General features: G+C 51.5%; 8 protein-coding genes across 11 annotated transcripts; 6 read left to right on the forward strand and 2 right to left on the reverse strand.

Annotated features, from left to right (window-relative positions):
- Positions 1-1,206: 1,206 nt before the first annotated feature.
- On the forward strand, positions 1,207-12,686 carry LOC107528164 (keratin, type II cytoskeletal 75-like). Of its 2 annotated transcripts, XM_087813913.1 has the most exons (10): positions 1,207-1,700; positions 3,572-3,780; positions 6,064-6,124; positions 6,695-6,790; positions 8,766-8,930; positions 9,721-9,846; positions 10,326-10,546; positions 11,147-11,185; positions 12,015-12,024; positions 12,459-12,686. In XM_087813913.1, the coding sequence occupies exons 1-10, from the start codon at positions 1,251-1,253 to the stop codon at positions 12,684-12,686; spliced, it is 1,605 nt and encodes a 534-aa protein (XP_087670039.1). In that variant the 5' UTR covers positions 1,207-1,250. The 2 variants fall into 2 exon arrangements, with proteins under 2 accessions (XP_087670039.1, XP_016056577.1); XM_016201091.2 differs by lacking the exon at positions 12,015-12,024 and having other exon boundaries at positions 11,147-11,181; positions 12,484-12,686.
- A 3,575-nt stretch (positions 12,687-16,261) lies between these two features.
- Positions 16,262-27,164, forward strand: KRT82 (keratin 82). The gene is made up of 9 exons (XM_016201050.2): positions 16,262-16,666; positions 18,418-18,626; positions 21,156-21,216; positions 21,894-21,989; positions 22,343-22,507; positions 25,072-25,197; positions 25,935-26,155; positions 26,372-26,403; positions 26,923-27,164. The coding sequence occupies exons 1-9, from the start codon at positions 16,262-16,264 to the stop codon at positions 27,162-27,164; spliced, it is 1,557 nt and encodes a 518-aa protein (XP_016056536.2).
- Positions 27,165-36,267: 9,103 nt separating this feature from the next.
- On the forward strand, positions 36,268-43,673 carry KRT84 (keratin 84). Its single transcript, XM_016201090.2, has 9 exons — positions 36,268-36,777; positions 37,978-38,186; positions 38,801-38,861; positions 39,313-39,408; positions 40,333-40,497; positions 40,663-40,788; positions 41,257-41,477; positions 41,912-41,943; positions 43,324-43,673. Exons 1-9 carry the CDS (start codon positions 36,268-36,270, stop codon positions 43,671-43,673), a joined length of 1,770 nt encoding a protein of 589 aa, XP_016056576.2.
- Positions 43,674-54,778: 11,105 nt separating this feature from the next.
- On the forward strand, positions 54,779-61,330 carry KRT85 (keratin 85). Of its 3 annotated transcripts, none has more exons than XM_087813914.1 (9): positions 54,779-55,201; positions 56,984-57,192; positions 57,748-57,808; positions 57,959-58,054; positions 58,757-58,921; positions 59,175-59,300; positions 59,677-59,897; positions 60,670-60,705; positions 61,144-61,330. In XM_087813914.1, exons 1-9 carry the CDS (start codon positions 54,779-54,781, stop codon positions 61,328-61,330), a joined length of 1,524 nt encoding a protein of 507 aa, XP_087670040.1. The 3 variants fall into 3 exon arrangements, with proteins under 3 accessions (XP_087670040.1, XP_016056804.2, XP_016056805.2); XM_016201318.2 differs by having other exon boundaries at positions 60,670-60,701; positions 61,137-61,330; XM_016201319.2 differs by lacking the exons at positions 54,779-55,201; positions 56,984-57,192; positions 57,748-57,808 and adding an exon at positions 57,694-57,747 and having other exon boundaries at positions 60,670-60,701; positions 61,137-61,330.
- Positions 61,331-64,867: 3,537 nt separating this feature from the next.
- Positions 64,868-76,773, reverse strand: LOC107528287 (keratin, type II cuticular Hb5-like). Its single transcript, XM_016201320.2, has 9 exons — positions 76,308-76,773; positions 74,022-74,230; positions 72,519-72,579; positions 71,166-71,261; positions 70,322-70,486; positions 69,943-70,068; positions 68,047-68,267; positions 66,762-66,793; positions 64,868-66,050 (listed from the first exon to the last, which is right to left on the reverse strand). Exons 1-9 carry the CDS (start codon positions 76,728-76,730, stop codon positions 65,899-65,901), a joined length of 1,485 nt encoding a protein of 494 aa, XP_016056806.2. The 5' UTR covers positions 76,731-76,773; the 3' UTR covers positions 64,868-65,898.
- Positions 76,774-88,285: 11,512 nt separating this feature from the next.
- Positions 88,286-94,858, forward strand: LOC107528288 (keratin, type II microfibrillar, component 7C). The gene is made up of 9 exons (XM_016201321.2): positions 88,286-88,669; positions 90,307-90,515; positions 91,568-91,628; positions 91,757-91,852; positions 92,448-92,612; positions 92,868-92,993; positions 93,256-93,476; positions 94,138-94,169; positions 94,671-94,858. Exons 1-9 carry the CDS (start codon positions 88,286-88,288, stop codon positions 94,856-94,858), a joined length of 1,482 nt encoding a protein of 493 aa, XP_016056807.1.
- A 4,451-nt stretch (positions 94,859-99,309) lies between these two features.
- On the reverse strand, positions 99,310-105,828 carry LOC107528127 (keratin, type II cuticular Hb6). The gene is made up of 9 exons (XM_087813915.1): positions 105,457-105,828; positions 104,451-104,659; positions 103,607-103,667; positions 102,791-102,886; positions 102,417-102,581; positions 102,036-102,161; positions 101,551-101,771; positions 99,603-99,634; positions 99,310-99,464 (listed from the first exon to the last, which is right to left on the reverse strand). The coding sequence occupies exons 1-9, from the start codon at positions 105,826-105,828 to the stop codon at positions 99,310-99,312; spliced, it is 1,437 nt and encodes a 478-aa protein (XP_087670041.1).
- Positions 105,829-115,103: 9,275 nt separating this feature from the next.
- On the forward strand, positions 115,104-120,117 carry LOC107528289 (keratin, type II cuticular Hb1). The gene is made up of 9 exons (XM_087813916.1): positions 115,104-115,472; positions 116,196-116,404; positions 117,208-117,268; positions 117,982-118,077; positions 118,287-118,451; positions 118,707-118,832; positions 119,095-119,315; positions 119,571-119,602; positions 119,855-120,117. Exons 1-9 carry the CDS (start codon positions 115,104-115,106, stop codon positions 120,115-120,117), a joined length of 1,542 nt encoding a protein of 513 aa, XP_087670042.1.
- Positions 120,118-126,940: the final 6,823 nt, after the last annotated feature.

Below are 126,940 nucleotides of genomic sequence, written 5' to 3' on the forward strand. Positions count from 1 at the left end.
GAGCAGAAGCCCTGCCCAGCCTCCCCACTACGTATGTCATGCAGGGCAATGCCACCCCCTCCGAAAGCCAGACTGTTCCTCCAGGACACTGACGTAGGGCGAGTGGCCCAGCCCTCTGCCAGCAAAGGGGCCATTGTTCCCCAACAGCTTCTAACTTGCAGACCTGAGTAGAGAAATAACAGGGCAGTAGGGGAGTTAAAAGTCAGCCCCGGGGCAGTGCTTTCACAAAGCACAGGATACACTTTAGTCCCATAATTGCAGCAATGAGACATCAGACAGCTCCCACATTCCTGAGTTTACAGCCTCCCTGACCCCTCTCATCAGGGAAAATTTGGAAGGGTTGAAAGGAAGAAGATGGCAAGAAGGAGAGAAATGACACTGAGAACAATTGTTAAATATCCCTGACGGAGCGGGGAGGAGCAAGTTAAGACCTGGGACAAGAGGAGTAGAGGGGACAGGAATTTGGAGCGAAATCCTGAGTCTGCTTCTCTTTGACAAGCCACCTCTCTTCGTCACTATGAGGTGCAGTCAGACCACTGGGCCCGGTATGCGCACAGCATTCACTGGCTACGTGAGGTCTGCCAGGTCTGCCGAGTCTCTTAAGTACTCCAGGCCTCAGCTGCTTCATGTACAAAACAGGAGCAGTGATAGTCGCCACATGGTGCCATGTAAGAATTAAACAAGAAGACAGGTATAAACAGCTATCCATAGCGGCTGCTCGGTAAATGTTAGCCATTTTTGTTGCTATCCACCCTCACGGAGGTGTCATTTGGTTCTTCAGATGACATCACACTTGCAACTGACCTGCCACGTGTTCTTGCACAGATTGAAGCCTCAATAAATGGTGTTTCTTTATAAATGTCCATGACAGGAATGCTTGGGTTCAGAGGCTAAGACCTGGAAATCAAGAAGAGAGGGGCAGATGAGACGCAGTGGGAGTGTCTGGGGCATGTGGCAGGGAACCTGGGGGAGGGGAGGGCTGGGACCCAGGCCTGCCCCGGGCTCGAATGCCCAGGCCCGGTCCTGCCCTAGGTGGAGTGTTCCTCTCGATGATTAGCGGGGCAGGAAGATGGGCAGCGGCCAGACATGCCATTGAGATGAACTCAACAAAGTGGTCTTTGATCTTCTCCGGCCAAGCCCAGTTCTTGAAAGGGATAAAAGTCAGAGAGCCTTGGGGAGAGTTAGACTCTGAAGGCTCCTCATCCCTTTGATATTTTTGCTCCTCTGACCCTCTGGCACCAGCTCCCACCATGACCCAACGATCCTCTATCACCATCAAGTCAGGAGGCACTCGGAACTTCAGCGCTTCCTCAGCGAACCTCCTCCCAGGCTCCCGGTCCAGCTTCAGCTCGGTCTCCGTGACCCAGGGCGGGAAGAGATTCGGGGGTGGCTTTGGGGGCGGCTTCGGGACCAGGAGCCTCCATGGCCTTGGGGGCAGCAAGAGAATCTCTGTCAGTGGGGGCTACCGCTCCAGCCGGGGCAGCTTCGGCGGCGCTGGCTATGGGATGGGCCTTGGCGGCATAGGGTACAGGGTAGGAGGGATAATGCCTGGCTCTGGGGGTATCCATGAGGTCACTGTCAACCAGAGCCTCCTGACCCCCCTCCACCTGGAGATCGATCCCTCCCTCCAGCGGGTGCGGAAGGAGGAGAAAGAGCAGATCAAGACTCTCAACAACAAGTTCGCCTCTTTCATCGACAAGGTGAGAGGCAGGTGGGGTCCCCTCCAGAGACACTGGGGCTGGGATCTCTGCTCTTTATGCCTTTCTGAGGTCAACTGTGACTTCCCCATGACCTGTGATCCTGGGGAGTGTGAATACTGCTGACAGGGTAGAAGACAGGTGGTTTCCCACTTTGTTGAGGTGGGAGCAAAAAATGTCCACCTCCAGTCTCTAGAACTTTCTGACCCATTGCAAGGACATTGTTCTTTTGATGGACAGTGATCGTATGCTGGGCATAAAATCAGGCAGTGAAAGAGGATTGGTTTGGAGGGAAAGGGGCAAAGGAAAGAAAGGATACAAGTTCAGACCACAGAAGTGGGCCGAGGTCACATTTTCCTGACCCTTACTAGGGGCAAGTCCTCCTGTGGCACCTTCTTAGTGATTTGGGTGTGTCTGGGAAGCTGGGTGGTTGGCCAGGGGCTGTTCAGTGTTTCACTCTTTTCTTTTGGAGAGAGGAAAGCTGTGACTGCAGCCCTGGGTCTTCCTTGCTGTGTGGCCTGGAATCTTAGGGACTTCCCCAGTTTGGGGAAAGAAATAATTCTATTTGGTATTCTATTTTGCATCACCACTGGCTCACCCGAGCTGGTTGGTTTTGCCTGGGAAGAACCAACTCAAGGATCTGGATCATGCAGACTCTGCACCTCAGATCTAGGAGAAAGAGTGCTAAGCTAAGAGGCAACCAGCCCACGTCTTGTTTTTGGCTCTACTGCTAGGAGAATCCCTAATTTCTTGGGCCTTGGTGGGGTTGGACAGATGGACTCTAGGTGCCTTCACAGGTCTAACAGTTTATGAAATGCCTCCTCATATGGACCCAGATCTTTAAATGTATAAAACCTAGCAAAGGAGACAGTGGTTCTCAACTTTATCACCCATGTCACCCCACTAGGCCTGGTGCTTGCATTAATAGTTGTGAGCTTTCCAGAAGCCTGGATCTGAGGGAAAGAACATGGGCCCTGCTTTTTAAAGTTCATCTGGAGGGCACATGGGGAGCAAAGGGTTGTAACTAGGGAGGACTTGGAGCCAGGACTGCCCTCCTTCTTCTGCAATGGAAGAGAAAGCTGGTGGGGTGTGTGCATTTATCAAAGAGCCCCTGCAGGTCCGCTGCCATCTCCAGAGTCCTGGAGGCTCTGTTCCTTCATTCTCTGAGGTTGTGCATTATTCCAGCTACTCCCAACAGAAGGACTTTGCTTGGGGTGAAAAGTTCTGCATATTTTTCCAGGCTGAGGGGGCAGATGAGTACAATTCAAGAAAACCAAATTTGTAGCACAAGACCACAGAGGACCTGAGAGAGCAGAGAGAGGTAGGGGCTTGCCAAGGTCACACAATTAGAGGGGCCAAGCTGGGATTGTTCCCAGATCCCCTCAATGTGACTCCAAAGTGACCCACTCCAGCATTCCTGGAGTGTGTGGGCAACTGAGTCCAGATTCTAGGTAATGAGAAATCATGTTGGAAAGAAAATAGACATGTTGAATTTCTGCGAAGAACTTTCTGTCTATTTACTGGAAATCAAAATTTCACCCAGTAATGTGATGGCCAAGTGTTCTTGTCTTCAGCTACCACACATGATGTGGTTTGGTGCGGTTAGAGATTATCCAGCCCCTCTGGCCCTCCTTGCTTCTCCCACCTCCAAACCAAGCCACTGCCTGTCTCCCAGGCCCATTGCACCTACATTTGCTTGGCTCTCTACTTTCCAGGCTCCTTCTAGGCTGAGGCTGAGGAGGAGGAGCCTGTCACCTGGACTCTGAAGTCCTGCAGGCCCCCTTCCTGCACTGTTGGGGGATCCTGGATCCCAGAGCTCTCTGGGAGGCTGCTGCAAGGAAGCCCTCACAGTCTCTCACCTCTGGCTGGGGCAGGTGCGGTTCCTGGAGCAGCAGAACAAGGTCCTAGAGACCAAATGGAGCCTCCTGCAGGAGCATAAAACCACCAGGGCCAACATCGAGCCCATGTTTGAAGCCTACATCAACAACCTGAGGCGGCAGCTGGATAGCCTGGGCGGGGAGCGGGCGAGGCTGGAGACGGAGCTGAAGAACATGCAGGACGTGGTGGAGGACTTCAAGAACAAGTGAGTGGACACAGCCGGCTCCTCCTGAAAGCCCAGTTCAGGGGGAAAAGGGACACACACGTAGGGCACTGGGGTAGTCTCAGAAAATGAACTGGGACCCTGGGTCAAGAATGTTGGGGTTTGGGGGAGGGACTGGGGTTATACAGGACTATAACTAACATGGCCACAGAGAGCATGATACACACAACAACCGGATACATTCTGCAGAGAGAGAAGTAAGGCTCTAAGAGAGCAACTGACTCATCCAAGTTTATACAAGTGGCAACTTGTGAGTTAAAAATTAAACCCATAGACTCTCACCTTCACATTTGTTCAACTCAGTCCCAGTGCTAACTTACACAATGTCCATGCATTTACCCCAACCCTGGCCAAGGGGCAGGGAACAGAGGAAATGGACCCATATATGCTGCCTTCTCCTGGAACCACACACACACACACACACACACACACACACACACACACACACACACACACACACGGTGAAACATAATAGTATGCTCCTGCTTAGAGACATGAGTAATTTCTTATTTTTATTGCCCTAATTTATTTCTAATTGTATTGGTCCAAACAAAATATGTTACTCAATTAAGAGTTTTAGTTACTGTTTGTGTGATAAAGTAGGAGTTAAGGCTTTAGAGTTCTAACATGGTAGCCACTAGCCACACGTGCCTATTAAATTTAAATTAATTAAAATTGAATAAAATTTAAAATTCAGCTCCTTGATCTCACTAGCCACATGTCTGGTGCTCAATCCACATGAGGCTAATGAGTGCAGATATAGAACATTTCCATGATCACAGAAAGTTCTATTGACAGCAGTATAGAATCTCTCAGTGGCTTTAGAATCTTAGCTCAGCCACTTACTAGCTAAAAGAACTAAAGAAAACTAACTTCTGTAAGCCTCAGTTCTTTTGTCTGTTAAAGAGGATATTAATAACACCCACCTTATAGAAGGGTTGAGAATAATACAACAAAACTTGCATGTAAACAACTTGGTAGGATGTCCACTGCCTGGCATAATAAATTGTTAATAAGTGTTAGCTATTTTTATTGTATCAATGTTAGGTATATGTGGGTAGTGACAAGAAAAGCAAGTGCAGATGGATAATTTATAATATGTATGCAAACGAGAAGTAGCAGTGTTTTAGTCCAAGAAGGCTTCCTGGAGGAGGACATGAAAACTTAATGCTGAGAAGGAAAGAGGCACAGAGGAGAGATATAGGGGCAAGGGTTGAAGCATCTGCTCCTAGTGAATGGATGGCAATGTTTCTGTGGCAGGTGTCTAAGAGGCCCTCTGGCAGAGGGCCTGTGACCCGGGAAACAGGACAGGAGGACAGTTGCATGGAATAAGTGAAGAACAGATGTTCCTAATTAGTGGAAAGCAATGAGAAGAAACAATAAGAAAAACCAAATCGACTGGCAGGAAAGAGCTTGTCTCAGATCCTACTGGACAACCGAGGCAATACAAAAGCAGGGGAGAGCTGGTTAAATATCATGTGGGACAGTGCTTTTTGGTTTTAAAAGAATAATGACATGCCATTTCATAGTTGGGAAGGGTGTATATGAGAGGTTAAGTTACCGGGCGGGGGTTACTCGGCTGGAAGGTGGAGGAGACAAAGCCCCAGCCACAGCCTTAAGAGCCTCGGAAAGGGTGGGACCCCCTGCTACTTAGAAAGGTTGGGCAGGATGGGCATGAGTCGTGACAGCAGGGAGCGGTGAGTGAGGAGGAGGGGAGTGCCGGCTGGGGGAAGATTGAGGAATGAGGAATCTGGAGGGGGTGGGTGGCTCCTTTCACCTGAAGGCTATGTCCTAGGCCAGGGTCAACGTGACTGAGAACACAGCAGAGAGGTATGAAGGCACAGATGGGTGCGGAAGCCACTGAGGCCCAAGACTGCCCTCCTCCTGCTGTTCTCTCTGTTCCTCCCCTCCTGGCCTCTGTTTGCGTTGGGACAAGGCCATGGGTTATAACAGGAAGCATGCACAGCCCTTGATGGGACCTAAGCACTCTAAGGAGCAAAGCTGTGTGAAAAGCACGCTCAGAAGAATGAGGGCTGGTTCTGTCTGTTGTTATTTGGGGTTTGGGCTTTGTGTGGACAGGGGTAGGTGGGTGCCGGCTGATATGGGATTTGTAGCACGTGTGTAGCAGGAGAGCTCTGCTATAGCAGCACATTTTCGAAGTCTGCTCTGCAGCCCTGCCATCTCCTGCCCACCCGCAGCCCCACCGTTTAACCTTACTCCCAGGCCACCGCTCCTAATATCAGTCCATGCCTGATCCTTCCACAGGTATGAAGATGAAATCAACAAGCGCACAGTAGCGGAGAATGAGTTTGTGGTGCTCAAGAAGGTGAGGGGACAGGGATGCTCCCTTCTGACTCCCAGGCAGCCCCTTCCAAGCGTGACAGCTACAACTTAAACCAGTGGTCTTGCATACAAGGTTTTATTTAATTTGCGCAACCAATCTTGGAAACAGGTTTTACTTTAGAAGTGAGAAAACTCAGGCTCAGGGAAGTTAAGCAAGTTGCCCAGGTTACCCAGATATTCAGAAGTGGTTCAGGATCCAGGACTTCAAAGTCCAAGCCACAAATCACAACACTATCCCCCTCCCCGCATGGCATCCAGTGCAGGGAGAAGTGAAGTGAGATGGGCCTTACACTGAGCTGAGTCTCCAGGACATCAAAGCAGAGTTGGGGACCGGTGCAGGTGACATAGGAAATCTTTCCATGTGGTACTAGCTGATGAGCTAGTGCCCTGGTCCTCACACAGTTTGGACCAACCCCCCTGCCAGTCCTACTCCATGACCTGCAATAAAGAACTGCTCTCATTCCGGGGAGCTGAAGTTCTCCCAACAGAGGAGCTGGGAGCTGGTTAACCCCGAGCGGGTAGGACTCAGAGTGATGGCCTGTTCTGTGCCCAGGACGTGGATGCCGCCTACATGAACAAGGTGGAGCTAGAGGCCAAGGTGGATGCCTTAATGGATGAGATCAACTTCCTGAGAGCTTTCTATGATGCGGTAAGCAGTGCCCATTGGTCCCCCTCAGAGGGGCTGGAGGCTGGGTGGTCTCGGCTGGGCACAGAGGCTACCAGTTCCTGTTCTGATCTTTTCTCTCCTCCTCACCCCACCCCTGAGTTGGAATTCATGGAGCAGATGCTGCTTTCCCTACCCAGGGAGAAAATAAGGTTCCATCAGGTAGCTGGTAGGTCAGGTGAGGGGAGAAATTTAACCGTGACCACTTGGATCAAGCATGTTCTGTAGGTCAAACAAAATAACTGCCTGTCATTGAATTATTCATGCTTTCCATAGAACTATCTGAGAAACCGGGCTCGCCCATTTCAGCTTAAATTTACCTGTTCTTCTTGGCGGCAGGGTGATGCAATTATGCAAATCAAGTGATGGTTAGTGAGCCTTCGGATGCTTCTAGAAGAACACAACACAATTGCCTGGTTCTCCTGAAGACATATTTTGTTAAGAGTCAGACACTGTTTTGGGGGGCAAACACAATCATGACACTGAGTTCTTGGAGCTTTGGTTATAGTGGGGGAGACAGACAGCACAGACATGATACAATTTCAGACAATAGGGTCGATGAAAAACATGACAATAAGGAGCAGTGGCAAGGCAGATGGTGGGTAATATTTGAAGAGAAACCTGAAGGAACTGAGGACCCAGGCATGTGAGGAAGAGGCCAAGGTGGCTGGAGTAGAGTGAGTGAGGGGAAGAATGGGAAAGGTGGGATCAGTGACATCGAGGGGAGAGCGCAGGAGACATTGTGCACCCCCAGGTAGGCCTGGCAAGGACAGGCAATACGCCCGGGGGGTTACATGTGTTTGGTGCCAAACAGAAGTTGATCATTTTGTCCCAGGAGCAGGAACATCATCAGCTCTGTGTCTTTGGATGGGTTCAGTGACCATCCAACAGCCCACAAGAGGCAAAAAAAAAGGCGTCATTTTCTCTGCTTATTTACTTTAATGTTGACAAGAGGTGTGTTCGTTCTGAACCAGCCCACAGCCCATCAAGCTTATGGGTTGAAAGCCTCGAGCTACATCAGCTACCAGGAAAAAACTATTCGGGAAAAACAAATTGCAGCACACAACAACCAAATAATAAGTTCTTGAAGCAGAAAATGCATGAACCAACAGTTAATAAAGAAAGGAAGGGATGTTTCTAAGATTTGTGTTTAGGACCAGTTATTCTCAAATTTTACAATGCATCAGAGTCTCTTAGGGGTCTTAATAAAACACCAAATCTGATTCAGTGAGTCTGGGGGGGGCAAAATGTTGCATTTCAACCAAGTTCCCAGGTGATGGTGATGCTCCTGGTCTCAGGATCAGATTTTTAAAGCCAATGCTCTAGATGAACCTGAGGAGTGATCATTAACAAATTAATTGTGGGTTTATTGTTTCAAAAACCATCTTACATGGACATAAACTTACTTAATGCTCCTCTCTCAGACAGAGATGCTATCTAACCTGCTTCGCAGACCCAACATTTGGATCTTTCAGTCTGGTGCCCTTTCTGCTGTTTTCAGCTAATTTTCATTTCCCATCCCCGAGGGGCTGGGAGAAGCAACGTTGGGAAACAAGACTGAGATGCAGCAAAGCCATCTGGCTCCTTCTGACTCAGTTTTCTTTCACAAGATGATTTCTTTATTTGGTGTGAAAGGCTGTGCTTTTCTCAGAATGAGACATCACGGCACTGACAGGTTACAACAAAGCGCCTTCCCCTGACAGCAGGGGTGACGGAGCTGCTGCTCCCTCCACGCAGATGAGTTGATGAGAAAGAATGGAAGTAAACCCAGTGACCTCCCCAGTGATCTTCCCAGCCCTTTTAGACCTTAGCAGGGCGCTACACCCCAACAGTGCAAATGAGGCCTTGATGCCAAGATCTGTTCCGGGGGCCTGCTCACAGTGTCCAACACACACGCACGCACACACATACATACACACATGCATGCTGCTTCAGCTGTCCCACTTGGACCCCATCACAGGAGCTGGCTCAGCTTCAGGACCAGATCTCTGAGACCTCTGTCATCCTGTCCATGGACAACAACCGCAACCTGGACCTGGACAGCATTATCGCTGAGGTCAAGGCCCAATATGAAGACATCGCCAACCGCAGCCGGGCCGAGGCTGAGTCCTGGTATCAGACCAAGGTGAGGGGTCAACGTCAAGCTCATGAAACAATTGTAGAGAGCTGGGATTTCAAAGGCAATTTAGATAAGAGCCTTGTCCTCTCGGATGTCCCATTTTGATGGGGTCGAAGGGATCTATCTGAGTTAAGCTTGGGGTTTACTCCTTGGGCTGCACCATCAGGACCTGGAGGAATAGCTAGATGAAAGCCGGAGGTGGCCAGTCCTGCCACAGGGAGGATGGACACACCTCCAACGCCTTGTGAGGAGAGGCGAGGGACAGCTGGACAGCAGCAGCCACCAGTGCCAGGAGGAGCGAGAGAGGGAGGGTGGGAACAAAGGGCATGCTGAGCCTCCTGGATCCAGAGGAGAGAGGTGGAACTCTCTGGAGCTGAGGGGCTTTGGGGTGGGGGAGAGGTGCAGGGACAAAGGCTGGATATGGGTCACGCAATGACATTTTCCAGGCTAGAGAAAACACTCTGAGCTGGGGAGTCACTGGGGAAATGAGATGTGGTGCAAGGAAAACAGACATGAAAGAGCTTTAAAATCAGAAAGTGACAGGCTGAGAATGAGATACCTGGTGTCAAGGAAGAGGGACAAAAGACCCGATCCAAGAAGAAAGGTCCCACTGTGGTGCGGAGCCTGTGGACACCGAGAGTGAGAGGCAGAGCCCAGGGACGATGGGGGTGGATTTGATGGGGGCCAGGGGAGGAGCCTCCAGGCAGCGTACTGAAAGCCTGCTGGGCCCCGGGAAACCACTGCCTTCTCTTCCCTGGCCTGAGCCTCCCTGCCTCCTGCTTCTGCTTCTCCCCAGTACGAGGAGCTGCAGCAGTCCGCCGGCCGGCACGGGGACGACCTCCGCACCACCAAGATGGAGATCTCTGAGCTGAACCGGCTGATGCACAGGCTGCGCTCTGAGATCGATAACCTGAAGAAGCAGGTAGAACTGAGCTCCCAGAGTCATCCTATCCATGCCCCTGCCCCCGGGCAGACCTGGGCCTGGGCCTCACTCAGCCCATGCAGAGTGACGCCTCCCCAGATGAGTGACCACCCAGGAGAGTGGTCTCCTGCCTCCCCGGGGCTGTCAGGACCTTCTTCTTGAATTCTGTCCAACATCAATTCTTCTAGGGAAGGCTCTGTCCTCTGGAGGCATCAGAAGCAAAACTTTCACCAGCTTTCCTTATCTACTATTCAGAGACATTCAGCATTGAAAAGGACCCCCCAAATCATTTTCTCTACCCTGGCTAAGTCTCAAATTATCCCAGGGGAACAGAGATTAATCTTATTTTTAAACATGAGGAAGCTCCAGCCTCCTTTGCATGAAATCCATTTCAAAAAATTCCTCCATATTTTTAACCTGAAGCCCACATCTTTCTGCATTCTCTGCGGATTTCACAAACTGCTGTGCCCTCCCGGTAGTGTGCCGCGCTCCAGGCCGCCATCGCAGATGCCGAGCAGCGTGGGGAGCTGGCCCTCAAGGATGCCAAGCACAAGCTGGCCGAGCTGGAAGACGCCCTGCAGAAGGCCAAGCAGGAAATGACCAGGCAGCTGCGTGAGTACCAGGAGCTGATGAACGTCAAGCTGGCCCTGGACATCGAGATCGCCACCTACAGGAAGCTGCTGGAGGGCGAGGAGAGCAGGTGGGCTACCTTTTCCTCCCACCGTGGCTCAAAAAGATTCCTCCAGAGCACTAAAGCAAGGCCACAGAGGCCAAGAGCCCCACAGTGTCAGGCCCCAGAGAGAAATTCCAGGGGTAGAAACAGGGTTAAAATGCAGCTGCTTCCTGGAGGCCTCCTGCAGTCACCACTCCTCCCATGGCTCCTGTCAGACCCAGGACAGGGGCCAAGGTGAAAGATGTCAGAGAAAAGTGGCCCATGACTACCTGGAAGGCCATAAGCAGGGCAATTTCTGCCCAGACCCCATGACAATGAGGCCACACTTGGGACAAACCTCAGGGTCTCTGCGTTGCCCAGAGAGGCCTACAATCTAACCGTTGCCCCTCTCTATCTAGTGAGCATGGGTCCCTCTCCTCGTTTCTCTATATATTTTGACTGGGTTATCCTCTAGCTGCCCCCTGACAGATTCACATTAGCTTCCTTAAGCTAATGAGATGAATAGAAAACTTGTTAAGCACAGTGCCTGGCACACAGCAAGTGCTCTGTGCTGATAACTCTCAACACAAAGAATCCAGGGCTCCTAAACGTCTCAGCAAATGTCTCTTTCTCTCCCACCTGCAACAGACTCACTGGAGAAGGTGTCGGACCCGTGAACATCTGTGAGTAAACGTCTCGGGATGATAGAAAAGTGGGAGACAGAATGGGAGCTAATAGCATCACTAACAAGGATTTGATGCCTAGAAAATGAACAAGCTGAGTTAGGAACGTCATTAAGACCCTTTAGGGACTCTGCATCTCCTCTCTTCTTCGGCTCTTCCTCCCAGTGGGGTCATGACTCCTCACCCTGGGGGCCCATCCCAGTAGGGTCATATGTCCACAGGGGTGACTGCCCCCAGGCCCCATGGGACCCCAGGAACCAGACAGGACTACTCTAAGAGCAATGGGTCCCCCATCTGAACCCCTGATTTCAGTTCCGGTAGGGATTCAAACTCACATAATTGCCAAGAGGCTACAAGACAGGTTAAATGTAAAGACATGTATTTAGAATTGAAGCAAATTAATCGAATGAGCAGAGCAGTGACTGACCAGGACTGGCCTCAGCTCATGGGAAGGAAATGGGGGGAATCACCTCACACAGTGACCCAGCAGGTGGCATTCATGGAACTCTGAGTCCCAGACATGGGAAGTAGAATCTAGTTGGGTTCCATGTGGGTCAGACCGAATTAGAGAAGCTGGAGAGCCGGGATGGGGGAGAGCTTGAAAGAGGTTAAGAACAGAAACAGGAATAGTTTCCCTAGAGAAACACACACTGAGGAGGAGGCCAGAGAGGAGTTTTCAAATGTTTGACAGGCCAGGGAGCTGCATCTAGAGACAGTGAGCTCCCGTCACTGAAGGTATTTGAGCAGAAGCTAGACGATTATCCCTCAGGACACAGTGGAGGGGATCTGAGTCCCAGGGGAGGGGCATCTGAATGGCCTCCGGCCTCTTCCAGCATGGAGCCTGTGATCCTCTCAAGGTGCGGGGCCTCCAGGTTCACTCAGTGAGAGCCTCTGGTATAGATGAAGAATAAACACAGTATGGGAGCCTAGCGCCTTGGTTTCTGGCAGGGGTGACCTTGGGCTTGCCACTTGATCTCTCTGTGCCTTCAGTTTTTCCTCTGTAAAATGGGGGTGCTCGTAGCAATAGCGTCCTCTAGAGCCAATTGAGACCAGTGTGGTCACAGCTGTGAAGGGCTTTGAAAAGTGCAATGTCTGGTGCAGATGCTCATGTTGAGGCAACGTGTGATGGGGACAGGGATGTCCATGCCCAGCCTCTGACCCTGGCCACTGGGGGACTGAGAGAGGTCCCTGTTCCCTGAGAAGGTGTCATGGACAGGAACCCCATGAGCACCAGGCCCGGAGAGGGTGGGTTTTGGGAAACTGGAGGAGACTGCCAGTGTGCCCTGTGCCTTCTCTCCACAGCCGTGGTCTCCTCCTCTGGGGGCACAGGCTACAGCGGGGGCGGCGGCCTCTGTGTAGGCGGGAGCGGCTACAGCAGCGGCCTCTCCTATGGCAGCGGGAGTGGGGGCTTCAGTTCGACCAGCGGCCGCAACATGGGCGGCAGCACCTCCAGCATGCGCATCATCTCCAAGACATCGTCCACCAAGAAGAGTTATAGGAGCTAAAGGGCCCCCTGCCTCCGCTGCCTCCCCACACCTGCCCCACCAGGCCCCCAGTTCCCAGGCCCAAGGCCTGCCGCTTTGCTGACACCCCTGCACAAAATCAATCCTGGCAGCAGGAAGCACAGGGAGTGGGGAAGTGGCCTGTGTGCTCTAAGGTCACCTTATCCATCCTGCTTCCAGACAGGTCCCCACGAAGAACCCCACTCCCTGCCCATCCCAGAGCCCTCCAGGGACTACAGGCATCCATTCTAACTAATGCTGACTCAACTGCTCTGACTCAAGACCTGGGCTAGGACTTTGCCCTTCAGTAGCTTCCAGAGCAGGGGTTCAATTGGGTCTCCTTCCTCCTGTCCGACCCAGAGCCACGGCAACCACAGTCCTCCTCCGGAGGGCTTAGAATTGGCCTTGGTGCTCCAAGACAGCTGAGTGCAGTCTAGGCCAGAGTTCCCATGTGGGCTTTCTCCTCACACTAGAACACCTCCTGCAGGCCCCTGAGGCCAGGAAGCATTGCAAACCCTGCCCACATACAGCCTCCTCACCCCTTCCTTCATGTCCTCGCCCAGGCCACCAGCCACTTGCCCTGACAACTTCCACCAGCAGAATATTTGAATAAGAAATCAACACCCAGCTCTGGATTATTTATAGGGAAGTGGAATAATTTTATCAAGAATCCAAAAGTTCTCCACGACCAAAGGCTGCTTTAACTGATACTTTATAGCCAAATTCTTTCCAAATCTGCCTCATTTAAGCCAATATTAGAATTACGGGCTTGGGCCCTGATGACAAGGAAAGGAGACAGGCTCACATGAAGGTGTGGAAAAGGTAGCTCAGGGCCAGATGCCTACAGCAGACACCCAGGGAAAAGGAGCCCAATTAGCCTGTATTAGAACTGCCCTGAGACAGTCCTCCTGCAAATCACCCTCCAGGCTCAGGACTTCTCTTTCCTCTGTGCTGCCACATCCCCTCTTTTCTGGAAAGTCTTCTTTTCTTTGCTACCCTGCTCTCTCCACCTTCTCTCTCCCCCTCTACCACCCTGTGCGTCTCCGCTCTCCAACCCCCTCCTCCCCTCGGCTCTCCTTATTTCTCTCTTTTCTTCCTCTCACTCCCCTACTCTTCTGTTCTCAATACATTTCCTGCTCTTTCTCTCTCTTGACCTTTCATCTTCTACCTTCCTGTCTCCGAAACGCCTCTGGTGAGGATTTGCACATCCCCAGCGTTAGCCACACTGACACTTGAGGGCAGTCCACCAAATGCCCTGCCCCCAGGGAAGGCCGAGAGAGCAGACCCAGAAGAGAAGCAGCTCTTCCTTCAGTGCTCCTGGGGGGCACGTTGCTCAGCCCCTAAAGGAAGCAGAGTAGGGCGGTGGTGGAATGGGGGGGTGGGCACAGGGATCTTCTTGAGGCTGGCCTTCACAGGGTGGTTTCCCTATTTTGTTAGAAGAGTTGTAAGCCCTCAAAACACCTACCATATATTCAAGGCCAAAACTCACTCCCAAGGCAAGGAGAGACTGGCTGCGTGCTGCTGGCATGAAGACAGGAGAGTTCACGGCTTCCCGAAAGTCACTCCCTCTCTGATCCTTTCAAACCCTTCTCTGTTGCCTGCTCCCTGCGCTTGCCTAGTCCCCAAAATAGCTTCAATAAAATGTCACTGAGCTCTCTGGGTCATGACTGAGTCTGTGTCTTATCTCACATTCAGAGGGCAACCGTGGACCTGGGGTTCTCCGGGAGAAGGTGCCTTCCAATGAACTACTCTACTCTCTGCCCCAGAGCTCTGGTCCAGAATTCCAGGGAACTCAACACGGTCATGGAGGCTGTATGTTGGCCTGGATGTGTCCGAGGGATGCTCTCCCATGTCCACACTGCCCCACTGGGCCCAGCCCTCACAGGTGCCCACTAGCTCATTGATCTTCTCTGGTGGGAGTCTGGAGGGATCCTGCTCTCTGGTCTGGCTTCTCAGCATTGCCATCATCACGAACACCATCTCTAGGGCCGATTTCTGGGACACTTCCTTTAGGGCACAATGAGAACCCCCTTCCCCTGCACCATGCACAGGACCCCACCCCAGCATCGCCCATAGTCTCTTATTACAACCCTCACCTGCTCCAGCTCCCATCTTCCCTCCTCAGCATGCTGGGACCACAAGTCAAGACTATGCAAAAAGGGACATTACAAAATGTCACAGTTAGACTAAGAATTGTCCAACACAAGAAATGTTTGAGTTCTAGTCCTCTAATCTACAGGTGGGGAAGCGGAGGAACAGAGGAAATATAACGCATGTTGGCAGCAGACCCCGATCCCTAACCCAGGTTTCTCTCGATGGAGCAGCAGAGGGGCGACATCAGAGAGAATGGAGTTGAATCAGCCTTGGGGGAGCTTCACCACTCCGCTCCTGGCTTTCCTTATTTGTAACTAGAAACTCCATAATGGTGACATCACATGGGTTAAATGAGATAATGAATGTAGAGCTCAGGGTGGTCCAGCACAGAGTAAGCACCCAATAAATGTTCTCACTATTATTATTATTGAGATGATTCTGACCTGGAAAATGTCATAGTGTGGAAGGGAAAACCCCACTGGCCACAGCAGCAGTTTCACTGATGGGACTGATGGGAAGAAGAGGGAACAGAATGAGGGTAGCAGTTCAAGCGTCTTTAAAGAGCTGTGACCTGGATGCTGGGGAGAAGGCCTCTATCCAGCATCCACCTAGACAATTCCTGAGGGCAGTGACTGTCTCCAGAGATGTCCTCAGGCCAGAGCAGCCTCTGTCTACCTCAGAGAGGCTTTGGATGGGGGGAAGGAAGGAAAAGAAACAAAGACGTGGAACACTGACCTCATGGCTGACATCATTGCATGTTTCGGGGAAACATTCCTTCCCCTCCTTGAGCACAGAGCATCTCCTCTTGAGTCCCCTGTGGCCTTTCTGGACTAAACAGGCCCTGGAGACAAAGCGTAGGGAGCCAGAGCCAGGACCCCACTTGGCCTGAGGAGGGGCAGGGCCCAGCCTACTTATTGAGGCTTCTCCCACCCCAAAACCTTCTTCCCTGGAAGCTCCCAGGATCCCCTAGAAGTCCATGAAGGGTACTTGGGTCTGGAGCATCTGCAGAAAGACATAAAAACAGCCTTGAGGAAATAGAGCATCCTCTATCATATCCAACTTGGCCTCTAATCCCAGGGCAGCCAGGGTCTGCAACTCATGCCCCTCTCTTACGAAATGGCATAAAGCCCCAACTCTCCCTTTCCGTGAGCCTGAGCCTCTGAATATGCCACACATATCTGTCTGGTTGGCCCCTTTCATCACCCCTGTAAACAAGGAAGAAGGGCACATGGGACTTTTATAGGGCTACCAGCACTGACCATTGGCTCCTTTTCTCTGCTATTTGCTGCCTTAATTATCCACTTGGGTACTTAGAGCTGCCCATCTCCCAAGCTCATAAACCGGATTTAATGGTGATTGGGGGTCTGACCCAGCTTTGCCCTCCAGCCCCCTACCAGATAAAAAGGTGGGAGCTGAGCTGACTTGCTAGCTCTCACTTCCTGTTCTCCTGCCCAGGGCCCACCGCTCTGCCTCTCTCTCCTGCTATGTCGTGTGGATCCTTCCAGCAGGGCTCCAGATGTGGCAGTCGGAGCTTCAGCTCCTGCTCAGCTGTCCTCCCCCAGATGGTTACCCACTACGCAGTGAGCACAGGGCCATGCCGGCCTGGGGGCGGCGGGGGCCTCAGGGTCCTGGGCTGCCTCCGCTCACGGAGCCTGTGCAACGTGGGCTTCGGGAGGCCCCGGGTCGCCTCCAGATGTGGCCTTCCTGCCTTCGGATACAGAGTGGGAGCCACCTGTGGGCCTTCTGCCTGCATCACCCCTGTCACCATCAATGAGAGTCTACTGGTCCCACTCGAGCTGGAAATCGACCCGACCGTGCAGAGTGTAAAGAGGGATGAGAAGGAGCAGATCAAGTGCCTCAACAACCGCTTTGCATCCTTCATCAGCAAGGTAAGAGGCCCAGGCCGCAGGGGAAAGGCTGACCATAGAGAAGCCCGGTCGTCTCTTGGCCTCTCCTGCACTCCACGATTACTAGTCATTGAAAACTGGTTAGATCAGGCTCATCACTAAACTTTTCTGTTTGCTGATTCTTTGTTTTTAATGTCATCTCTCTCTGGATATTATCTGATAAAATCACCAAGGTTGCCTGAGGTCAGACTACAAGAGGAACTTCCAAAGCAATGATAGATACTGAAAGGAACAACCTAAGAGGCCCTCTTGATGAGGCTTTAACAATAGAGCTGCTTTCTAAGTGCCTGAGTTGGGGCCAGGCCCTTGGGCCCAGAGATGGGAATGGGTACTGTGACTTCGGAATTTGCCATCAGCTTAGGCCTGTGATGAGGAGAAGGTGGAGCAGTGAGAGCTAGGGATAAAGGTTGTCATGACCAAAGTCTTATATCTGTCAACCCCAGAGCCACAGCTCTGAAAGCCTTCGGGGAAGGGAGGCTTGCTGCCTTTGGAAGATGCTGAACTGGCTCGTCACCCTCAGCTGCCTCTGGGCCTGTCCCCACACCCCCAAAAGGCTCTTGGGGTTCAGGGCACAGGCCAAGGGCTGAGCAGGCATTTCTGGTGACCCCAGGGGCTAGCACAAAGAGTCTTGGGCCAGAAATCAGGGCACCTGGACTCTGGTGTTGGCTCTCCTCCTGTTACACTGAGGCCCCATGCAAACCACTCACCTCCCAGCCTCAGGGAGAGTGGGGGGATGAATGGGAATGGTGGTGGGAAAATTAGAGGGAATACATGCAAAAGCTTTCCAAAAAGGAACTTGTTTTAGTAAATGGGCCCGTTACACAGTTTTATTTGAAAGTTCATACATTCTAGAAGGTTGTAAGCTCATTCTAACAACATGGGCCCTGGCTGTCAGCAACATCACACCACCCTCTGGGAGGATGGAAGCCTCCCTGTGTCTCAGCCAGTGGCCAGAAGTAGCGCTACGTTACTTACTCTACAGTTCTTCTGAGAGATGATGCACAATATGGGAAATCCCAGGGTGAGGCCTGGAAACCATGTTGCCTCTGCCAGTGACTAGCTGGGTGACCATGGTCAACTCGCTCAGCTTCTCATCTAGGTTTCCAAGCCACAGAAATGGAAGAGGTGGGCCAGCAGCTCTCCACGTTGCTGCAGCAGGGACTGGTTTGGATGAAGCCATGCAGGGTGGGGCTGAGGGGTGAAAAGAACTTGAAGTCCTGGGACAGAGCCTTTGATATGATCTTCTCCCCCAAGTGTCGCTGGGCTGTAACTGGAAAGAGTCCGACTACTCCCTGCTGGAACGTCACCTGCTTACATTAGGATGAAGATCTGTAAAGTGCTTCCCGTGCACAACCCCAAGTAGGAGCTGCAGGAAAGAAAGTGAGGCTTAAAAGGATGGGATGGCCTGGGCAAGGTTACAAGGCTGGTGAGAGGCAGGCAGGGCTGGAAGGAGGACCTGCGCCAGGCCTCATGAGGCGGTGTTCTTTCTACTGCAATGTGCAACCCCTGGGTGGAAGGTGGGTCCTATAAGCTCGCCCAGGCAGGGGAGACACAGAGACATAGACTCAGGTGCCAGTCTACTCAGAGACCCAATCTGTCAATTTTAGCGTATTGGCGGCGGTGTATCGGGAGAGAGAGCAGAAGCTGATTCCCTGCCCTGCCACCATTTACTCTCTCCAAGCCACGGTCCCCAGGGAATCTGCGGCCTGGTGACATCCTGTTCTTGGCTGCAGGTCCGGTTCCTGGAGCAGAAGAACAAGCTGCTGGAAACCAAGTGGAATTTCATGCAGCAGCAGAAGTGCTGCCAGAGGAGCATGGAGCCCATCTTCGAGGCCTACATCTGCTCCCTCCGCAGGCAGCTGGACTGCGTGGCCGGGGACCGGGCCGGGTTGGAGTCAGAGCTCTGCAGCCTCCAGGACACGCTGGAGGGCTACAAGAAAAAGTGTGTCTGTTTCTATTTCAATCTGGGCCTTGGTTTCCACATCTATAAAATGTTTTAGGGGAACCTAAAACTTAGTTCGTCAGTTGGTAGAACACTTGGGCAGGATGATGCAGGCAGAGCATCTAGGAGGCTACCCATTTGGCACCTGGTAGAAACTCTGAAATTGTGTATTTGTCTTCATCTCCCTTCCCACCACCTTGCCTAAGGAAGTCCCTCGTTGTCTCAGGGTAAAATGTGATCTTTCTCCTGCCGTTTCTGTCATTCCAGGGTTCTGCCCCATCTTCCACCAGTCCCCTGGCATTTTCTCACCTACTTCTTATTCCCCAAACAGATCCCCAAACCCTCTTCCTTCCAAGCTTTTGCTCCCCCTGTTCTTTCTTCTCATAAACCCTTTCCTAGCATCTCTTTGAATACATCCAGGCTAATATACCCCACATTTCCTTTCACCCCCTGACTTCTGGCTTCTGGCCTCCTCCCACACAGCTGGAAGTGCTCGCCCCTCCTCCCACTAGCAGGCCCTCTGTCTCCCTCATCTCCCAGCTCAGTTCTTTGTGGTGAAGGTCTGAAGCCCGCTAGACTTGCAGCTCAGGCCTGACTCACAGCAGGAGAAGGTGGCTGATAGCATTTGTTAATGGGGAGCTTGAAGGCTTATAGATCCAGTGCTTAATGGTCCTAGGTGGGTCTCTCCCAGGAGCAGGATCCCATGGAGCACATGTTGGTGGGGTAGGGTAGAGAGACATATATTTCCATTAACAAGAAACAGTGTGAATATTCTGAGAGCAACAATTCATAAGGGATGTGGGCCAATGAGGTAGAGCCATGTAGGGGACACTCTTGCTGCAGGTGTCAACCACATGCTTATTCATGGTTGATGGAAAAGCCTGGCTCCTTCCATCAAGATGCCCCAGCCCAGTAAGTACTGACCTTCGTGTACACCCAGCAACAGCTACAAGGTGGTACAGGCCAGAAGGGGAGAGGAATCCAGAAGAGTGAGAGAGCAGAAGGGGCCTAGGAACGCATCCTGGGGGAGGTGTCATTTGCTCAAGGCATTGCAGTTATTTCTTATAAAAGAGGAGTCCAGCCTTGGCCAGCATGGTTCAGTGGTTAGAGCATCAGCTTGAACACCAGAGGTCACTGGTTTCATTCCCAGTCAAGGGCATGTACCTGAGTTGCAGGTTCAATCCCTGGCCCCTGTCAAGGCACATGCGGGAGGCAACCAATCTCTCTTTCTCCCTTTTCCCCCTTCCCTCCCTCCCTTCCACTCTCTAAAAAAAAAAAAAAATCAATAGAAAAAATATGTCCTCGGGTAAGGAGTCCAGAGTAGACCCTGGTGAAAGGACAGGAGCAGGTGACATGGATACACCAGAGTGTGACAAGTTAGAGGAGACAACTCCAGCAGACTATGACAGGCAAGGTGTGGCAAGGCCGTGAGAGGGTGAAGGCCAGCCCTCTGGGCAGCAGCAATGCCTTTCCCAGGGGCAAGACACAGAATGGTCAGAGACTTGGCTCGCAGCTCAAGATGAGGACTCTGGATTTTAAAAGTGGGACAGTAGGAGGATGAGATCAGATGGTATTCTAATAATAACAGCCAACACCTACACAGTACCTACCCCGTGGCAGGCTTAGTGCTTTGCAGATGTTAACTCGTGTGATATGTTAACTCACAACAGCCGTGTGAGGCAGGACCAGTGTTATCCTCACTCGACAGATGATAAAACTGAGGCACAGAGAAGCCAAGACACTTACTTTAAGTCACACGACTAGTACTTGATGAGCCAGGATTCCAACGCAGGGGGTAAGCTCCAGCAACCAGCACCCTGCTGCAGCAGAGCTCCATTGGGAGAGGAAGGATGGGCGTCAGGAAGCACAGTGACGCTTTTAATGGATCAATGTTGCTCTTCAAACTGAATCATTCTGGCCAGACTGAACCTCTTGACCCTGATTCCATTGCCCTGGGGGGCAGTGAGTGGGTGAGGACCCAGAGGAAGTAGCTGAGCTGTGTCTATGGGTCTGGTAAAGTAGGTAATTGCTACCTCTGCACCTGAGCTGCAGACAGGGCCCAGGTTCAGGACTCCCAGGTGAGGAGGGCACGGGGTCAGCTGGGATTTCAGTGACTACAGGCAGCTCTCAGAACAACTCAGGACAGACAACTAAGCCAACAACAGGCCTCCAGCTTTTCACCACTTTCCCAGAGGAAATGATCAGATAAAGTGGGCTTCCTTAGCAGCAAGACAGAATGAAGTTAGCCTTAGGAAGGACTTCCCAGAGGATGATTCATCACAGGAATAGGCTAGTGGGGAGTGGGGATTGGGGTAAACTGGCAAAGTGGCTAATGAAAGGCTATGATAATAATCACCTGTCTTGAATGGCTGGAGCAACTAGAGGTATCCAGAGACAGGGGCCGGACCTGGCAACTCCTGAGGGCATGCAGTCAGTGAGAGGCAGATGTGCCCCCAAAGGCCCTTGCCCTCGGGTCCCTTCCAAACCCCACAGGTTGACTAAAACATTGTTTCCTGCCCATTCCAACAGATATGAAGAGGAGCTATCCCAGCGGGCCTGTGTGGAAAATGAGTTTGTTGCCTTAAAGAAGGTGAGGAAGCTGGCACAGAGAGGAAGAAGGCCCCCTGAGCTGGCCCAGCTGGCCTCGGGACACTCAGCCCCAGACTGTGTCCAACGAGTCTGCAGCCCACCCACCCGCAGAAGGGCAGAACGGTCTCTCACCCCTCAGACCCCAGTGCCAGCTCCAGTGACCTTGAGGAGGAGAGCCAGCATCCCCCACCCCTCTCTAGAGGGCAGTGATTGCCTGGACCTCCACCTCCCAATTCATAGGGTCCAAAGGGTTGTCTCTACACCTGCCCAAGAAGCTGGAGATGTAACTAATGCCAAATCAAAACAAACTCTGACTCAAACCCCAAAAGATGAAAGCCACTGCCATGATTTCTCAGACAGATAGCTAGGTATATTCTGGCCTGTGCCCCACACAGTAAGCGCAGAGAAACTGCATTCAAGGCTCCTTTAAACTCCACTCCCTTCAGATCCTTCCCCAATAAGGTGCCAGGCCCAGGCATGCGGTCCTGGGGCTGGGGACCCTTCCCTCCATCCTTGACTTTGCGACCCGTTCACATGGGCTTATGTGAGGAAAGGTGGATCCCACACCTGCCACCTGCCATAAGCTACCAGCTTGCTAGGAGTGGCCCAGCTAGTGGAGGGGGTGGCTCTCCCATGTCCCCCAGGCCCAGGTTAGAGTTCTCAATGCTCTGATCACAGGATGTGGATACGGCCTTCCTGATGAAGGCGGACCTGGAGACCAACGTGGAGGCTCTGGTCCAGGAGATCGACTTCCTGAAAGGCCTGTATGAGGAGGTACCTGCAGCCAGGCTGCCCACAGGTGGTAGATCAGGGCCAGTTCTGAGAAGACGATGGGGCAGGAAAGCTCCAGCCCGGTGGGTAGGTTTCAGGCCAAGCAGACTGAAAAGCGAGCATGTGGAGAAGTCAGCATGGGACAGCTGGTTCTTGGGCAGTGAGATCCCCAGAAGTGGGAAGGCCCAGACCTTAACTCTCGGGTTTCTGTGTAATTAGTGTGGGGGACAGGGAGCAGGTTGATGATTGAAGGCCTGGGGCAACCATGGCAAAGCTGCTATGGGAAGGTCAGAGCAGGTTGCAGGTTCTCCCTCTTTATCTTTGAAGAGCTCACCCGCCCTCACCCTGCACCCCAGGAGATCTGCCTGCTCCAGTCTCAGATCTCAGAGACCTCGGTCATTGTGAAGATGGACAATAGTCGGGTGCTGGACGTGGACAGCATCATTGCCGAGATCAAGGCCCAGTATGACGAAATCGCCAGCCGCAGCAAAGCTGAAGCGGAGGCTTGGTACCAGTGCCGGGTGAGGCCAGGGTCAGGGAGGGCGCCCCAGACCCACTCCCCCAGAAAGTGGGTGAGAAGATAATGAAAGAGTCGTGCCATGGCACAGAGACAGGGAACCCCATAAACCCTAGCCCCTGTTGTTTCTGCCAGGCCCCCAGGCCAGGTGACTGCAGGAACACGTGGGAGTGGACCTCACAGTCAGCCCAGGTTTGTCATCAGGGTACCAGGGAGCCCCAGCTTTATTTACTCAGACTCCCTTGACGTGAATTCAAGGGACACTAATTGGCAACAATGGCAAAGAGAGCTCTGGGCTTCAAGTAGTCAGAGATGGCTAATGGCATGGAGAAGTTACTAATGATGGAGCAGAAAGAGTGATTCAGGTGGCCCCAGACTTAGGTAATTAGGAGCTTGCTGTGAGGGCAGTTGGTGTCCCCAAGGGCAATTTGATTGAACAAATATTATCACCTCAGTCTCACCTGCCCTATCTGGGAAAGACACCATGTATTCATTCATTCGCTCACTAGTTCATTTATTCATTCAGCAACTATTTCTTGAGCATCTATCATGTGCAAAGCACTGTTCTAGATGCTGGATTCTAGCAGGGAACAAAACAGACAGCAATCTGCCTTCGTGTCACTTTCATTTTAGAGGCAGGGCAAGGAGGGAAAGACAACAGCAAGACACGTATGTTAGATGGTGATGTGTGCTACGGGAAAAATAAATCAGGGTGAAGCGTAGGGAGCGTTGTGGGAACACAGTTTTAAACCAGGTAGCCAGGGAAGGATGGCCTTACTGAGGTATGTGGTGCACAAGGATACTAAGAGTCAGACACGGACCATTCCTGTGCTCAAGATTACAATCCCCAGGGAGAGACCCATGTAACCAACCAAACAAAAACAAGGTAGATGAAGTGCCTGGAAAGGCAGAGGCATTGGCATCTGATCTGGATCTTGAAGGCCAAGCATGAGCTCAGTAAGCAGAACGTGAGGGGAGGGCATGTCCAGCTGAGGAGCAGTAGGAGCCGGGATGCAGAAGCGTGACAGTGAGGTCCCAGTATGAAGCGCTGTGAAGGAAATGGGGCTAGTGGGGTAGCATGAGGCCCGATGACAACAAATCTGCAGAGCTGTGCTACATACTTTGGACTTTTTACTGAAGGCAATGGGTGCCACTGCCCAAAGAGTACCCTATGAAATGTTCTGCCATTTTCTGGAGATCCATAGTATTAAAGATATCAAACCCTGGCCTGAAGGCAGCTCCCAGTGACTCTATGGCCTATCCACACCAGGTTTCACCCTGGCTGGCCCCTCCTCTAGCTGCTGTCCTGGGCCGCCCGTCAGTCAAGTGGGCTCAGAAAAATCAATCTCAGTTTCCCATCCTCCTAAGTCAGAACCAGAAAGACAACTCTGTTATTTAGGATTGTATTTAGCTTTGAGGATTAGAATTTTTTTTTTTAAGTTGAAACAAATTTGGTTTTCACTTTTTTCTCAAATAACATGAAGTACGGAAATAGACTATTCACGATGACCCAAGGGGTCTATGTCACTATCAGGGACACAGGCTCCTTCTAGTTTTCTATTCTGCCACCCTCAACATTGCTTTGATCTTTGTGGTTGCCTCCTGTCTCAAGATGGCTGTCATATCACCAACCTCACGTGCTCATTCCAGGCAGAAAGAAGAGCAGAGGGCAAAGGAAACATGGCAACCAAGTCATCCCCCACTTCAAAGAACCTTCCTGGAAACCCCACCCCGCAAGGGCCACAGATCTCATTATGAGAAGGCTGAGCAATATTCTCTTATCTGGGCTCAAACAAGAGTTCTGTTTCAGAAGAGGAGAGTAGATATTGATTAGGCAACTATAGACTTTCCCACAATAACCAAATAAATACCCAAGGGCCAAAGAGAAGGATTTGTGCTTATCTCTTGTTTTGCATTTTCTATGCAAAATGCTCTCATCCATTATGTGCCGAAAATCTAGTTGGCTAATTTTCAAAAGTCTATCAATGTAATCTATAATACACTATTCAGAAATTGGCTTCAGAGTTGCAAAGGTTAAAAAAGTGTTAATTAAGCCAAGGTAGAAAGCAACATTTCATTTTGTTTTTAATTGCTTTGGAGGAGAAAATACAATCCTACTCACCCTGGGGGAGCATGAACTGTCCTCACTCCTGGGTCTATTAGGCACCCCAGGCTGAGCACAGAAACCCCTTCTGAGGTCCAGAGGGACATCTAAACAGGGACTGGGGGTGATGGGGAGTATGAACCCTCAGGAGACCTTAGGGCTCTGGGGCGGAGAGAAAAAGACAAGACACAGAGCAGCTAAACAGAGAGGAGGGGAGCTTAGAGATGGGAGGAAAATTAATAAGCCTGACTGTTCAGGGCTGGGAGGTAAGAAAGGACTAAGGAGAGCCCAGGAAAAAAGCCCAAAATTGACCAGAAATGGAAAGGGGATGGAGAGCAGAGCATGTGTGAGAATCCAGAGAGCACCTGAGCCAAGAATTCGTGAGAGAGAGACTCGGGCAGTGAGAAAAGGGGCTAGGAGGTGCAACCACAGGGCACCGGGGTTCTGACCTCTCAGTCCCGCAGTATGAGGAGCTGCGGCTGACCTCCGGGAACCACTGTGACAACCTCCGCAACCACAAGAATGAGATCCTGGAAATGAACAAGCTGATCCAGCAGCTGCAGCAAGACACTGATAATGTCAAAGCCCAGGTGAGGTCAGAAGACCCTGTTCTGGTCGTGTGGGGCGGGTCCACCCTCCCCAGGAGTGTTGTTGAAGAGGGAATAAAAGTATGCTGCCTCCACTAAGAGGGCACAGCCCTTTCTACAAAAGAACTGACCAACTGCAGGAGGAGCAGCCTTTGGAAACAGTGATGAAATAACAAGGATGCTTCAGTAGATGGGAGCATAAAGGTTTCCATGGCCCCTTCTAACCCAAAGACTCTGTAATTCAGTTATCCTGAAATTCAAGGTGACTCTGCAGAGTTCATAAAATCAGGCCCTCTGTTCTCCTAGGCTAGTGAAGAGCAGCCAGACACTTAAATCTATTAGCCCTGAAGAAATTGCTCAGTGTCTGAGAAACTCTTAGATCTCCAGTCTGGAGGATGGACAGTGAGACTGAAATTCCAAGCCTCTAAGCATGGCTTGGTCTTTCTGACCCACCCTCATCCAGGAACCATCCAGAAGCCCACCCATTAGAACGAAAGACACTGCTGTCATTCAGGAAATTCCAAGGGACCTATGAGCTCTGTGTCAGAAATGTGGGTCAACGACCAAATATTAGAACAAAAGATGTTCCTAGTGCTCTTAGCACTTCAGTAATTACAGGGGTTTTAGGAGCCCTGTATCTATTCTATTACCTCACACTGACCATGCTCTCTCTGTCCTCCCGAGAGTCATCCTAGGGCTCCTAAGGCTCCCAATAATGCTTTCTGTGCCCCCTCCCCCAGCGCTGCAAGCTGGAGGCCGCCGTGGCGCAGGCGGAGCAGCAGGGAGAGGCGGCCCTCAACGATGCCAAGTGCAAGCTGGCCGGGCTGGAGGAGGCCCTGCAGAAGGCCAAGCAGGACATGGCCTGCCTGCTCAAGGAGTACCAGGAGGTGATGAACTCCAAGCTGGGCCTGGACATCGAGATCGCCACCTATAGGCGCCTGCTGGAGGGCGAGGAGCACAGGTTAGTCAAGGATGGGCCCAGGTGTGGATATTCTTCTGCCCTCGGGTTGTTGCTGCTGTAGCCCCGCAGTCAGGGAAAATCCAGAGCAGCCCACAGTCTGGGGGTCCTCCTCGTGAACATGGTCTGTGGTGTGGGCAAAAGAAGGGGGGTGCTGTGTGCTTGTCTGCCTTGTCTTCTCTGATGTAGTTACCTTGTGTCTTTTTCCTCTCACCCCAGGCTGTGTGAAGGCACTGGGCCCGTGAATATCTGTGAGTAGATGTGTCTCCCCAAGGGCTCTGGGGTCTTGGGGGCCGATCAACCCAGCAGAGACTACAGCACCCCTGCCCAGACCTCGGCATGCCTCCCACCCCAGAGGACTCTGTCTGCCAGGAGCCCCTGGTCAGAGGGAAAAGCTCTCCTGCAGGGCTACAGGGGTCTCTGGAGCCAGGATGAGGGGCAGGTCTGCAGCATGGTCCCGGGGCTTCAGGCCCAGAAGCTGCAAGGGACCATATGACAAGGGGATGCTTTTCTGGAGAGAGAGGATTCGAGCAGCTCACACAAGTAGAAAAGGAGAGGGTGAAGCAGAAGCCAGGGCTCTGGGAATAGACAAGAGACATGTGGGGAACTTGTAGGCACTTTGTAGCTGGGGTGGGAACTAGTAACTGAGGTGGAGGGTTCCTTAGAGTAAGTGGCAGCAGGTAAGGGACATGGCCTGACTGAAGTGTTCAGGGCAATGTCCTTAGAGCCACGCAGTGCAGGGCCCTGAGCATCTTTTCCTATTCCTGCAGCCGTGAGCAGCTCGAAAGGTGCTGTCTTGTATGAGCCGTGTGTGGTCAGCACGCCCATGCTGAGGACTGAATACTGCCCGGGGGCCACCAGTGTCCTCAAGAGCAGTGGGGGCTGCAGCGTCGTGGGCACCGGTGAACTCTATGTCCCCTGCGAGCCCCAGGGTCTCCTGGGCTGCTCCAGAGGGCGGAGCTCCAGCATGAAGCTAGGGACTGGGGGCAGCGCCTCCTGCCACAAGTGTTAGCACTGCCTCAGAGGCTGGAAGTCCAGGACACAGGGCACTGGCCCCAGCCTGGATGTTGCCCACGTTTACCAGGGCAGAAGACCAGGAGATTCCAAAACCCCACCTTCCTGTACTGGCCACAGGTTTCCCTTGGGTTGTCACTGGCAGCCATTCCTCAAGTCCTTCATATCTCCTAGTGACATTATTCACTTAGCTGTGTGCAGATCCTGAGCGAGGCCCTGGGGCGGGGGTGGGATGCAAAGAAAGAGGTTGCCCATGTCCCCCAGACTGCTGACAGTCAAGCCCTAGTGTGGCCAAGAGAATGGCAACAGCCACCAACCACTTATCTTCCAGATGAGAAGGCCCACTGGGCACATTACAGTTCTGCTTTGCAGATTAAATCATGGAAGTTTCCCCACAAAGCCAGCCTCCCCTGACCCTTAGGGGTTCCCCACCTCCCTTACCTCTGGTTCTCAAAAACCTAAGAAAAGTGAACTTCTTTTAACACCCACTTAAAACATGCACTATTGCAAATGTCAAAAGGAAACATTCCAAAGTCCCATTCTGAATTCCAGAGCCAAGGGCCAGGATTTGGGGATCACTCAGGACCCATCCATGGTCCCCTAAGTTAACACAAAATAGGCAGGTGGCCTTTGGGCAGTAGATTTACCCACTCAGATGTGTTGAACTCACACTATGAAAATATGTCTTTTTCCTGAGCTCACATTGACCACTGATGGTGGAGACATGCCTAGAACAAAGGCAAGGGGACATGGAAAGGTGACTTCTTGACAGAGGGACAATCAAGAGCTGACATTTGCTCAATGAAATCAAGCGCCGCCACCGCTTACATAGCCACCTGGTTCTAACTTCCTCCCCTTTTACTTCCTCTTGCCTTGGTTCTGATATGAATGTGTTTTCCTGGCCACAGCGACATGGGGCTGCCCCAGCAGATTTGCAGGCTCCATCTCAGGGTCTGAGAGGAAGGAAGAGGAACTGGACTGACACCCCCCCCCCCCCCGGGCCCATCCATAGTGCTGCATCCGCAGAAGCTCCACCCTCCCAGGGACCCATGTTTCTGCCAAGAGCCTCTGGGCTTGTCTGTTCCCAATAAACTAACTGGTCACAGGTTACAGGAATCAGGACTGTTCAACCTGTTCTGTGTGGTGTGAGAGGAGGAACCTCCTCTGAGGGAAAACAAATAAGCAGCCTTTGGGCGCTGGAGGCTTGGGAGCTTGGGATGCAAATGAAGGTTATTATACAAATGGGAAAACTACATATGAATGATTTGCAAGTGGCCCGTGGAATAAATGTGGACCTATACAAATTGCACTTAAAAACTGCACATCACACCCCTTAGTGTACAAGTCACTTGTCACATTAAAGACCACATGCCTAGCCCTCGTCAGCTTGGCTTAGTGGTTAGAACGTTGGCCCCAGACTGAAGGGTTGTGGGTTTGATTTCCCAGTCCGTAACCAATCAATGTGGGTGTGTGTCTCTCTCCCTCTCCCTCTCTTCCACCCTCTCTGAAAAGCAATGAAAAAAATATCCTCAGGTGAGGGTTAACAAAAAACACACACAAAACCCCCCCACATGCCTCCTTACTACATGACCCCCTACTTGTGTCCTAGGGAAAGTTCACGGGGCCCCCTATCATGTCTGTACTTACTGGGCTCCAAGTCCTGGGTTCTGCCTCCCCATCCTGGACCCCATCGGTGCAAGACATTCCTGGTCCCAGGAAAGCAGTGGAGATGAGTGGCAGCCCAGCCAGGGAGGAGAGCCCTCTAGTCTCTTCTGCCTCTTTAGGGAGCCCCAGGTCTGGAAATGAGACTTGGTAGCCACAGTGTCACCCTCTGTGGAACCTGACACTTTCCCTGATGCTTCCCTGATTACCTGAAACCGCCTGCCACCACAAATTCTCCCTGTGGCTCCCTCTCCTGAGCATTGAGGCACAGCTCCCCTTCCTACCCCCCAGCCCCGCACAGAGCATCTGTTCTGTGCCAAGCCCTGAATGAGAAGCTGGTGGTACAGGGGTGACTGACACCCTCTGAACCCCGGAGGGACTCTGCCTCACAGAGAAGTCATTAATGAGAGCCAGGGAGTGTGGGGCTATGAGGAAAAGCAGCTCATGGTTATGCCCAGCAAGGGGCTCAGAGAGTCACAGAGAGGGTTGCAAGGACAGAGTCTGAAGGGAAGTCTAGAGTTCATATTCCTGGGCAGCAAATTCAGAAGTACCCATCCACTCACTTCTTTCACTCAGTATGTATTTACCAAGCACCTATGAGTCAGGCCACCCAAGGGCTGGTGACACAGTGGTGAACAAGACAGCCCCAGTCAGGGCCAACTCTCCCGGAAGACACAGTAGACACAGTACCTAGAGCCCATTATAGGGGCTGATACAGCTACTTGGGAAACAGTCTGGAGGTTCCTCAAATGATTAAACACAGAGTTACCATATGACCCAGCAAATCTACTCCTAGGTCTAGACCCAGGAGAAATGAAAGCATATTTCCACACAAAAATTTGTACATGGATGTTTATAGCAGCACTATTCACGAAGGCCGGAAACAACCCAAATGTCCATCAACAAACAAAGGGATAATCAAAATGTGGCATATTCATACAACGGAATGTTATTCAGTCATCACTAGATCACTGAACTGTACATTTTAAATGAGTGAATTATGTGGTGTGTGAAATATATCTCAGTAATGAATGACAGGACATCAGACCTGGAACAGGAAATGACAGGTGGGAGAGCTGTTGCAAAGGGGAACACATCTGCGGTTCCCACCCTCACCACGGGCCTCTGGAAGGTCCCCAGGAGAAGGGGCAGGCAAGCTGGATCCTGAGGGACAGCAGGACTTAGGGGAAGGAAGCAGAGAGAGGGTGTTCCACACTGAGGGACGGGCAACTATGAGCCAGAGCACACAGCCCCCACCCCATGAGATTCAGAGACTCATATCCACACATGGGAAAGGAGGGGACAGAACAGTGGGGCACATAGCCTTAGTTCCCACTTGAGCTCCTGTCACTCTGGGACTGGCCGAGAGCCAGCTAAGCTCCTTGCTGATTAATAACTCAAAGCTCTGAAAACCGAAAGGGATGTTCTGGTCTAGCAGATTCCAACAGACCGCCACCTCTATCCCATAGATGACTGCCTGAGGCCCAGGAAGCACCCCACTGGAATAAGGGAGGAGAGAGCGGGCAGATTCCCCCACGGTCACTGAGAGGTGGGCTCGGCCGAGGACCATCCGTTTGGAACTTTCCATTTCAGAGTGCCCAGGACCCTGAGGAGGGAAGGGGTGACTCAACCCAACAGTGAGGCTCCCCAGCTCAGTCCTGGATGTGAGCTCCGAGGCCTGGGCACACCCCCTCCAGAACTCCCACGGCGGGAACCCCCTTAGTGATGTGCAGCAGTGACACCCCCCCCCTTCTACCCCAGGAGATGAATCGAAGCAGGTGGGGATGAAGTGCCCCCTGGTGGTGGCCCCATGATTCACGCCATTTGGGCTTCTCTGTCCCTGGGCAGTCCTCACAGTGTACTGGGACAGAGAGGATCAGGCCCCTCCCCGTCCCTGGGGCAGGAAAGGAGACACAGCTGTGTGAAGCCAGAGCCTTGCTGTATTCCATTGGCCTCAGGACTCCAAATCCCAAGGACTGGTGGGGAACCACCTGAAGAGGCCTAGGGAGGGTGGGAGAATCCAGAATGGGGCTCCTTGTGTCTGCGTCTGTCTCCCATTCCCTTGTCCCTCTTCTTGCATTCTCACCAGGGGCCTCTCTTCTCACCAGGCCCTATCTTTCCCCCACAGCCCCCTCCCTCAGGTGTTCTCCGCCTCTGCCCCAGAGGCACTTGTCTCTCCAGGATCCCTTCCTCATCCCTGTCCCATGAGTGGCCTGAGGTGTACCCAGTACTGCCACTCTCCACCCAGAGCTTGGATCAGTTTCAGAAATGGCGCTGTGAGCAGAGGAAGGGAAACTTAAGATCACGGAGTCTGACAGAAGGAAGAGGGCTGGGCACCAGCAATCCCAGCACCTAACCCAATGCCAGCCACACATCAGCACCCAATAAAGGTTTGTTGAAGCAAACTGACCTTGGGCCTAAGAGATGCGATATTTTTACCCTGGGCAGGTGAAGCTGTGTGGGCAATGTGAGGAATTTGGATTAAACCTAAAAAAATCATCCTGCCTGGAGAGTGGGGATGTGCCCAAACCAGAGGGGCACTTAATCTTTCCAGGAGGTATTTAGATTCTATCTCAGGGTCATCAGCCTGAGAGGGCAGAGGAGTAGAGGGCATAGGCAGGGATGGACTTGACCTCTCCCACGGTCCCCCTCCTGCTGCTGGGGGACTCCAGAGCCTCCCTTCCCACAGGGCAGGTCTGGGCATGAGCACCTCCCAGTGAGGCCTCTCTCCTGCACAAACTTGTCTCCAGGCAAAACGGAAACACTCTGAAGAAGGCGGCTTTTAGCAAAGCCTTCTTAGCACCTGGGATTTCCCTGTAACCCTCCTTCCCTCTCACTTGCTCCAGAACACACACACACACACACACACACACACACACACACACACACACACACACACACAGCCACAGCAAGCCCAGGGTTCCCAGACCCCGCTTGGCCTCTCCCCTCACACTCCCTCCTCCCCTCCCTCCTCAGCAGTCTCCCTCCTCCGCCCTCTCAGACAGCATGGCCACCAGCCAGCAATCACACTACAGTGAGGCGCTGTGGCTGGGCCCGGCGAGCAGATCTCAGGATTACATTCAGGCCGACTTAGAGCAGTAAGAAGAAACTGTGGGAGCAGCAAAACCTTCAGCCTGGAGTTTGCAGGGTGACTCCTCAGCCTCTCCCCACCTGCCACCCCTTAAAAATGACTGAGGGTTGTGTTATGCATCATCTGGCGAAATAATGCCTCAGATCTACAAACTGCTGATGCTGTCAGCTCGTCCCAGAACAGGGGTTATGCTTGACAGGTCCCAATTACCCCCACCCCACCCAGCCTGGTCAGGGTTGAAGGAAGCTGAGCCCAGACGCGGGACAGCCCCAGGATGGCTGGTGGGGTAATGAATGCCTGCTGGAGCGGGAAGGGGGTGGGGTGCTGGACTGGAACAGGGATGACTGCTTATAAGGAAGGGAATATTGTGCAAGAAAGAGGTGAAGGGGCAGAAGAAAAAGAGGGAAGGAGGGAGGAAAGACAACAGGGGAAATATGGGTGACAATAACCACACAGTGTACACCCAGATGCCTTCACATTTAATTCTCACAGTACTGAGAAGTAGGGATCATTCCATTTTACAGATAAGGAAACTGAGGCTTAGTGAACTTAAACAATCTCCCCAGGTCACTCATATACTATGGAGGAAGAGTGTTTGCTGACTAGCAGAGCACAGTGACAATAACAAGCTAAGCAACTTTTAGTTGGTTATATTACTGCTTTTAAATTCTCTACAGACAAGCACCTCTTATTGCCTACTCCCCAGAGCAGAACCCTGCTACCACCCTGCCCTCAGTGCACACTGTCCAAGGTCACACTGCTGGTAGGTGGCAACACTGGGATTGAACCTAGGTCCATCTTACTCCTAGGGCTGGGTCAAGTCTTCTATCTTGGGCCTGGCACACTAGCTGGTGTTCTCTATGCCATCCCTCTAGTCCCCTTCTCCCTTTCACCTCCAGAGGGGTCCCCTGGTTCCCTCCCCAGTTTCCTGGATCCCCTTGGTTGGCCTAAGAGGAGGGAGATATCCTTTCCTCCAAGGGCCAGGTTTAAGCTCCAAGAGACCAGAACTGGAGGGCAAATTGGGTTGGTTCCCCTGCATCATTAAATGCCTAAATATATCTTCTGTCTCCCCTGCTCCTGTCTCCCATTTTCCTGCCTGCTTTTAATCCTTGTGGTATATCCACTCATTTAACCATGTGCCCCACTCTACTAAGCACTGAAGAGAAGAAGAGCAAAACATGCAACAGTGCCTGCCTCCTGGAGCTTTGCTCCAGCAAGGGATGACAGTCTATGAGCCAGCAAATCCATGCAGGAGAGGACCTCAGTAGTGAGGACTGCTAAGGAGAGAAGGGGACAGGGAGGGGAGACAAGTAGTACATGGGGGAGGGTGATTTAAATAAGGGATGACCTATGATTAAAGACCTGGAAGAGTTAAGGGACCTGGCCATGTAACTATTTGAGGAAAATAAGTTCCCAGCAGAGAAAAGAACAAGTGGGGATGTGTGTGAGGCAGGAGTTTTCCTGCCTGTTTGATGGACAACAGAAGGCCAGGGTGGCTGAGGCTGAGGAGGTCAATGAAAGGAGAGGGCAGGTTGTGTATGGCATTTACTCTGAGTAGGATAGGAAACCATTAGAGAGGCTTGAACATAGAAATAAGATGATCTAACATGTTTTTAATGGATGACTGACTGTGGTGTTAAGAAAATACTGAATGGGGCAAAAGGAAGACGCAGGGAGATGGGCTGGAGGATATGTCAATAGACCTATCTATTGTGAGAAGTGATGAGCCTGGGCCCACATGGGGTGGTGAGAAGTAGTAGGAGTCCAGATACATTATGAAGGTAAGATTTGGCAATGGATTAAATGTGGAATGTGGAGAAAACAGTAGAATAAAGGATGGCTCTCAGAGTTTTGGCCTGAGCTACTGCAGGGGTCATGAGCCCGGCAAGTGGAATATACATTGTATGAATATTTGGGAGAAGAACTTTGGACATATTAAGATTAAGATGCTTATTTGATATCCAAATAGAGACACTGATCAAAGAATATGTGTGGAGTGCAGAGGGGAAGTCCAGGATAAAGATAAGCCTTTGGCAGTCATCAGTGGATAAATAGTATTTAAAGTCATGAAGCTGTGTGGTCTCACCAAGGAAATGAGTATAGGTAAAGATGAGAAAAGGTACAAAGGCTGAGTCCAAGAGTGCTGCAATGTCTAGAGGTTGGAGATATAAGAAGGAACTGGCAAAGACTGAAAAGCAGCCAGTAATATGGCAAGAAAATCAGGAAAAGGGAATAATCAGCTATGTCAAATATTGCTGATAAATCAGGTTAAATGAAATCTGAGAAAAGAGCACTGAATTTAGCAACATGGAGGTCACTAATAATCCTTACAAGAAGTATTCTCTTACTATTATTTTTCTGCTTCTCCCATTAGATATACACCTGGTAATTGAGCCTATGAAAAACAGTAGCAAACTAGGAATAGAGGGGCACTTCCTCAAGGAATATCTACCAAAAAACCTACAGCTAACATCATGCTTAATGATGAGAAAATTGAAGCTTTCCCAGTAAAATTAGGAATAAGGCAAAGATGTTCCCTCTCACCACTGCTTTTCAACATTGTACTGAAGTTATAGCTAATGCAATAAGACAAGAAAAGGAAATAAAAGGTATAGAGATTGGGAAGAAAGAAAGGAGTTCCAGTCAAAAGCACACATCCTCTTCCAAGTAGAATCCCAAGCTTCCCCCCCCCCCCCAAATTCCAGTGTCGAAGTACGAGTTTCCCCCAGCACAGGACAGGTAAGACAAACCATGTCGCCTGAGAGAATAAAAAAGGCAAACACCTGCCTCTAGATCCTGAGATATCTACAATATTGATAACAATGATAACAATATCCAGTTGTTTAGAATGTTTCATTTTCTATCTTGATGCTTATTGCTTTGCGTCTCTCTGTCCTAACTAAAGATTCATCAATAATTCACAAAACCTGCATAGACAGAGCTATAGATGAGCCATCATGTGTATTGGGGACTGGCGCTCAAAATCATGTGACTAACTTTCCACACAGATAAATGGCCAAATTATTGATGCGCTGGCCTCAAATTATGCGACAAAAGTATTGACTGATGGCCCACCCGGTGTGGCTCAGTGGTTGAGTGTCAACCCATGAACCTGGAGGTCACAGTTCGATTCCCTGTCAAAGCACATGCCCTGGTTGTTGGCCAGATCCCCAGTGGGGGGCATGCAGGAGGCAGGGGATCGATAACTCTCTATCATCACTGATGTTTCTATCTTTCCTTCTCCTTTCCATTCTCTGAAGTCAATTTTTTTAAAAACTATTGATTGATGGAAGTCCTCAAGATTAATCTTCCCCCACCACCATGAGGGCAGAGATCATCATTTTTATCTCTTTACCTTCAGTACCAAGCACACAAGGACAGAGTAGGCACCTAATAATTGAGTGAGTGAGTGAGTGAATGAATGAATGAATGAATCTCCTTCAAGTGTCTCAAATTAGGCATGTGTCTACACTAATGCAAATGTAAACTAACCCCTATGTAAACAGACAACCAGATCATAGAGCCAAGATAAAACTGCAAAAGGTTTTTGGACTATTTAATCCATCTACAAAGACGCAATAAACTGTATTCTTGCCATAGTCTTTCTTTTTTAAATATTTTTATTGATTTTTAGAGAGGAAGGGAGAGGGAGAGAGAAAGAAACATCAATCAACTACTTCCTGTATGGATCCTACTGGGGCTCAAGCCCACAACCAGGGCGTGTGCCCTGACCAGAAATTGAACCGGCAACCCTTCTGTGCATAGGACAATGCCCAACCAACTGAGCCACACAAGCCAGGGTGCCATTTTATTTCTTACTAAGAGCTCTGCAGATCCTGTCTCTCTTCTGCACACCCTATCTCTTTAGAAGGGTATATCTATATAGATGCTTCCATTTGAGCCTCTTGCTAGAGCTATCACCATCCTAACTTTCTGGTGGTTAGCCACACTTGCAGTGCAAAAGTCTATTGGATTTATGACCAAAGAAAATTAATGTCCCCATAATGGCAATTGTGGTGGACTTGTGGGAGAAAATAGGACCATAATGTTTATGTGTTTATACGTTTTTAATGTTTATAGGTTTGATGTTATAGCCCTGATCCGAAGAAGAATAGGCGTGTCTGAGATTAGCTCATTGTTAAGGAGGTTATAAGCATGAACAGTTTCTGCTAACTACCCAAGCTCATAAATGCCTCCAAATGGCTTTTTCCATTTTTATGGGGCCAATCCTCAGATTCCCCATACACATAAAAGGGGTGAGAGGGATCCACTAGCCTCAGAGGGACTCCCAGCTCCAGCTCACCCCACACTCTGCAATTGCTGCTTTGCTCTCACCCAGGAAACCATCATGTCTTGCCGCTCCTACCAAGTCAACTCTAGTCGTCATGTGGGCAACTTCAGCTCTTGCTCAGCAATGGCCCCCCAGAACCTGAACCGCTTCCGGGCCAGCTCTGTCTCCCGCAGGAGTGGGTCCAGCTTCCGAGGCCTTGGCGGCTTTGGTAGTCGGAGTGTCATCACCTATAGATCATGCTCACCTCGGATGGCAGCTGTTGGCCCTCGTCCTATCAGCTGTGGTGCTGGCAGTGGAATGGCCTTTGGCTTTGGTGGTGGGTGTGGTGTTGGTCTGGGGTTTGGAGCCAGCAGTGGCTTTGGCTATGGCTGCAGTGGCCCTGGCTTTGGCTACAGAGTTGGAGGAATTGGAGTCCCAGCAGCCCCATCTATCACAGCAGTGACTGTTAACCAGAGCCTGCTGACCCCGCTCAACCTGGAGATTGACCCCAATGCGCAGAGGGTGAAGAAGGATGAGAAGGAACAAATCAAGACCCTCAACAACAAATTTGCCTCCTTCATTGACAAGGTACAGCTCAGGCCCTGGGTCCGGGATGATGGGAGCTACAATGCGTTGGGGTGTTCTTTCCCTTAGGAAGAAACAGCCCACACTTCAGGCATTGACCTTCACTCCCAGATCCTTTAGGTGTCAACCAAAAATGTTGCAGTATGATTTCTGGGTCACTGCTGTAGAGCAAGGACAAGGCTGAGGCGTGCTGCATGGCGGGCTAGGCTAACACTGGTTGTGTCTTCTAGAGGAAAGAGGAACAGACAGCCAAAGCTGAGGGCATCTGGACAAACTCAGACCTACTGCCCAGTCACTTAGAACTGTCTCCCAGACAGGCTGGAAACATTCGGACTTCAGCCAGGTGCCAGCTGCTATTGGTTTAAAGGTTTTATCCTTTGAGTCTCTCATGCTCTCTTTGAAGTTTCCATAGTTCCTGAGGCTGGGTGACCACATTTGACCAGGCTTAGGAGATCGGAGAATGGAGTTGAGTAATTTTTGTACAAAATGAAGAATTCATACCTCCATGTGGGGAAACCAGATTCAGCCCAGTTGCCTAGATTGAGGGAAATAGTGGGGAACCACCACAGGTAGTCACTGATCTCCAGGCTGATGAGAGGAACAGTGATGTGGAACTGACATCCCACAAAGCATGTCTCCATGGAGCGGGAATGCTCTGATTGTGTCTGAGATGGGAAACTCACTTCTGTGAACTTCAGTTTTCTCATCTAAAATGAGGGATTGGAGCAAATGATCACTAAGTTATTCTCCAGCTCTGTAAGTCTCAGCTGACAGAATATCTGGGATGGTGGGTATGACCTCTGACCTGAGAATTCCCACCTCCTAATGCCATATCCCAATCCAAGTGTACTTTACTCTGCCTTTCATTTCCTGCCAGGGATGGCTGACATCTGTTTTTAGATATAGACAACCCCAGCTCAAGCAACATCAATCTTTCTAACTTCCCAGAGGGCAGAAGGAGAAATGGACCTGAAGCGCTTTGTTTCCAAGGCCTCTGTTTGTAGCTGAGCCTGGTTGAGCATGAGGAGGGGGTCAGAGACCTGCTCTTCCAGGTTCTACTGAATTAGAGGAATGAAGGTCAACAGAGAAGAGAATGATGTCACCACAGTGTTGAGAGTCCTTTCTGGCCATCTGAAGAACTGTTGGGCATGTAGGTGACTGTCAAGCACTTCAATTGCCCTTTCTGTGCCCCCGTGGATTTAGGTGCGGTTCCTGGAACAGCAGAATAAGCTTCTAGAGACCAAGTGGAACTTCCTCCAAGAGCAGAAGTGTGCCAGGAGCAACCTGGAGCCGCTCTTTGAGAGCTACATCACCAACCTGCGGAGGCAGTTGGATGTAGCCAACAGCGACCGGGCCCGTCTGGAGGCTGAGAGGAACAACATGCAGGATGTCCTGGAGGGTTTCAAGAAGAAGTGAGTGGCATCTGGACTGCACTGACCAAGGGTGGGCATGGGCTGGTCCTTAAAGTGGTAGTCAAGTTCAGATAAGGGAAGCTGGAAGAACCAGGGTTGAATGCTGGCTTCAATACCCAGCCTGGAGACAGAGGTGGGGGCAATGATATGTAAGAACTGGAGGAGGTCCTCCTTAGATCCTGAGGAAAAAGGAGGCTTGGAGTTGGGCATGGTTTTTCCTAATCCTGACTGTGGAAATAGATGAGTTAGCCCCAGAAAAAGGAGGCCTCTGGTTTTGAGAACAGTGCCCAGGTTCAGCAACAAGTTGGGTCCTACTTCCTCTCTGGTCCCGCGCAATGACCCTAAATCTTTTCCAGCAGAAGAGCATACAAATGGACCAGATTTTCAGATCCCACACCCTATTTGAGAAAGTTGAAGGGATTTGGAGAAACTGAGGGCTACTGGTTCATGTAAGGTCTTAAAGAAGGGACAGAGCGACTGAGAACATGTAGGTGACAACAGGAAGCTGTGCTCTTGGGTGGAGCAGAGAGGTCTCAAGAAGCTCACTGGGGAGTTGAAAGTTATTGGCTCTCAGTTCAAAATGAGAACTTACCCTCTTAATTCTTTTCATCCAGGTACGAAGAGGAGGTGGAATGCCGGGCCAACGCCGAGAATGAGTTTGTGGCTCTGAAGAAAGTAAGGGAGAGCAATAGGTCCAGGCAAATGTCCCCGAAACCCTCCAGGAAACTGCCCAGGTGGCCCTGTGGCATCTCAGACCACTCACACAGAGTGGAATCCTGAAGGTCACAGAGGTTCCCTTGGAAGTTCAAATTTGTTCTCAGATTATTTAAGATTGGTTAAGTTATTTAGATATCCTTTCAAGAGTCTTGGAGTATGCAGATTCTCCTTGCCTGTAATAAACATCAGGAGAGGTCCAGCAGCCCCAGGGGAATTTCTATGTTGCAGTAGGAGAAGAGCAATCGTCACTCAGCTGCAGTTCCACCCACTGACTTCACCACCCATCCCATATCCTGGCCTGGCCCCGGGGATTGGTCTGAACTTCCCACCCATCTCCAGACTCCGCCAAGGTGGGGAGGTTAAACAGTGCACAAGTAATGCGCATCTTATCCCTCTCTCTTTTATGCAGGATGTGGATACAGCTTTCTTAAATAAATGTGATCTAGAGGCCAACGTGGACACCCTTGCTCAGGAACTTGACTTCCTGAAAACCCTATACATGGAGGTAAGGGATCATCCCTTCTGAGCCATAATAAGATCAGTGCTTAGCCTGGACTCCCTGGGGGCTTCTGGACTGGAAAATTTTCTAACATTGGTGTCATACATCTTTCCTCACACTCAAATCTATATCCTCTATATGTCAATGTACCTACCAGTGGAGAAGGTAAGGTAAGCAGGCTTCTCAGCAGCCTGACTCAGGTCTATGAATGAACTCCTTGGATCTATGATCCAATCCCTTGTTGGCCAACCCAAAGATTGGGGCCTAGGAATGTTACTTTCTGTCTATTGATCAGAAGACTCTGGAAAACTGATTCTTTAGAAGATGTAAGAAAAATTGTGTTTGACCCAATTAGCCAATTGAACTAGCTCTCTTTTGCTTCTTAAGTGGTCTTTTTGGTCTGATGTAGACTCAGCTAGAGCTGAATGTCTGGCTCTGAGTGGTAATGCTAAAGAAAGCTCCCTCTGGAGCCTTCACCTTGCAGGCCGGTTCCATGCTTTCTGGTTCCATTAAGGACTTGGGATATAAAAATTTCTAGACCCACCATGTTCTAAAATATTGTCAGTTCTCAATAACCCATGAATGGCACAGCCACTTTGTGCATAAACCAAAGAAAAGTTTAAGCCCTGGCATGGCTCTCACTCTTCTTCACCTAAAACCTAGGCCCCCATGGTTTTAATACTCACCTAAGCAAGTCAGAGTGTTAAAGAGATGTCTCCAAGTACATAACAAGAGTTTAGAGTGAAGCAAACATGGTTCTTAGTCATATTTTTTTCTTGCCCTTGGTTTGGATGGCTAGCTCCATTGCTTTGCTCTAAACAGACAATCAATGCTCTCTGCTCCTCACACCATATCCTGAAGGCCGTGTGGCAGCATCCTGGCCACTGATGGGACTCTGAGTCCATCTCTCTTATTGATCTTCCAACACAGGAAATCCAGCTGCTGCAGTCGCACATCTCAGAGACATCGGTCATTGTGAAGATGGACAACAGCCGAGACTTGGACTTGGATGGAATCATCACCGAAATCAAGGCCCAGTATGAAGAGGTTGCCAAGCGCAGTCGAGCTGATGCAGAGGCCTGGTACCAGACCAAGGTGGGCAGAGGCGGGCTAGGGGAGGGGTGTAGGTAGCCTTGGGGTAAGACTTGTGTACAACAAAATGGGCCCCATGGAGGTGTGAGACCCACAGTTCAGTTGAAGCTGTGGGCTCAACCCAACCTTTGAGTCCTCAGTAAGTACCCCTCTCCCCACCCCCCACAGTATGAGGAGATGCGGGTGACAGCTGGCCAACACTGTGACAACCTGCGCAACACACGGAATGAGATCAATGAGCTGACCCGCCTGATCCAGAGGCTGAAGACAGAGATCGAGCACGCCAAGTGTCAGGTGAACAATGGAAAGTAGAGAAAGCCCCAGGGAGAGGAGAGGCAGGGCTCCGAGATTTGGGGAGCCCCAAGTCTGATAACATAGGGGAGACCACCAGGACCTAGAAATGGAGGAATGGGGGGATTAGTCCAGAAGACTTCCTGGAAGAGGAAAATGTTGAAGGGAAGGAGGATCTCCTATACAGAAGAAAAGGCCTGGGGCTGATTTAGAGGGACAGGTGAAGGGGAAAGAAGAGCTCTACTCTCTTGACCCCATGGCTCTTAGAGCAGCAGATATCAGGAAGTGCAAAGTCACTGGGAATGGAGGCTGAAGAACTGCAGGATCACAGACCCTAAGAAAGCAGACACATGGGCTCCATCCCTGGCTTGCACCAGGCTGTGTCCCTACGAACAGGGCGTAGTGTTTCTAACCCCACCTAGGGATCCCCTAGTCTCACCAAAACCCACCTGCAAACTGCCCTCCCTGCAGCGGGCCAAGCTGGAGGCCTCCGTGGCTGAGGCGGAACAGCAGGGTGAGGCAGCCCTCAAGGATGCCAAATGCAAGCTGGCAGATCTGGAGGGCGCCCTGCAGCAGGCCAAGCAGGACATGGCGAGGCAGCTGTGCGAGTACCAGGAGCTGATGAACGTCAAGCTGGGCCTGGACATTGAAATCGCCACCTACAGGCGCCTGCTGGAGGGCGAGGAGATCCGGTGAGTGCTCTCAGTGCACCAAGAGGGAATGAGCTCAGACTTGGGCATCTGGACTAAGTGAGGGTGGGGAGGGGGAGCAGGTGAAGAACTGCTGGAATGAGCAATCTCCAGAAGTAAGAGAGCCTTTTCTGCAAACATTAGTAAGGTAAACCCTGGCCGGGGATTAGAAGATGACGAAATCTGCACCTTCTAAATGCAAGTTTGTAGACAACCTGCACCAGAAACAGGGAGTTTTGCTTGATTTGGTTAACTTGTTAAATAGTTTTGGGGTATGTCTAGGACTGTGTCACTTTTCAAAGCTCTCTGGATGCTTGTACAGCTAAGGGTGAAAACCACTGGTCCACTGGTCTATTCAGCCAAGAAAGCCCTCTGAGAGCAAGCAGGTTTTCAGGAAATAACACTGCTTATTAACTGACATTTCTTTTTTTCTCCAGGATCTGCGAAGGAGTTGGGCCAGTAAACATATGTAAGAAACTTAAGTCTTTTCCTCTTCACATTTCTCTCCTGGGGCCCTTCAAATTTCCCTTAAACTCAGGCCCACATTGGGGTCAGGAGCCCATGGCTGGGCTGGCCAGGACAGTCAGGGGACCAGGGACGATTAGGCCCCTGGACTGAGAGCATCCCCTTAGCAGAGGTCTGAGGTATCCCCAGAGACTGCCTTCCCCGGAGTAAGGAATCGCCAAGGTCTACAGGGCCTCCTAAGTGGGAGAAGGTTCCAGAAGAGTGGCAGCCCTTTCGTTTTGAGTGGCCTTGTCCTTAGGGACAAAAGTTAGAGGGAGGAATGGAAGGCCTCTGCCAGGGAGTTTCCTACCTACCTGATGGCAGGGAATGGGACAAAGCTGAATGGAAGTCCCCCTGCTGCTGCTGTTGCCATTGCTGCCAAAGTACTGGTTGTGCCCAAAGCATGCAGGGCACAAAGAAGGTGAGCCCCAGCCCCTGCCCTCTGGAATTATAATCTTCTTGAGAAGATGAGTCCTATCCACTGTAAGCAGCCCTGGGGGAGGAATAGGCACTGGCAACCCCCTTTCACTCACTCAGAGAAAATATGTGATTTGCCAGAAGCCACATAGTCAGTGGCATAATCAGAATTCAAACCCAGATCTCTGACTCCAGAAACACAAATATACACAGATGTGTTGTAGAACTGAGAGCTAGACTGGGTGGGTCACAGTCAGAGGGGCAGGTGCTTGGGTGGCAATGCTGCAGAGAGGGGTAGACAGCAAGGATGGTTTCCTGCAGGATGCCAGGCTTGAGTGGAGGGCAGGAAGGATTCTGCTCAGAGGAGAGGCAAGAAGAGGGCTCCACAGGTGAGGGCTGGTCTAAGCGAGCTTCAGTCGGATTAGGGTCCTGGGCCGTGGAGGTGTACCCCGTGGAAGACAGAGGGCTACAGATCAAGACCATCAGGGAGTCAGAAGAGAACTGACAAGGGATTTTTATTGGAGGGGCAATGTGGGGACCACCAAGGGGCAGGATAAAATAAGAAGACAGAAGCCTCATGGCTTTACAAAGGCTACTGCTCCAACTATCTGGATAATGTAGCTCACAATCCTCTCAACAAAATCCAGCATGACTTTGGTCATACATAAATGAGAATCAACCTATGGCTATATGCAAGCATCTGGGGAATTGACTGTATCCTTCCATTTACTCTGAATGTTTGACTCTAGCAGAGTCACAGCCTTTGAGTCACCCAGACAAGAGAAGGGAAAGCGGGTATTGACTGTGAAGACAATAGGGACCACCTCCACCCAGGCCTCTTCCCTGATGCCACCAGCCCTGGTCTCCCACCCCACACAGGGAGCGTGAGGGACATGGCAACCTCGCTGACCGTTTCTTCCTCCTGCAGCCGTGAGCAGCTCCCGTGGTGGCTTGGTGTGCGGGCCTGAGCCCATGGTCTCCAGTTCCACCCTCTCCCGTGGCAGAGTCAGCTACTCCAGCAGCAGCATCCGTTCTGGTGGCGTCTGCGGCTCCAGCCTGGGTGGGGCCCAGGTCGTCATGGGTGGTGGGGACCTGCTGAGCACAGGCTCCCGTGGAGGCTCGGTGCTCATGAGGGAGGCCTGTGGGCCCTGCGCCCCCAGCGTCCCCTGCCAGCTGCCCACCGAGGGCTGCTTCAGCAGCTGCAGTGGGGGCCGTAGCAGCCGCGGTTCCAGCGTCCGCTTCGTGTCCACCACCACCTCCCGCCGGACCAAATACTGAGAGCCTGGTGTCAGCCAGCCAGCTACTGCCCGGGGAAGAACCATCTCCGTGTCTTCTGCTTCTGTCCCCAAGGTGTCTGGACTCTGGGCTGGAAGGGCTACCCCTCTCGCTGGGAAGCGACACAGCTCTGCCTGCCTGTGTCCTCTGGGGGATACTTTTCTCCACCTAGATGCTCCATCCGCAGCCCCATCCAGATGGGCTTCTCCCTAACTCCCCATTTCCTCCCTCTAGTCACTCCTCACCATCCAGCTGAACAGCCTCCAGAAATGCAGATTCAGTACAATTACAAAAATCTGCACCTGGGGAGAAAAGTCCAAAGCCAAAAAAAATGTCTTTCGGCACCATGGCCATCCCAGTTCTGGATTAATTTGGAAAATGGAAAGCTGACTGAACACATGGCAGTTGGCCCACCATCCTTTGCCTCCTTCTTCTTCCTTTCCCTGGCTGAAGAAGGGTTTTTTCCCTTCTTTTCCTGATTCAGAAGGATCCACAGTCTTTGGTGGCCCAGGGAACCCCTTCATACAGAGATGGTTCTTCTCCAAGGGGCCTATGTCCTGGCTGCTTCTTTTCCTGGGTTGTTGGTTTAACTCCGCAGCATGTGAGCTCATGAGGTGGGTTGGGTGCTCATGGAGAGTTGGCTCTGCTACACCCACACACCTGTGGTGGTGTGAGGGGGCCCAGCCCTGTCTGCTGCAGGAGGGTTTATGTCTGCAAGCTCCAGGGGGGCCTGGGGTGGGGTGGGCTACCTGTTTGTACTGCTCTTTGCGTTCCTGGATTTTCAATAAACTTGCCAAGCTAACATCACTAGGACTCCAGCCTCTCCTTCTGGATCATGCTGGAGCTAGAGGTGATTGCCTCCTAGACTCCATCCTAGGGATTTGCCAAGAGCAGAGGCTGGTATTCTGGGCACAGGGTAGGTGCTAGGAAAAGAAGGCTCAAGCCCTTCCCTGGAGGGACTCGCAGTTCAGCAAGGGAGAGAAAACATAGCAAAGGTTCTGAAAACAAGTGCCAAGCAGCCAACTTCTGTCTAGGCATTGCCCTGCAACCTTTAGGTGCCCTTCTCCTGACCAAGGTGAACCCTCCCATCTGTTCCCTGGATCCCACCCCACACCCAGTTCCTCTGAGATCACTGCAGGGGCCTCCTAATTTTTCTACCTCCACTCGTATCCTCGTCGGACTCATTCACCGTGATACTGCTATAGGTCTTCCTCCCATAGAACACTGATGGTGCTTACAGCCCTCAGTGGCTCCCCATTGCCTTCTTAATAGCTCCAACTTCTTAACATGGCATATAAACCCTGAATGACCTGCTCATACACCCCGGCCATCCCCCATCGTTATGTACCCTCAGGCAGCCCCCTTCCCCATGTACTCACTTTTAGCCTACCATCCTTTATTTGCTCATTCAGCATTTGATAAGTGCTTACTGCACGCCAGGCCTGCTGCTGGGGAAAGAGCAGTGAACAAGACTTGTCCTTGTCCTCAAAGAGCTGACAGTCCCTCTTGATCGGTGGACAGGCAAACGAAGTTGTGACTCAATATGCTAAACTGCGTTACGAGTAGGATCAATGCTACAGCGCACAGAGGAGAGGCCCAGCCCGGATCTGGGGCATCATTAAATGCTCCCTGGGGGATGTGGTGTCCCAGCAGAGATGGGAAGGATGATGCGTGAGCCACACAAGGAGGTAAGAAGTGTCCCAAGCAGAGGCAGCAACATATGTAAAGTCCAAGAGGTTGGAGAGAGCATGCCCAGTCTGTGGGTCTGCCTGGGGTTGAGCGTGAGTGTGGCACAGATGGGCAGGAGTCAGCTGAGGTGCACTCAGGACCAGCAACCTGGACAGAGCCCCCTTCAGGCACGTGCCTCACAGCGGGGACTGTGTGCCCCTGGGCCTCACCTGAGAGGCCTCCTCAGAGCGCAGGAAGCAAGTCTTCCACCTCCATATGTTCCGCCTTGCCCAGACTTCACCCAGCAGCCTGAGAATTACAGGTTGTTCTGCTCACAGCCTAAGGCCTGCCTGACCCTGAACTCACCAGCCACCTGCCCTCCTGCTTCCAGGGGCTCCTGACTTACCACCTCATTTTCCATGTGCAAAGTCACACGCACCCCTCAGGTAACAGCAACATCGAGATTGTCCCAATCTTGGTGACAAGAGGCCTTGGCGCCTCTCCTCAGCCAGACCCACATTAGCCCTGTGCCAGTTATCAATTTATTGCCTCAGCTCCAAATTCACCCTCATTGCCTACTCTGTGCAAATGGATTTGATCCCTATAGATATCTCCTATGGCCAGCTGGCACGAAGTCAAGCTTTGTCAGCAGGTATTTCCATAACAATTGGAGAGGAATTGTGAAGTCGGGGGCTTTGCTTCCACTATGCTCTCTGGGTAGTTTCCCCGCACAGATTCCTGCAGTGCAGACTGGGGGTGTCTATAATCAGCAGCAGCCAGGAGCTTCCCAGCACCCTTTTTGAGAAATTGCATAGTAAAGTGCCTCCAGCAAGACACCTCCCTATGAAAGCTTTTCCCAGCACCCTAAAGGGCGTATTTCTGGTACGTTCTCGAGGGAAGGTTCCCAGCCAGTTCCACTGGTGTGGCACCGCAGTGACTTCTCTGGAACCCAGTGAGTAGTGGCTGTGCCCTCTCCACCAAGGTCTGGATGTCAGTCATGGCTTTTCCTTGGGGCCCCTATCACAGCCCTAGCTGCTGGTCCTCACATTTGTCATTCCTATACTCTTTACAGTTCTTTTTCCCTCATTACTCCAGCCCCCAACATTGTCTATATTAAACTTCCTCCGCTCATGTTACTGTGTGGTACTGTCCCTTGATTGGATGCTGACTGACACATACCACTTGGATGTCACTGCTTCCAACCTCTCGGACCAGACAATAGGCCAATACTGGACTCCTCAAGCTCCAGCCTTCAGGTCTCTTCCCTTCTCTCTCTATCCCACCCTCTAGGTGACCTCACCCAGTCTCATGGCTTTGAATGCCATCCATATTCCAACGATTCCTGAGTTGATATCTCCAGCCCAGACCTTCATTAACCACAGGCTGGTGTATACAAATTGCTCACTGACATCTCCATCTGCATTTCAAACTAAACATGTCCAAAAACAAACTCCTCATCTTCCTTCTTCCCCTCCATGCTGCTCCTTCCATATTTGTGGCAACTTCATTCAGTTGCTTAAACAAAAATAAATAAATAAAATCTTGAAATCATCTCGAACCCCTCTATTTCTCTAACATTCCCATATTTAATCCATCAGCAAATCGTGTCAGCTGAACCTTCAAATAATATCCACAATCCAACTGCTTCCTCCACCTCCATGACTGCCACTGAGGCCTGAACTGCCCTGACTCTTGCCTGGACAACTGCAGTACCTCCTAGCTGGGCTCTCTGCTTCTCTCACCTTCTGCAGTCTGTTCTCAGAAAAATTGGCCAAGGTGATCCTGTTAAAACTAAGTTGACTTCCAGTTCCATCCACGATGGAGTAAGCCTGTCTCTCCCATGGATTACAACTAAAAACTCTCAATAATATTTTTTTTCCCAAAAATAACTATCAGAGGACCCCCAAAAATAAACAAAAGCAAGTAGATCATGGCGAGAAAACAAAGCTTGTGGAAGTGGCCCATGTGTTTTTCCCATCTGTTCACATGGTTTTGAGCTGAGGGTGGGCCATAGTTGTGGAGCTGTGAGCCGTCAGCATGACCAGCTAAAACTTCAGTAGAAATTCCGTCTTTCTAACCAGAGAAAGCAGGAAAAGGGGCCCCAGGGGTGGAAGATGTGGAAGGGGAATTCTTATGTTTTTCTCTTTTCCCTCAAGGCTTTGCCTTAAGAACAGACCCCAGGAGTGGAGCTATGTGGCAGCAATCGCATGGGCGGCAAAACTCCAACAGAAACCTGATCTTTCTGGCTGACGGGAACCAAGAAAAGAGACCCCGATAAAGGGAAAGGCAGTGAGGAGGAAGGGATTCCTCTGTAAATCCTCTCAAGTTCTGGGCTCTCTCTTGAGCTGAACACTCATGAGACACCCAAGGCAGCAGGTCAAAGGCTTTGAGAACTGAGGTGAGATTTAAACCACTGCCCAAGTTTCAGACAAACTCCTAAGCACCATATACACAGGACAAACACAAAGCAGCAAACAAAGGCTTGAAAAACTGAACTTAAGTGTAGAACCATTGCCCACATAGGAGAGACAGAACTTGTAGCCTGAACTCTACTAAAACAAAACGCAACTGAAAATTCTCTAGAGGATTTGGCAGGACCAAGAGTCTATAAATCAGAATATTTAAAATGTCCAGTATATGAGCTAAAATTATTTTGACATTCAAGGGACCAGGAAAATGTAACCAATTCTCAAGGGGAAAGAAAGTCAACAGATGCCAATCCCAAGATGACACAAATGGTGAAATTATCACACAAAGACCTTAAAGCCCAATTATAACTCTGTTCCAGGAGATAAAGGAAAACACGTCTGAAGTGAATGAAAGTTTCTTATCAGAAAACAGAAACTATAAAAACAGAACCAAATGAAAACTTTAAAACTGAAAAATACTACATTAAAAAATTTTTAAATCATGGCAAAAAGGAGAGGACAAAAGAAAGAGTAAATAACTTGAATAGAAATTATCCACTCTGACCCAGCTGTAAAGAAGAAGGATCTCATACCCTTTGGGACAGTATGGAAGGACCTGGAGAATGTTATGCTAAGCGGAATAAGCCAGGCAGATAAAGAAAAATATCACATGATCTCACTTACATGTGGAATCTAAAGAACTTAATAAACTGATGAACAGAATAGATTCAATGACACGGAAGCATGGATCAGACTGACGAATGTCAGAGGGATGGAGGAGGGCAGATGGGTAGAGGGGGAGAGAGTAACCAAAGAACTTATATGCATATATGCACAACCCAAGGACATGGACAATGGTGGGGAGAGGGACTGGGGAAGGGGATGGGATGGGGTGGAATGGGTCATTGGGGAGAAAAAGGGACATTGTAATATTTTAAACAAAAATAATAAAAATATATAAATAAATAAATTATCCACTCTGAAGAATAAAGAGAAAAGAAAATTGGAAAATATTTTTTAAGCTACATAAAAATGACACATTACATCTAGGGTAACAATGTCAAATGACCACAGATTTCTCATCAGAAACCATGGAAGACAGAGGAGAGTGGCAGGACATTTTTAAGTGCTATCAACCTAGAATTCTTCTGACAAAGATATCTTTCAGGTCTGGGGAGGGGACAGGAGTGGGGATGAGGGGGTCAACGGGGGGGGGAGGGGCTTCTGTAATACTTTCAACAATAAAGATAAATTACATATATGTATGTATATATCTTCAGAAGTGAATGCACAAGAGAAAAAAAGACATTCTCAAGTGAAGGAAAACTAAGAGAATTTGTCACCTGCAGACCTACTCTAAAAAGAAGGCAAAAGTTCTTCAGAATGAAGCAAAATGATACTGGAGGAAAACAATGGGCCTCTTGCCTCATTTGTAAAAATGGGAAAATATGTTCTAAGTCAAAAAGTTTTTGTGGAGATTACATGCCATGACATAACTAAAGTGCTTAGCGCTTAGCCTGGCACACACTGGGTACACGATAAATTATTGCAATTGTTTTGATGATGGGGGGGTCTAGTTTTATTACTAATGGGGAATAGCTTTGTTCGGCAGCTCAGCCACTCCAGTGCCAAGCGCAGGTGGATGCTGCAGTGTCAGTGGACTGTTTCCAGCGTCTGCATCCAAGTAGCTGAACCTTGAGTCGCACACAGGCAGGCAGCTGCCGGGCCCTTCCTGCTCCTGCAGCCAGGACTGTGCCTCTGCCCTGCCAGCTGTGGGGGTTTGCTGCCCTCTGCTGGCCGCCAGCTTCCAAGGTGCCACTGCACAGGGCATTTTCAAAGCAAAGTATTTGGTGATTTGACATTGTTGCAGGAAAGGGGAGCTTAGAGTCTTTTAAAATGATTTTTTCTTCCAAAATTGTGTCTAGAGCACAAATGTTACAGCAATGAATAGTAACTTCAAGAAAGAAATCCACACCTTGTCTCAGCACTAAATTTATAAAAATATTTTTCTTTCTTCAATAATAAATTAAACTTAGCTCATTGTAATGTTCTTACATTACTCTATAAACCTTTTATTTCTTTAACTTTTCGATTCTTTTGTAATAACACTTAGCTTAAAATACAAACACATTGTGCAGCTGTACAAAAAATATTTTCTTTCTCTATCCTTATTCTACAAGCTCTTTTTCTACTTTTAAAATTTTTTATCTTTTTTTATTAAAAACTACGACACGAACACACACATTAGCCTAGGTCTACAGAGGGTCAGCATCATCAATATCACCGTCTCCCACTCCACATCTTGCCCCCTGGAAGGTCTTCAGGTGCAGTAACACGGATGGAGCTGTCATCTCCTGTGATGACAAGGCCTTCCTCAGGAACACCTCCTGGGGGACCTGCCTAAGGCTTGTCTTGAAGTGTGATTCTTTCCAGAAGTATGTCCGTGGTGATTCGCTTGGTTCGTGTCTATTTTTAATCACAGATTTACTTGCAAGGGAATAATGCACCGTGACTGTTCCTCTGTATTGATGAAAACCTTTCGGTGTTGGGGTCTATGTTTTCAAACTTTTCTCGGAGCTCGCTGACGCCTGCTAACGCCTTCACTGTGAGTGCTCTTGGGGATTCTTTTTCTTCCCCTGCAGTTTCCTTTTCTCTTGCTTTTCCTTCAGCTATGCGTGCCTGTTCCAGTTCCAACAACTTCTCATTAGTCAGTTCCTCAAGAACCACCTCTAGGAGCTCCTCAACGTCTTTGTCATCCACACTCAGGGTAAAGTTGTTTGCCATCTCAGCAAATGTTGATTTTGCAACCTTTGCACTATGACATTACAATGGCTACAGTGTCACTTGGCAATAGGAATTTTTCCGCTCCATTATAATTTTATGGGACCACCACCATGTTTGTGGTCCATCACTGACCAAAACATTGTTATGCGGCACATGACTATAGTTCAGTCCCCCAGAACCAAGATCCCAGGGAACTCCTTAGCCATGCCAGGAAAGACACCTGGGAGACCTGATTCCCACAGAGGCACCGTGTATCTTCCAAGCACAGGCCATAGGGGTCTGGCTCAAATGACCATCCCCACTCCCCATCAAGTAGCTGATAGCATCAACTCTCAGTTTTAGATAGCTGTTTTCCTCCTAAGTCTCAGCACCAGGAGTTGGTGTTGATTTAAACACAGAGTAAAAGTGTGGAGAAGATCAGCAGAGATGATGGGCGATGCCGTGTGGGCAGCCACCAAGGTCCTGTTCAGGACATGCCTTTTCCGTAGGGAGCCAGTCAGGGTCAATTCCGGGGAACCAGCCAACCAGGGAAGACAGTGAGATGATCCATGAGAGCCCAGCCAGATACAAATCCAGAGTCGCAAGGGTCAACGAGGCAGAAACAGAAGGTATTTGCACTCCCTTATCTTTGGACAGATCCAGAAAGCTTTTCCAGAAGCAGGGGGGTTTTAAGCACAGTAGAGGTGGCAGAAGGGAAGGCAGGTAGTGAGCCCCTGGAGTGGGGAAGAGCAAGCACTCCCCCAACATGCATCACAGCTTAGGTAACTTGCAGGAGGTGGAGGGCTCCTCCGAGATGAGTGCCCATGGGAATGATAATGCTTCTGGGGAAACCCCAGGAGACGGGCTGCAAGAGTGGAGCAGATTCTGAAACACTGAATGGGCAGAGTTGCCTGGGGCTCCAGGATGGGGACAAGAAGCTCTCTCACCCAATTAACTCTCGAAGGCTTCTTGGAAGAGGTGACTTCTTGGGAGCATTTTAAATATAGGGAGGACATGGGTTCTTGAGTGGACATTCCTGACATTGGGTGTGAATTTCAAAAAGTATGGGGACAGCAGAGTACAAGACCAAAAGGGTGATGAATGACAGCACCCAAGACAAGAGGGTGTGGAAAGGGATAATTGGAGTTACCTGGGGAACCCCTGAAAGGACACTGTATGAACTGCCTGCTGAGACAGGGAGGAGGAGGAATCACAGCCTCCCTCTGACTAGTTCACAGAGGCTTCCTGGAAGAGGTGGCTGGCAGTTCTGGACATTCCAGGCAAAGTGTAACCAGGGAGAATGCTTGGGGTACGGGGAGCAAATAGGGCACGGTGGGCAGTAAGTGAGAAGGAGGCCAGGGAAGGGAGGTCCGGCTCCCATGCCAGCACAGGACAAGGATCTGGTCCTACTGAGCAGAGGTGGTGGGTGATGGGCAGAGATGGGCATGGAGCAGTAGGTTGTATGCCCCTCCCTTGGGTAGTCATATGGCAAAGGCCTATGCGCCTTGGTCCAGGGCAGCTGTGTCAGACTGGTCTGGCCTGTGAGTTTCTCACTTGCCCTGAAAAACCTGGTAACAGCTGCATGAAACCCTAACCTCCCTCTTCGGCCCAACCCTTCCAATCCAAAGTGCCAGCCAGCCAGCCACCCTGAGCATCCCCCACAGCCCTGGTCTCAGCTGCCATCTGCAGTGATACAAACTTTACCCAGTGCCCATGAGTATATCCTTGTGCCTGGTTGGGCCTGCCCTCACTCCAGACCTACCTACTCAGGTGCCCACACCATTGTTCTAGAGAGTTCTGCTGCTCTTGTATGGGTAATCATTTCTGAAAGCAATGGGGCTCCTGAGTCCCCTAGCTCCCCTGTCCCATCCTCAGTCCTCAATGCCCAGGCCCAATTCTGGATGGAGGTTTGGGAGGGGGGGTTGTGTGTTGGGAGCATATGGGAGCAGCTGACATGGGAGCCACCCTACCCAGGTGCCTCCAAGAAGAAGCAGAAATGAGTCTGCTTCCATCCTCTCCAATAAGCTGAAGGATAGCAGAGGCTCATAGTTGAGAGAAGAGGGTGAGGTTTTATGGGCTGTTGAGGCTGGCTGAGCAGGAGGCCCACCTATTCTCTGCTTCCCACACTCAGCCACCACCCTCCTCCCACTTTCAAAGAGCTGAATTCCTCTTGGCCCTTCCCACATCAGCTGCTGGTCTACACAACTGTCAGCCAGAGAGCTCACTGTCCAAGCCACCAGAATACACCCTTGGACCCAGGCCAGCAGAACCCCCGCTGAGGGGTGGAGGTTGGGAAACCATCCCCTGTGCTCTCCAATATAGCTTTCAGTCTCCACCCCCAGACTCCACCCCAAATTTTTATACTAATGAAATCAGGTTAAAGAAAACATGAAAGGCAGCCTTGGAATGGTAAAGAAGTCATAAATACGCAGAGGAGGTGAAGACCGTGGGTGGGGCAAGGAACAGGCCCAGTCTCTGATGGGGGTGGGGTGCAGGGGGTTGGGGGGTTACTTCTGATAGGAAGCCAGAGTCCCTTTCCTTTATGCAGAGTTTTCTGGTACTTGAAGCACATTCTTGTGTATTATCCACTTAATCCTCCCAACAACCCTGGAAGGTAAGGGTGAATTCCACATCACCCAAGGAAATGGAGGCTCAGAGAGGTTAAGAATTTCCCAAAGCCACACAGCTAGAAAGGGTCCAAGTTTGAACCAGGTTTTCCAACCTTGATTCCATTGCCCAGGTTGCTCAATCCAAGCAGCTTTCCCATGGATGACTATGCCTTGAAGATCATCTGGGGCCACAGTGAGGTGACCTGCTCCCCCACCAGCTGCCTGAGATCTTTCTGCCCTGCTCGGAAGAACAGGTGTGGAAGCGGAGACAGAAACCAATCAGCCTGGTCCTGAGAGACCTGTGCTGGGCCCAGCTATAGAGATGAGGGCAGACCCGGTGCAGAATGTCATGCATTTGAGGGAAGACTCAGGAAAAGGTGGCGTGGTGATAGTGTCTGGTTCTGGAAGGTTCACTGGAGGGACTGTCACCCTCAGAGGAATTTCATCAGCTTTTTTTCCTGAAGCTCCTAACACCTCTGGTGTCTAGCTATCCTCCCTAGGGGCAGGGACCATAGCCCCCAGGTCTGTGCTCACTAAACATTAAAAGAATAGTAGTCATTTTTCTGGTAAGTGGCCCCAGGACACAGGGAAGCGGGGAAGTTAGGAGCCAGGATCCCAGAGCGCCCAGGAGCCAGCATCCTTAGATAAGAAGAGCCACCTTCCCACCCAGTGGTCTCTAAATGTTCCTCTAAGGGTGACCATTCTGGGGCTGACGAACAGCATGAGTACCTCCTCTGGCTGGTGGTCTTGGAAGACAGACTCGAAGGAACTGTTTCTTCTCCAACAGCCAAGGGAAGGTGCCCAGAGCAAGTTCAGAGCAGCCAGGTTATCCCAGGTTAGGGCTCTGCCTCCTTCAGCCAAGAGGGAGAAAGTGGCTAAAGGGGAGGCTCCCCATTACCCGCAAGTGGCTGTTATTGAGGCCACCGAGAGTTAAGTGGTTTGCAGTTTTGCTGGGTGAGAAATGAAGACTTTGAAGCAGAATCTTCTGGATTGGAATCCAGAAGGTTCTACGAGACCGGCCACCCCACCCCTCTGTCCTGTAGGGAGCATGGTCAGAATGGCCCCTCTGTCCTGAACCACCTTCGGGCACTGCTGCCCGGGTGGGTTTGGATTCTCTGAACTACTGGACCCTGAAACACAGCGATATACTTGACAACGACTATTGCGTGGAACCGGGAGGAGCAAGGTTCTAACCGCTTGTAGTCTCACCCAGTCCGGGACCCTAGAACTTCCCCCTGAGACAGTGGCTCCTGCCTCTCCCCCAAATCGGCCACCTCAGACTGTTGTGGAGTTCAAATTTATCTCCAGGTGTGGGCTGAGCCATCTCACGGGGAGAACATGAGAAAATTAATTACTTGACGTAGGTGAACGAGCTTTGAAGATGAAAAGTGCAAGCGCGCAGGCTTCCTAATAACATCTTGAGTCCTTCGCGGAGCCCTTGAGTCGCCGCCGAGCTCAACTTTAAGACGAGTCTCTGGGGAGTTGCTGGCAAACTCCCCAAGCCCATAAACAACATAAAATGCCTTTTCACTACTTTTATGCAGCCAACCCTAGCTCTCCCCACCAATAAAAGGGCCAGGAAGGATCAGAGAGGCCAGAAGGGAGTTAAGCACCGCACGCGGCAGCCCTGGAAGAGTCCCCCCGCGCTCAGACCCACACCATGTCCTGCCGCTCCTACCGGATCAGCCCAGGATGTGGGGTCACCAGGACCTTCAGCTCCTGCTCGGCCGTGGCCCCCAAAACCGGCAGCCGCTGCTGCATCACCGCCGCCCCTTACCGGGGGGTGTCCTGCTACCGGGGGCTGACGGGGGGCTTCGGCAGCCGCAGCCTCTCTCACCTGGGCGCCTGCGGGCCCCGCATGGCTGTGGGCGGCTTCCGGCCCGGCTCCTGCGGCCGCAGCTTCGGATACCGCTCGGGCGGCGTGTGCGGGCCCAGCCCGCCCTGCATCACCACCGTGTCGGTCAACGAGAGCCTGCTCACGCCCCTCAACCTGGAGATCGACCCCGACGCGCAGTGCGTGAAGCATGAGGAGAAAGAGCAGATCAAGTGTCTCAACAACAGGTTCGCCGCCTTCATCGACAAGGTCAGTGAGGCCCGGATGGTCCGGAGAAGGCTCCAGCCCTGCCCTCCCTCGGGAAGGGCCTGGTCTGCTGGGGACACAGCCTGGCAGCCAGGTTCGAGACATCAGAGGGAGAGAAACGCAACCATCGTAGGCAGCAGGATAGGCTTGCACTGTTTAATTCCAGCGAAGTGTATCGGGGGCCCCGAGCGGTCCGGAAATCAAGCCTGTGGTCTAAACTGTCTGTGTGCTTTCCGGAGACACCGTGGGAGCATCGGCCCTGCCCCTGAAAAACCAGACTGGGCCCTGGGTGTTGGAAAAGTGGGAGCGAATGGGGAGAGCAAAAGGCACATGGCTCATGGCCAAGGCAGCACAGGAAGTGATAGACACTGCTGGGGGCCATGCTGCCTGCCCCATCCTTGCTCTGCCCCTCAGCGGTGTGAGACCTCAGGCGAGCTGTGTGTCTGGATAACACGACCAGCCTCAAATGGGGGTTGTGAGGATTAATGGGTTCATGCATGAAAAATGTGGGCACATAGTAAGTGCTCAATAAATGTTAGCTGTTAGTATTATTTTCCAAGGACAGTGGTGAGTAGCAAGGAGGTCTGACAGTTAATCAGCCAGGCTTGGCAGTCTCTTTCACGCATGGAAGGCTGGGACTATGGAGGGGAAGGCAGTCAGGCTGGTGAGAGGAGGCCCAACAGCACAGTGTGATAAATGCCGCACTGCTGTGAGGCTGCCTCCCAAAAAGGCCACCTCTGCACCTCCCTTCATATTGGCTCCTCCAGTGTCCATGATGCCTCACTCTGGTGGAATAAACAGGACCAGGCTCTGGGATCTAGGATCAGGGGCTCTGGGGGCAACAGGGGTGACCTTCCTGTTCTCATTTTCTCTGTAGTGATCTTAGTTAATCCTCAAAATGACCCAGTGGGGTGTATTATTACCTCCATTTTTTTGAATAACAAATTGAAGCTGAGAGAATTTAGATGAGTTGCTTAGACAAACTGTGGTGGGCAGGTGAAAGGGGGCTCAAGGGACAGCAGATCCTGACTCCATCAATGTGTGACAATAAGCTAGTCATCGCACACCAAGTTCAGTTTCCCCAACTGCGTGTTGAGGGAAATAACATCTCCCCACCCAAAAGATTGTAAGAATTGAATGAAGTAGATAGATAGATGTAGATAGATATAGATATAGATGATATAGATATAGATACAGATATAAAGATATAAATGATATAGGTATAGATGTAGATATAGATACAGATGATATAGACATAGATGGATGTGTGTATGTGTATCTTAGCACAGGCCCTGGCACCACATAATAAATATTCAATAAATGTTGCATAAATGATTAAGTGAATTATAATAATTGTTAATTATAGTGATGACAGTAATAGTTAAACTAGTGAAGCACTTACTATGTGTCAGGGACTGTTCTAAGCACTTGACATGCATTAACTTGTTCAATCTTCACAACTTGAAGGAAGGTACTATTATCATCTCTGTTTTAGACATGAGAAAACCAAGCACCAAGAAGTCAGACAACTTGCCGGCTTAGCGTGGCAGAACTGGGGCTTGAACCAGACTTTTAGTTTCAAACCTGGGTGCTTTCCCTCACTCTCACACTGTCTCCCTGTGGGGCTGAGAGTCAAGGCCCTTGAGTTGCAGACGTTCAACTCCACGGCTCAGCTCGTGGCTGGCCCTGGCTTTTCAGGGAGCATTAGGGCAAAGCAAGCTCTGTGGGCCATGCACCCCGCCCCTAGGTTCCCCACTGAGTCTCTTTTCCCATCCCTGGGTGCAGGTGCGCTTCCTGGAGCAGCAGAACAAGCTGCTGGAGACCAAGTGGCAGTACTACCAGAACCAGCGCTGCTGCGAGAGCAACCTGGAGCCGCTGTTCAATGGCTACATCGAGACGCTGAGGCGGGAGGCCGAGTGCGTGGAGGCCGACAGCGGGAGGCTGGCCTCAGAGCTCAACCACGTGCAGGAGGTGCTGGAGGGCTACAAGAAGAAGTGAGTGCACCAGGAAGGGGGAGACGGGGAGAGGAAGGCTCCGCTCACACCTGGAAGCAGCTTCTCTAAGATTCAACAGGAGCTACCTGGAACCCCAGGGAATGTCCAGGACAGACCTAGGCTTCTTTGGATTCTTTGGCTCCACCTCCACCCCGGGAGGTCTTGTGGGTCTTAGAGCATTTTCAGTGGAGTGAGGAAAGGAATCCCATGGAGTTCTGCAGCTATCTTTGTTCCTGACCCTCCCGGCTCACCTGTATGACACAGGCTCTGTGCTCTCCCTGCCCAGGGCATTAGCTCTCTCTGGATCTAGGGTGCACAGATGATTCTAGACTTGGGGATAGAGTGTGCTCCCCTGATCTCAACCCACAAGCAGAGAACTGTGGTGAAATAAGCCAGGCTGGCACAAGGGCTAGCCTGTGACTAACACACAAATAGAACAATATAACATTTGCAGGGGGTTAATCCCTTTTGGTCCCCAAAAGAGCTTGCCTGGGAACTGGTATGGTATCCAAGTGCCAGCCCCTCAGCTCTGTCCCTTCTGTTCCCCACACTCAGGTATGAAGAGGAGGTGGCTCTGAGAGCCACGGCAGAGAACGAGTTCGTGGTTCTGAAGAAGGTGAGGGGACTGGCCACAGGGCAGGGAGGGAGGGGGACCCACCTGCACAACCTCCAACGGGGGGCGCCGTCACCACACTGACCCCGGAGGCGCCTTCCTTCCTTGGTTCTCCTTCCACACGCGCGCCCCTCCTCCTCTCTCCACCACCAGGACGTGGACTGTGCCTACCTGCGGAAATCAGACCTGGAGGCCAACGTGGAGGCCCTGGTGGAGGAGTCTAGCTTCCTGAAGCGCCTCTATGACGAGGTGAGGGGGTCCTGCCAACCAGCAGGGGCAGTAGAGGAGAGGTGTGGAGACCTAGGGGAGAGGGGAGAGGGTGCGTTGTGTGCATGTGTTTGCCCCATGTTTGATATAAGTGTGTAAAGAACATGTACACACAAGCAAAACGGGAGTGGTGTGTGGCCACCTCAGACATGTGTATGTATGTGCTGAGTTGAGAGCCCAGCATAGGTGTTTGAGGACTGGATCGTGTGTGGTCGGCTTCTCTGTGTCTGTGAGCACCTCTGTGTGTTGCAGAGTCTGTGCCTGTGTGTGGTCTGTGCACATGTCAGTCTACACATTTATATAAAAGTACATATGTAGAGGTGGGGATCAAGGTGGGTTTCTAATTAGAGAGGGGTCTTAATTAATGGACAAATCACTAATTCTGGCATTGAAACCCTAGTTTTCTTGCCAGGTGACTCTGAGTTAGGCCTTTTTCATATGCTGGGTCTCAGTTTTCCTATTTGTTAAGTCAGAGGCTATCCCAGCTGGCCTCTAGGGCCCTTTCCAGCTTTATTGTTTGATGATGTGCCTGTGTGTGGATGAAAGTGGTGGGAACATGAGTAGCAGGAGTCATGTAGCGTTTATGACCAGTGCCTCCTCCAGAGAGTGGGTACTGCCCCAGGGGTGGAGCACAAGACCCAGATCTGGCAACAAAACCAAATGCATTGGCTGTTGGTCCCCCAGGAGCTCCAGATTCTCCACGCTCACATCTCAGACACCTCAGTCATTGTCAAGATGGACAACAGCCGGGACCTGAACATGGACTGCGTCGTGGCCGAGATCAAGGCCCAATACGACGATGTAGCCAGCCGCAGCCGGGCTGAGGCCGAGTCCTGGTACCGCACCAAGGTCAGTGGCACAGGACACCTGCCTTCTAGACATGCCAGTGGGAAGGATGTGAGGTATATATTAGAAAAGGATTCTTTTGTCTGGGGATTCTGATCTTAGGATGGTAAGAGAAGGCCAGACAGCTCTCAGGTTGAGGTAGCAGGGCAGGGCTGCCACGGATGGCTGCAGAGGCTGAGCACTGTACAACCTGCACTGTCATCGGTGGGTAGGATGTCTCATCCTGAGCCTCAGGAGCCTCTCTGCTTCCCCCCAGTGTGAGGAGATGAAGGCCACAGTGATCCGTCATGGGGAGACCCTGCGCCGCACCAAGGAGGAGATCAATGAGCTGAACCGCATGATCCAGAGGTTGACCGCCGAGATTGAGAATGCCAAGTGCCAGGTGGGGTGTGGGGAGCACTCAGATACCCAGCACAGGCAGACTGCAGCACCAGGCCCTTTGCCCTCCTGACCCCAATCAGGCCCCACGGTGTACAAGTGACCCAGAGAGTGGGACAGGGCTCTACCACATCACACAACACTTGAGCTGGGATGAGCCATATCACTGATGACCCCCTTCTTGGCCATCCCCTCACCACCACCAAGGAGAGATGGTGAAAAGCTTACCTCCTTCGTCTCTACATCCAGTTAACTACCTTGTCTTAGGGAGTTAACCTGCCTTCTCTCTGGGACCCTCCTCTCCTTGTCCTAGTCCATCAGCTTGGGTGAACCAAGCTGTGTCTTTCCTCTCTCATCCTATCTTCACATCTTCCCCATAGCGGGCCAAGCTGGAGGCTGCTGTAGCCGAGGCAGAGCAGCAGGGTGAGGCGGCCATCAGCGACGCCCGCTGCAAGCTGGCTGAGCTGGAGGCTGCCCTGCAGAAGGCCAAGCAGGACATGGCCTGCCTGCTCAAGGAGTACCAGGAGGTGATGAACTCCAAGCTGGGCCTGGACATCGAGATTGCCACCTACAGGCGCCTGCTGGAGGGCGAGGAGCACAGGTGGGACTAAGGAGGACCTTGTGGGGTACAGGAGGTAGGGATCCTGGTCCTCTGGGAGTGAATTTCCTTAAGCCCAAATGTGAGCTACATCTCCGTCCACTGCTAGTACAGGTCAAGTTTCAATAATAATAATTATCAAATGCGTATTATGTGTTCAGCCTGTGCTAAGTGTTCACTGTAACCCTCACAATTCGATGAGGTAGGTATCATTTTTTCCCCACCCAAAGGTAAGGAATAAGGCTCAGTGTTCAGTGACTTTCTGGCAGCCGCACAGTTAATAAGTGCAATAGCTGGGACCTGCACCCAAGTCCTGTGCCCCCAAAATCCATTGTCTTTGAGTAGCTTCCTACAGGAGGCTGCAGCTTGGCCTGCAGGCAGGCTTGCGTATTTTAAGGACAATGCACTCTATATGTATGCGCGTAATAGCTCTTCATTGACCACAAAGCCCTTTCACACACTGGTGCATGTGATTCAGCTGCTTTCTGTGAGCCCGATCATACTATCCAGCATGGGCTTGGTCTTTCAGATTGGAAGCAATGGGCAGAGTTTACAATCTCACCCACCTCTGCTGAAACTCACAACGCCTTGTCTCCGTGGTCAGAGGACGGTTAAAGAAAGAAAGAAAGAAAGCCTTAAATGCAGGCTTGGGGGGAAGCCCTTCTGCTTCTGGGGGTAGGATCTGTACACAGGACGGCCCTCTCTGTCCCCAAGCAGCAATCATCTCAAGGAATCCTGCTCAGTGTCCGGAGTTAACAGTTTTCTTTTTCTATAGGCTGTGTGAAGGTGTGGGCGCCGTGAATGTTTGTAAGTATCTGCTGGAAACCCCCTAGAAAAGGGCTTTGTTGATGAGCAAAGCTGAACCCTACAGCCAAACCCACTGAACCTGGAATGCTCCCTGACTGGGAGGCAGCCATTCATCCTCTGCTGGCGTCTCACTGGGGCACGAAAGGGTTTATAGGGAAAGCAGGGGTGAGCGCCCTCCCTGGGATCCATGTGAACAGCAGGCCCATAGAAATGGGGCTAGGCAGCTTCGCCCCTCTGGGTTCCCAGGGTCCCCTCGCCCTTCTTGCCCCAGTTCCCTAGGAAGACTGAGATGCTGAGAGGAACAGGCTTGGGTTATTAACCACTAAAACCTTTTGAGGAGGAAGCTCCTGCCATGCAGAAGCCAATTAGGGCCCGCCCCGGGGTTGGAGATATCATGGAGGGCCACTTATCCCAGTGTGTCCCTTCTTCCCACAGGCGTCAGCAGCTCCCGAGGCGGAGTCACCTGTGGGGGCCTCACATGCAGCATCACCCCTGGGCGCCAGATTGTCTCTGGCCCGGTGGCCACTGGGGGCAGCATCACTGTGATGGCACCTGACTCCTGCTCCCCCTGCCAGCCCCGCCCCTCCAGCTTCAGCTGCGGGAGCAGCCGGTCGGTCCGCTTTGCGTAGAGTCTGGGGCCCACTGCGTCCATTTGTGCACAGATGGTGTGTGAATGAAAATGTGTGCTTGCTTCTGGAATCTTCCAAGTGTTCCCACAGAGGGACAGACCCTGGGGCCGCTCCGCCACCTTCTCTTTTTAGGGAGTTGTTTCCTGGTTCTCTTGGCTTTAGTTAGAGAGTCTTTCCCAGCCCTTCACTTAAGTCCAGTTTGACTCAGAAATACCCGTGGCCAATTTGTGTTGCTCATCAAGTTCTCTGGGACATTACCAGTCACCCAAGGTGGCTGGGCATCATGGGAGCTTGGCTTTTCCCTGGGACAAGAAATAATTCTAACCATCCTCAGGTCTCCCACAACCTGAGAATCAGAGAGAAGTCCTCCCTATGCTCTCAACCGCCCCCCCCCACACACACACACATACACACACACCCTGCTGTTCCCTCTCCTGGTTGGGAAGGTCTCTGCAGGGAGCACCTGCCCCATGGTCATTTTTGTGTGTTATGCTTGTCTCTCTGACTGACTGCCTTCCTCTGTGTTAACCTGTTCCAGCCAGACTCCTCCTGTGACCTCCCGAGAGGCCCATTATGGGAAGGAAAATCCTTTTGACTTTGGACAAGTATTGCTATTCAATGCACCTTATACATTTCAAAGAAAACTCCATGGTTGCTCCAGATCTCCCCCTGCCCTGCAGGAGGGGTCTGTCCAACATGGAGCGGGTGGGATGGAGAAGGTTAGGCCACTTCCTGGGTCTCCCGCTTGTTATGACTGTCTGTGGGTGGCTTGCCTTCTGGGTTTTCTCAATCGGTGTTTCAATAAATGCTGCTGCGATGCAAGGACATGTGGTCTTATGAACATAGTATGCGCCCCCCAACAGTCAGACTCTCAGCTCCCTTTTATCCCATCTCCATCTGGCCAGTCCTTTCCACCACCACCCATGCAGTGTTTCCCCATTTCCCCAGTGATTCTGCCTCTTCCTGTCCACTTCCATGGCCTGATTTCAACCACAGCTCCAGCTCCCCTCCATGACCTCTTTCTCCTTGACCATACCCCACAGAAACCAAGCAGCCAGAATCCCATCCCAAACTCATCACTCTCACCCTTCCTGCCTGGTTCCAACCAGTTCCCAGCCTATGTGTGTGCTCCTTATGCCAAATGCAGGCTCCCTCCATCTTCTCCTTTCCACCTGCTCCCCAGCCCTACACAACCTCTCCACCCAGTGCTGATCTTACTAGATGCGGGCTCCACCTAAAGGAGACAAGTCTACCCTCTGGGGCACCAAGGACCAGCCCACATGGGCACATAGGCCATCCCCCACACCCCTCCTCCTGTTTGCCTTTGCTCATTGCTCTCTCTATTCTCCCTCCCCACCCTCACTCTCACACGCACACATCCCCCTCCCTCTGCACCACAGTGTCCAAACTCTTGAGGATCTCTAGTTCTGTCTTGGTGGCTCAGACAAGGGATGTCATTGGGTCTGTCTGGAGCCTATGTCAAACTGGAAGTTCCTTGAGGGCAAGGTATGTCTCCTTCTGGCTCTGACCCCAAACTAGTCCTAGGATATGGGTCCAGGGATTCAGGCCTGGGATGGTTGGATGAACACAGGCAGCTGGTAGAACAGGAGTTATAGACATCAGCCCTCTTGGACTCACCTCCAGTTATCCACTGGAGGTGAGTCCAAGATTGGCTGTCACTATTCCACAGAGATGTTCACTTGCCAGCCCCTTCTGCTGCCCCATCCTCCAGCCTTTCTCTGGAAGAAGTTAAGGCCCTGTGCATTCTGATGAAACCTTACTTCAGGCCCAAAGGGTTGCAACTCCACTGGAGACAGTAGCCTCTTCCAAGTGCTCAGGCTGCTGCTGTTTGAGGTTTGCCAGCTGGCACCAGGCTGGCTTTCTCCAAGTTTTTTGCCTGCTCCTCTCCTGTCTCCCACCTGTCTGGGCCTTGAGGACATGGTCATAGTCACAATAGGCCACCACTTCGCTTAGGGCACCTCATTCATCCACAGGAAAGGATAAATCTCAGGGGCTGAGAAGTCAGGAGATCAAAAGTTGAACATTAACTCTGTCATGTCTCAGGGACACCTTGGGCAAGAAGTGGCCTCCATGCTCTGGTCATCAGCCTGGGTACCTGTGAGATGAGCCCTTTCCAGCCCTGTGACCCCCTGTGGTTCTGGGTTGCTAGAGTAAATCTGTGCTTGGGGAAAACACCTCGATGTTACCATAGGTCTGGGCCAAGCATAACTAAAATGGCACCATGCATTAAAAAGTCAAACCACCAGGAGCTTAGAGATATTAATAAGATTTTAATAAGTTTCCATGCTTTGTGTGCAAAGACCAGTCAACTGGTCAGTCAGCCAGAGGTGCCATTGGTTTGAAGATGAAACTTCTCCTGCAGCGGTCCTTGTAGCCAACAGCAAAATGCAACGTAAACTCTTCTGGTTCAAAGGATTCTGGGGCTCCCACAGCCCTCTCCTGATAAAGAAGCTATTCCCCGTGGAAAGCAAAGAGTGCAATTCAGAGGTAACCAAGAGCTAAAGTTTTATTAGAAAAATACAAAATTAAAGGAGAGGCCGAGTTCTGACTTTTCCCTGGAATCAAGAGTTCAGGGAACTCTTTCCTGGGCTGCCCTTTCCTTTGAAACTCCACAGAACAAGCTAAGATTCCATCAGAGAAAAATCAGACCTTCTGTCTGCTTTCTACTTTTATTCCAATATTCAATGCTCCCCAAAAGTACACAGGGTCTCAGAAGGCTGAAGAAGTCTATAATATCATCCTTTCAAAAACAGCGAGGCTTGGGCTTCGGTGTCTTCCTTTCTCTCTGAGGCCACAAGCACTCCTCACCAAATCTCAAGTTTCCTCCACTTTGGACCACTGTCACCAACACCCACTCCCAGGCCGGCTCCTGCTCCCAGCCCCAGTGCCTCCATCAGGCCCCTGCTTCAGTCTTTGGGATCTCAGGAAACACAGGTTGATGTCATTACTCACCTGAGCCAAGCATAGCGAGAAACGCGAATTAACCACATGATCAAGGAAATCACTTTGCAGTGCACATGGGCACAGGAAATATTCACACCACTGTCACTCTCGGGAATGTGGACATTAAGAGGAGACGGAATTGAGTGATCTGTTCACTGGAAATTAAAGCATCGAGGGCCTGCACTAAGTTCTGCTCTCTTTGGGTGGGGGGACCTGCAGTGGGCGAGGCTTAGTCCACAACTACCTCACACCACTTTCCTGCCCCCCTCACCAGACCCTTTATGCCCCCAGAAGTCCCTGCCTATTTCTGCTTTGTTCAAAAATAAAGGGGTCCCCCAACATGCTCACTCTTGTTCCCTTGGTGCTGTTGCACAATGGTGGCGAGAGGTGAGTAGCCAGGGAATGGAGCAGGGTGGAAGCTGCACTCAGAGGATGAGCTTTTGTATTAAAAATTGGAGAAAACACCAGAGGCACACATATGCGTATATGCGTCTTCCAGGGGCACCATGAGAAAGAAGAGGCGCACCCTCCCCTATCCTCCCCCACAGCCCCTCCTGGGGCAGCAGGTGCCCGGTGGGACCCCCTCCCCTCCTCGCAGAAGGCCTGGAAGTCCTTTGAACCTGATTTTACCCCTTGGTGGGATCCAGACCATGATGTGCCCAGAATGCAGACCCTCTGGGTCCAGGAAGCAGAGGCTAGGGGACCACTAAACTAAAAAATCTGGTCCTCTCAAGGTCCAAGAGGACCAATGTGGTCCTGGGGACACATTCTAGAGGCATCGGGAGGACTGCACTGCCAGGGAGAAGAACTCGAAGGTTTTTCTATGCCCCCCAGGCCCCTGCTGCAGGCTCTGGTCTGGGGACCACACTTGGAGAAGCTCTAAAACAGTCAGGAATGAGGGCAGGTGGGAGGACAATTACAGACATCAACTTGGTTACCGGGAGGAAGCCTTTAGCCTTCCACATTTAATCACACATGTTAAAAAAATCACCCAAATACAATAAAATTCCAAACCACCAACAATAAAAATCTCAGCCAATTAGCCTCCGCCAGTCCTTCCATCCTGACATATGAATAGTTGGGGGACACTCTAGGAACCTACAATCTCTCAGATCAAGTGAGGGGCCTCCCAGAGCCGCAGCTGAACTTGCCCCACAGGCCCCCTCAACCCTGAGGTGACATGCACTGCCCCTCATCAAGGGCAAAGCCCAGAGGCTGCCAGCACGCTGCCACCCCTCCCCCTGGCTCCCTTCCCAGAGAGCCTGGCACACAGTCAGTACTTGGGAAATGGCTAACCTGAAGTTAGGTGGGCAAAAGAGACTTAGCATTTTACATAAAAAAAAGCCTTTAAATCCCTTTCCAGGACCACAAGGGGGAAGGAATCAATGAAAGTGGCAATAATGCCAAATCCAGGGTTTGCACTCAGAGTAAATCACAACTTTGATAAGAAGGAAACTGGAGAGTCAGTCTGGGTTCCCAGTAAGGGGAAATTACTAAACTGACATTTGGGCCTGAAAGAGAAAAGCTTTCCTCCTCCTGGTCCCTACCCTTACCCCTATGAGACTTCATCCATCCAGAGTCCCAACCCCCAACCCCCACCCCTACTATGCAAACCGCACAGATCTTGCGCTGGAGCAGGCCCCTGCTACAGAGGGGGAGCAGAGGGCACTGCTGCTGATGGCCATGCCCCCTGGACCACAAGGGATGGTGGAACTGAGGTCCCCACAGACCACACCGCCCTGGGAACGGCTCACACCTGTGGATGGAGACACCGGGTCAGAATTCTCTCTTATCCCAGACATGATGTGACACAGAATTTTTTGGAACCAATAACGTTAACTCTCCACTCTCCAAAGGACCAACAACATGAATTTTTTAAACCCACTGCTATTTGCTTCTTGAAGGAGTTTGGTGAGTAAACTGGGCACCTAACTCTGTCTGAACCAGACTAATGTTGAGATGCATTTTTTCTATCTTTGAGCAAAAACTGATGGATCACAGTGGAGGAATCATCTAGAAATATGGTTGTTGGAAAGATGAGGGGAACAGATAGACACCTAGCCTAGGTTCTGTGAACACAATGAATTATTAAACAGAAAGATTTGAGATTTGTCTGCAGTGGCCCCAAATGATCAGAATAGACATCTAGTGTTTCTTCTTATTAAAACATTGTACCACGTGAGGAGAATTCTGTGTATAATTGAAGACTTAGGCTATTTTTGCAGAACCAATTGTGGGGCAGAACTTGTCACATTCATTAGCCTAGGCTTCTCAGATGTTCTAGATGGATCCATGTAGGGGTCAAATATTTTGGACTATCAATTTGTCCAGATCCCAGAGACCTCAGCTACTACCATCCTACCCAGTGTCCCACAGACAGAGCTTCAGTCACTATTTAGATGAAACCCAACATTAATACTATTGACACCCAAAAGAACCATTCCCACCCCCCCACACCCCAACTTACAGATATTGACTGAGCCCATGCCTTCACACAGCCTGTAGGGGAGAGGAGAGAGTGAGCATTAGAACCGAGCTCCCTGCCTTGCAGCAGGCCTATTCTCCATCCTGAATCAGGGGAGAGGAGATGAGGGGCTGGGGGCATGCTGTCCACCCACGGCAGACAGCATCAGTGTTGGCACCGCCCCCTGGGATCCCTAAAAGAGAGGTCTGTAAAAGGTCAATGGCCACAATATGCAAAGCAGAATACACTAAACCACCTTTTAAAATCTCATGTATTGGGGATAGTGCATTATTCATTATATGACTGAGTTATTAATACACTAATGATTATTATCATAATGAAAGTTTCACTGTGCAAATGCTGAGTGCTTCACAGAATGCTGGTGAGTGGGTTGGATTAAAGGTGCAAAGGAGGAGATAGCTCTTGTGGCTTCACCCAAAGTCCCGAGGAGATGGACAGAAATGTTTACCTGCTTCAGTCAAGCATGGTGCAAATCCAGCAGCATGGCCAACTGCCTTGGGTGCCACTCATGTCAGGTTTCTAACACTAGTCATGTTAATAAGGAGCCGCTGCATGGGAGCAGCCCCACCTGGCTACCCTGGATGGAGATATTCTTATTCTGATAATAACCAGATACTACGGGTGCTTACTATGTTCCATTAACTAATTTAATCTGTGCAACAGCCTTAAGTGGTGCATTTTATGGTTACCTGTTTTACAGAGGCGGACACTGAGGCATTGGGCTTCATAGCTAGTAAGTGGTAGAGCTGGGGTTTGAACTCAGGAGATCTGGCTCACAGCCTGTGATCTTAACCTTGTATACTCTACTTCTCAGTGTAGCCTGCTCCCCCCAGTAGGGTCCAGCTAGGAGGCAATAACGATGTGGTCACCTCAAGGCTATAGGCCCATGCACCACCACTCAAATGGCCTTTAACAAGTTTTCTGAATGGCTGCAGTTTTTACAACCCACTGAGATGTGATTGCAGAAATATCTTGAGTTTTAGGTAGAGCTGGGGGAAGGGGCAGTGTAGGAGGGGAAAAGGTCACAGGAGTGCTAAGCAGGAGGCTGGTATCATTTTAGCTTAGCCACTAACTAGCTGTAGTCTTGAACCAGACCATTCCCCATTCAGGGCCTCAGTTTTTCTATCTTAAAAATGGGGAGGTGGGCGGACCCCATGATCTCTAGAGTATTTCCCAGTTGAATGTTCTCTGCCTGGAGGATTGTAGTCCAGTGAGGCACTCTTCCAGCCCGAGCAGGGATGTGAAATGACCCGAGCCCCATCCTCACCGGCTCTCCTCGCCCTCCAGCAGTTTGCGGTAAGTGGCGATCTCCACGTCCAGGCCCAGCTTGGAGTTCATGAGCTCCTGGTACTCCTTGAGCAGGCAGGCCATGTCCTGCTTGGCCTTCTGCAGGGCCTCCTCCAGGCCGGCCAGCTTACAGCGGGCATCACTGACGGCCGCCTCGCCCTGCTGCTCCGCCTGCGCCACGGCGGCCTCCAGCTTGCGGCGCTGGGAGGAGACAAGGGAAGGCGTTTGAGACGGGTGCAGGCTGGGGAGTCCTGGTGGGTCTCCCACACTTTGATCATCCTATTTTGCCTCCATTTTCAATGGTCAACTTCTAAATGAACTAGGCAGGGAAATGACAGCCATTTGGGGCTTTCTTTATTTTTGTACCGCTTTACTGTAAAACTCAAGTCCATGGAGAGCCATTAGTGGGAGGAAATGTTAGCAGTGAAACACGACTGATAATAATTGGTGATATTATCTTCTATTTGTTTACTATCATTAGTTTACAGGGCACTTTCACAGTTGTTACCTTATTTGACCTTCAATCTACTCCGTCAGCTCTCAGAATGAACCTGGTTATCCCATTATGCAAATGAGGAAACTGAGCTGGACCTGCCCTAAGCTACCCAATTAGTTAGTGCCAACTCCAGGTTTTCAAAGACCACTGCACGGGGTCTTATTCTTTGAGATCAGCATGCTAACTACAATGCCCAGCACACTAACTACAGCTTCTCTCTCAGCCCCACCTAAGAAAGCAGAAGGAACTCCTACAACTCAACACACAAAACAAAGACAAAAACCAAAAAAAATCTGATAACTCCCTAATAAAAATGGGTCATGGACTTGAATAGACATTTCTCCAAAGACATAACTGGCCTTCAGATATATCAAAAAATGCACAATAGCACTGATCATCATGGAAATGCAAATCAAAACTATAATGAGGACCACCTCACACCTGTCAGGATGGCTATTATTAAAAAAACAAGACAGATGTTAGTGAGGATGTGGAGAAATTGGAACCCCTTGCACACTGTTGGTGGGAATGCAAAATGGTACAGCTGCTATAAAAATAGTATGGAGGTTCCTCAAGAAATTAAAAATAGAACTACCATATGATCCAGCAATTCCACTTCTGGGTATTTACCAAAAATAATTAAAATTTAAATACCAATTAGATTCTGGTTTACACTAGATCCACAAGAATTCAAAAGTCTGACAATAGCGTGAGCTGGATCAGAAGCCCTCTTGTGCCAGCAGTGGGCGTGTACATCCGCATCGCACTCTGCAGGTACTTATGGAAAGTAAATAAGTGATCATCTTACAACTCAACAATTCCACTTCTTGCTTTATACCTTCAAACATTTCTCAAGTAGGTGCAAATGGAGATGTGTATAAAAAATGTTCATGATACAACTGGCTGAAGTAACAAAGACTTGGAGGCAAACTAAATATCATCAACAGGGAAATGAAGAGGAAACTATGGTTTATGAATATTGTAGAATTTCATACACCAAATATAATGAAGCAGATCATTTCTAGGAGTGTGCATGCATTTCAAAGGCATAGTGTCAACTGGCAAAAGGAAGAATTAAAATGAGATTTATGGCATAATGCCATTATGTAAGTTTAAAACACTAAAACATTTATGCAAATATATTTTAAAGTATACAGTGTATATATGTAAATAAATGTATAAAACAGGGACAATAAGGATATGCATTTAATAGATACACCAGTCCTCTGCCTAAAATGTTTTGTGCACTGTTGGTCCTTCAGAGGCAGGTGGTTAAAATTTAAGCCTCTCCAAAGATAGCAGGAGCTCCTCAAGGTAGAAGGAAAGCAGAAAGCGATCAGAAGCAGCAGGTGAGCCAAGTGGTTCTCAGTGTCCCCTCACCTGCTGCTTGGCATTCTCCACCTCCGCTGTCAGCCTCTGGATCATGCGGTTCAGGTCATTGAGCTCATCCTTGGTTCTTCGGAGGTTCTCGCCCTGCTGAGTCACTGTGGCCTTCATCTCCTCACACTGCAGATTGGGAGACAAACATGGGGAAACTACCAGTGATCACCAGGTGGCTGGAGGGTGTGCTGGGAGGTCACTGATCCCACCCAGCCCAGATCAGCCAGCCTACCGTTCTGCAATAGCCCACCTCCTTCCCCAGCTCTGAACCTGGAACCTCAGCTGCAGCCCTGCTGAATGCCTGGGTGCATTTCGCAGGGAAGCTCCAGGTTCATGGCTACCCTTCCTGCCCAGCAGGGCAGCCTAGTCCTCCAGTTACCTTGGTTTGGTACCAGGACTCAGCCTCGGCTCGGCTGCGGCTGGCCACATCGTCATACTGAGCCTTGATCTCGGCCACAACCGAGTCCATGTTGAGCTCCCGACTGTTGTCCATCTTGACCACCACCGAGGTATCAGAGATTTGTGACTGAAGGACGTAGATTTCCTATAGGAGACAACAGCCAGGGCCCTCAGCTCCAAACCCCCTTCTGATTCCTGTCTTCCAAGTAATCAAAAACAGTCCCAGCTCTGAAACTTTTAGGAAATAAATTAGAAAACTACTAGCAAGTCAGGAAATTTTTACACATAGCTTTAAAAAGAAAAGGCTGGAGTTTGGACCATGGCCTCAAGGCAACGAGTAAGGGGGTTCCATTAATGCTGGGATCAACAGAGGCAGGTTTCTATGGTTAAGGACAAACTGGATTACTACACCCGATCCTAAACTCTCCAGATCAGCTGTAGCTATGGGTATAAATCCAGCCAACCAGATAATGGCCAGATTTAGAGTCCTGGGTTTTCTAATTGAGTTTTCACACTATAACTATTATTATATCTACAGAACTCTTTTATCAAATCTCTACTTCATGTTGTGTTGCGTAGACAGGCAATGAATTAATAGTCTTTCAAATCATTTTAAAGGAAGGCTATCATCCATTATCATTTTGAAAGGAGGCCTAGACAAGAGAAAATCTCCTTCAGTCACAAAAGGGAAGGGGGTTGAGATTCTAGATGAGTAAAGAATGGACAACTTTCCCCAGAACCAAGGAACCAGGACAGGCCACACCCCGGGAAAACCCTCCTCTGTCTCCTTTCTCAGTTGCTCTTTCAGAGACTGGGAGACTCACCTCCTCATAGAGGGCCTGCAGGAAGTGCATCTCCTCCTTCAGCGCCTCCACATTGGCCTCCAGGTCTGCCTTGCGCAGGTAGGCGCTGTCTATGTCCTGGTGGAGAAGACAGGAGAGGGTGGGACACAGGTCATTCAGTGTCCCTGGACACTACATGCTACAGTGGGCCCTGGCACAACCTCCTGGCCCACCCCCTGGCCCTGCTCATCCAACCTGCAATTATAAGTCACCTTCAGAGCCCCGCTAGTAGGGACAGGACCTTTGTTATCTGCCACTGCCATTACCTCCCCTCCTCCCCCGTCACAGAAACATCAGTGAGACCACAAGGGATAGAAAGTGAAGAGAAGTCTGACCTCCTACAGAATTTTTTTTATTTCCTCCAGAATTGGGGAATTTGATGAAGTAGATAGCCTAAGATCAAAACCCAAAACCCCTTTCCCAGCTGGCGTGGCTTAGCAGTTGAGCATCAACCTATGATCCAAGAGATCGCAGTTTGATTCCTTGTCAGGGCACGTGCCCTGGTTGCGGGGTCAATCCCCAGCAGGGGGTGTGCAGGAGGCAGCTGATCAATGACTCTCTCATCATTGATGTTTCTATCTCTCTCTCTCTTTCTCCCTTCCTCTCTCTGAAAAAAACAACAACAACAAGAAAACAAAACCAACCAACCAAACAAAACCCTAGGCTGCTGTCACTAAGCTGAACTGGCCCATGGAGCATGGCCACGAGGTGGCCACAGAGCCATAGGTGCACCTCCCCAGTAGGTCATCCTTGGCTCCCAGGTCAGGCAACTTCCGACACCCAGGTAGCTGACCTTCCTGCCTGAGACCAAGGTCACACCTCTATTGGCAGATTTTGACCAGCCCTCTCTCCATTCTGTGATTACTCATAAATAAGATGGCTGGTAAGCATGTTATTTGTGAAACTGTGTAAGTATACACTTCAACTCATTGATGTGAAACCAAAGGGAAACCATTAGCCATTTTTCCTTCTGGCTTTTTCATCATCTGCAATTGCCACAGCTCACAAAAGCACTAGCAAGCTGAGAACCAACTGGGAGGCAATGTCCACATGAGAGTGAAATAGATTTCAAAGTGACCATTTCAGCTCATCAGGGAATTGACAAAAAGTCAAACAGCAATATAATGAGTTTTTCTTTTTAAGAAGCCTCGCCAGCACAGTCTGTGTTCCTGCGTAGGAGCCAAGAGGCTTCCGAAGCCAGACCAACCTCCATTTGTCAGGGGACCTGAGTGCCCTGCCACCCCAACAGGACTGGCATGACCTTGGCAAGACCCCCAGTCTCAGAAACATTCAGCACTCAAGAGCTCACTGCTTGCCATGTACAAAGTCACTCACCTTCTTCAGCACCACGAACTCGTTCTCAGCTGTGGCCCTGAGGACCACCTCTTCTTCATACCTGAGGGGAGAGGGCACAGGGCTGAGGCTGCAAGCTGCAGGCTGGCTAGTGACCCTAGGCTTTCAAGACTCCCTGGTTCTGCCCTTGACTTTTTGTGTTCCATGGGAGAAGAGGTTTGGTCTCCCTAAACTTCTATTTCCCAGCCACAAAGAACTCACCAAATGACACTGAACATGGAGTCTAAGTCTCTAGTTTCTGGTCCAAGTTTGGAAATGAAGTCCCTCCCTGCAAAACCTCAGGCAAGTCACTTACTCTCTCTACAACTTGGGTGAAATGGTCTGGTATGCAGTAAGGCACTCAGTAAGTTTGTGGGATGAATGAAAGATATTTGCTCCAAGGAGCCCTACAACCCCAAAATTGTACAAAACATAAAGTTCCAGGAAGCCATCCCCATGTCGTTCTTCCTCCCAGCATCCAAGGACTTGAGACACTGGAAGCAACCCACTCTGCCCAGGCTGCTGGGGGCACTTCCACAGCCCTCCTCCAGCAGTCTGTTGTTCTTTTACTCTTGTCCCTGAGGTCTCATCCCTGGAGCAGCCTTGCCCCAGTCGACAAGGGAGACCAGAGTTCCCAGAGCACGGTTTTCACAACTTTGTAATTACAGGGTAATTTGGGAAGCTGTAAATTCTGAGCTCTGTGATTACTGGCCCTCACACTCCAATGTGGGAGACAGACTGACACCTGCAAACAGAATTGTGTCTGCATTCACATCCCCCCTCCCCCTCCCACCAAGGGAAGTGAAGGCCCATTGCTGGATCCATCTGGATGGTAAAACCTGACCTTCCAAGACCAGAATTCCAATTACTTCCAACTAGAACTACCAGACCTGATTATGAGAAAATCACCCTTTAGTCTTCCTGTGTTTACCAGATAAAGTGAGGCAAGTTAAGTGATCCAGTGAGTAAAACTAGATAGCAGCCAAGCTAAAGAAGTCAGGTTACAATAAAAGATTTACATGGACCCTTGAATTGTAGAGGCTTGCAGAACAAAAGCCTGATGATTTATCTGCAGCATAAGTAAAAGAAGTATTCATTTCATCGGATATCTGTAATGACGTCGGCCCTATCGTTTTCAAGAATTCTCTCCCAGGATCTTTCCTTTCTACCTGTCCTGGTGCTGACTGCTCCCACGTTCTGCTTTCCAGCCCTATTGATCTCGGTCCTCCTGTTTCATTTGCTTTGTCTCCATCTCTGGATCAGTCTGTGCTCTGGACATATGCCCCACCCCTCCCCAGGTGGGAGCACCCCTTCTCTCCATATCATTGCCCAGTCCCCAGGATGAGCTGCAAGAGCCGGGATCCCAGACAAGACAGAGCAGACAGATAAAGTGAACCACCTGATTAGCCTAGAATGACCCTGACCTTCAACCATGTCTGCCTCCAGGAGAGACTCAGCCAAGACCTACCCCACTTCTATAACCACCCCCGGCCCTGTCATGCTCACCTCTTCTTGAAGCCCTCCAGCACCTCCTGCACGTGGTTGAGCTCTGAGGCCAGCCTCCCGCTGTCGGCCTCCACGCGCTCCGCCTCCCGCCTCCTCGTCTCCTTGTAGCCACTGAACAGTGGCTCCAGGTTGCTCTCGCAGCACTTGCGGTCCTGGTAGAACTGCCACTTGGTCTCCAGCAGCTTGTTCTGCTGCTCCAAGAAGCGCACCTGCACCCAAGGATGGGAAAAGAGACTCAAGGGGGAGTCTAGGGGATGCAGAGAGGTTCCCCAGAACTCTCTCTGCCCTTCAGGATGTCCCCTGACCTGCAGCCATTTCACTTACCCAAAGACCAAATCATTTACAGTCTGAAAATATGGTTCACAGTTGTTCCCCAAGTAACTTCCCCTCACATCATCCGCATCTCCCACACAATTTATTTGTGATTTGTTTATTCTGCACAGAACCAAATAACATCTAATCCTGAAAAAATACCGAAGACCATGTGTGGTAGGTCAAAAGTGGTCCCTGAAAGATGACCATGCCTTAATCCCTGGAGCCTGTGAATATGTTGCGTTACATGGCAAGAGGGGCCCTGCAGATGGAATTAAGGGGATGGACTGAAGATCAGGAGATTATCCTAAATTACCCAGGTGGGCCCCACAGCAATGGCAGTTCGAAGTGGGAGAGGAAGGCAGAAGAGTGAGAGAGCTGTCCAGAAGAAGGAGACAGAGGAGAGATTTCAAACATGAGAAGCGAGAAACACTCAACACTATCACCAGCTTTGAAGATGAGAAGGGGCTATGAGTCAAGGAATATGGGCAGCCTCCAGAAACTGAGCACACTGCCCCACCTCCCCGCCCCACCCCCATCAATCAGCCAGCAAGGGAACCGAGACTTCAGTCCTATAATCTCATGGAACCCAGTTCTGCCAGAAACTTGAATGTCCCTGGAAGCGGGCACCCCCTGGGGCCTCCAGAAAAAAATGCAGCCCTCCTGACAGCTGGTTTCAGCCTCCTGAGACAAATTTGGGGGGGGGGGTTTAAAATATGTCTTTATTGATTTCAGAGAGAGAAAGGGAGAAGGAGAGAGAGAAAAAAAAAATCAGTGATGAGTCATTGGTCGGTTGCCTCTTGCGCGCCCCCTACTGGGGATTGAGCCCACAACCAGAGCATGTGCCCTGATTGGGAATGGAACCGTGATCTCCTGGATCCTAGGTTGATGCTCAACCACTGAGCCACGTCTGGCCGGGCCAAATTTGTGTTGTTTTAAGCTGCTAAGTTTATGGGCAATTTTATGGCAGTGATTTAAAAATGCACCCGCTGCCCCTGCTGGCATGGCTAAGTTGTTAGAGCATCAGCCTACATACTGGAGGGTTTGGGGTTTGATTCCCAGTCAAGGGCACATACCTGGGTTGCAGGTTCAATCCTCGTCCCCCATCAGGGCACATGCAGGAGGCAACCAATTGATGTGTCTGTCTCACATTAATCTTTCTCTCTCTCCTCTCTTTCTCTCCCCCTCCCCCCTCCCTTCCACTCTCTCTAAAAATCAATGGAAAAATATCCTCGTGCCTCAGGCGAGCATAAAAAGAAAAAGCATGCACCCACCATGATTCTCCCTCACTCTGACTCTGGGGTGAAGGAGCCCAGGAGGGAGAACCCTGGACCAGAAGTTAGGAGATCTCTCACTGCCTAACTCAGCCCCCAACCGAGCCACACTGCGTCTCATTCTCCTTGACCCTCACTGTAAACTGAGGTAGTGGGGACACATCAGGAAATTACACTGGCAGCCCGCAGGCCCTATCTGGCCCACAGGCATGTTTTATTTGGCTGAACACTGTTTTACAAAAATCTGATTAGTTGCCAACATTTCATAATTGAGTGACTTCAGGCAAGAACCTGGATTCCCCTGACCTTGATGAACCAGATGCTCTGGTAATGCTGGGCCTGTGTCCGGAGGTGAGTGGCAGCAGCTGCGCCTGTAGGCGGCATGCCTCTCAGCTTGGCTTCATTCACCAGGCACCATGCAGCTGCCAGCCCTAAACTAGGATCTCCCCTCAAGCCCTAAACTTCCAGGAGGACAAGCTGGTATAAAGCAGCTCTCAGTGGCCCATGCTTATGGGCAAAGGCCTGCCTTGGGCCTCCCCATGCAGGCCGAGGTGGGAGGGCAGCTCTCTGGCCTGCCTGCTCTGCAGGCATAAACTCACCACAGCGGTGCACTTTGCACGCCTGGAGCTCATCCTGAAGGTAGGATGCTGGAAGGAGGCGAGAAGCCGTGGGCAGCCCCAGGGGCCACCCACAGACCCACCTTGTCGATGAAGGCAGCAAACTTGTTGTTGAGATGCTTGATCTGCTCTTTCTCCTCCTGCTTCAAGCACTGCGCGTTGGGGTCTAGCTCCAGGTTGAGGGGCGCGAGCAGGCTCTCGTTGACTGTCACAGTGGTGATGCAGGGCGGGCTGGGCCCACAAAGGCCCCCTGCTCTGTAGCCGAAGTTTCCCCCACTGCGTAAGGGGCGCGCGCAACTCACTGCGATCCGAGGGGATCCCACTGCACACAGGCTCCGGCTGCCGAAGCCGCCGAGGCGCCTGTAGCCTGGCCCCCCGGGGCTGCCTCCACGGTAAGCCATGGCACTGGCACAACTGTGAGCCCCGGGCTTGGGGATGACGGCAGAGCAGGAGCTAAAATTCCTGGCCTGGTAGCCGGAGCTGATGCGGTAAGACCGGCTCGCCATGCCTCGCTCCGCAGGCAGTGCCACGGGAAGTGGAGGGAAGGGAAGGAGACCAGGCCTCACACGGAAGACCTGTTAGTGCTCCTGCCTTTTATAGGGCAGACAACAGGCCTCTGACAACATGAAAGGCAGGAGAAAGTTAATAATTCCATTTATGAACGTGGGAATCACCCCCAGGGGGAAAAGGAGAGGGAGAGCTGAAACTTGCCACCTTTAATAGCACATCAAGGAGACCCTGACTCCCAATAAACCTGTCCCTGGCCTGTTCAACCCACAGGCCTGGACATATCTATTCAGCCCTAATTCCCCTCCAGCCCTCAGCTCATTATCTCATACAGGCAAGTGGAGGCCTGGGCCAGCACATTCCTGAGACTTGAAGGGTCCCATGTCCCACCAAGGTCCCACCGGCAGTACTTCCGGGCAGATCCCATGCCCCTTCTAAGGCTGCAAGGATGCCTGGTTCATCCTCCCAGGGTGAAAACGTATGGAGTGAGCCTCTAAAAGCCTTCCCCTGTTGTTCTGAACTCCATTTCATCTTATAGTAGAGTCATTGCAGTTGGTTCTGCCCGCTGGATTCAGAAGTCAGGTCTTACCTACTTTTATATCCCTCATGGCAACCAACACAGAGTAGGTCCTCAGGAAGCACTGCTTGAATTGAATAGACTAGACACAGGAGGGAGTAGCCACTAGCTGGAGAGGTTCTTCATCTAGTCCACAAATACTGGCTGACCCTCCACCACGTGCCAGGAGCCTGGAGGAGGTGCCTTCATGCACCAGGAAGTGCTGAGGTCCCACCAGAACGAGAAGCTAATTTAGATGTTGAGGGTAATCAAGCTGGGTGAGCAGAGTTTGCCCTTGAGGAAGCTGGGTCTCATGGGGAGACCAGACAGGGGCAGGAAAGATCCATGGCAAGAGAAGGAAAGATGACTCAGCAGGCAGGAGGAATGCTCTTGGTTTCTGAGGAGGCCACACATGGCGTAGAGGGTCGCAAAGAAGGAGGAAGACCTAAGGCAGGTCTTAGAGGATGGTGAGATTTAGCAGAGAGACCCCAGGCAGGGGTGCCAGTTTGACAACCAGAGAAATTTCCCAGTTCTTGGGATCCCTTGCAAAGCCAAGGCCCTCCACCAGGGCTGCTCTTGTCACACCCAGAGGCCTCCTTGTCACACCCAGGAAGAGCAGGATGGAGATGCAACCCAATGGGGAAAGCACCTGCTATTTCATAGATGCATTGGCTCCCCAGGCCTGAGAGAAGCTCTCATTGCAGAGAATCTCTGTGCACCAAGACAAAAACAAGAAAGAATCTTCCAGAATGCCCCCTCTACAGGAAATAGGCTTGGGAAGGGAGCGTAAGAAAAGAGCCAAATGAAACAAGAGAGAATGGAGAGTCTTTCTGGTCTCTCCCCGCCCCCCCCCCCATACATACACAAATATACATCACACATACTCCATGGGGGGAGTGTAAGGATGGGTCCAGAGGGAGCAAGTGCTGCCCCAGGAGCGTGAGCCGTTTATCGTTTCCAAGTGCCCTCTTCCCAGGTGTGACAATCAGGAGATCACCATCTCTCCAACCTCAGGGCCTGCTTGTACCCACATTTCTGACCATCATTCCCATCATTTCTATAAGGTTCTTTCAGTCCCTCTGAAATGAGATGTTATCTGAGCCCAACGCCTTCAGAGCATTGAAGAGATGCGACCTCACTATCATGGCCCTGACCTCCAGCTCTCATCTTACGACTGTCTCCTGCTTTTCCAAGTGGATTATTGGATTTCTTACTGACATCACCAACATTATGAGGGTGTCTCCCCAAAATAAAAATCCAGAAGGGAAGATCTCAGTGTGAATCTCCTTCTGTGCTCTGCTTCTGAAGGGAAGTTGGCAGTTCCTGGCCAGATTCCTCAGCTGGAAAACCACCAGGGCTGGAGTGCGGGAAGCCCTGTCAACAGACAGTGAGCTGCCAGTGAGCCCTGTTCATACCCAGCAGGGCCGCCTGCCCAGCATTCCTCTTTGGCCACAAGCCTTTCCTGAGCACCTGGATGTGTCTGGCAAGGCCATTATGGCCACACAAGCTGGTGCTCTGAGGCTTAGGGCAGCGTGGTGGCCACTGAATACTCACTCTCCCACCTCGTCCATGAGTCCTTAGCCTGGCCTCATCCACTATCCATTCAATCAACAATTACGTATCAGGCGTCTGAGTGAGATGCCTTGCACTAGATACTGGAGACACCAAGATGGGCAAGAACCTGTCCTCAAGTGGCTCACAGCCTGCTAGTCACAGTGGAAAAATCGAACACTTACAGCAGCAATATTCAATGGGTGCTCCGTAAGAATTTTTAAAACATGCAGTACCTGAATATTTAGTCAGGGGCACTGACCTCTTTTCCCTTAGATTGTCAAATTAACAACAGTCAACACAACAATAGCCCTCCAGTGTGAATGCCCTGTCTCGAGCCATAAATATATACGTCATACAACAGAGTTGCATTTTATTGGTCATGCCACATAATAAGGTTGTGTCTCATTGGTTAAATCTTGGTACCAGAAATCCTTATATACAAGTATAGGCACCTGATTTTTTTAAAGTCACTTTGAAGCAAAAGGGTAGGTAATTACTGTCATTATTTCTTTTGTAAATCAATCAAAATTATGCCTATTTTTTGTCAGATCAGCCAAAACTTATATATTTTTTGGTGTGCCACAGAATTTTAGTAATTTATGTGTGCCATGAGATGAAGAAGGTTGAAAATCACTGGTCTACAGTGTGATAATAGACATATGCAAAAATACCTGACTAGAGTTAAAAGGCAATGGGCCCTGAGTCCAGTCTCAAGTTCCCAAACCCAGGGGGTAGAGGGAGTAAAAGTATAGAGGCCTGAGCAAGGATGCCCCATTCAGGGTCAGAGCAGCTCACTGAGCATGGGTGGAGCACAGGGTGTTTTCTGAAAAGCGATCAGAAATGAAGTTGGAAACATATGCAGGGCCAAGGCACGAGGACTAGTGTGTCCCTTCCAGGAGTATAGACTTGGTCCCATCAGCAGTGGAGAGTTTTCCTCTAATAGTGACACACAAAGTCAGGTGGATTGGGATGGATGGTGATGAATGAATAGATGGATGAGTGGGAAGAAAGAGACTGGATGTATGATCAGATCAACTAAGTAGTGGGATGAAGAACAGACTGTGGGAACATAATAAAAGGCAGAAAATCCAGTTAGCAAACTATCACATGAAATGTGAAATAACATGGGCCTGAGCTAAGAGAGTGTTAGAGAAATGGAGAAGAAGTGGAAACAACCATGAGGTATTAGAAGGGCTTGTCCATTTTTTGGATGTGGGAGGAGATGAAAGGAGTCAAGATGATGATTCTCAGGTTGATGGCTAGTCCCCCCAAATTCTAAGAGAGCTACACATTGGACCTGGCCACTGCCTCTCATGGTCACAGGCCCCAAATCTGGTCTGCAAGAAAGCTGAGCTGGCAGGTTCACAGCCTGGCAAGTGCCCAGCAGCACGGGGGTCAAGATATGGCCAAATGTTGCAAGGCAACACCAGTGTTGGGGGACTTCATGGGAATCAAGCCTTGAATGTTGAGCTTGTGGGGCCACACCGAACTTTGGAGGGAGCATGGACCTGCCACCCCCACCAGGTGCCACGTAGGCAGAGCCCTGTTTCACAGTGCCTCCCCTGATGCAACAAGGTTTTGAAAATCTCAAAGAAGGAGAAGGGAGTGTGTGATGAAAGACCCCACCCCACTGACCTGAGCCATCAGAACCAGAAACAGGCTAGCCAGCCACAGAGAGGTGGCTTAAGGGTGGGGAAAGAGAAGAGGTTTGAGCGGAGCTTAAAACTGAAATTTTACAATGAGGTTAGAACTTCTTAAATTCTGGAATGATCAAGAGTGGTTGTAAATTATGGAATCCAGTTTATTAACTTGGCTATGTAATAAACCAACCCGAAACTTAGCAGCTTTAAAAACCATCATTTGTTTCACTCATGAATCTATAGTCTGAGCCGTGCTCAGCAGTGACAGCTCATTTTTCTATCTCAAGGAGCTTCTGCTCTCTTAGGCAGCACAGGGTCCAGAGCTGTGGCCACCCTTGCCCTCTGCTGCTCAGACCACACAGGAGGAAGAATGACTGGTCTGAGCCTCGTAACTGCTTCCGGAGGGACACTGCTGGCCAAGAGAGCACCCAGCAGGCATCAAGTGCACCAGGGGCCCTGAGACCCAGCCCTGTAAGGAGTCCTGAAGAAGAGGAGGTTTGGTGACTATCTTGGGTGGGAGGAGATGTGTGAGGCAGCTATACCCACAGGTGTTAAATGAGGCTGCTGGGGGGACAGGACTGATGTTGTGGGGTGCTCAAAGAGGTGGAGAACAATCAGTGGGCTGAAGTTACAGGGGACTCAGCTTTGGGCCTCTAGTTAAGGTGTACTTCTAGGGCTGTCAACCTGGTCCATGAGACAGGGAGGCAGCTAGCTGCCTGGAAGGGATGCTGTGGGACAGTGTCCTCCAGAGTTCCCCAACTCAAGCAGCTCAGAAGGCTTGCCAGAGAAGGAGGAATTTCAGGAGACAAACAGGAAGAAAACTTGGCCCCAAACACTTATAATTACCCCTTTCCTGTCTTCTTGCAGGAGTTTATCCAGTTGCATCACACCCACATGACCTGCAACCCATTTCACAGACCAAAACCCTAAGCCCTATAGCACAGAGAAGCCCAAGGGGCTGAGTCACTGCTCTCCTACAGAGGTGCCTTAGAAAAGACTCTCCTGGACTGCCACACTGCTCCCACTAGAGGGAACCCTAGCCTGGCTGCAGAAGGCACCTAATGCTGTCATGGACGAAAGCCCTCTTCCTCCAGGAAGCCTTCCCAAGTTGGTAGACACAAAGTGTGGCTTTCCTGGCTCTTGTCAGCCTGGACTTTTTTATTCTCCCAGTGGCTTCCTTCCAAGTTCTCAGCACCCCATGGTATATCCTCTCTCAGGAAGCTTCAGCCGCCACCCCCACACGCATTTTAACCTCCTGACAGATCTGTGTACCAGGCCCTCCTCTTCTGGTCCATCCTATGACTTGACAGTTTCAGCTTCTTAAAAATCTGCTTCTAAAACACATCTACCCAGGCACCAAAGGCTCAGAGGATGTCTGAAGGCTCCTCAGCCAGTCCTCAGGCTGGCACCACCAAAGTCCTGTAGGTCATCTCCTAGCTCTTCCCACTTTCTTTATTTTATGTTCAGTTTCCCTTTTGGGCCTCCTAAGCAGAAAGCTGAGCCCATCAGTCTCCAGCTCTCTGTTTCATTCATCTCTTCCCTTCATTTCCCATGCTTCCTCTCACTCTTCTCGCCAAAGGCACCCACTGTAACACATGTGACATTGTCCCAAATATGTGCTCTTTACTGTGCTGTAAGTAGCAGTGCTTTCAGGATATGTATGTTTGAATTAGATAAATGGTATGGTTTTGACATTTGTTAACCCAGCTCGACGTTGTCTGGTCTGTATGTACATCGACTTTGTTGTTTCTAGCTTCCATAACATGCATTTATCATCTCTTACCTCTGTCCAATCTCTGGTCATCTAGGTTGTCTCCACTACACATAATGCCATGATGAATTGTCATGTCCTTGCAGAACTCTCAGGAGCAGGGTTGCTGGGTCATAGGGCTTACACATGCCTAAATTCACTGCATAATACTCTGCTGCTCTGCAGAACACCTGCACCAGCCCACATTTCCACCCCACCCCATGCATGAGGGTTCCCATCCTCCCAACTCTCCACCATTCTGATGTAGAAAGAGTGCATTTTCTTAGGGTAGCGAGAGTCATTCTCTTTCCATATATGTGTTAGCCGTTTAGTGTCTCCCTTTGGGGAACTCTGCAGGCTCTGGCTTGCTTTCCACTTGGTTTCCTGCCTTTTACTTGTTTTTCTGTAGGAGTTATTTATATATTGTAGATATTAAGCTTTTTTCAGGTTATCAACTGTCTTAATGTTTTCTCTATAGCCTTCCATTGAACTAGAATTCTTCATTTCTATGTGGTCATGTCAATCAATTTTTTACCTTGTGGTTTTGATTTTTAAGGTTTACTTAAGAAATCTCTTCCCACCCAAGTTACGAGGATATTCTTTTACATATCCCTTTGTTTGTCTTATGGTTTTATCTTCCATGCCCAGGCCTTTCCTCCAGCTGAGGCCTCCCATGGTATGTGGTACAAACTGGAGTCCAGCTCTGTACTTCCCATATGGTAAGTCTATTTTCACTAATCTCACCAGCTGAATAAATGGCCCTTCTCTTACTGCCACCTTCATCAAATACCAAATTTACCTTATATTAAATGGCCTATTTGGATCTCTCTATCCTTGTCTTGTTCCCAGTTTTCACTGGAATCTGCCTGAAGCTCATCCTTCAGGCATCACGCCCTCTAACCTCCGCCAGAGCTCATCCACTGCCCTTTGGCTATTCCTGTGCTTTCCTGCTATTCTCCACCTGGCACTGCCTCCACCCTTCTGCCTTTCCCAAGCCCTTTCCATCCTTCAAAGCCTAGCTCAAATCTGACCTTCCCCACAAAGCCTCCCTTGGCTGCACCAGCTCACAGGGAACTCTGCCTTGAGACTCTGAGACAAGATGCACTGTCAGTCAATTGACAATCAGTTATAAACTGCCTTGAAAAGTTACTATATCTATTATTTAACTTGTGCCTGTTTATAAATCTACCCAACTAAGCAGCCAGCTCCTTGAGGACAGAGATGTATTAAATTCCTCAACCCCTGCAATACATAGTAGCGGTTTAGTAAACAATTGGGGAGTATGTGACGGTGCCACATTTTAAAAAATATGTTGTTGTTCTTTATTGATTTTAGAGAGATAGGAAGGGAAAAGGATAGAGAGATAGAAACATCGATGAGAGAGAAACATCAATCGGCTGCCTCCTGCACCCCCCTAATGGGGATCGAGCCCGAAACTCCGGCATGAGCCCTGACCATGAATTGAACAGGTGACCTCTTGGTTCATAGGTTGACGTTCAACCACTGAGCCACACCAGTAGGGCGGAAGGTGCCACATTTTATCAGATCCAGCACATAGGCCTCAGTGTGTTGTGAGTTCAAGGCCAGAAGGCAGAACTGGAGATGGAAAGTTGGAGAACCAAGGCCCAGGAGGTGCCTGTCCCGGGGGGAGGGGGCGCCTTCTCAGCCTTCTGTGCGCTTTCACATGTAACCCCTCATTTCATCTCACAGTGGCCCCGGCCCCGGGGCCAGTGCTCTAACCCTCACTCACAGAGGAATCGACAAGGCACAGCCATGAGCTACCTCGTCACACAGCTAATAAGAGTCAGAAGTGGATTTGCATCCACACCCCCAACTCCCAAATCCTGCTACTCACCATGTGTTCTCCCCCCAGAAATACCACTTCGCAGACAAGCACACCCAGGCCAGGACTGTCCCCTGGGACCCCCTCCAGGAATTCCACCTCCAGGAATTGATTTAAAGAAGTTAGTGGAGATGTACACTGACAAAGGTTCATCACTGAATTGTTTAGCATAAGTCCATTAGGAAGGAACACAAAATTAAAAGTCCAATGGATAATCAGGCAAGAAGAAATGACCAAAGTCAAAGTATCAGTAGGTCAGAAGTCAGGCGGGCAAACTGGCAGGAGGCCATCAGGAAAACACAGTTATGCCCGGCCAGTGTGGCTTAGCGGTTGAGCATCAACCTATGATCCAAAAGATCCACAGTATGATTCCCGGTCAGGGCACATGCCCAGGTGTGGGCTCGATCCCCAGTTGGGGGCGTGCAGGAAGCAGCCGATCAATGACTCTCTCATTATTGATGTTTCTATCTCTTCTTCTCCCTTCCTCTCTCTGAAATCAATAAAGATATATTAAGAAAAGGAAAGGAGGGAGGGGAGGGGAGGGGAGGGGAGGGGAGGGGAGGGGAGGGGAGGGGAGGGGAGGGGAGGGGAAGGGAGGGGAGGGGAGGGGAGGGGAAGGGAGGAAGGGGAAGGGGAAGGGGAAGGGGAAGGGGAAGGGGAAGGGGAGGGAAGGGAAGGGAAGGGAAGGGAAGGGAAGGGAAGGGAAGGGAAGGGAAGGGAAGGGAAGGGAAGGGAAGGGAAGGGAAGGGAAGGGAAGGGAAGGGAAGGGAAGGGAAGGGAAGGGAAGGGAAGGGAAGGGAAGGGAAGGGAAGGGAAGGGAAGGGAAGGGAAGGGAAGGGAAGAGAGAGAAGAGGAGAGGAGAGGAGAGGAGAGGAGAGGAGAGGAGAGGAGAGGAGAGGAGAGGAGAGGAGAGGAGAGGAGAGGAGAGGAGAGGAGAGGAGAGGAGAGGAGAGGAGAGGAGAGGAGAGGAGAGGAGAGGAGAGGAGAGGAGAGGAGAGGAGAGGAGAGGAGAGGAGAGGAGAGGAGAGGAGAGGAGAGGAGAGGAGAGGAGAGGAGAGGAGAGGAGAGAAGAGAAGAGAAGAGAAGAGAAGAGAAGAGAAGAGAAGAGAAGAGAAGAGAAGAGAAGAGAAGAGAAGAGAAGAGAAGAGAAGAGAAGAGAAGAGAAGAGAAGAGAAGAGAAGAAGCACAGAGTTATGAGTAAGGCCACATGATGGTCGCAATTCCAGGAAGTAGGCCGGACTCAGAGGACCAGAACGACAGGGCTAGCGAGCGGTCATTCCCAGCAGCAGGATCAAGTCAGCCTTAAAGGCCGACTCGGGCTGGCTGGGTGAAGGCTGGCATAAGGCACAGACCTTGTCAACTGAACCAGCCTGGGGCTCGGCCAGAACCTTTATAGCCCATGGTGAGGACAGGAACCCATCGCAGCCAGTTGCTCAGGTGGAAGGAAGCAGCCTGGCGGGCTGCTGCTGTCCCTTTGTCAGCTTCCTGTCTAAGTCTGTTTTCAAGGGCTCACCTGATCTGTAATTCTCTTTGTTCTGGGCCATTTACAAATAGGCGCTTTAATTAAGGCTTTCTGAGTTGGCGGTGATTGCCTTGTAAAAGCTTCTGGGCTGTTTTGTGCTCACACAGGGATGGCATCTCACAGCCCGTGCACACTACCCCTTTGCAAGGCCCTGCTGGCTGCGTGTCACCAAGACCAGTTACCTTGTCAGTAGGGGGAGAGGTGGAGGGGACACCTCCCACCAACAGGTACTCAATTACCTCTCCCAACAGCACAGCAAGGCATGGGTTGCCATTCATATTGCACAGGTAGGGAAGCTAGAGAAACATAAGTTGTCCCAGGTTCCAAAGCTGGTATGTGGCAGAGCTGGGCTTCAAACCATGCCTTTTTATCTCCAGGCTTCCATCATCTCCAACCACAGCAGAGGCCTGGGCGCACTCATGGTTCCCTCCAAAACCAAGGAGGTGGGTGTGTCTTCACAGAGACCCTCAGTGAAGGGTACCGCTCAATGATCCAGCTCACTGGATTGAGAAGTGAGTGGGGTCAGAAGACAGAGGCACAATGACCAGAGCTGTGATAGACAATTTTTATAAAGAATTCACCACTTGCATCTTCAGCATTTTACCAAGAAAAAAATCCTTGGACATGGATTGAGAACCTTCCAGGTGCTTACCAGCTCCAATGTGGATTGAGCCAAGAGGAGAGAAAGGTTTGCTTCTTTCCTGAATGTCTGGCAGATGTTTGACCCAGCAAAGGCTTAGCATGAAAGTACCTACCAGCCAACCCTTCCATAAATGCTCCAAAAATCCCACCAACCATTCAGCTGCAATCAGTTCCCCCCACCCCAGCCCCCAGGCCTTGCCTCCTTATGTGTCTCTCACACCAGAAGCCCACAGGCCACACCCACAGAGTTCCCATCCCAGAAACAAGAGTCTGTGCAAATCTATCCATTGGTCCCAAGTGGAGGGCTGGGAGTGTCCTTTCTTTAAAATCCATGCAGACGTTGCCCAGCTCCCTGACAGATGTCCATAGCAGCATCACCTGCCCTCCCAGAAAAGAGGGGTCCTCCCTCACTCTACGATATAACTGGCCACTCACCCTGAGAGGGAGTAGGGAGGCCCTGGTGAGGCCCTGGAAGGATGAGCAAAGGGCTATTTTTAGGCTAGACTGGGTCAGCATTTGCTCATGGCTGGTCAGGAAACAGGCCCAAGGAGTCATCCTTAGGTTCAAAGGCGGTCAAGAGACATGTGCTTGGAAGAGTTTATGGACTCAGATCCTCAGGTTCAGGGAACTTCCTGGCTTAGTCCCACTCTCCACCCATCAAAGCCATCACAGTCCTGGCCCAAATGAATGAAGGAGCAAATTAAGGGAGTTTGACTGAAGGACAGCCACATGAGCCCCTACCTTCTCTCACCAGTGGGTCCTATAGGGGAGGAAGTGATGCCATTTTAGGACCCTGGTGACCTCCCCCAACCCATCACCAACCTTTCACCCTTCCTGATGAGTGTGTACACTCCATATTCATTGCTCGACTTCCCTGCTGGGAACCCAAAGGACTCTCACACCCCCACATCAGACCCCAACACAGCCTGGGCATCTCAGCCTTCCCTTCACCTGCCGCTTCTCCCCCTTCCCCACTGGCCAAATGTTGGCACTCTGTGTGCATGCCACCATCTCCTACTTCCAAACACTTCAGGTCTCTGCAGATTCCCAGAATCCAGCAAGTGTCTCCTGAATAGTTGGCACTCGGTAAGAATTTACTGAATGAATGAGAGAATGACTGATCACACAGTCTAATCTCCAAATCAAGGCTGGACTCCTTTCGGTTCTCCTCCCACGTCTGTCCCCACCCAGGTCCTCCTTAAACCCACCTCCAAGAAGCCTTCCCTGATTAAGCCCTCTAGCTCTGGGGTATTCCACACTCCCACTCCTAAACCTATCCCACCGGCAACGATGCCCAGGACTCTGAAGAAAGGCCCTGGTTTTCTTCTGAATGCTGATTCCATGTCTGCCATGTCCCAGCTGATGTCCATGGCTTCTGTCTCCCTAGGGATACCCAAAGAGCAGAGACCATGCTCCCTCCCAAATCTCTTCCCCATCCCCATCCCTGATTGGGCTCTAGGTAGGAACAGATTAGGAGAGGCTCATACTGACACTGAAGAAAGGAGTAATCTTTAGAGAGAGAGGGAAGGCAAAGAGCCTAGAACAAGAGGTTGTTTGGGACACGGCCCCTCCTTGGGGCAGGCCAACTGCTCCATCTGAAGCCAGGTCATAGGGTCAGAGCCCATAGCCCGACTGTGCCCCTTCCAGGAAAGGATTGGGGAGCAGGCTCCACCCCAAGTCACTGTACCCACTCCCTATGTCGAAGCATGGAATCCAACTGATGCTTCCAGGAGCCCTTCTCTCTTCACGTCTCCACATCCTCATGGGTGGGGAGAGACCAGGAGGAAGCTTGTAAAGGGCTTTGAAGATGAAACAGGCCCGTGGCTGGGGATTGTTGACACAGCTACACTGAAGAGGCAAGCGGGTTGGCTCTTAAGAGCCCAGGGTGATGCCAAGCCAATAAAATGTAGCTATTGTCTCTTTGCTGTCCCTTTTAATGCCAGCTGCCCTGGTGCATAAAAGGACCTGCCACAGCCCAGGGAGCACAGGCCTTTGGCTCCATCCCCTGCCAGCTTCTCCACTCTTCGGACACCTCCCTATCTCCAGCATGACCTGTGGCTTCAACTCCATGGGCTGTGGATTTGGCCCCAGGAACTTCAGCTGCGCCTCGGCCTGCGGGCCGCGGCCCGGCCGCTGCTGCATCACGGCCGCCCCCTACCGCGGCGTCTCCTGCTACCGCGGCCTCACCGGGGGCTTCGGCAGCCAGAGCCTCTGTGGGGCCTTCCGCTCCGGATCCTGCGGCCGCAGCTTCGGATACCGCTCGGGCGGCGTGTGCGGGCCCAGCCCGCCCTGCATCACCACCGTGTCGGTCAACGAGAGCCTGCTCACGCCCCTCAACCTGGAGATCGACCCCCAGGCGCAGTGCGTGAAGCACGAGGAGAAAGAGCAGATCAAGTGTCTCAACAGCAGGTTCGCCGCCTTCATCGACAAGGTGGGTGTCCTTGATCACACCCTTCCTGAACGCCACCCGTGTGCAGGACTCAGGCTGGGCTCTGAGGGGAAGTCAGAGGCAGGTTTTACCAAGAGAAGCTCCCAGTCCAAAGGAGAGACAAATAGACCTCTAGGACACAAAAAGAAAAACAAGAATAGGACCAAGAGCTGCCAGTCTGATGCTTGGGACAAACTGAAAACACATGAGTGGACTAGGGGCAGGACCTGTAGGGCTGAGAGACAGCTTCTTGTGAGCAAAGGGCCACCGTGTGGGTAATCGATGTGCTTGAAGCCAAATTGCTGCCAGTAGTCGTGGCCGAGTGGTTAAGGCGATGGACTAGAAACCAAATTGTTGCTTACATGGTAAGGAGGTGCTCCCTACGTCCAGGGCAGGACTAGTGAGTGCAATACCAGGAGACTGCCTGGAGAGAATGCCGTGGATCACACAGAGCTGTTTCCATACCAGTGGCTACTTAGCCACTGAGCAGGGGCCAGAATGGTTTGTCCAGACCACTGTGCCCGGGGCTGGGGACCCAGGGGTTAGCAATAGATACAGTTCCCACTCTTCCGGGCCCTGTGGGGAAGCAGGCACAGTTGAAACCATCTGTAGATGTCAGTGTCCAGCTCAAGTCTGAAGCTGTCTTCTCCACTGAATCCAGGCAGCCACCTTGTTGTGGCAGTGGTGCTGGGGTGGAGCGGGGAGGGGGGAGTTTCCGAGGAGGAAGCAGTTCTGGGCCAAAGAGAGCCCTCCAGAGCCAGCCTCTAGAGAAGTCATGCTAGAGAGATACCCACCAGGAAGGATGAAAAAAATCTGGAACTGCTAACAGCATGAGACCAAGGATAACATAAGAAAGGACTTACCAGGGGTGTGGCAGTTATTAGACAAAGGGATCTAAGTGGGAGAGTGGGCCAACCTCCTGGCAGGGAGGTGGATGTGAAATTTTCCTTGGGCCCAATGGTCAATAATTACTATAGTGAGAGACGCACCCCCCTGCAGGGCAGCAGTTCAGAGTTAAATTGCTTCCTCTGCCATGTGAAATCTCAGGCAGGCGATCACTTGGATCCTTCAGCTGTAAAATAAGGGGGCTGGAGCACAGAGCATTCTTGCACTAATATCCCAGGTGACTATTATTCTAATTGCATTGTTGTTGTAGGGGTTCAATAATTGGCACATACTTTATTTTTCAACTTTTATAGTCTGCCTTTCCAAAAGGGCCAAACTGTTCATCTGCATGCTGACAATCACACCTGCCTTGGTGTAGCAGCTGTTCGGCGAACAGGTGCCTTTTGGTACCAGAGCTCATTAAACGCTCATAGTGAGGCAATCACTCTGCAGAGGGGTTAAGTGCTGTGCTCGAGGACATGTTATTAACAAGCAGCAGCAGAGTCTGGACTCAGCATGGTTTAGCGCTTTTCAGGACACTAGGTAAATTGCCTTAAAAAGACTAAAGTTAGCTCACAAGAAGGACTTCGGGTGGTGAGCTGATTAAGCCCTGGTGTGACTTTGAGAGATGCCCTAACCCCCACCAGGGAGGACTCGATCAGAGAGTTGGGGGCCTGCAGGTCCTGGTGCTGGGACCTCCTCTTGCCCTCTGATCCTGCAAGAAGAGATTCTCAGGCTCTGCCTCTGGGCGGCAGGTGCGCTTCCTGGAGCAGCAGAACAAGCTGCTGGAGACCAAGTTTCAGTACTACCAGAACCGCAAGTGCTGCGAGAGCAACCTAGAGCCGCTGTTCGAGGGCTACATCGAGACGCTGAGGCGGGAGGCTGAGTGCGTGGAGGCCGACAGCGGGAGGCTGGCCTCAGAGCTCAACCACGTGCAGGAAGTGATGGAGGGCTACAAGAAGAAGTGAGTGCTTCAGGAAGGGGCTGGCTCAGGGAAGGGCTTGAAGGAGGCCCCCGGCAAAGGAATGTGACCAAGTCTGTGGCTGGTTCTCTGCCTGAAGACAGGGAGAACCTGCATTCTGTCTCCTCAAGGCACACAGTCCCTCGGGTGGGTCCTGGCCCCCTAGGGGTGGAGCTCTCCTTAGCTTCCTATCAGCAGCTCAGGGAAATATGTTCTCTCCCTTCTCCATCCACCAGACCCTTCTCTTAAGACCCCAGAAAAGTTAACATTCCTGGTCCCTTTGAGCCCAGCCCTCAACGCCATGACCATTCTTCTTAGCTTTACTCCTTCACTCAGCTCAAGCTTTCTGAGTGCCTACTAGGTGCCAGCTAGATGCCACACTGGGGTCTGGAGATTCAGGGGCAACCAGGAGACATAATCCCTGTCCTTGTGGAGCTTACAGTCTGCTGGGGGGCAGGATGGCGTAGTTACAGATAGACCTTCAGTTACCATGTGATACATGCTATGAAGGGCGCACACCAGGACTCTGAAGCATCCGGTTTCCAGGGCTGGCCAGCTTCCTCCAGAAGGCTCTCAGCCATGGACTTCCCAGGCCACCACACACCCTGCTGCTGGCTCGGAGCTGGCCTGCCACGGAGCAGGGAGTGGCGGGCTTGACTCCTCTTGGCTGAGCCCAGGAGGAGAATGACAGAAAGGGGATCCCAAAGCCAGGGGCAAGAGGAAGGGTCAGGGGAAAGGTAAATGGAGGCCTGGGTGAGAAAAACAGCCATTTTCCATGGCCTACCCCCCCCCACACACACACACACACAGCTTCCAGATCCCGCCCCGTCCCCACGGAGAGCTCAGAGGTGATGTGAGAGTGGGTGCTTCAGTCCTATGGTGCATCCCAGTGGGCCTGGACCAGCAGCCTGCCTTCTTCCTTGTGATGCCCCATTTCTTTTGGAGGCAGGGGCACAGGCCGGGGCAGACCTAGGCAAAAGGCATGTTTGCATGCCTGCTCCACGGCCAGGCTGAGCGCCACTCAGGCAGGGCCCTGTTCTCCTTGCCCACCTCAGGTATGAAGAAGAAGTCGCACTTCGGGCCACAGCGGAGAATGAGTTTGTGGCTCTAAAGAAGGTGAGTGCCTGAGGCCAAGCCCCGCCCTCAGTCCCGGGCCATCCCCTCCTCTCTGCCCTGCCACTTGGCAGCCAACCCTCAGAGCATCCTGAGGAACGCTGGCCTCATGGCCCCTTGAACCCACACAGGACGTGGACTGCGCCTACCTCCGCAAGTCAGACTTGGAGGCCAACGCGGAGGCCCTGACCGAGGAGATCGACTTCCTGCGGCGACTGTATGAGGAGGTGAGGGGCTTTCTCAGCCACGGCAGGCACCCCGACCCCTGCCCAGACGCTACAGGCCAGCTGAGCCTGGAGGGTTGGAGGGGGGCAAGAAGAGGGAGGAGAGGAGACAGAAGAGAACCAAAAGGGACAAAAGTAGTAAGGGGCAAGAGAGTGTGGTCTCCAGGACAATCTGTGTGTCTTGGGAATCCAAAGCTGAGGCCATGTGAAGCATCGCACAGCCTCAACCCCATGTTCTCCAGCCCAGATTTTCTCAGGCAGCCCATAGCCTCCCTCGATGTGGTCCGTGGCCCCCGCACAGGGTCTGGCCCCAGGGGAAGCCCAGATGCCTGCTGGCTGGAGGGGAGCTGCCTAGGCTCACACAGGCCTGAACAATCCCAGCAGCAAGCATTTGAGAAGTAGTTGCATTTTCTCCTAACAGGGATTTTTTTTTTTTTTTTAATCTGGACAAAAAGTTATGCAATTTCATCTGGGATTTTCTCTCCAAACAAGAGACTTTGGGTCCTAATGGGCCAAAGAGATGATAGGCATCTTGGCAGGGGAGGAAAAGCTCAGACAACTTGGCTGTTCTTCCTCTTCCCCTACTCCTGCCCCACAGGAGATCCGAGTCCTCCACGCCCACATCTCAGACACCTCGGTCGTCGTCAAGATGGACAACAGCCGGGACCTGAACATGGACTGCGTCATTGCCGAGATCAAGGCTCAGTATGACGACATCGCCAGCCGCAGCCGGGCTGAGGCCGAGTCCTGGTACCGCACCAAGGTCAGTGGCACAGGACACCTGCCTCCTAGACATGCCAGTGGCAGGGATGGGACCTGTATGTTACAAAAGGCTTCTTTTGTCTGGGGATTCTGATCCCTAGAGACGGTGAAGGAAGGCCAGACAGCTCTCAGGCTGAGGGGACAGGGCAAGGTGCCATGGATGGCTGCACAGGCTGAGCACTGGACAGCCTGCACTGTCATCTGTGGTGTCCTGAATGGACGGCAGGTAACATCCTGAGTCTCTGCTTCCCCCCAGTGTGAGGAGATGAAGGCCACAGTGATCCGTCACGGGGAGATGCTGCGCCGCACCAAGGAGGAGATCAACGAGCTGAACCGCATGATCCAGAGGTTGACTGCCGAGGTCGAGAACGCCAAGTGCCAGGTACGGTCATCTCTGCCCTGGACCACCAGAGGGGCTGGGGGCCTAGCCACGGTCCATAGGCCATGTAGACTTCTCCATTCATTCTCTAAACCATCTGCATGACTAGAGTCACAGGTGTGGTCAGTCAGGGAGACCCAGGTGATGAAGGTGACAGGCCTGTTCCTGGGTGTTCCCAGCTGGGTGGGAGAGACTGGATACACTCAGGAAATGGACAGAGAGACCTGTGGACCGTAACCCACCTTGTTCTCTTCTGGGTCCCCAGAACACCAAGCTGGAGGCTGCAGTGACCCAGTCGGAGCAGCAGGGTGAGACAGCCATCAGCGATGCCCGCTGCAAGCTGGCTGAGCTGGAGGCCGCCCTGCAGAAGGCCAAGCAGGACATGGCCTGCCTGCTCAAGGAGTACCAGGAGGTGATGAACTCCAAGCTGGGCCTGGACATCGAGATCGCCACCTACAGGCGCCTGCTGGAGGGCGAGGAGCAGAGGTGGGGCCCACCCCAGTTGCCCCACATGCATAGTTCCACCCACCTTTGATTCCTCCATATCTCAGTCTCAGTCCCAAGAACTGGCCCCAAGCTAGATTCTGGGATCTTTGGATCCTGGATTTCAAAGGACTGGAGCTTGGACATGGCATACAGAGGACAAACAAAAGCCAGTGCCACTGGGATGTCTAGTGTCCCAAACAGCACAAGGCCTTGCTAGGATTAGAACCTAGGCACCCTGCCTCTCAGCTCAGAACATCCTTCAGTTATTCCACCCTCAGTCTCCCAAGATCCACTCCCCCCCTTGTTTCTAGAAGGTCACCTTGCCCTAAGGTGGAGTTGCTGGCCAAATTTAACCCTGGCCTCATGTCACTGCCCAAGAGAACCTTCCCATTACTAAAACAGAAGCCATACACACTTGGCAGGTATGGTTGTTCAGGCTGTGTACTGAACAAAGGCAGCCAGCTGAGGGTAAGTGAAAGCTGAAATCCAGCCTGTACTCTGCTTGCCAAATAGTGTGCCCTGGTGTCGCTGCAACTGCCAGAAAGACACTGTTTAAAGGTCCCCAAACGCATAGATATCGTCCATTCCATCACCTAGGGAAAATCGAGGATGTCGTTCTGATCTCTTTTCTCTTCCCCTTTCTTGCCTTTTCCCCACTCAGGCTGTGTGAAGGTGTTGGATCTGTGAATGTCTGTAAGTATCACAGGCCCCCAAAAAGGAAACTTTAGATTGGACAAGAATTTCCTGGATATGAATGTATATAGACACTGGGAAGAGTGTTTCTGGTAATTCCCTCAGTAAATAAGAATAGGTTGATCATGCACCAGGAGAGACTGAAGTTAACTTGCTGGAAGAACCTCACAGCATAAATGGAGTTGAGGAGAAAATGAATAATAATATGTCACTGTAGGAAGGGACCTTAGATATCACTCAGTATGAACCCCCCACCTCTTGTACAGGTGAGGAAGCCCAGAGAGAGGAAGGGGCTTGCCTAAGGTCACAAAGTAGAACCAGGGCCAGGAAACCCAAGGCTCCCGGCTCCCAGGCTATGGTTCCTTCCACACCTTCAGAACTAGAACTCAGGCTCCTTTGGGCCTTCCCTGGCGGGCTGGACACAGCACAGAGGCCAAAGGAAGGTGCTGGAGGACGTGGCCACCAGCCAGGCCTCTTGACCCAGCCTTTGTTCTCTCGCAGGTGTCAGCAGCTCCCGGGGCGGAGTCGTCTGTGGGGACCTCTGCGTGTCCGGCTCCCGACCGGTGACGGGCAGCCCCTGCACTGCGCCTTGCAGCGGGAACCTGGCCGTGAGCACCGGCATGTGCGCACCCTGCTGCCAGCTCAACACCACCTGTGGGGGGGGCTCCTGCGGCCTAGGGAGGTGTTAGGCTGCCCCAAAAGAGAGCCAGAGAAGCCTCTCCCGCCTGCCAAATGTGTCACTGCCCCCACCCCCAGCTGAAAACAGTAGCACCCCGGTAGCTTTTCCCCCTGTGTTCTGAGAATACGCCCTGCGGCTACTGCTCTGCTCACCTTGTCTCACCAGAAAGGGCTGCTGCTCGGAATGGACACTTCTCTTCCGCCGTCTCCTCTGAGGGCTCCTTCCCCGGAAGGAGCCCTGCTGGGCTGCCTCCCTTACCTCTCTGGCCCCTTGTCCTTCATTTTTCCAATAAACTGGGGACCCGCTCTCTGTGCTGTGATGTCTTGCTTTCTCAGAGTGAGCCCATGTCCACTGGCTGGTGAGGAGCCCAGTCCAGCGAGATAACCTGAGGACTGGGGTCATTCGGGCCTGTCATAACCTGCATACCCACAGAACAACCAAATAGCGCCATCCCCCCTGGCCAGGCAGTGCTGACTGTGCTCACAGCACCGTCCCCTAAGTCACAGCTATCAGTCTGGGGCAGTTTGAGACTTGAGGCTTGTTCCTCTGGCTGGTTTTGAAGGGAGCCAGAGGAGGCCATGGAATCTTCTGAAGGTAGTATGAGTGTGTGAGTGTGTGCGTATGAGTGTGTGTGTGTGTGTGTGTGTGTGTGTCGCTTTAATCCCCCCCACACACACATACCTCCACCAACTCCACCGCACACATGCACACGGCAGCAACCTCCAGAAGTGCCAGCAGCCACCTCAGATGGCCACGCTGTGTCAGTCCGGACCCCACAGCACCCACGTCCGCTACTGCCCATCAAACAAGGGAGATGAGACCCTTGACACCCACCCTTTGCTCACTATTTCCCCCACGTGAACACACACTCATACGCACACCTCTTCAGCCCCCAGGACAGCCTCCTCGAAAGCTCCTAACTGGTAGGAGAGGCTACTTCCCCCACCATCTCCTCGCTTTCTCAACTGCCCCACTAGCTACCCTTACCCCAGATTCCTCAGAGCTTCGCCCCCGAGGCTAAGATGGCTCCTCTGCCCCTGCATGGCTTGACCTCTCCTGTCCTCTGCTCAGAAAGAGGCTGGGATCTCCCAGGAGGAAAACATCGAGAAGTTCCTAACTCCACTCGGGAAGAACCAGGCATGGAATCGCCCTCCTCAGGCCCAGCCCCCTCCTGTGCAGTCCGTTTCCTTCTCACTGGCCCTCTTCTCTCCTTCCTTTGCCCAGCCCTACCTCAGCCCCAGTGCTGACCAGCCTTCTTCCAGCCCTGACCTTTCTATCCATGTCACCATGCTGTCCTAGGAGGACCCAACCACCTTCTCTCCCTCCCTCCTGGAATCTCCAGGGCCCTCTTGGGCCCTCACCTGTCCCCCTCTCTCCCTCCCCATTGCCTAACCCCAGAATCTCAGGCCTTTCACTTTGTTGTTCGACAGGCCAGGCTCTCAGCTCTTCCCAGGCAGCTCTGTTCCTTAGGTACCACCATCGTTAGCGTCCTCCCTGGTTCAAATTGTCCCTCAAATTGTACTTCAGAGTCCTGATGATTCACCTGCTGCCCTGACCTCCCTCGTCAGCTTCAGACCCACCCGGCCCAGTTGCTACAGGACATCTCCACTGGGGAGTCCTAGAGACCCTCCCAACCGAACAGGCCTTCAAGCCAAACTCACTATTTCCCAGCTTCTCCACCCAAGGCTCCCTCTATTTCCCCTGTCAAGGTCATCAACACAGCTGCCCACATCTAAACCTACGATCTATGCTAGTACCCTTGCTCTCAAATCTAATTAACCCCTGGTGCTTTCTTTTTTCTGCCTCCTAAGTATCCCCCTCATCCATCTCTTTCCTCTCTCCCTGCTGTTACCTCCCACAGCCCAGCCACCACCATGTTGGTTGGAGCCCTGCTCTTCTCCCCTTCCAACCCACACTACACAGCAGCAAGAGATCTCTACAAAACCCAAGTCTAACCTTCCAGGGGGCCTCCGTTGCCCTCAGGATGAAGTCTGGGCCCTTGAACATAGCACACCAGTCCTACATGCCTGGCTCTGACTGATGTCTCAGTGCCTCTTCCACTCCCCGCTGCCCCCCCCCTTCCCCTGCTCTAGCTCAGGGTGCCCTGAACACCTGTCAAATGAGGACTGGGCCAGAGCCTTTGAAAGGGTCTTTTCAGTTCTGACTTTCCTAGGAAATGACTCTGAGCTCAGCTCTGGGATTATAATACTCCCTTCCAGGGACTTAAGAGGACACCATAAAGACTGCCAGCCTTGGGAGGTCATCGAGATGTCACCTGGGGGAGCCCAGGGGGGTTCCATGCCTCTGGAGTGATGAGCCTTCCTTCCACCCTACCAGCTCAAGGGAGCAAGCAAGACCGATGTTGCATCTATTAGAGCCTCCTGTCCTGAGTACCTGGGCCCCACCGCCTCTGCCCCACCGCCACCTCTTCATCAAGGAGAGGTGTGGTTGCAAAGAGGCCTGGGCCTCGGTACTAGGAGGAAAGAGGTTGCACACAGTTGGAGGATTACTAACCAGGGAAAGCTCGTTACCTCCTCAAGGAAGTAATATTGAAGCTCAGACCTAAAAGAAGACCGAGAGTTCATTTATTCTATCGGAAATGATTACTTAGTACTTAATATGTACCAAGTGCTGGTATATGAACTTGAGCTCATATAAGGGAAGAAAAGAGTAAAAGATGAGTAATGGTCCTTCAGCATCTGCTCTGCACAGCAGCTGAAGGGCTGCTCCTTTTAGTAGGCCACTTGTCACCCCAAAATGTGGATAAACTAACTGAGGTTTCAAAACCTGAAGAGACCTCACCACACACTCCTGGTGACCAAACCAGGATGCGAATCTAAGATTCTAGACTTCCAGCCCTCAGTGCTCCTCTACCATCCCACTCTGCCTCCTGCTAATTCAGAGCCTAGGAAGTCTGTGCTGCTGTGATAGCATAGTAACAGTAACAACAATGGTATATAGCAATTTTGAGATCAATAATGTGCCACACTATAGTCTAAACTTTTATTTGTATTGTCTCACTTATCCTCCTGTGATAGCTCTCTCAGAAATGGCCCCCACTTCTCCCCCACTCCGTCTGTGTCATGCCTCAATTCAAAGGTGGAGCCTATTTCCCCTGCCCTGGCATCTGGGCTGGTCCTGTGGCAGCTCTGACCAATAGAATGTGGTGGAGGTGACATTCTGGGGCTCTTCCTTGGGTGCACTCTCTCAAGCATAAGGGTAGGGGCTGCTCCTTAACAAAACCCTTTTAAATACATAGTCTCACCTAGGGAACCAGAGGAGACCTTAGGGATATGATTCAGCCCCCTTCATTCTACAGACCAGGAAACAAGCTCAGAAGACAGAAGCAGTTTGCTCAAAGTCACACGTTTGAGAAATGGCAGTCAGGACTGAATCAGCCCAGGTCCCCGGACCCTCCCCACACTGCTTTTCAAGTGCCTTCCTTCCATTCTTACCGCCACATGTTCCTTCATGTAATTTCCCCCTCTAGGAATGCCCCTGGGCGGGGAGGGGGCAAAATCTCCCTGGTTGGGAACTCCTAGGGCGCATAGAGACATCTTTGGTTGTCGCTGGGGGAGCACCACTGGCATCAGGTGGGTAGAGGCCAGGGATACTGCTAAACATCCTGCAGTGCTCAGGACAGCCCCACCACAAAGACTCCTCCGGCCCAAGGTGTCAACAGGGTTGAAGCTGAGAAAGCTTGGTCTCGTCTGGAGAAACCATGATCACACAAGATGCCCTGCCTCCCTAGTCTTCTGCTTTCCCAGGGCTTGGGTTGCTCAAGCCAGAAGGGCAGCACGTGCTGCAGTCATTTTCACCTGCCGAAAAACAACCGAGCGGGTGGAGAGGTCCTGAGGAAATCTCTGGCAGGCAGCACCGCTCACAGGAGGGCCCCGGCATTTTCAAGACTCCGAGGAACCAGGTTTGATTAGCTACAATTAGTTTATTGGAAACACAGAGTGAAACAAAGTTGCTGGCAGTTGAGTCACTGGCTTTTTAGAAGCTTCTGCAGGCAGCCCTCACAGAGTTACAGGGAACCACCACCAGTGTCCCCCGGCTCAGCCCCACAGGCCCAAGCACACTGGCGCATTCCCAGGAGGTGCGGACAGGGGGGTTCCAGGGCCTGCCCTGCTCTCCAAGCTCGTGAGAAGGGGTCAAGCAGGACAATGAATCCAGCAAAGAAACAGGAGGCAGAAGAAAGGATGAATCCTCAGGAAAACAAATGGACTACTTGGAAAGGCTACAGGAGGAGACCAAGGCGCTGCCCCCGCCTCCCTGGGGCTTGGGGCGCCTGGGGGTGGCACACGGAGGGGGCAGCCAGGGAGGACGTGCGGAGCGTGCGCAGCTGGTGGCCGGGTCTGGGCGATGCGCGGGGCCGCAGCGCGAGGGGCGTCCCGGCTTTGCGCGGTCCCGGCTGGGCAGACAGTGCGGGCGATGCGCGCTGGCAGAGGCCGCAGCCTCCTAGCACCTGTTACAGCCCCCGCCGCAGGCGTTGGCGGTGCCCACCACCATGTTGCCGCAGCAGGGGGCGCTACAGACGCTGGTGGTGACAGCAGGGGCAGTACCGCTTGCGCAGAGATCGCCACAGACGACGCCACCGCGGGAGCTGCTGACGCCTGAATGAGGGGAGAACAGGCCCAGAGGCGCATCAGGCACAGCCACAGCCAGGCGGCTTTGGGGCAAGGAAAATGCCCCCTCCCCAAAGGCCTTGGCACCACCCCAGCGGGAGAGGGGGAAAGGCTTGAGCTACTTACAGACATTCACGGAGCCAACGCCCTCACACAGCCTATTGGGAAAAGAAAAGAGAGAGGTCAGCGCCGTGGAAAAGCCTCCTGGCGCATGCAGCCAACGTGCAAGGTGAGACCTGTGGTCCTCATTCTGGGTGATCAGCGGGGCTAATCCAGAAGCCAGGGGAGCCCCTCGCCAGCATTCTGGAAACATTCTGTGCGCCTGGCTCTGCACCTTCTGTTAGCTGAGCAACCTGGTGTACCCTCCCTCAGCCTACCTCCTCGTGGCCACAACCTACTCCTAGGTCTGTAGTGGGGATGAAATTAAAGGACACATGTGAGCGCTTAGTGCTTCCCCACGGCCAGCACTTCAGAGACCTCAGCTGCTGCCGTTTCTGCAGGTTCTGAGTGACTTGTCAATACATTTGAGGAGCAGCAGGTACAACTTCTTAAATCTGGTCTGATTGGTGTCGCTAGAGTACAGGCTTCAGGAGGGCAGAAGTTTTGTCTATTCTTTCCCCCACTGCAGAACCAACAGTGCCTAAAACAATGCCTAGTTCAATCATAACTGTTGCGTTGCATGAATAAATAGGATTTTAGAACCCATTTAGGACAGGCTCAGAGACCAAACTACACCAATTCCTTTGACATAAAGAAAATCTGAGACCCAGAGAGAGAAAATAACTGGTGATAAAGGCAGGGTTAGAACTTGGGCTACCTAACGCATCCCAGCTTGCTGTCTCCTTAAAGGGGACACATGGGAGTCCCTGTGAGAGCACTGTAGCAAAGGGTTGTCAAAATTAACTTCAGATGTGAGGAGAATCCACAGCTAATCCACTGTCTAATCACCCATACCCAGGGAACCCACACCAAAGTTTCTGAGTTCACTCCAAGAGCCCCATGTGGCAGAGAGGTGGCCCGCTCAGTTTCAGGGCCTTCTCCATATGTCTCTCCAGCTTCCCACCTCGGTCTTGGGAAATTCGCACCCCCCCCCCCCCCCAGAATTCTTCATTAGGGAAACTCCTCAGGCCCAGCGAGCCCTGGTGCCGCCAAGCTCTCCAATGCAATTAGTTGAGTACATTGTAAGTCTCTCCGTGTGAGCGCTTTGGTTCCAGCTATCAAACCTGTGTCCCCATCACCCCAATACACAGGATGCCCCCCGGGTGCTCCCTCAGCATCCTCACCCTCCACTGTCGTCTGCCCAGGTCTAGGGCCCTGGCTGTATACAAGAAGAAAGCTCATGCTGTGAGCGCCTGACCAACCTGGGCAAGAACCCAAGAGCAACATTCTGGGCATGTTCTCCTCATAGGAGCTTCTCAACTGCCCTCCAGCCACAAGAAGGCTGAATAACCAATGAGCCCGCCCCCAGCCCCAGCCCCCAACCCCCAGCCCCCAGCCCCAGCCCCAAAGCAAAACATAAGCAAATATGTCTAGAGTATGACACAGCTGGCTCAAGGAACAGATCCCTGCTGCCAGGTCCTACTTGCTGTAATTTCCAACAAACACTAAGGGGTGCTCACTACTGTTAGAATACCTAAGTGTAAGTTAATAAAATCCCCTATTGAGCTGTCCTATGAGATAAATCTGAACTCCCAGGGCCGAGGCCTTGGCTGGGCTTGGGAAAATCAGCTGGAATCCTGAGTGGCATGTGTAAGGAGGTCCTAGGAGGGCAGAAGTACTATGAACTGAAGGAGACCCCAAGCCCAGGCTGAGCTTCTCAGGAACAGCAATTACTAGAGCCTGACCTGACCTGAGCAGCAGATTTGTAAAAGGAACCACTTCCAGATCAGTACCAGGTGGGCATGAGAGACTTAATTGGGGCTTAAAACATACCCAAAGAACTTATTCAAATTACCTGTCCAGTTGCATGATCGGGATATTTGGAAACAAGAGAGGAGTGATGCCACGACTGTGAGGGACAGGTGAGCTGAGAACCCAGGCAAGGCTGGGAGAGAAAATTGGTTATGATACCCACCTCTGCTCCTCGCCCTCCAGCAGGCGCCTGTAGGTGGCGATCTCGATGTCCAGGCCCAGCTTGGAGTTCATCACCTCCTGGTACTCCTTGAGCAGGCAGGCCATGTCCTGCTTGGCCTTCTGCAGGGCAGCCTCCATCTCAGCCAGCTTGCAGCGGGCATCGCTGATGGCTGTCTCACCCTGCTGCTCCGACTGGGTCACTGCAGCCTCCAGCTTGGTGTTCTGGGGACCCAGAAGAGAACAAGGTGGGTTACGGTCCACAGGTCTCTCTGCCCATTTCCTGAGTGTATCCAGTCTCTCCCACCCAGCTGGAAATACCCAGGAACAGGCCTGTCACCTTCATCACCTGGGTCTCCCTGACTGACCACACCTGTGACTCTAGTCATGCAAATGGTTTAGAGAATGAATGGAGAAGTCTACATGGCCTATGGGACCCTGACTAAGCCCCCCAGCCCCTCTGGTGGTCCAGGGCAGAGATGACCGTACCTGGCACTTGGCGTTCTCGACCTCGGCAGTCAACCTCTGGATCATGCGGTTCAGCTCGTTGATCTCCTCCTTGGTGCGGCGCAGCATCTCCCCGTGACGGATCACTGTGGCCTTCATCTCCTCACACTGGGGGGAAGCAGAGACTCAGGATGTTACCTGCCGTCCATTCAGGACACCACAGATGACAGTGCAGGCTGCCCAGTGCTCAGCCTGTGCAGCCATCCATGGCACCTTGCCCTGTCCCCTCAGCCTGAGAGCTGTCTGGCCTTCCTTCACCGTCTCTAGGGATCAGAATCCCCAGACAAAAGAAGCCTTTTGTAACATACAGGTCCCATCCCTGCCACTGGCATGTCTAGGAGGCAGGTGTCCTGTGCCACTGACCTTGGTGCGGTACCAGGACTCGGCCTCAGCCCGGCTGCGGCTGGCGATGTCGTCATACTGAGCCTTGATCTCGGCAATGACGCAGTCCATGTTCAGGTCCCGGCTGTTGTCCATCTTGACGACGACCGAGGTGTCTGAGATGTGGGCGTGGAGGACGCGGATCTCCTGTGGGGATGGGAGGAGGAAGGACCTTGTTTATGCCACAGCCTCACCACCATAGCATGTACCCAATCTTCTCACCCTTCCCCGGTCTCCAGCCCCCATGCCCTCATGTACAGCAGTCCACTGCCCAAATGCCTGTCCACCTTCTGCCCCAGGTGAAGCCCCCTCCTCCAGGCCAGCTGCCAGTTTCTGCCTGGACCACAACCCCTCACCTCCTCATACAGTCGCCGCAGGAAGTCAATCTCCTCTGTCAGGGCCTCCGCATTGGCCTCCAGGTCCGACTTGCGGAGGTAGGCACAGTCCACATCCTGTGGGCACAGAGGACCCCTGGTGACCGCCATCCCAAACTCCTCTTCTCACCCATTCATGGAGGCCGGGTGGGATGGGGCGGGAGGATGCCCAGTGTTCCCATTCCCATCCCCTCTCCACACCTTCTGAACCTCCTGGGACGGCCTCAGAACCTTGTCTCCTTCAGAGATGGGCCACCAGCCTTTCCCCCGCCCACCTGAGACAGCTTACCCTCCCATTTCTCCTCTTGCTCACTCCAATCCAGGACGCCAGCCCTGACAGACACCTTGACCCCTCCCTGTCCCCAGTACTCCTCGCAGATGCCACTGGGCCCTCCTTGTTCTCTTCCTTCCTGCCCACACCCTGGCTCTCTGCGCCTCCTTTTGGTCAGGCACCCCAGAGCTCTAGACAGGACACTGTCCCTCAACAGAGACTGGAGATGCCAGGCCTCCATGGGACCCAAGCCACAGAACACAACCTCTGAAGCAGAGCAGGCCATCCAGAGGTCAACCCGGCCATCCCCTTGCCCCAGGACAGGGTGCTCATGCATATTCCAAGGTTATTGTCCTTTGTCAAAGCTCTGGATGTGCCTTCCATGACCTGATCTCTGGAAATCCCCCATCTGATTTGGCAAGGTCACTGTACCCCACACTGAGGTTGAGACCCTCTGGGACTCCCCAACAAGAGTCTATCATTCTGAGATCCCACATGTCTGTGCTCCCCAATCCCATGTGACTCACCTTCTTCAGAGCCACAAACTCGTTCTCGGCTGTTGCTCTCAGAGAAACTTCCTCCTCATACCTGAGGCAGAAGAGGCAGAGAGGGGGGTCATGGAAGGGCAGGTCTCCCATGAACCCCCTTCACTTTCTACAAATTGAGGGGGCAGTGTTAGGAACCTCCCAGCACTGCTGGACCCCTGGTGGTCCTGTTGGGGTTTTTTGTTGGATTTGGGATGTCTCCACCTTGAATTGAGGGGCCCACGGGACTAATCTTCTGGGACCTCATAGCCCTGTGTCCCAAAGCTGCTCTGAAGTCACCTCAGGAGACAAATAGGCCTCAGCACCCAGCCCCATGCTGGGAGTGGACAGCATCCCCTCTGGGGCACTGCAGCCCTAGCCTCCCCACACCTGGGTGTCCATCTTAGCTCAGGTGTGGGGTCTATGAGTCCCAGAGGCCATCAGCACTCAGGGCCCTGGGCAGTGGGACACCCAGAGCCCCAGGACATGTCAGCCCTGAGTGACACTGGGGTTCATGTCATATGACACCCATGATCCATGTGCTATAGGTGGGAGGTCAGGAGGAGAGGTCCTGGAAGATGCCAGAAGCCTCCGCCCCACAGAGCACAGCCAGTGATCAGACTCTGAGAAGACTGAAGTAGGGGAGAGATCTCCTGGGGGAATCATAGCCCTACTATAGGCAGGCATCTGGGCAACAACTGCCCAGGTGAAAGACCCTGCAACATGCACACTGCCAACCTGGCCCGCATGGCTGCTCACCCAACTTGGAAATCCTTCTCATGTCCAACCCAGTGGGCTTTAACCTAAGTCATTTCCTGTGTCCAGTGTCACACCCAGCCACACTCACTTCTTCTTGTAGCCCTCCATCACCTCCTGCACGTGGTTGAGCTCTGAGGCCAGCCTCCCGCTGTCGGCCTCCGCGCACTCGGCCTCCCGCCTCAGCGTCTCGATGTAGCCCTCGAACAGCGGCTCCAGGTTGCTCTCGCAGCACTTGCGGTTCTGGTAGAACTGCCACTTGGTCTCCAGAACCTTATTTTGCTGCTCCAGGAATCGCACCTGCCATTCAGGGTGTGGAAGAAAGGTCAGATGGCTCTTCGTTCCCCAAAGCCTATTTGGAAGGTTGCTTTAAGGTAAACTTCCAAATATGCATCTCAGCAGAAATAGAGATGGACAGTGGTAGACAAATCAACTTCTGGAATTCCTGATCATGATCTATATCTGGATTTTCCAGCTTAGGGGTGGAAGCAAGGGGCTGGGAAAGGCCATTCCCTTCTCTCGGGTGAACTGAGTTATCCCGCCCCAATGAGTCCTGGTAGCATGTAGTCAGACTCCAGGTGGAGGGCTCACCCCCCTCACCTTGAAGCTAGAAGAGGTGCCTTCTTAGGCAGAGTTCCAAGATTCAGATCACAGCATGGGGTTTCTGGTGATGGGTGACAGGGAGATGATGTCACAGCCCACCTAGAGGAGAGCTCTGCGACCCTGGCCCCTGGCCCACTTCACTGAGTAGCCAATCGACCCTACACCCTCAGAGGGAACACAGTCCTCGGCCTGCGCCTGGAAACCTCTGTAATTTCAGAAGCGGCAGTCATTTTGCTCTTCAGTTTCCTGATCTCTGGTTGTGCCTCAGAACAGCTGGGCCGCACCTCTCCTCCATAAGCTCTGCCTGTCTGAGCTCCCAGCTGAGTTCTCCTGGGTGTTTTTGTGAGGGCCTGTTCTTGTCTGTGTGTCTGTCTCTCTCATCAGAACGGAAGCACGAGCAGTCAGAGCTTTCTGCCTCTGATTCCTCCCTCGGGCCTCTGCCTGAGTCCTGCACACGGGTGGCGTTCAGGACGGGTGTGATCAAGGACACCCACCTTGTCGATGAAGGCGGCGAACCTGCTGTTGAGACACTTGATCTGCTCTTTCTCCTCGTGCTTCACGCACTGCGCCTGGGGGTCGATCTCCAGGTTGAGGGGCGCGAGCAGGCTCTCGTTGACCGACACGGTGGTGATGCAGGGCGGGCTGGGCCCGCACACGCCGCCCGAGCGGTATCCGAAGCTGCGGCCGCAGGAGCCCGAGCGGAAGCCCCCGCAGAGGCTCTGGCTGCCGAAGCGCCCGGCGGCGAGGCCGCGGTAGCAGGAGACGCCCCGGTAGGGGGCGGCCGTGATGCAGCAGCGGCCGGGCCGCGGCCCGCAGGCCGAGGCGCAGCTGAAGGCGCTGCCCGCACAGTAAGATCCACAGGTCATGGTGTCTCTTTGGGACACGGGAGGCTCTGAGAAGGGAAGGTGGCAGTGGAGGGTATAGTGGACGAGGTGTTTACATCTCGGACATGTTTGGGCCTTTTATATATGTGGGGAGCCTGGTGCGTCCATGGGTTCGGAGCAATTAGACGTCTTTTATGGGCTTGGGTTGTTTAGCTGCTGTCGCTCCTCCCTTAATGTTCTTAATTGGGGACCATAGGCAGCCAGAAGTTTATGGCCTTTTACCCTAAACTGCACAATTTTTATCTTCAAAGAGCCAGCTCACTTCCCCTGCACCCACCCCAACCGCCCTCCGCGCGGCTGGGGACACCCGGGAGTCGGAGGCTGGGGGAGCGGTGACTCAGCTCGGAACCCAGGCGAGGGGCGGGGCTGCGGCCCTCCCGTTCCGCCCACTGGGTGGCGTCACGGCGCTGTCCGTGGTGCTGACGGGCCGCCCCCCAAACACTGGGGCCGTGTGAGACCGACAGATGATGGGGAACGTGGGGTGCGCTTGATGATTTCCCTCACTTCGGTGGCCTTGTTCTGCATTGCCAACGCCCCACATTGCCCAGTCTTTCAATTAGCCCCACGTGTATCCAAACTCCCACGCTGTTCCCAGGTCCCTCACATCCGTCAACATATTCCACCCCTACACACACACACACACACACACACACACTCTACGCACTCACATGCTGGCCTTCCCACCCACCATCTCACACACACACACTCACGTGCTCACTTGCACTCTCATCTACCCCCTACCTCCCTTACACACTGGCCAGACCCTAAGCCAGCGCAGACCTTCGTGGCCAGCCCATGCTGAGGGGAAGCATCCCCTCCCTCAGAGTCCCCCGTGAGGCCTAAGGGGACACACAGCCTCACTGGCCTCAGGAATGTCCAACCATTTCCAACAAGCTCCCAAGCAAGGATAGTATGTTTGGATTTCACCTCAAGCCTCTGTGTTTCCTCCTCCAGAAGGCCTAGGGTGGACACCATTGTTATGAGTCAGCAGGACGTTTGGCTCAGAATATAATCAGATCTAGATGAAGCCATATGAGGAGAGCATCCATGCCCCTGCCATGCCCCCGCCCTCCAGCTGTGCTGCTTTCCACGCTATACCAACCCTGCCACCTTGTTCCCTTTACAGCAGTTTGTCAGCAACCTTGGAAGATATCACAACAAATCCATAGTGGTGTGTGCTGTCCATCCAGTGTGGATAATGTGGGCCTGCAACCCGTAAGGGCTGGGTAGGAAACAAGGCTCTGCCCTGATGATCTCGGTGTGATCTGGAAAGTGGAGTAAGCCTTTCCCTCCCAGTGTTGCCTTGAGGGATCACAGAGATTTGCACATGCTCAGTAAACTCTAGAGCACAATGCAGATGTCCTTCACTGTGATCATTAAGAAGCAGGAGTCACCCTGGCTGATGTGGTTTAGTTGGTCGGAGCATCGTCTGGCACACCAAGAGGTGGCAGCTTCCATTCCCGGTCAGGGCACATACCCAGGTTGCAGGACACATCCCTGGTAGGAGTGTGCGCAGGAGGAAACTGATCAATGTTTCTCTCTCACATCGATGTTTGTCTCTCTCTCCCTTCCTCTCTCTAAAATCAATAAAGATCTTTAAAAAAGAAGAAGAAGGAGGCTCTGGGGCAACATTTTTTCAGAGTTCACATTGTGACCCACTCATGGAAGCAACCAGGATTTTAATTAAAGTAGAACAAAATCAGGTAGAGTAGAATAAAATAGAAAATATCAGAGCGCATCACACATAGTAAGAATAACATTTCATGACCTTTTTGTTTCAGTTGTATGTGGTGTGTATATACGTGTGTGTACTTTGTCACTATGCAAAATTATTTCTTAATATGATTGAAACTAAAAAGTTTAAATGCCTGGCATATCGGTTAAGTACACAGACCTAGATTCCAAAATGCCTACTATCAAAGTCCAGCTCTGCCCCTTTCTAGCTGTATAACCTCCAGCAATTACTTAGCCTCTCTGTATCTCATTTTATGATTTATAAAATAGGGATAATAGAACCCACCTCATAAAGTTGTATGGACTAAAAGAATTCATCCATGCAAAGCACTTAGAACAGAGCCTGACACACTCTAAGAATGTAATCACAGTCGTGGTTGTTGCTGCTGCAGTAGTTATGGTGACAGGTTTGATGGAGAAGTAGAGATATATGTTATTGACGTTGTTGTTGCTGCTGCTGCTATGGATACATCAGCAGGTTTGATGGAATTAACCTACTCACATTCCTAAACCACATATGTAAGATTCTCACTAATGCTGCCTGTCTTAAAGGACTAGTAGAACGATTAAATTAAATAATGCATGGACAATGCTTAACACAGCACCTGGCACACAGCAAGTGCTCAATAAATGTTATCTACTGTTCTTCTACTATGGGGATCAGTCCAAGGGGCAGGGAGGACCTGAGGCCTTGGGCCATGGTTACTTTCTTTATCCCAGAAAAGAACCCAAATCAAATGTTTCTCCTTCCACCCCTGCTGTGGCCCAGCTGCCCCAGGGAGGGCCCAATGAGAATCTCTTCTTAGACAAAGGGAATATGTCACCAGACCTCAGGCAATCACACTACTGGATGAAAAGAGAATCTTGGACAACCCAAAAAGTCTGTTATTTGTGAATAATTCATAAATTTGTATTTCTTATTTAGCCTTAATACACCACCAAAAATCTTCATGATTTCTGATAATAATATAATAATGCATGCCATAAATCAATGACATGCTCACTCATCTTGCTTTTTACCTAATCCTGAAACCTCCTGCTTGGTCAGTAGCCCAGGGATCCTATGGGTTTGAGGGTGAGGGAAATGCCATTGATGGTCTGTGCAAGTGTAATGAATTCCAAAGAGAGCAAGAGAAGTCAGCCTTTCACTGCAGCTGGACAGATGGAAGTTGGAGTTGAGGAAGAACTTCCCAGAAGGAGGGCAGGTAGTCACGGTCTCCCAAAGGAACTTGCCTTATATCTCCCATTAGGGAAGCTTTATATGAAGGAGAACACTCATTATTCTGGGTGGTCACCATGCTTGTGGAGACAGGGTGAACCAAAAGACTTTCAAATCTGGAGCTCAGAACCTCCTCTTTTAGCCCAAGTGGATCTTTTTAGAAGGGACGCCTGAAAAGAAATGGCAAATTGGGTGGTTTTAACATTAGGAAGTTTTTATCAGTTCATTCTGTTCCTGTGGAGGATGTTGAGGCAGATTCCCCAAGATGGATGAAGGGTTAGACAAGATAACATCTTTCTGGGGGATTCAAGGATTCTGGGATTGGTATGTCCCTGCCATATCCTGAACCCTGTCTTAATTTTGGGAGGGAGGGAGGTACCAAGAGAAGGAAGGAGACATGGATTCTGGAGCTCTCCATCTGACAGGGAAGACACACCCACATTTATGAGAAAGGTCAGAAGTCTAAATAAGGCTGCTTTTGAGCTGTACCACCAGATGCTCAGGAATGCAGTCTACTGAGAGTGCCCATCCTGAGGCGGTGTGGAATGCAACAAGTCTGACGGGCAGGCAAGAAAGTCTCCCTGGAAAGAGCGAGGACAAGCTTCAGTAGAGAGGCAGGCAGGCCAATCCTGGTGCAAAGGTTTGCATGGAGGTATTTCAGAGAGTGTGTAGACAGTAAAGGGACCTGAGGGCCCTTGCAGGAGAGGAATGAATCATGAAATGCCATGATGGTGCATAGCTAGCTGGGACAGGGACCTGGGAAAGAGGGCCAGTGTCATCTCTGGGACTCTGCTCCGTGGCTGCAGGCTGGGAGGCAGCCCGTGAGCTCTGCATTTGTAAGATACCAAAGCATCTGCACACGAGGCCTGTAGGTTTCCAAGAGGTCATGCCTTTTCTAACCTTGCAGCTCATGCTTTCTGTTCACAGAAAGAAGGTGTAGGCCAGGTTCCAGGGAGAGAAATTGAGGGGTGAGGGAGTGGATGTTTACATAGCACAGAGCTGTTAATGAGAGAGTTGACCTCAGGTCCAGCCACCAGGCAGGGCGGTTGGGTGAGTGAGTTAAGGAGAGGCCCAAGTCAGAGCCCTGCCTCCTCAGCCACCACAGCCTGGGGCAGTGGCCAATTATCTGTGAGAGGACACGGGCCTTCGTGGAGATCCTGGAGGAAATGAAGCTTGACTCAGGAGTTCTGCCCTTGGTGAGGTCTGTCCCATAACCAGGCTAGGCCGCTGCACGTTCCCCAGCCCATGTCCCTGCGCTTTGAAGATTCAGTGTTATAAAGCTGGAGCTGAGGTTGCCTGCCGCTTGAGGTAGACCCACACCTTGTCCTCAGTGCTGCTCCCCTTCCTCCAACAAGCCCCCCTCTGTTCTTCCAACCTAGAGTGTCCCTTCACCATTTCCCCTGCGTTTTTCCCCATTGTTCCTCCACTGTCCTCCACTTCCCTCTTCTTCCCTCTCTCTATCCAAATTTCCCCTCCCTACCATCTTCCTTGCCCCCAGCCATCTTTGCCCTTTGTCCAAGTGGCCCAGGAGAGTAATAGTCTAAGACCAACCATCTTCTCCCTCTTTCTTCCTAGGAATTCATTTTTCTCTTTCTTCCCCAACCCAACCACCAGTTTCTACACTGCCCCAAGGCCTTCAGGATTCTTGCTCTTGTTGGCTGGCTTTCCCTACAACCCCCACCATCACTCAGGTTAAAGCTTTGCTTTGGTCAAAGACACATCTCCTCACTTCATCCCTCCTTCTGGCCCCAGCCAGGAACATCTCCCCACTCCACCCCCTACCCCCGAATGCCCTCCCTCTGGTCTGCTTCACCTGGTCCCCAGCCCATCCTACCAGAAAGCTTTATACAATTAACCACCAAGCTTTGATGGCACCATTGCTCAGCACTTAACATGCAGCTGGTATTCATTTCATTCATTACACAAATATTTATTGAGCACCTACTATGTGTCAAGCTCTTGGAACACATTCATGAACCAAACATTTGTACCCATTGGTGTTGCAGGGTTTGCATTTTTGTTCATGATCTGGGCGTGTATCCAGCTTTTCTCTTTAAACTGGAAACTCACCAGGAACAAAGGTGAGCACTCTTCCATCTCTGGTCGTAAACCCCAAGGACACTCTGAAGGGCCCAGAAGAGGGCACTGGAGGAAGGGGATTAGTGAGAGTGCATGTTAATATGTTATATACAAACACCATCTACAGTGTGATACTTTTAATGATGCTGGACAGTGGGTAGACGGGAGTGCAATGAGATAAACTAATCCTTTCATTGGGATCAAACACACCAGGCTCTGAGTGCCAGCTCTGCCACTAGCCACACAGCCTGAGCCAGTCTCTTAACCTCCCTAGGCCTCAGTGCCCTCCTCTGTAAAACTAAAATAGCAACACCTGCCTCAGAGGGCAAATGTAAAAATAAAACGCATGAATACATGTTAGGCTCTTAATATAGTATCTAGTATGGAGCAAGATGAACATCCAGAGATGCTATTATCTTTTAGATTTGAAAGAATATTCATAATATAGTTTTTACACCAAATATATACTACTTGCATAGTTTTTTTAAAATAACAATATGCCCTAGAAAAATTCTTGCATAATTATACCAGAAGACATGGGAAAGAATGTTCATGGCAGCTCTGTTCATAACACCAGGGCTCTGGAAACAAGCGTGGTCGAAAGACGAGTCCCCTGAGTACCACCCACAGTAAAGTAAACACTGTGTGGCTATGGGCAGCAACCTGAACGGAAGACGCCAGGCACCAAAGAATGCCCACAGTGTGGCCCCACTTACACTATGTTTAAAAACTGGAAAAGTAAGTAATATATGATTTAGTACTAAAACAGTACAGAAAAGCAAAGGAGCTCTAGCCAGCTTTTCTCAGTGGTTAGAGCCTCGGCCCACAGACTGAAGGGTCCCAGGTTCAGTTCCGGCCAAAGGCACATGCCTCGGATACAGGCTCGATCCCAGGCCCCGGTGGGGCTCACGCCGGAGGCAACCAATTGATGTGTCTCTCCCACATCGATGTTTCTCTCTCTCTCTCTCTCTCTCTCTCTCTCCCCCACCCCCACTCTCTCTGAAAAGCAATGCAAAAAATATCCTCAGGTGAGGATTTTTTTAAAAAAAAATAAGCAAAGGAATGCTTTAACACAAAACCTCAGAGAGGAACCGTCCCTAGGCCAGGCAGGAAGGGGCACAATTAGTGAGGTTCATAGGGAGTTCCCAAGTTACATATCTGTTCCAGTTCTTCCAATAAGTGCTGGGCACACCACATATACATTCTTTTGTGTGTGACAGATTTCACAATAAAAACCATTTGAACTTCCAGAAAGCTCACACTGCCAGAGCCAAGACCATAGAGTGGTGATTCTGCCAAGCCTCCCCCTTGCCACCCTCCTCTCCCAAAAAAACATTGTCACTCAAAGAAAAAATACAGGTTGAATGTCCTTCTAGGTCCTCAAAAATGAGCAGCAACAACTAGCAATGCCTGAAGTTTAATGAAATGATGTCACACTTGAAGTTTTTTCTATCTGGTTTTAAATTGCTTCTTGCTTTCTTAAAATTGCCTGGCAAGGGTCAGCCATTAGTAATTAGCTCATGTTTCTGCCTGGCATTTTTATAGGAGTTATCCTGGTGGGAAAGGTAAAGCGAGTGTGCAGTGCACGTTGACTCACAGGGCTTCTGTTCGGGACACACAGCCTGCCGGCTTGCTGGGAGCACCACTGCCCAACTGTGAGCAGTGCCCAGGATTGCAGATGAGGGTATAAAGGGCCTCAGGAGTGCTGGCCAGCTCCCCAAACACAAAGTGACAGCAGGTGCCACACGCTCCTCTGGGATGACCAGATGGCAGACACAGTCTGTGACCCCATATCTGTCTTGTCACAAGGTCCTGCTCCTGAATGCCTTGCGTGGACACCCAGAGCCCTACCCCAACACACCCTAGTCTCTTCTTTTCTCCTTCCTTCTTTTTTTCCCACCAGCCCTGCCCCCTCCCTTTCCCCTAAGCCGCTCTGCCTGCCTTTGCCCCAAAGGCGCAGCAGCTGCAGGGGCTGCCAGCCAAGTCATTTCACTTCTCTTTTCTTCCCTCCCGCTTATGCAAACCTCTGTACTTTATGGGATAATTTTTCTAGACCCGCTCTATTGGGTGCTTCATGGATAAGTACAATACAGGCCAATCTGTCAAGGTTACTTATAACACACTGTAAGTACATGAATAATTAGAACTGCCACTTTCCATCCCCTCTCTTCACTTCTCATACATAGGGTCCTGCAGATCCAACCCATAGCCCTCTCCAGCCCCCAGCCTCACGTTGCCACACTCACACCCCATTGTCCCCTCCTGGTTCTAACCATCCCAAGCCCCTCCAGCTCTGTCCATAATCCTTAGGCTGACTTTCCAACCCTAAATCCACAGATATCCCCCCTAAACTCTCTCTACCCTCTTGATTTTCCAGGGCTTAGGCAATCCAGGGGTTGTCATAGCTTATAGGTGTGGGGGCACAGTAACTCCTGAGCTTCCCTACTTACAAGCTGGAGAACAGGCAAGTTATTTAGCCTCTCTGAGCCTCAGTTTCCTCATTTGTAAAATTGGATTAATAGTACATACTTCATATGGTTGTGAGAATTAGAGATCATTTATAGCATGTAATGATAATAGGTGACTGATAAAAGATCCTCTTATCAAAATGTTTCCCTAGAGAATACTTTCTAATTGTAAAGGGGGACATGTATTCAAGTGATCGTAGGATGACTTGAATTTAACATCACCGATAATAGAACAACCTGACATTCTGTGCTTCCTGGAGTGATACAGTAAGAGTTACACAGCATCATTTATGAAGTATATATTCTGCCAAAAAATGTTTCAATTAAGCCCAGTAAAGTCTCTAGACCAGTGCTGTCCAATAGATGCTGGTGTGGTGGTGGAAATGTTGTCCTGTGTGACATGTGGTTAATACTCCATTTTGAATTTAATTTAATGTCAACTAATTTAAATAGCTACGTGTGTCTATTGGCTACCACACTGAACAGCCAGCTCTACAGTTAACACCCAGTTTATAGACAATACATGGGCTAGAGCCACAAGTTAAATCACATAAAACCTATTTTAAAAAATTTGGGGGACAATTGGGGAAATTAAATGTATAATGGATCTTTAATGATTCTCTGGAATTACTGTTCATTTTCTTGCATGTGAAAATGGTGCTGTCCTTATTGTTAAGAAATGCATGCCAAAATGTTACAGGGTTGCCGTGCTTCCTGTAACTGTCAAATAATTGGACCAATGTGAAAGGAAATGTGGCACAATGCTAACATGTGGCCAATCTAGGGATCCAGGTGGAACAGCTCAGGATGTTTGTTACACTATCTTTCAACATTTCTGTGTTTGGAAATTCTAACAGTAAAAGCTGAAAAAGACATCAAACAAATATATTTTTTGTTAATCCTCATGTGAGGATATTTTTTCCATTGATTTTTAGAGAGAGTGAAAGGGAGGAGGAGAGAAAGAGAGAAACATGCATATGAGTAAGAGGCATGGATTGGTTGCCTCCCACAGGCCCTCCAACTGGGGCTGGGGATCAAACCTGCCCTTGACTGGGAATCGAACCCATGACCCTTCAGTGCATGGACTGATGCTCTCACCTCTGAGCCCAGAGCAAACAAATATTTAATAACACAGTAGCTGCTGCCATGGTGAGAAAAAAAACACAGATGTTTTTCAGCAGCCCACCGGACGATCTAGGGAGGGGAAAATCCAGATTTGTGTTTTAGTGGCACCTCAGCCACTCTGGAATGGAAGCTTATACCTCAGTCTTTCCTGGGTCTCCTCCTCACTCACTCCCCAACACACACAGGCCCCCTCCTCCTGCTTCTTCCAGCACCTGTCCTCCCTCTCTTTCCCTTCTCCTGGCCTATTCCTCCCTCCCCTCCCCTGCCCTGCCCTGCCCTCCCCTGCCCTGCCCTGCCCTTCTCTCCCAATACACTCAGATGAGTGCATGCCCTGCTGGATGAGCACTTTGAAGATGAAACATGCTGAGTCCCCCTAGGCCCAGAGATTGGCATCCTTTACACAGAGGAGGGTGTGGGCCACTCCACCATTAAAGCACATTCTAGAGAGGGGTTGGACCCGGCTAACCGCCCAAGCCCATAAAGCACAAATTGCCCCAACTCCATCTGCATAGCCAAGCCCCTTCCCATTGGACCATAAATAGGACTGGGGCACCTCCAGGAGCACATTGGAGTTTCCACCAAGACTCCAGATCTCACATCCTCTCTTCTACAACCCAATCTCCAGAAGCACCATGACCTGTGGATCAGGATTCTGCGGCCAGGCCTTCAGCTGCGCCTCGGCCTGCGGGCCGCGGCCCGGCCGCTGCTGCATCACGGCCGCCCCCTACCGGGGCGTCTCCTGCTACCGCGGCCTCGCCGGGCGCTTCGGCAGCCAGAGCCTCTGTGGGGGCTTCCGCTCGGGCTCCTGCGGCCGCAGCTTCGGATACCGCTCGGGCGGCGTGTGCGGGCCCAGCCCGCCCTGCATCACCACCGTGTCGGTCAACGAGAGCCTGCTCGCGCCCCTCAACCTGGAGATCGACCCCCAGGCGCAGTGCGTGAAGCACGAGGAGAAAGAGCAGATCAAGTGTCTCAACAGCAGGTTCGCCGCCTTCATCGACAAGGTGGGTGTCCTTGATCACACCCGTCCTGAATGCCACCCGCTCCAAAAGGAACTGAAGGGATAGACAGGGCAGGAGGGATGCGGTCCAGCTGAGCTCCCACTCTGATGGAGGAGAGGACCCACATCCAGGGCACAGGCGGACACAGAGAGATGCGTATAGGGGAGGCAGGGGCTCCTGGTTTGATCGCATTGTTATTACATATATACATCCACTGTCCACACAGGTGGGGTCCCCACAGAGAAACAAGGGCAAGGCTTGGAACTGTATCAGAGGGAGGAGGCCATATATGCACACAAGACACAAGAAATGCACATAAAAATTAGGAGCAGGACCACAGGGACCTCCTTTTGGAAGGTGTCCTTGATCACACCTTTCCTGAAACCTCCCCATACTCATGACTCAGGCTAGCCACACAGCAGGGAGTCAAAAGCAAAACAACCTCTACTCAGCTTCTGACTATATGCCACCTGGACTCATCAGATGGGAATAACTCAGTTTACCTGAGAGCAGGAACTGACCTTTCCCAACCCCTAGTTCCCATGCCTAAGCTGGAAAATCTAGATATGGATCATCATCGAAATTCCAGAAGTTGCCGTGTCTGTCACTGTTCAACTCTGTCTAAGTCTGCTGAGCTCCAGCTTTTGGACTTTCATAAAGCATCCCCCCAAATTGGCTTTGGGGCACCAAGACCCCTCTCACCCCTCCTCCCACCCCGAATGGCAGGTGCGATTCCTGGAGCAGCAGAACAAGCTGCTAGAGACCAAGTGGCAGTACTACCAGAACCGCAAGTGCTGCGAGAGCAACCTGGAGCCGCTGTTCGAGGGCTACATCGAGACGCTGAGGCGGGAGGCCGAGTGCGCGGAGGCCGACAGCGGGAGGCTGGCCTCAGAGCTCAACCACGTGCAGGAGGTGATGGAGGGCTACAAGAAGAAGTGAGTGTGGCTGGGTGTGACACTGGACACAGGAAATGACTTAGGTTAAAGCCCACTGGGTTGGACATGAGAAGGATTTCCAAGTTGGGTGAGCAGCCGTGCAGGCCAGGTTGGCAGTGTGCATGTTGCAGGGTCTTTCACCTGGGCAGTTGTTGCCCAGATGCCTGCCTGCAGTAGGGCTATGATTCCCCCAGGAGATCTCTCCCCTACTTCAGTCTTCTCTTCTCAGAGTCTGATCACCCAGCAGCTACTGGCTGTGCTCTGTGGGGCGGAGGCTTCTGGCATCTTCCAGGACCTCTCCTCCTGACCTCCCACCTATAGCATATGGATCATGGGTGTCATATGACATGAACCCCAGTGTCACTCAGGGCTGACATGTCCTGGGGCTCTGGGTGTCCCACTGCCCAGGGCCCTGAGTGCTGATGGCCTCTGGGACTCATAGACCCCACACCTGAGCTAAGATGGACACCCAGGTGTGGGGTGGCTAGGGCTGCAGTGCCCCAGAGGGGATGCTGTCCACTCCCAGCATGGGGCTGGGTGCTGAGGCCTATTTGCCTCCTGAGGTGACTTCAGAGCAGCTTTGGGACACAGGGCTATGAGGTCCCAGAAGATTAGTCCCATGGGCCCCTCAATTCAAGGTGGAGACATCCCAAGTCCAACAAAAAACCCCAACAGGACCACCAGGGGTCCAGCAGTGCTGGGAGGTTCCTAACACTGCCCCCTCAATTTGTAGAAAGTGAAGGGGGTTGGTTCATGGGAGACCTGCCCTTCCATGACCTCCCTCTCTGCCTCTTCTGCCTCAGGTATGAGGAGGAAGTTTCTCTGAGAGCAACAGCCGAGAACGAGTTTGTGGCTCTGAAGAAGGTGAGTCACATGGGATTGGGGAGCACAGACATGTGGGATCTCAGAATGACAGACTCTTGTTGGGGAGTCCCAGAGGGTCTCAACCTCAGTGTGGGGTACAGTGACCTTGCCAAATCAGATGGGGGATTCCCAGAGATCAGGTCATGGAAGGCACATCCAGAGCTTTGACAAAGGACAATATGCACGAGCACCCTGTCCTGGGGCAAGGGGATGGCCAGGTTGACCTCTGGATGGCCTGCTCTGCTTCAGAGGTTGTGTTCTGTGGCTTGGGTCCCTTGGAGGCCTGGCATCTCCAGTCTCTGTTGAGGGACAGTGTCCTGTCTAGAGCTCTGGGATGCCTGACCAAAAGGAGGCGCAGAGAGCCAGGGTGTGGGCAGGACGGAAGAGAACAAGGAGGGCCCAGTGGCATCTGCGAGGAGTACTGGGGACAGGGAGGGGTCAAGGTGTCTGAGTGGGGAGTCAGTCGGGGTTGGCGTCCTGGATCAGGGTGAGCAAGAGGAGGGTAAGCTGTCTCAGGTGGGCGGGGGAAAGGCTGGTGGCCCATCTTTGAAGGGGACGAGGTTCTCAGGCCATCCCAGGCGGTTCAGAAGGTGTGGAGAGGGGATGGGAATGGGAACACTGGGCATCCTCCCGCCCCACCCCACCCGGCCTCCATGAATGGGTGAGAAGAGGAGTTTGGGATGGCGGTCACCAGGGGTCCTCTGTGCCCACAGGATGTGGACTGTGCCTACCTCCGCAAGTCGGACCTGGAGGCCAATGCGGAGGCCCTGACAGAGGAGATTGACTTCCTGCGGCGACTGTATGAGGAGGTGAGGGGTTGTGGTCCAGGCAGAAACTGGCAGCTGGCCTGGAGGAGGGGGCTTCACCTGGGGCAGAAGGTGGACAGGCATTTGGGCAGTGGGCTGCTGTCCATGAGGGCGTGGGGGCTGGAGACCGGGGAAGGGTGAGAAGATTGGGTACATGCTATGGTGGTGAGGCTGTGGCATAAACAAGGTCCTTCCTCCTCCCATCCCCACAGGAGATCCGCGTCCTCCACGCCCACATCTCAGACACCTCGGTCGTCGTCAAGATGGACAACAGCCGGGACCTGAACATGGACTGCGTCATTGCCGAGATCAAGGCTCAGTATGACGACATCGCCAGCCGCAGCCGGGCTGAGGCCGAGTCCTGGTACCGCACCAAGGTCAGTGGCACAGGACACCTGCCTCCTAGACATGCCAGTGGCAGGGATGGGACCTGTATGTTACAAAAGGCTTCTTTTGTCTGGGGATTCTGATCCCTAGAGACGGTGAAGGAAGGCCAGACAGCTCTCAGGCTGAGGGGACAGGGCAAGGTGCCATGGATGGCTGCACAGGCTGAGCACTGGACAGCCTGCACTGTCATCTGTGGTGTCCTGAATGGACGGCAGGTAACATCCTGAGTCTCTGCTTCCCCCCAGTGTGAGGAGATGAAGGCCACAGTGATCCGTCACGGGGAGATGCTGCGCCGCACCAAGGAGGAGATCAACGAGCTGAACCGCATGATCCAGAGGTTGACTGCCGAGGTCGAGAACTCCAAGTGCCAGGTACGGTCATCTCTGCCCTGGACCACCAGAGGGGCTGGGGGCCTAGCTAGGGTCCCACAGGTCATGTAGACTTCTCCATTCATTCTCTAAACCATCTGCATGACTAGAGTCACAGGTGTGCCAGTCAAGGAGACCCAGGTGATGAAGGTGACAGGCCTGTTCCTGGGTGTTCCCAGCTGGGTGGGAGAGACTGGATACACTCAGGAAATGGGCAGAGAGACCTGTGGACCGTAATCCACCTTTTTCTCTTCTGGGTCCTCAGAACACCAAGCTGGAGACTGCAGTGAAGCAGTCGGAGCAGCAGGGTGAGACAGCCATCAGCGACGCCCGCTGCAAGCTGGCTGAGCTGGAGGCCGCCCTGCAGAAGGCCAAGCAGGACATGGCCTGCCTGCTCAAGGAGTACCAGGAGGTGATGAACTCCAAGCTGGGCCTGGACATCGAGATTGCCACCTACAGGCGCCTGCTGGAGGGCGAGGAGCAGAGGTGGGTCCCTACCTGGCTGAGCCGACATTTCTGATGCATAAGCAAAGGCCACCTTTTCTCCTGACTAAGCAAGGCCCAGGAGTCTGGGACAAACCTGTCATTCATTACTTCGGGGGCAAGGTCCATTTGGGCAGGCTATTCCCTTAAACCTCTGCTCCTCCCTTCTTGACTGGTGGACCCATCCCCAAAATTGTGAAGCTCTCTCTGCTACTCTGGCCAAGTTACTAATACTGCTCTTTTTTTATTTCCTCTCAGATTGTGTGAAGGTGTTGGAGCCGTGAATGTTTGTAAGTAACATAGGCGGTGTGGGAGAATTCACTCTCTTCCTGTAAAAGATGGCAGAGTCTGGAAGGAGAGGTTTCACTGGACCGAAATATGAAAGGAAGGGCTGGCATCCCCGCAGGAGGGGTTTGGGGTCAGGCAGCAGGAAAGACCACAGCTGTGGGACTGAACGGACCTAGAGATACCTGGGGAGGTGCATCACCAGGGGACGGTATAACTCGCCGTCAGAATTTTGACTCGGGCTTTGGGGTTCGCAGGTGTCAGCAGCTCCAGGGGCGGAGTGGTCTGCGGGGACCTCTGTGTGTCGGGCGCCAGACCCGTGACAGGCAGCGCCTGCAGCGCCCCCTGCAGCGGGAACCTGGCAGTGAACACCGGAATGTGCGCGCCCTGCGCCCCCTGCGCACCCTGTGGCCCTTGCAATTCCATCACGTCCTGTGGACTGGGCACCGGCGGCGTGGGCTCCTGTGGCATCAGCTCCTGCGGCGTGGGCTCCTGTGTCAGCAGCTGCCGCAAGTGTTAGGTGCCCCAACTCAAGCCCCGACCCACGTCTCTCCCGCCCAGCAGGGCCTGGTCCAGCCCCGGGGGGAGCAAGCATTGGGTTACTTCTCCCACACTTTGAAAGGTCCTTCCTGCTCCTAGACTCTTATGTGTATCAGTGATCACCTCTTCCTAGGCTCTGACCCCACCTACCCTACCCCAGCTGGGAAAGGCTACCCCAGAAAGAAGTCCCCTTGGCGCCCATCAGGAAGGGGGCTCCAGGGCAGGAAGGACCAGGACTGAGACCCTACCTTGAGCTGTCATGGGGCCACTGGCCAGAGTTCCCCAGCCTCTCCCCTTCCTCCCCTGTTCATCTCTGTCTTGATCTGTGTTTCCAATAAATCAATGTAGCCAACCCTGGGCCTTATCTTCACCTCTGTTATCAAGGGTCCGGGTTTGAGAGGGTCCCGAAAGTCACATGGAGCAGAAAAAGGACTAGTCTGGGATCTCCAATACAGTCCTCTGTTCCTGGGCTCACAGCAGTCATGTATTTAGCCAAGGGTTGAGCTGGGCCCACATGCAATGTAATTTTATTCACACAACCTTATTGATTTTATCCACACCACCTTTTATGATGCATCTTGCAGATGAAGAAACCAGAGCTCAGAGACGCTCAGTAATTGGGCCCCAGGCTGAGGCCAGTGGTACAGCTGGGGTTAGAACCATGTGCATCTCCAGGACTCATTCCACCAAACCACAGCTGCCGCCCAGAAAGCATCCCCGTGCACCCCTATAAACTGATGAATAATGAAAATTAGATTCGCCAGTCACTCAAAGCTTAAGGAAAACCACTCATAGTTGTGGTGGGGAAGACTCATGGCAGAGCAATTTATTAGAATTCTTTAAGGGATAAATACATGAACATGATTTAAACTTTCAAAACACCTTTGATATGGCGATTTTTTTAATGGAGTCCCTTTGAGGTTTGGAGACCTGTCATTGTTGGTAAATTACCTCAAAAACAAAAAACAGCACCTAACAAGATGATGTGGCAGAGAGGTGAGCACACAGACTCTGGGGCCAGACTGCCTGTGCCCCAGACTGGGCTCTGCCCCTTCCTTGGAGTGACCTTGGTCAACTTACTCACCCCCTCTCTGCTTGTTTCCACATCTCCATATGATCAAAAAAGAGCCTACCTCAGGGTTGGTGGAAGGGTTAAGGAATTTCATATACGTAAAATGCTTAGACAGTGCCTGGCATAAAATAATCATGATGAATATCAGAATTATTTTTTTGCAGAATGTAAAGCAGACACCCCTCTGGAGATGAGGGCTGTCGTTGGCCTCTCATTACACTTATATCTGTGATCAGAGATTGCAAGTACAGAGAGAAATCTCCATGTGTTCCAATGTCATTGAGCTCCTTCCTTCAGGGAAATATCCCCCCTCCACACCCCGACTCTGACTCTGATGAGGATCTTACAAGTGGTGGGAGTGGGTAGATGGCCCCTTAGCTTCACTATGGGCCAAGGTGAGTCCCTAAACATATACATCTGCATGGCAGAGTGGATCTCTGAATTTCCAGTCCCAGTCCCAGAAAACTGTCGCAGAAATGTTAACCCCCACCCCTGCCCCTCAGGGCAACAGAAATAATTATGAATAAGTATTGAGAGACCAGAAGCAAGTGGTCTGAAGACAGAAAGGCTCTTTTAAGGGATAGTATCAATCCCAAGTATCCTGGCCACCAATGTGACCCCTCCACTCTCCTAAGAGTTCCCAAGTGTGCAATCGTCCTAACCAGTCCTCTGAGCTGTGACATGTCAAGAGTCCAGACCTGAGGCTCAAATAGAGACACTTACACAGTTACGTTGCATCCGACATTTTTAAGTGCAATTAAGTGTGAGACAGGCATCAGCAGCCAACAGAGGGCTGACCCCTTGAGGTCTCAAAAGCTATGACTGCACTGATGACAACCCTCTTCCCTTCAGAAGTCACCCCAACTCATAAAGCTTATAAATGGGCTGGTGAATGGCTTTCCATAAATGCACCAGGTAGTTCTCTCCCACCCCAGGCTGGAATATGGCCCATGGCCAGGAGAGCCACTCAGAGAATCAGTCCCCAAACTGCAACATTGCTGATGGCCCTGGTTCAGCAAGAGACTCAAACCTCCTCCCACAGCCTCTGGAATCTCTTGGACTGACGTCAGGCTTGGGGTTTAGAAAGGAAAAATGCAGGCAACAACCAGTCCTCTGTGATGCGGGCTGCAGAAGGCTCATCAGAAATCCTGCCTACGACTCCTGGGGATATTCCCTTCTGCACTTCCCACAAATGATCTGCACTGCCCACAAATGATCAGCACTGCAGGAGCTGGAAAAACCTAACCTTGAAAGTCACAGACTGGCATTACCTAGCAAAACGCCCAACCAAAAAATCTGGCAGAAGGGCAAGCTCTGCTTTCAGGAGCTGCTTTACACGGAGCGTTGGAAGAATGTTTATATAGTTGGTGTCAGTCAGTATGGATTAAATGGGGCTGACGCAGGAGTCCAGTGGGGCCATATCCCCTACCCTTCAGGTGGCTGGCACCCTGCCAGCCAAGTTTCCAAACCATTCCTCTAGCATGAGATTGCTATATTTACCCAGGAAGGGAGCCTTTTAGATACCTTTGGGCAGGGACCCAGGAAAACACAGCAGACACCCTGGCAGTAGTGTGCCTTAAAAGGTAAAGCCAGAGCCTCTGGCCAATGACGCACGTTAGCCCTACTCAGAGACTTAGAAAGCAGGAACCCTTGTTTCCCGGATGCACTGATGTAAACCTTTGTGCAATAGAAAAGAATGTGAGCTCAGTGAATGGAGGCATCTCTCAGGCTCTGTGGTGAGGAAAGAGCTCAGAAACCCAACCCTTCACTGGCCACCTAGCCCCTCTAACTAGCCTGTCTTCTGCCCCCTAAAGTCCAAACCAAATGTGAAAATTCAAACCAAACTACACCATAGACCTGGAGGAGAGGCATGTTTTCCTCCACATGCTGTTCCCAGCCCACCATCAGATCACTTGTTGAACTAGAACTCAGGCCTGAGCCAGCCAGTTGTGTTCATATCCCCCAGCCTCAATCTGCGAGGGCCATCCTCCCTGGGGCCTGTCCTCAAGTACCCCTGCCTGGGCAAAAAGACTCGCCCTCATCCCTATGCCACTTCATTCTCTTTGTCGTCTGTTCCCTTGTATATGGCCTGCCTCCCCACCAGATTTTCATCTCCAGAGAGCCAGGACTAGAGTGTGGTTTTGCTCACAAAGCACTATGTCTGACCCTCAGAGGCCACTCAGTAAGTGTCTGTAGAGTGAGTGGATGAATGAATGCGCTTCTCAGCCCCTCTGCCAGGAAGAGCTGACTGTGGACCCCAGGCTAAGGTCGTTGTTTTTGGTAGTGCCCAGACCCCAAATCTGGCCAGCTTTGTCCTCATGTTCTGGGAATAGCCTGAGGAATCCAGGTGCAAACAACCTGGTGGCTCAGTCCGCTGCAGAACATTTTTATTGCAAAGGAAGAGTCCCAGGAAAAGAGGGGTGGGGGCAGTTCAAAGGGGCAAAACAACATTCCCAGACTTTATGCTCCAGGGTGAGGGATAGGAGGGAGAGGTGAGGGGAGGGCCAGACCCAGGGGAGGGGGTCTGAGGCAGAGGACCAAGTCTTTGGGGTAAAGGGTTCTTCAAGTGGGGGAAGAGGTGTTCAGCATCCGTGGAAGCCTCTGCAGCTGAATTCCCCGACACAGCCGGGGGAGCCGCAGAGCGCGCCGCCGCCAGGGGCGCTCATCTCCAGGGCTCCGGAGCCAGCTCCAGGCGGCAGCAGGAGGGCAGGGCCAGAGGCGGAGCCTGGCCGGCAGGTGGGATCACTGTCCAGGGCTGAGCGACAGTGGCTGTTGGAGGGAGGAAACCCCCTTCCCGCCCCCTCCGCTCCCCCTCCCAGGAGACAGGTATACAGACAACTCCTTCAGGAAGCAATGCACAGACCCTCCTCCCTAGAAGGAGCCAGACATGCAAACTCCCCAAAGTAATAGATACACAGACCCCCTCCCCCCAAGAAACAGACTCAAGAATCCCTCCCTCCCCAAAGTCAGACAAAGATTCCTCCCACCCAAGAATAAAACAGTCTTGTCCACAAGGATAAACCCACAGAACTTCCTTCCACACCCCAGGCAAAACCAATAGAACCTCTCCACAAAGAACAGAATACAGGACCCTGTCCCCCAACACACACAAACACCCCCAAGAGAAGAAACAGCCCCTGGCAAAGGGAGACACATAGGAAGCAGACCCCCTTCTCCCTTCCCAGGAGGTTGCACAAGTAGGGGAGAGGGATATAAGATTTGGCCCATCTAACCCAAGTTATACCTATTATTTACTTACTGAGTCTCTCTCCCCCCAGTCTCAGGCCAAGTCTGCAGGAGGAAGGAGGAAACAGGTAAATGGATCTCTCTCCTAGGTGTAATAGTCCCCATTCTCCAAGACAAAACACTCCTGGCCCTCTGCAGAAAGGCAGAAATTGTTTGGTCCTGCAAGCTCCTTGGTTCTCTCAGATCCACAGCCCTTTTGAGTAAAGGCTCCTTTCGAACCTTTAAATTCAATCCTTCCTGCCTTAAATTTGAATAACTCACTTTTATTGATTGCTTCTTGGAAGAGAGAGAAGGCAAAAGACCTACACTTTTGGGGGCTTAAACATCTTGAAAAGGGAGATCATAGGTGGGGGGTGCATTTTAAAGGAGACCACAGAGAAGACAGCTCAATTATCTGAAGAATATTGTTCAAGCCTCACGTAATCCCTTCCCACTTGTGCATCCTTGAGGTGGTCCTTTTGCCCTCTCTGAGACTCAGTCTCCTCATCTGTGAAATGGGGATAAAAGCATCCCTCCCAGGGTTTGTGTGGGTTTAAAAGAGATACTAAATGTAGCATGTCTGCATGGTGGATTCCCTCTCCCTCCCCTCAGCCTGGTATCACCAGCTGGATGGAGCTGGACAGCCCTTGGGTCCCTACTACTGTCTAAGAATAAAAGCCAGGCCCTCCTTGTTCCCATAAACCCTGCCTTCCCCAGGTCCCAGGAAGATGGGCAGAACTGAGAAGGTATTCTATGCTAGAGCCTTAATCCCCTGGCTGGGCCTTGCAGCTGTCCTGATGGACAAACTAGCCCCTGCTCTCTGATCCTGGGGATGAGTGACTTTATGAGTTGCCCCAACCCACGTGCCACGGTGCTCGTTAGCTGGGGCCTTTCATCTAAAGGACTGTTGAATAGTGGAACAAACTGCCTCCAGGAAAACAAGTCCCTGGATACTCAGGTCACCTTTCCCCACCCTATCCCCAGCTGCTGAGAGCCCAGGTGGTGACACTCCCCCACCCCACCCCACCCCGTGCTGTATCTGAAGAACTGCCCAGCCCTTACCTGGTCTCCTCGCTTTCCAGAAGCTTGCGGTAGGTGGCGATCTCAAAGTCCAGGCCCAGCTTGACAACCATGAGCTCCTGGTACTCCTGCAGCTGCCGCACCATGTCCTGCTTGGCCCGCTGTAGGGCGGCCTCCAGCCAGGCCAGCTTGCCTTTGGCACTACCGGAGGCACCCTCCTCCTGCAGAGCTGGCAGGTCCTTGGCTCCCTCTAGTTCACAGGGCTGGAGATGAAGGGAAGACCACCGACTGAAGGACATCCTTGATCCCCACCCTTTTCCCCTCAAGGATCCAGACCATTCTCAGAGGCTGGAGGGCCAATGAGGATTACAGACCGTTGTGTGGAATGAGCATGCCTGTTCTGAAATGTGTGTGTGTCTGTGTCTGCCCTTTTGCCAGGAACCAGGATGGAGATTTGGTGCCAGCCATCTGGGGCAGCTGAGAGAAAGCCTTTCACATCAGTTTGGTGACACTTCTTACATGAGCTCAGATCCAAAAAGCATCAAATGCTCCTTAGCAGACAATGCTGAGATTATTGTTTTTATCTGGGAAACAAGAAGGCTATCCTGGGGGAAATAATAATAATACAGTGGTACCTTGGTTTTCGAATATCTCTGTTGGCCAACATTTGGGGTTACGAACGCAGTAAACCCGGAAGGAAATGCTTCAGTTTTCGAACACGCCTGGGAAGCGGAACAGGCCACGCGGCTTCCGCTGAGTGCAAGATCCTGAGCCCAGCTGTCGGCTGTGGATCCCCCGGTTTTTCCAACGTTTCAGAACTCAAAAGGTCTTCCAGAACGGGTTACATTCGAAAACCGAGGGACCACTGTAACTGCTTGCCTTGGTGAGGTGTGCTTGCTGCTTAGGAAACCAATGTGGGGATCAGAGCAGCTGTGGCTGGTGGGGGACTGAACCCCAGCATGCCTATCATCTCACTCTGCCACCCTTACAGCCTGAACAGCTTGTCCCCCCTCAAAGTCATCAGTTCCTGGAGCAGGGAGAATCTCCCTCAGGGCCTGAGACACTTGTCTCTGCAGAAAGCAAGAAAAGACCAAAGCAGAACCCCTCCCTTCTGAGGTGTGGAGCGTGAGCTGGGAGGGCTTGACAAAGAGGGGGCTGGGAGAAAAGAGAGGAGGTTGACACGGAGAGAAGTCAGTCAGTGAGGAGAAAGGAAGCATTCATGTGGAACCTCTCCTTTCTAAGGCCTAAAGCCTGAGTCGCAAACACAAAGGCCTACAGAGACCTGGCTGGAGGGATCGAAAGGTAAAAGTCAAATGTTAACTATATACAACAGTATCCAGTTCCACAGGGAAATATGCATGAAATCCCCAGGACCTCTTTCATGTTTCCAGCCTTTCATTTTTCTACTTTAGAGACATAGCTTCAGCACCTTTTCTCTTCTACAGGGATAATAGCAGTGTTAACCAAGGTGATGATAAATAGCAAA

Source organism: Miniopterus natalensis, chromosome 2, assembly GCF_054644295.1.
Source record: "Miniopterus natalensis isolate mMinNat1 chromosome 2, mMinNat1.hap1, whole genome shotgun sequence".
In the NCBI taxonomy this organism is placed as follows: domain Eukaryota; kingdom Metazoa; phylum Chordata; class Mammalia; order Chiroptera; family Miniopteridae; genus Miniopterus; species Miniopterus natalensis.

Excerpts from the sequence above, each read along its gene's own strand:
- LOC107528289 (XM_087813916.1), top strand. The coding sequence starts at position 115,104 with ATGACCTGTGGATCAGGATTCTGCGGCCAGGCCTTCAGCTGCGCCTCG. Across the intron at positions 117,269-117,981 it reads AGTTTGTGGCTCTGAAGAAG|GATGTGGACTGTGCCTACCT; the intron begins GTGAGTCACATG and ends CTGTGCCCACAG. Across the intron at positions 118,452-118,706 it reads AGTCCTGGTACCGCACCAAG|TGTGAGGAGATGAAGGCCAC; the intron begins GTCAGTGGCACA and ends GCTTCCCCCCAG.
- LOC107528287 (XM_016201320.2), bottom strand. The coding sequence starts at position 76,730 with ATGGCGAGCCGGTCTTACCGCATCAGCTCCGGCTACCAGGCCAGGAAT. Across the intron at positions 71,262-72,518 it reads AGTTCGTGGTGCTGAAGAAG|GACATAGACAGCGCCTACCT; the intron begins GTGAGTGACTTT and ends CTTCTCCACCAG. Across the intron at positions 66,794-68,046 it reads CTGGAGGGCGAGGAGAGCCG|GCTGTGTGAAGGCATGGGCT; the intron begins GTGAGGATGGGG and ends TCTCCCCTACAG.
- KRT85 (XM_016201318.2), top strand. The coding sequence starts at position 54,779 with ATGTCCTGCCGCTCCTACCGGATCAGCCCAGGATGTGGGGTCACCAGG. Across the intron at positions 57,809-57,958 it reads AGTTCGTGGTTCTGAAGAAG|GACGTGGACTGTGCCTACCT; the intron begins GTGAGGGGACTG and ends CTCCACCACCAG. Across the intron at positions 58,055-58,756 it reads TGAAGCGCCTCTATGACGAG|GAGCTCCAGATTCTCCACGC; the intron begins GTGAGGGGGTCC and ends TTGGTCCCCCAG.
- KRT82 (XM_016201050.2), top strand. The coding sequence starts at position 16,262 with ATGTCGTGTGGATCCTTCCAGCAGGGCTCCAGATGTGGCAGTCGGAGC. Across the intron at positions 18,627-21,155 it reads CTGGAGGGCTACAAGAAAAA|ATATGAAGAGGAGCTATCCC; the intron begins GTGTGTCTGTTT and ends CCATTCCAACAG. Across the intron at positions 26,404-26,922 it reads CACTGGGCCCGTGAATATCT|CCGTGAGCAGCTCGAAAGGT; the intron begins GTGAGTAGATGT and ends CTATTCCTGCAG.
- LOC107528288 (XM_016201321.2), top strand. The coding sequence starts at position 88,286 with ATGACCTGTGGCTTCAACTCCATGGGCTGTGGATTTGGCCCCAGGAAC. Across the intron at positions 91,629-91,756 it reads AGTTTGTGGCTCTAAAGAAG|GACGTGGACTGCGCCTACCT; the intron begins GTGAGTGCCTGA and ends GAACCCACACAG. Across the intron at positions 93,477-94,137 it reads CTGGAGGGCGAGGAGCAGAG|GCTGTGTGAAGGTGTTGGAT; the intron begins GTGGGGCCCACC and ends TTCCCCACTCAG.
- LOC107528127 (XM_087813915.1), bottom strand. The coding sequence starts at position 105,828 with ATGACCTGTGGATCTTACTGTGCGGGCAGCGCCTTCAGCTGCGCCTCG. Across the intron at positions 102,887-103,606 it reads AGTTTGTGGCTCTGAAGAAG|GATGTGGACTGTGCCTACCT; the intron begins GTGAGTCACATG and ends CTGTGCCCACAG. Across the intron at positions 99,635-101,550 it reads CTGGAGGGCGAGGAGCAGAG|GCTGTGTGAGGGCGTTGGCT; the intron begins GTGGGTATCATA and ends TTTTCCCAATAG.
- KRT84 (XM_016201090.2), top strand. The coding sequence starts at position 36,268 with ATGTCTTGCCGCTCCTACCAAGTCAACTCTAGTCGTCATGTGGGCAAC. Across the intron at positions 38,862-39,312 it reads AGTTTGTGGCTCTGAAGAAA|GATGTGGATACAGCTTTCTT; the intron begins GTAAGGGAGAGC and ends TCTTTTATGCAG. Across the intron at positions 39,409-40,332 it reads TGAAAACCCTATACATGGAG|GAAATCCAGCTGCTGCAGTC; the intron begins GTAAGGGATCAT and ends CTTCCAACACAG.
- LOC107528164 (XM_087813913.1), top strand. The coding sequence starts at position 1,251 with ATGACCCAACGATCCTCTATCACCATCAAGTCAGGAGGCACTCGGAAC. Across the intron at positions 1,701-3,571 it reads TCGCCTCTTTCATCGACAAG|GTGCGGTTCCTGGAGCAGCA; the intron begins GTGAGAGGCAGG and ends TGGCTGGGGCAG. Across the intron at positions 6,791-8,765 it reads TGAGAGCTTTCTATGATGCG|GAGCTGGCTCAGCTTCAGGA; the intron begins GTAAGCAGTGCC and ends ACCCCATCACAG.